This window comes from Staurois parvus, unplaced genomic scaffold (assembly GCF_062004578.1).
Source record: "Staurois parvus isolate SC_StPar_1 unplaced genomic scaffold, SC_StPar_1.0 ptg000213l, whole genome shotgun sequence".
Taxonomy (NCBI): Eukaryota; Metazoa; Chordata; class Amphibia; order Anura; family Ranidae; genus Staurois; species Staurois parvus.
The window spans coordinates 736,465-880,643 of NW_028318009.1; the positions used below are offsets into that span (position 1 = coordinate 736,465).

A 144,179-nucleotide genomic window follows, 5' to 3' on the forward strand; every position below is an offset into this window, starting at 1 on the left:
CAGTACTCGGGTCGTCTGTTCGAACCAAACCACGGCACCACCTGCCTGTAATTTGCATGTTCTCCCTGTGCCTGCATGGGTTTCCTCTGGGTACTCCAGTTTCCTCCCACACTCCAAAGACATGCTGGTAGGTTGGCTCCTGTCTAAATTGGCCCTAGTATGTGTATGTATGAATGTGAGTTAGGAACCTTAGACTGTACTCCCCTTGAGGGTTAGGGACCTTAGATCGTACGCCCCTTGAGGGTTAGGGACCTTAGATTGTACGCTCCTTGAGGGTTAGGGACCTTAGATTGTACGCCCCTTGAGGGTTAGGGACCTTAGACTGTACGCCCCTTGAGGGTTAGGGACCTTAGATTGTACGCCCCTTGAGGGTTAGGGTCTGATGTGAATGTACAATATATATGTAAGGCGCTGCCTAAATTCATGGCGCTATATAACTACCTGTAATAAATAAATACATTTTATATACCGGTGTGTGTATATATATATATACATGTGTATTACATACAGTATTTGCTACGGCACACATACTCAATAAAGAATGGGCCCATGTGCTCACCAAAGCACGCAGTACATATAATCCAAAAAATAAGGCAGTGCTAAAGGGTCATGAAAGGTGAACACAGAGCGATGAAGTTTTATTTTGACATCTCAAAGACGCGCAAGTTTGTGCCTCATCGAAACATCAAAATATAACATCACCATTGTTCATCTTTCAAGCCCCATAAGTGCTGCTTTATCTTTGGGATTTTATGTGCTGCATGCTTTGGTGAGCACCTGGGCCCATTCTCTATTGGGTAAGTGTGCCGAAACAAATGCTATTATATATATAAAACATGCACTTTAACTGCTGATACTGTCTAGCCTCTAAAATATATATATATATAAATATGTATAGCATTAAGCAAGCTCTGACCCTTGTATGACTTATCAGTATATATTTATATGTATGTATATATAGATATGTATAACAGAGCAGAGAGACGATATAAAAAGTACAGAGCAATTTGGATCTAAAAGGTTTTAGATGTCACTGGTGTTACTTGAGTAGCCAGAGATGAGGTTGTTATGGTGAGTACAAAGCTAAAATCAGGTTGGTTAGGTAAGTAAAAAGTGGAGATAAGGTAAGTAAAAAAAACAAAAATATAAAACTTTTCCCTTTCACAAATAAATAACAATAAAATAAAAATAGAAATACAACCAACATAAAAAAAAAAAACAAAAAACATAAAAATTGTCCAAAATATCAAAATATCCAAAATTCAAAAATAGTCCCCACAGGTGTAAATAATGATTTTTCTTTCTTCTTTCATCAGGATTTGCGGGTATTGAGAAGGAGTTTTTTGATGAGAGTACACCTCAAAAAGAAAAAACTTGACATAGTGTCATACCTTTTAAATAATACAACACACGTGCCACTCACTGTGCAGCATGCAAAAATCTTTATATATGTGTATACTCTATAGAGGAGTATCTATACACATGCAAATATTCTATAGTGAATATAGATATAAGTGAAACACACTCACAAAAAATAGTGTCATAAACACAATGTGTAAAAGCAACTCCAACTTATCACTGCAAGTGTGTATCTCCACACCCTGATACACACTTGCAGTGATAATATTTTTGAATTTTGGATATTTTGATATTTTGGACAATTTTTATGTTTTTTATGTTTTTTGTTTTTTTTTTATGTTGGTTGTATTTCTATTTTTATTTTATTGTTATTTATTTGTGAAAGGGAAAAGTTTTATATTTTTGTTTAATTAGCCTTCAAGGGTGGAGGTGGATAACTTTTCTGGGGTATTATAGGGTGATTTGTTGCTGTGTATAAATATAAAGGTAAGTAAAAAGCAGAGATGAAGTTGGTAAGAGAAGTACAAAGCAGAGATGAGGTTGGTAAGGGAAGTATAAAGCAGAGATGAGGTTCGTAAGGTAAGTACAAAGCAGAGATGAGGTTGGTAAGGGAAGTATAAAGCAGAGATGAGGTTGGTAAGGGAAGTATAAAGCAGAGATGAGGTTCGTAAGGTAAGTATAAAGCAGAGATGAGGTTGGTAAGGGAAGTACAAAGCAGAGATGAAGTTGGTAAGGGAAGTATAAAGCAGAGATGAGGTTGGTAAGGGAAGTATAAAGCAGAGATGAGGTTGGTAAGGGAAGTATAAAGCAGAGATGAGGTTCCTAAGGTAAGTACAAAGCAGAGATGAGGTTCGTAAGAGAAGTACAAAGCAGAGATGAGGTTCCTAAGGTAAGTACAAAGCAGAGATGAGGTTCGTAAGGTAAGTACAAAGCGGCGATAAGGTTGGTAAAGTTAGTACAAAGCAGAGATGAGGTTGGTAAGGCAAGTACAAAGTGGAGATGAGGTTGGTAAGGTAAGTACAAAGCGGTGATGAGGTTGGTAAGGCTAGTACAAAGCGGAGATGAGGTTGGTAAGGTAAGTACAAAGCAGAGATGAGGTTTGTAAGGTTAGTACAAAGCGGAGATGAGGTTGGTAAGGTAAGTACAAAGCAGAGATGAGGTTTGTAAGGTTAGCACAAAGCGGAGATGAGGTTGGTAAGGTTAGTACAAAGCGGAGATGAGGTTGGTAAGGGAAGTACAAAGCGGAGATAAGGTTGGTAAGGTTAGTACAAAGCGGAGATGAGGTTGGTAAAGGAAGTACAAAGCGGACATGAGGTTGGTAAGGTTAGTACAAAGCGGAGATGAGGTTGGTAAGGGAAGTACAAAGCGGAGATAAGGTTGGTAAGGTTAGTACAAAGCGGAGATGAGGTTGGTAAGGTTAGTACAAAGCGGAGATAAGGTTGGTAAGGTTAGTACAAAGCGGAGATAAGGTTGGTAAGGTTAGTACAAAGCGGAGATGAGGTTGGTAAGGTTAGTACAAAGCGGAGATGAGGTTGGTAAGGTTAGTACAAAGCGGAGACGAGGTTGTAAGGTAAGTACGAGAGGAGATGAGGTTGGTAAGGGAAGTACAAAGCGGAGATGAGGTTTGTATGGGAAGCACAAATTGGAGGTCTTACCTGCACAGGCCAGGCACAGGAGGCTGATCCACAATACACGAGGAGTCATGGTTGCAGAGTGAGTGTGTCCCTGGGCTCTCCTCCGAATATAAACTCTCAGATCCTCCCACACAGTGTGACTCATGGACGGTGCTCCTCCCCATCTTCTCATCACACAGGTAGTGCTCTCAGCATGTTGATTTTGGATGGCTATCTGAGATGATATTATGATTTAGAAAAAACAAAACCCCACTGTGAAGTGTTTGTAGCAAGTCCAAGATTCCCTTTATTCAAGAAGAGGGGAACGTCAGGGGGAAATCCCCATTATTTTCACTGATGGTGAATATTCCCCAAAAAGAGGGGAACGTCAGGGGAAATCCCCATTATTTTCACTGATGGTGAATATTCCCCAAAAGAGGGGAACGTCAGGGGGAAATCCCCATTATTTTCACTGATGGTGAATATTACCCAACAAGAGGGGAAAGTCGGGGTGAAATCCCCATTATTTTCACTGATGGTGAATATTAGACAACAAGAGGGGAAGTCGGGGGGGAAATCCCCATTATTATCACTGATGGTGAATATTAGACAACAAGAGGGGAAAGTCGGGGGGAAATCCCCATTATTTTCACTGATGGTGAATATTACCCAACAAGAGGGGAAAGTCGGGGGGGAAATCCCCATTATTTTCACTGATGGTGAATATTACCCAACAAGGTTATGCAGAATTCTGCAATCCCAGACCACAAACGGCGACATGACCCAGCAAATCCCTATTCCTGACACAGGACAGGTTCATAGGAAATGTAGAACGGGGTTTCTCCATATTTTCACTTTTTTATTATGTAGACGTTCCAAAATTCCATGGAATCGCTGACAAGTGTGGAGCTCTCCAGGCCGATACTGGCAGAGGGAGGAGGTCACTTCTCAACACATTTCCCAGACATACAGGACGTTTCCAAAAACTGTCAATATCCTTACTCTCCAAGAAAGAATCCGTACACATCCACTACCTAATGGCCCTGTAATCTATTTTTCATGTATTATTGTTATTTTATTATTATTATACAGGATTTATATAGCACCAACAGTTTGCTCAGCGCTTTACAATATAATGGGAGACAATACAGCAGCAATACAAGAGGGTTAGGAGGGCCATTTAGTCATTTCTTAGTGTGTTTTTCTGCCTCATGTAATGTCTTTCGTGAGCTCCCCTCCTTTCTCCCCCTCCCTTCTGTTTGTTTGCAGTGCATGTTCATTGTAGCTATGTACACTGCGCTATGCACACTACAAATCCCATAGTGGGGATGGGACTTTATGGAGGAAGATTTCCCTTCCCCCGCTCTCCCCTATGTGTCTTTTTTTTCTTCAATAAAGCTCTGGGAGTGTAAACTCTTTCCCCACCTTATCCTTCCTCACCACCCCCCCCCCCCCCATCATACCTGAGGCTTTTTGAAGTGTACTTTTTATTGTGGTGCCATGCAGGGCGGGGGGCCAGCTCAGGCATTGCACGGCTGGCATTGCACCACTAGGTATTTTGTTGCTACCTTTGGAGCCACACAAGTCCTCATTCACATGGGGTGTATGCAACTGTGCCCCATGTGAGGGCCATGAATACCTGAACAGGTGTTCCATGCATCCCCATGCAGGCAGTCCCATTCATGTCAATTGGGACGCAGCGTCTGCACAGACACAGCCGCTGCTCCCAATGTGACATCCATGCGGGTGCATGGCCCTGAACCATGGAGAACGAATGTAGCCTACTACAGCGATTTCCAGCTTCCACAGGTATGGCACATACAAACTTACACTGGTTCAAGCAACATAGCGCATTGGGCAGCACAATGGCTAAATGGTTAGCACTTCCGCCTGGCAGTACTATAGTCATTGGTTCAAATCCCAACCACGACACCACCTTCCTGGAGTTTGCATGTTCTCCCTGTGCCTGCATGGGTTTCCTCCAGTTTCCTCCCACACTCCAAAGACATGCTGGTAGATGAATTGGATCCTGTCTAAATTGTCCCTAGTATGTGTATGTATGAATGTGAGTTAGGGACCTTAGATTGTACACCCCTTGAGGGTTAGGGACCTTAGATTGTATGCCCCTTGAGGGTTAGGGACCTTAGATTGTACACTCCTTGAGGGTTAGGGACCTTAGATTGTACGCCCCTTGAGGGTTAGGGACCTTAGATTGTACGCCCCTTGAGGGTTAGGGACCTTAGATTGTACGCCCCTTGAGGGTTAGGGACCTTAGATTGTACGCCCCCTGAGGGTTAAGGACCTTAGATTGTACGCCCCTTGAGGGTTAGGGACCTTAGATTGTACGCCCCTTGAGGGTTAGGGACCTTAGATTGTACGCCCCCTGAGGGTTAAGGACCTTAGATTGTACGCCCCCTGAGGGTTAAGGACCTTAGATTGTACGCCCCTTGAGGGTTAGGGACCTTAGATTGTACGCCCCTTGAGGGTTAGGGACTGATGTGAATGTACAAAATATATGCAAAGCGCTGCATACATTGATGGTGCTATAGAAGTACCTGAAATAAATAAATAAATACCTAGGCTTCAACTGTAATGACTGGTCTGCTTCAGATTGTATGTGATTGTTGTTGCCGTGAACATTTTTGTATTATATTCTTTGTATTATCACAAAGCCAAAATGATGGACGTCAGAGTCCGAGAGTTGTAACTGCTGCAATGTATAGTATAGGCTGGGCAAACATACATTATTATTATTATTATTATACAGTATTTATAAAGCGCCAATGGTTCGCTCAGCGCTGTATATTACAAAGGGGGACAGAACATGTGACAGAACAATAACAATACAATGCAAACCATGAGGGGATTGAGGGCCCTGCTCTTTCGAGCTTACAATAGGCCTTGTACACACGGTGAGAATATCGGACGAATGTTCGTTCGTTTTTTGGAGGGGGAGTTTTCATGATAGTCTCCTATCGAAAGTGAAGAGGTTACTAAAGTTACGTAAATTCTTGTACTACAGAATAAAAACTCGAAAGGGGTGTAATGTATTGTATTGTATTTTCAGACAAAAAATGTACCGAATAAACAAGAATCGTGTGATTTGGTATTGTACGAGAAAAATGTTTGTGTTTGTCCCTTTGCATAATTTCGGATGAAAGCTGCGTACTAACAATCAGATTATGGTATGATCGATTCAAAAGGGGGATTTTTCATACGATTTTCTGATCGTGTGTACTAGGCTTAAGGCAAGCCAGCAATCAGCACTGTCCTAACATTGTATTCAGCTTTGTAGACCACACCCCGTCAGGGGCGGACTGACCATTTGGAAACTCGGGCTGTTTGAAAATTTTTCTAACAGAAACAAAGAAACTTTTTTTTTCAAGTTTTTTGCACTTTTTTGTTTATAGCGCAAAAAGTAAAGTGCCCAGCGGCGATTAAATCCCACCAAAAGAAAGCTCTATTTGTGAGAAAAAAAGATAAAAATTTCATATGGGTACAATCTTGCATGACCGCGCAATTGTCATTCAAAGTGCGACAGCGCTGAAAGCTGAAAATTGGCCTGGTAAAGAAGGGGATATAAGTGCCCGGTAGGCAAGTGGTTAAAGAACTCTGATCCAAACAAAAGATTCCTCTGTAGGTTCTAAGGAGAGAGCAGTATACAGCCACCAATTAAATATAACAAAAGGCTGACTGTTGCATGAGCCCTGAGCCCTGCATTGGCAACTATGACATGGTGAGAAGGCAAGACCACACCGCTCATAAGCCGTGGCTGTGCTAGCAGCTTTTCATCAGCCCCTACTTCTGGGTTCACTAAATAGAAGACCGCAGTCCAGACCAAGTGACATTCCTTTCCAGGAATCGCCCCCAGCTCCAACCCTCTGTCTCTGATATTCAGAAGCAAGAGACCAGAGAGAACACCCAGCTGCTATGTAAGGGAGACTGTGATGTAGGAGGAGAGGGCTTTGACTGCAAGGGGAAATTGAGGACAATGAAGGGGGGGACTGAGGACAGTGATGGGGGAGGGAACTGCGATCTGGTCTAGCACAAACATGAGATTCAGAACACTACTAGAAGAATATTTTACCAACTGGACCTCCCTGAATTTTATTTCAAGACGCCTGCCCTACATTATTCTTACAGGAAGGTTTTTTCTGCAGTTACATTGGTGGTTATGTGGCCAGTGCAGATATGTGACCAGTGCAGAAGGTCCTCTTTGAGGGCTCATTCAGTTGAGCTGTGTTGATCCACACAAGGGCACAAAGAAAACAATTGCTATCTATGTGCCCGGTTCACACCACGACTTTCCAGGCAGCAGACGGCCAGCATGTTATTCTTTTTTGCTTTGCTGAACAAAAAGCCCATTTACAGAGATCAATAACCCAACCTGAATTTTTAACACACAATGGGTTTAGAGCAAGATCCCTTCTGATTGAAAATTCAGTCAAGGCAGTCCAATAAGAGAACAAGCCTCTAATTCAAAAAAAAAAAAAAAAAATTAAAGTTTATGTCCAGATTTACCCCTAAACCTCCCTCTAAAGCAGTGATCTCCAAACTGCGGCCCTTTGCTTGCTTTTATCTGACCCTTGGAGCACTACTTTATTCACTGACAGCAACAAAGGGGCACAATTCCTCCCAATGACACAAACAATGGGGCCCATTAACACCAGTGATGGGCCACGATTCCTCCCAATGACACAAACAATGGGGCCCAATAACACCAGTGACAGGGCACAGTTCTTCCAAGTGATAGGGCACAGGGGCGGACTGACCATTTGGAAACTCGGGCACTGCCCGGGGTCAGTAGGGGGCCCCATGAGATGCCCCTGGTACCTTTTTCATAGGCTTTTTTGAGTTTGGGCAAGGATACAGGGGCCCCATGATCCCCTATTGCCCGGGGGCCCCATGAGTTGTCAGTCCGCCCCTGCAACCTGGGTAATCCTATTCTATTCAGCCAGCATTGTCTGTTGTGTACAGGTGAGGTCTGCGGAATTGACTTCATTATAGTATCCCGCTTGATGTTGATGAAATGTATGGAGAGCACTCAGAGACCTGGAGCTGGCACAAAATAAACAGAGAAACAGGTTTGTAACAGGAGGATGGGAAATGTCTTCACCAGTAAGCCCGGGTCATCATGACTACTCATTAACGTACCTGGAAGGTCAATTATCCCGCGTGATCACTTCCAGGAACAATGGTTCTCATTCAGAAAAGCTGCCCATACATGAATTGAAATTCGGCCACTTCAGCAGGGACAGGCTGAATTTCGATTCATGTATGGGCAGGGTGGTTCAACAAAAGCCTGTCTCATGATCAACTTCTGTACAACCAGCCTGTCGCGTTTCCAGCATTCAATCACCAAAGGTGCTGATCAGTATATTCTGATGGTGGGGAAGTCCCATCACTGTCAGAATACAATAATTCTTTGGGGAGGATTTCCCCATCCACGTGTGTGGATGGGGGAATCAAATAATTTTTTTGTTCAACCTGCAGATGAACAAAAAGAAAAAAAAAAAAAAGACTAATCTATTGGCTGCCTTAAGTCATCCATGGGATTGAAAGTTTGCCGGTTCAGCAGGATTTGGTCAAATTTTGATCCATCTATGGGCAGACTGGTTGTACTGAAGTTACCTTACTCAACCAGGGTTTCTTGAACAATGGTGAATTGATCTCCCACCTACGCTTGACCAAGATAGTAATTTTTCATTGACCATCACTGTAGGGGTTACAGCTACACGAACCACTAATCCACATCACGTGTGTGGATGGGGGAATCAAATCAGTTTTTTGTTCAACCCACTGGTTGAACAAAAAAAAAGACTAATCTGTTGGCCACCTTAAGCCATCCATGGAAGGATTGAAATTTTAAAATTATGCTGGTTCAGCAGGAATTGGTCAAATTTTCTATCCATCTATAGACAGGCTGGTTGTATTAAAGATGAGCTAACCTTACTCAGCCAGGATTCCTTGAACAATGGTGAATTTATCTACCATCTACACTTGACCACCAATGCACGGTGGGAATTTTCCATTGACCACCAATGTAGGGGTTACAGCTACACCACTACAGCCACTAATGTTAAGGGGAGACAACAATTTTCAATATCTGAGTTTATTATCTGTTAGGCTATGTTCACACTGGTGGTGGAGTTTACTGCCTCTCTGAAAAGTGGCCTGCAGAGGTAGTTGAGCAGAGGTTTGCAAGTCTTCAGGAGGCCAGGTGTTGTTGCCACAAGAACACCATTTTTTTTTCCAATCCCAGTGGGGATTTTACATTGCAGTACTGTGCCACAACCATGTACCAAACAGTTAGCACATGGCTTTGGCACTGTCCCATTGACTTCAATGGACGTGTCCGCCAAATGCGATATGCTAAAGCTAAGCATCGATAAATTAAAAAAAAAAATCCTCTTGCGCTGCCAAACCTAATATGATCACTTTTCAAGTCACGTGTGGAGTATATGCTGATCTGAAGATTTTTCTGCATTACAGATCTTGATTTTTACTACATTAATGGACATTTATTCACAGGCTGTCACTGGGTTGAGGGCTCAGCCGGGTGTTTATTATTCAACATTTTCTTTTTAGTTTGTGTGTTTTTATATATATATATTTATTATTATTTATGCCTTGATATATATTACTTAGATTATCTGTTTGCACATATGTTGAAGTTTCACTTATTGATTTTTTTTCATATTTTGTATTGCCTAGCAGGGCATCTAGTCTGTTTAGATATTTTTCACTCACTTGTGTTATTCTCTAGGTATGTACTTCTATCACCTTAGTTAGGGGCTCTGTTAGGCGTTTACTTTTTGCTTTATGGTTAGGTTTAGTGAGTAGCGCAGCACTATTTATTTAGTCATTTAAAGCTAAGCATCGTGGCTGTGAGAGAGAAACCTGAGCAGCTGCCATGTAAATTTGAAGGCAATCTGTCAGGACGTGGCTTATCGACCATCTATTTTTATTGCTCCAGCATGAATGAGGCCTTAATATTATTTATTTTTAAGATAATTTTGCCCTATACAGAAGGTGGGTGTTAAAAGAAAAAATTGATGTGCCCTGTGTAATACTTTATGCCACTTTCTAAACTCTTTTATATTTATTTATATATTTCAGGTACTTGTATAGCTCCATCAATTTATGCAGCGCTTTACACATATATTGTACATTCACATCAGTCCCTAACCCTATAGATAAATCTTTTCTGTACTGGGAGCTTATTATTATTATTCAGGATTTATATAGCGCCAACAGTTTGCTCAGCGCTTTACAATATAAAGCTATAGACGTAATCCATTTTTCATAGGGGTTCCCTGAGAGCTATTTCAAGGGTTCCATTGTGATAAAAACGTTGAGAAAGGCCGTGTACTATTTCTTGAACTTGGTCCATGTAACTGGAGGCCCTACGGCCTTTGTGTCTTTCTTCATCCGTTCAGACATCTGGGAGGCTTGCACGAGTCCCTGGTATTCTACCAGAATGGATGGTATGTTGATGGTTTGTATTAGTGCCAGTGTGCTCCAGAGACCATACAACATTAAAGGGAATATTTTCTTTTAAATTATTTTTTTTACATAATTACTGGTAATGTAATTTGTGCAATGTGAGTTAGTCTGTGTTTATGGTCGTTCTGACCTCGGCACCCATGACCTTCCTGTCCAAATGCACTCTAGGGATGGCTGGATGTCATTTCTGAGGGTCTCTTTCCTAATGGTGACAATGGTAAACCATGGCTATGTAATATGTAGTAGTAGCCCACATGGAAGAAAAATATATTTTAAATATACTTTAAAAATATTCTTCCCAAATATATCGAGAATTTGTTGAAATACTACAATTTTGTCCATATTCAATATATTATTATATATACTGTTTGTCTAAATGCATTTGTTATATGTTACAAAATATCTGAGAAATATTTTTTTTAAATATATTCTTCAGATTTTTTTAACATATAATAAAGTCATTTTAACCACTTGAGCCCCAGAGGATTTACCCCCCTTAATGACCAGGCCTTTTTTTTGCTGTTTGGCGCTGCACTAATTCAAATGATAATTGCACGGTCATGCAATGCTGTACCCAAACGAAATTTACGTCCTTTTTTTCACACAAATAGAGCTTTCTTTTGGTGGTATTTTATCACCTGTGCGCTTTTTATTTTTAAACACAAAAACCACGAAACTTTTGAAAAAAAACAATATTTTCTACTTTCAGCTATAAAAAATATATCGTAAACTCAAAGTTAGTCATAAATTTAAGCCAAAATGTATTCTGCTCCATGTTTTTGGTAAAAAAAATCCCCTGCATTAGCGGGCAAACTGGCGCTATCTAGGAGGGGCGCTAACACTATCGGAAGTCACCAGTGACACTAATACAGTGATCAGTAAAAATCTGTTCACTGTAATCAATGACACTGGTGACAGGGCAGTGAAGGGGTTAACTGGGGGGGGGGGAGGGGGCGATCAAGGGGTTAAATGGGATTTCTGGTGCACTAGCAGGCAAACTGGCGCTATCTGGGTGGGGTGCTAACACTATCGGAAGTCGCCAGTGACACTGATACAGTGATCAGTAAAAATCTGTTCACTGATCAATGACACTGGTGACAGGGCAGTGAAGGGGTCAACTCGGGGGGGGGGGGCGATCAAGGGGTTAGACGGGATTATTGGTGTATTAGCGGGCAATCTGGCGCTATCTGGGAGGGGCGCTAACACTATCGGAAGTCGCCAGTGACACTGTTACAGTGATCAGTAAAAAGGACAGGATAGGACAGGGACCGATCATGTGATTTCAGCCAGAAATCACTGGCTGAAATCTAATGATTGATCCCTCCTGGATCGAATCGTATCACCCGCAGGTCGGCGGGAGCGCGCGCGCGCGCCCCCTACCCGCGAATGTGTCGGGAGCGCGGAGCACGTTTTAAAATGTGCTTTTGCGCTCCACTGCCGCCCTGCACGCGTATATACACAGTGGCAGGGCGGCAAGCGGTTAACATATATTTTTACATATATTTGTAAATGTATTCCAAAAATGTAGGTGAAATGTATTTTTAAAGACATACAGTATATTTGAAAATTTATTTTTAAAAATACTTTTCATATATTTTGTAATGTATAAAAAAACGCATTTCAACATACAGTATATATATATACATATATATATTGAATACAGCCAAAATTGTTGTATTCCAACTATATGTCAATATATTTGGGAAGAATATTTTTAAAATATATTTAAATTATATTTTTCTTCCATGTGGGAGTAGTCACATTCAACTGAACTTCTGTAATGCTGAAGGCATTTCATAGCTTCTCCAAGCCACACTTTCAGTTCTAATGAGTGTCAGGAATATACTCCAACATTTTCTGTCCACACAAGTAGCACTGACCTCTTGATCCATTGGCCATGGTGCTCGGCTTAGGCTGATCATGGAGAGAAGGGTCTGCCAGGTCTTTTGGCTAGGTGGACCAGAGAATGCCTTAAGCTGGCCATAGACCGTTTTGCATCTTGGCCGGTTGGCCGATATTCGAACCACGTACGGGCAGGCTGAATGTACTCAAGTTGATTGATCGATCAACTTGGGTACAACCAGTCTGTCAGATTTTACATGCGATTATTGCTAGCAGCAATTACTATGTTCTCCGGGCAGGGACGGCTTCTTCTGCCCGCCCCACCGGAAGAACACAATGGCTCCAGTGGTTGCAGGAAAGAAAATCACACAGTCTATGGGCAGCTATAGCCTCCACAGGGGTGTCAGGTAAGGGTCCTACTTCTTAGGGTGCACTTTTTTTGGTCATCAGTGGTGTTTAGTTTCTCACACAAAGGGAAGGCACATGTTATTGTCAAAAAACGGGAGGTGTGAACCAACCTGTTCTAGTTCTGTAGTCCCACCCTTGGTGCTAGGAAGGCTTCATAAGTGTTCATTCTTCCATTTCCATGGTTGGAGGTGTGAACTGTTGTCAAAATGCCAGGATAGAGATGTTGATGTGTCATTATATGAGGAAGACCAATGGTGTTAAAGGCTTCAGCCCTTTTTAATAATGGTTGCTCCAGTTTGACGTAGATGGACTCTTTCATGCCTCTTTATGTATTTTCATACCAGTTGTCCTCTGTCTAATGTGCACCTCGTTGTCCTCAAAAGAATGTTCCTTCTACTTACAGTATTATTAACCTCTCAGTGGTTTCTTTAGTTTAACAAATTCAGCACAATAAAATAAACTTTCGATGTTGCTGACTCCTCCTCTCTCTGAGCTGTTTCTCTAAACTTCTCGTCTTCACAGGAAAAAGATGGCAGGGCTTTCTTTTCAGCGGGAACGCAGGGAGCGCAGTTCCGGCACCTCCAGCACTGAATGTATAATGGCAAGGGGTGCCGGGGGGTCTATTGATACTGGCTGCTGAGGGATCAATTGTTGCTGGAGGGGATCTATATTTGCATTGGGATCTATTGTTGCTGGGGGGTCTGTTGCCGCTGGTTGGGGGACTATTGTTGCTAGGGGATCTTATGTTTGATGGGGGTCATTTGTTGCTGGGAGAGATCTACTGTTGAGGGATGGATTTATTGATGCGCTCTGCTGGGAGATCTGTTGTTGCTGCCGGGAGTTGTTGATGGGGTGGATCTATTAATCTCTTAGTTTGTAAGCTCCAAGGATCAGGCCCTCCAAACCCTCTTGTATTGAATTGTATTGTTGCTGTATTGTCTCCCGTTAGATTGTAAAGCGCTGAGCAAACTGTTGGCGCTATATAAATCCTGTATTATAATATTATTTACGCTGGGGAGATCTATTGTTGCTGGGGGTCGCTTGATGTTGGCTGCAGGGAATCTATTTCACTGCTTTCTTGTTATCATTATCTAATTCCATACAAATTACTCGGCACTATTAAATTATACTTGATTATGTATTCTCTAAAAGGGTCAGTACAGGGAGGTGAGCAAGGGGCGAAACCAAGGAACAGTACTTGAAGCTGGGCAGGGGGGGGGGGACAAGGGTGACAATCTGACAGAGCTTGAGCGATTCTGCAAAGAAGAATGGGCAGAAATGTCCCTCTGTAGATGTGCAAAGCCGGGAGAGACATCCCCAAAAAGACTTGCAGCTGGAATTGCAGCCAAAGGGGGTCCTACAAAGTATTGACTCCGGGGGGGCCGGATACAAATGCTGCCACACTTCTCACAGATTTATTTTTAAATTTTGAAAAACCATTTCTCATTTTCCTTCCACTTCACAATTATGTGCCACTTTGTGTTGGTCCATCACATCCAATCCCAATAAAATACATTTACATTTCTGGTTGTAACATGACATAATGTGGAATATTTCAAGGGGTATGAATACTTTTTCAAGGTGCTGTATATGTAAATTGCTGCGTAAATTGACGGCGCTCCGTAAGTACCTGTAATACATTTTTTATGAATGGTATACCTGTACTTCAATACAACGCAGTTTTGGGTCAGTTTTAGTAGTTACGTTGGTGTTTTAGTGTGTGTTTGTGGCTATACAGTGATACTTCAATGTAGTTGGGATGTGGTGGGGTACAGCCTTCTACCATCTTTTTTTTTTTTCTTTGTTATTTTTTTTTTGTTATTTTTATTTCTCTGGGGCTTTTATGCTGAAATTCCTTTGTATGACTTAATCTGGCCACCTGCCAGGGCAACTCTTTCATGGAAAGAGCTGAGTCTCTAAGTGGATGTGGCTGCATAGTCCAGCAGGGAAAGGGCTCACCACATATCTTCTGACAAGTAATGAACCAGTGGGTGCGGTTCAAATGTGGGTGAAATCATGGAAAGAAAATTAGTTTTTGGTACAGAATTATATATATATATATATATAGTATTTTATTTAAATCATGATAAAAATGAAAAAAAAAAAAGTAAACCCCCCCCCCCCCCAACAACACAAAAATAAAATCATACCTAAATCATATTTAACCGCTTCCCTACCGCCATACATATATGGTATTGGGTGGTTATACTGGGATTGTGGTTGAACCTACAACCATGACCCTGGTATCATTTGTTACTGCTGCTGATTCTCTTTCACATAAAAGTAATCCAAGCGGCTAAGTAGACGCTGGATTACTTTTACAAATGGCAGAAAGGGTCCCACCCTCCTCTCACTGCCGCTACTGGGCTCTCCCTGGCGATTGGGGAGCCCGGTAAGGATGCGACCGGCAGCATCCGGCTCCGGGCACACAGTGGGAGGAGTTTATGTTGTTCCTTCCACCGTGAGATGACAGAAACCTTGAGCGACAACAATGTAGTCACTTTTGGTTTTGGTTCTTTGTTCACAGGCTGGTTACCAGCCAGTGAGGCAGCTGATCAGACTGATCTGTGTCTGATCGGGAGCATTGGAGGCCAAAGGAGTGATCTGGCATCTAATAGATCCCAGATCTCTCCATAAAGAGTACCTGTCACTGCCTATTGCTGTCACAAGGGATGTCTACACTCCTTGTGACAGTAATAAAAGTGATCAAAAGAAAAAAATAAAGAAATAATGTAAAAAATATATCATTTAAAAAAAAAACGTTGCTGTCACATTATTTGACTACTTTTATAGGCTCATTTGGCTACCTGGGTGCTAGATATACCTATAACAGTTGCCTTGCAGCCCCTATTGGGCTTAATGTGGCAGCTCTGAGAGTTCTCACTGCGACTCCTCTCTCGTTATTTTGCTGTGCGCTGTTTGTGCTATGCTCTGTTGTACTTCATTGTCTGTAACCTGTCACCTACTCCGCCTTTTGAGATGCTCTTCACATTGGTTGCGTTCATCGCATATATTCATGTCCATGACTGTCTGAAGTGTTACCTTTGTTATGTGGTAGTGCATATTGCGTACTTCAGACCACAGTTAATTGCACTGTGATTTTTGTACCCCCTTTTGCACGATTTCATGTGTACTTTTTCATGTGTTCATTTATTCTGTATAAATAAAGATTTTTAAAAAAATGCCGCCGCCTTTCTGTGCTTGCGCGCAAAGGCATGCATTGGTCCTGCACGCATATGTAAATGGGTATCGCACCACACGTGAGGTATTGGTGCAAATGTCGGAGTGACCGCAATAATCCTAACACCAGACCTCCTGTGTAACTCTCCTCTGATAACCTGTAAAGGATTTTAAAGTGTTGTCTATGGATAATTTAAACTACAGTAGTTTGTCGCCATTCCCCAGGAGTGCGCAATTTTAAAGCGTGACATGTTTGGTATCTATTTACTCAATGTAATGTCATCTTTTAAAATTTAACCAAAAAATTGGTATTATACTGGTATTGTGTTTGAAGAATTTTAGGGAACACAAAGTGCATTTTTTTTTTTTTTTTGAAAATTGCATTTGAGAAAGCAACTACTGTGTGACATAAATTGCAGCACCCATCATTTCATTGTCTAGGGCCTTTGCTTAAAAAACATATATAATGTTTGGGGGTTCTAAGTCATTTTCTAGCAAAAAAAGAAATGTATTTATTTATTATCTTTTATTGAATTTTATTTTGATACAAAAATCACTATTATACAATTTATCAAAACATCTTTATCCCACAAAATATCTTTAACCCTCCTATCCTCCTTCCCCACCCACCCATTGGTTACCCCGCCCACCTCATTTTACTATTCTTATCTTAACCTATCTATTACTCCCAGACACATCCCTATATTTCCTTCTCCCATTACAACTTTCCATTTTATTCTCTAACTCTGTAACTGGGATGCCCATTATTTCACGATATTTTCCAGATGTGTTAAACACATACCAGCTATTCCATTCTTCTCTAGGTTTTCCCATTCTAACTTCATCATTGTGGTACAACTCTTCCATCTTATATATACATTCAATCCTCCTTATCAAATCTCTCACTGTTGGGGGGGGTCCCTTAACTGCCAAAATGTAGGAATAAGCCCTTTTGCAGCACTAATAGAATGGAATAATAGGCTATTTTTGTATTTTTTTTACTGGTTCATCTGTCTTGTAAAATAGGGAAATCCACAGATCTTTAAAAAAAAAAGAAAAAAAAAAAAAGATGATTTTTACATGTAGGAGAGAGACGTCAGAATTGGCTCAGCAGGCAAATGTCATGCTAGGTTCACACCTACAGTGGGGATCGAAAGTTTGGGCACCCCAGCTAAAAATTTGTATTAATGTGCATAAAGAAGCCAAGGAAAGATGGAAAAATCTCCAAAAGGCATCAAATTACAGATTAGACATTCTTATAATATGTCAACAAAAGTTAGATTTTATTTCCATCATTTACACTTTCAAAATAACAGAAAACAAAAAAATGGCGTCTGCAAAAGTTTGGGCACCCTGCAGAGTTAATATCTTGTACTGCCCCCTTTGGCAAGTATCACAGCTTGTAAACGCTTTTTGTAGTCAGCCAAGAGTCTTTCAATTCTTGTTTGAGGTATCTTTGCCCATTCTTCCTTACAAAAGTCTTCCAGTTCTTTGAGATTTCTGGGCTGTCTGTCACGCACTGCTCTTTTAAGGTCTATCCATAGATTTTCAATTATGTTGAGGTCAGGAGATTGTGAAGACCATGGCAAAACCTTCAGTTTACGCCGCTTGATGTAATCCCCCATGGATTTTGAGGTGTATTTAGGATCATTATCCATTTGTAGAAGCCATCCTCTCCTTAACTTCAGCTTTTTCACAGATGGCATCAAGTTACCATCCAAAATTTGCTGAAATTTTATTGAATCCATTTTTCCTTCTACTCGTGAGATGTTCCCTGTGCCACTGGCTGCAACACAACCCCAAAGCATGATTGATCCAACCCCATGCTTACAGTTGGACAGAGGTTCTTTTCATTAAATTCTGTGCCCCTTCTTCTCCAAACGTACCTTTGCTCATTCTGGCCAAAAAGTTCAATTTTAACCTCATCGGTCCACAGAACTTGTTTCCAAAATGCATCAGGCTTGTCTATATGTTCATTTGCAAAGTTCAAACGATGATTTTTGTGGTGAGGACGTAGAAGAGGTTTTCTTCTGATGACTCTTCCATGAAGACCATATTTGTACAAGTATCTCTTTATAGTGGAATAGTGTACCACAACTCCAGTGTCTGCCAGATCTTTCTGGAGGAATCGTGCAGTCAAACGTGGGTTTTGAATTGTTTTTCTCACAATCCTGCGAGCTGTTCTGTCTGATATTTTTCTTGGTCTTCCAGATCTTGCGTTAACTTCCACTGTTCCTGATGACTGCCATTTCTTAATTACATTCCGAACAGAGGATATTGACATCTGAAAACGCTTTGCTATCTTCTTATAGCCTTCTCCAGCTTTGTGAGCGTCAACTATTTTCAGTTTCAGTTTTCTAGACAACTGCTTAGAAGAACCCATGGTGCTGATTGTTGGGGCAAGGTCAGATGAGTCTGGGCATTTAAAACCTTTGAGATTGACATCACCTGGTCTTCCCAGACGATGATTGAGAACAATCCATGACACTGGCAGGTCTCAGCTTTGCAAAGGGGGCAGTGCATGCTATAAATTCTGCAGGGTGCCCAAACTTTTGCAGACGCCATTTTTTTGTTTTCTGTTATTTTGAAAGTGTAAATGATGGAAATAAAATCTAACTTTTGTTGACATATTATAAGAATGTCTAATCTGTAATTTTATGCCTTTTGGAGATTTTTCCATCTTTCCTTGGCTTCTTTATGCACATTAATACAAATTTTTAGCTGGGGTGCCCAAACTTTCGATCCCCACTGTATGCCTTTGCTGTGGCTCTGGTTGCATGGGGGGGGTGGGCTGCTGTACCTGTGGGAAATACGGGAAGAGTCCCTGCACCTTTATAAAACCGCAGCAGCAGGGAAATCACACAGTGGCCTAAGTGTTCAGATGTGTGGGGGTGTCATTAAAAAATGTCATTGGACACTGATCAATAGGACTTTGCTTTGTGAAGAATAGCTGCAGAAGATGGATATTTGTAGTTCAGTGTCCAGACTTATGTAGATAGCCAAGTCATGTAATGTTGCGGTATGATTGTGTGGGGAACCCTTCCGTGGTCTTGAATGACAGATATATTTTTTTTTTCGTTCAGTGGTGGTGGGTGTTAAAGTGTTCTGATTTTTGTAATAAACATATGTTTTTTTTTTAGTTCAGGATTGCAGTCTACTCTTATTTTTTTCAGTCTTTATTAAGAATTTTACAAGCCTGATGCTGATGATCAGAGTAATAAAAACTATATTTCGCTATAGAAACAAGATCAAAGAAAAAATATCATGCATGAGCATGCTCTAGAGCAGGGGGTCTACAAATTTTCTAAACAAAAGGCCAGTTTACTGTTCCTTCAGTCTTTAGGGAGGCCAGACTATGGCCATCGGGAATAGAAAATGTCCCCGCATCAGTTGGAGTACACAATACCCCATCGTTGGTGTCATTCCCCATTATTGGTAGGTGGTGCCCCAACATTGGTGTCATTGGAAGGAATTGTGCTCCAACATTGGTGTCATTGGGAGGAACTGTGCCCTATCCCTGGTGTCACTGGAAAGAACTGTGCCTCGTCACTGGTGTTATTGGGCCTCATTGTTTGTGTCATTGGGAGGAATTGTGCCCCAACATTGGTGTCATTGGGAGGCATTGTGCCCTATCACTGGAAAGAACTGTGCCCCGCCACTGGTGTTATTGGGCCCCATTGTTTGTGTCATTGGGAGGAATTGTGCCCCATCACTGGTGTTATTGGGCCCCATTGTTTGTGTCATTGGGAGGAATTGGGCCCCATCACTGGTGTTATTGGGCCCCATTGTTTGTGTCATTGGGAGGAATTATGCCCCAACATTGGTGTCATTGGGAGGAATTGTGCCCTATCACTGGAAAGAACTGTGCCCCGCCACTGGTGTTATTGGGCCCCATTGTTTGTGTCATTGGGAGGAATCGTGGCCCATCACTGGTGTTATTGGGCCCCATTGTGTGTCAGTGGGAGGAATTATGCCACAACATTGGTGTCATTGTGTCCTATCAGGGGCAGACTGACAACTCATGGGGTCCCTGTGTCCTTGCCCAAACTCAAAAAAGCCTATGAAAAAGGTACCAGGGGCATCTCATGGGGCCCCCTACTGACCCCGGGCAGTGCCCGAGTTTCCAAATGGTCAGTCCGCCCCTGTGCCCTATCACTTGGAAGAACTGTGCCCTGTCACTGGTGTTATTGGGCCCCATTGTTTGTGTCATTGGGAGGAATCGTGGCCCATCACTGGTGTTAATGGGCCCCATTGTTTGTGTCATTGGGAGGAATTGTGCCCCTTTGTTGCTGTCAGTGAATAAAGTAGTGCTCCAAGGGTCAGATAAAAGCAAGCAAAGGGCCGCAGTTTGGAGATCACTGCTTTAGAGGGAGGTTTAGGGGTAAATCTGGACATAAACTTTAATTTTTTTTTTTTTTTTTTTTAATTAGAGGCTTGTTCTCTTATTGGACTGCCTTGACTGAATTTTCAATCAGAAGGGATCTTGCTCTAAACCCATTGTGTGTTAAAAATTCAGGTTGGGTTATTGATCTCTGTAAATGGGCTTTTTGTTCAGCAAAGCAAAAAAGAATAACATGCTGGCCGTCTGCTGCCTGGAAAGTCGTGGTGTGAACCGGGCACATAGATAGCAATTGTTTTCTTTGTGCCCTTGTGTGGATCAACACAGCTCAACTGAATGAGCCCTCAAAGAGGACCTTCTGCACTGGTCACATATCTGCACTGGCCACATAACCACCAATGTAACTGCAGAAAAAACCTTCCTGTAAGAATAATGTAGGGCAGGCGTCTTGAAATAAAATTCAGGGAGGTCCAGTTGGTAAAATATTCTTCTAGTAGTGTTCTGAATCTCATGTTTGTGCTAGACCAGATCGCAGTCCCCCCCCCCATCACTGTCCTCAGTCCCCCCCTTCATTGTCCTCAATTTCCCCTTGCAGTCAAAGCCCTCTCCTCCTACATCACAGTCTCCCTTACATAGCAGCTGGGTGTTCTCTCTGGTCTCTTGCTTCTGAATATCAGAGACAGAGGGTTGGAGCTGGGGGCGATTCCTGGAAAGGAATGTCACTTGGTCTGGACTGCGGTCTTCTATTTAGTGAACCCAGAAGTAGGGGCTGATGAAAAGCTGCTAGCACAGCCACGGCTTATGAGCGGTGTGGTCTTGCCTTCTCACCCATGTCATAGTTGCCAATGCAGGGCTCAGGGCTCATGCAACAGTCAGCCTTTTGTTATATTTAATTGGTGGCTGTATACTGCTCTCTCCTTAGAACCTACAGAGGAATCTTTTGTTTGGATCAGAGTTCTTTAACCACTTGCCTACCGGGCACTTATATCCCCTTCTTTACCAGGCCAATTTTCAGCTTTCAGCGCTGTCGCACTTTGAATGACAATTGCGCGGTCATGCAAGATTGTACCCATATGAAATTTTTATCTTTTTTTTCTCACAAATAGAGCTTTCTTTTGGTGGGATTTAATCGCCGCTGGGCACTTTACTTTTTGCGCTATAAACAAAAAAGTGCAAAAAACTTGAAAAAAAAAGTTTCTTTGTTTCTGTTAGAAAAATTTTCAAACAGGTAATTTTTCTCCGTCACTGATGGGCGTTGATGAGGCAGCACTAATGGGCCCTTATAGGCGGCACTAATGAAATGGCACGGATAGGCGGCACTGATAGACAGCACTCACTGGCACAACCACTGGGCACTGACGGGCAGCACTGATGGGTATATGTGGGTGGGCACATGTAGGTGGCACTTCTGAGCACAGGTGTGTGGCATTGGTGGGTGCACTGCTGGGCACAGATCATCAGTGCCCTGATGATCGGTGGCGGCTCTCGGCAGTACTTTCCTCATGCTCTGACAGCATGAGTAAAGTGCACCTGAAAACCGGCAATTGCATTTCCCGGTAATCAGCGTGTCATTGGACAAGGCTGATCACATGGTAAAAGGCTGCTGCGATTGGCCTTTTACCACATCACGTGATCAGCTGTGTCCGTAGGAACCAGTGATCATGGAGATCGCTGGGCGCGTGCAGGAGAGCGCGTTCTGGGAGGATGTCATATGACGCCCTCCCAGAACTGTCCGGCCGCAGTGTAGCCGTCATTCGGATATCTGCGGTCGGCAAGTGGTTAATAAGATTCCCAATGAAATGTCTGATGAACTCGAGATGTAGTGAGGCACACAAACCTTCCAAATGTAAATGTTCATTATGAAAAAATGCAGTTGTATAACCTAAGGAAGGATTGTTTATAATCTGCTCACCTGATCTGCTGAGTTACTAAAGGCTCAGTGTGCATATTTTTGTCATTAAGCCCTGGTTCACACTGATGTGGTGCGGAATTTGCAGCGTTTTCAGAATGGTAGCCCGTTCATGCGAACGGCTGCGGAGGTGTATGCTAAGTTAACAACAACCCAAAATTGGTCCGCAAAACGTGGTGCGATGTGCCGAATCGGAACGCATGGGTGTGAATACCCATGTAATTCGATTCTGGTGCGGACCCAAAAAAAAAAGGGTCCTGCACGTTTTTGGTGCGGGTGCAGTGCGATTAGAGCCATACATAATGTATGGCTCCAATCACACCGCACACAATTCACACAGGAATGCGGTGCGGTTATTCCACACCGCATCTATGTGAACCCAGGCTCAATGCTAAAGCTGGCTGTAGACTTTTCGAATTTCAGCTGGTTTGGCAGGAATCGGCTGAGATTCGAACCAGGTAGGGGCAGGCTGAATGTAGCCAAGTTGATCGATCAGCCTGCCAGATATTCGCTGACAATCACAGTATTCTCCCTGCAAAGACAGCTTCCCCTGCCAGGAGAACACAATGGCTCTGCGGGAGAGATTCCCCTGTCAGCACTGGGCACATTTCTTTCCTGCAACTAGACAGCCTATAGCCAGCCTTAGTTCACCTTTAGAACATGTTCCATCTGTATATGGGGTGTAATGTGCAATACATACAGCAAAATAACATGGTATGCATTAGAAAGTCCAAATGATTAAAAAGAAATAAAAGTTCCAATGTGTGTGGTTGAAGTGTAGAAATGAATGTGTCACCCCGTCCTCTTGAAATCCCGGGACCATTGTGGGTGTTTACAAAGTGCTTTTTCACTTCCAACATGTGAGCGCATTTACTGGATTTTAATAAACTAGTCAGATGGTTTCCTCCTATGTATGTCTTCCTACCTTGTTTATTATATATATAGGAATGACATCATTGGAAAAATGTGAGATATGCTGGAGGTGAATGGAAAAGGAGATTCCATATTAACCGTTTTCCAACTGTCCTATATCAGAACTACTGCTACAGGGGGATCAGGGCAATCTGTAGTATATTGTGTGTAATATATATATAGAAACGCATGTGGTTCATTCTGGGACTGGTCAGTGAAAACACCACTTTACACATCAAAAGAACTCTTTTCTATGTTAATTTTTAGCAAGATCACCTTGGTATTTGGGGAGTATCCCTTATTATCTAATTAGACATTCCAAAAGGGTACATTGTATATGTGAGGACCATACCAGAAATATTTGTTGATGGTAATTAGACTCAAGGGGGTATTATATGGTGAAAGGATGACTTGATTACCTGGTAAACACTATAGTGACCTCAATTGTTAGTAAGGACAAGAAGTCTTTTCATGTAAGATCAAAAGTGTTTTATCAGCCAAATCAGAAACCATCCAGTAAACTGTATTTCAAGGGAAGTTATTTTGGCTGGGAGAGAAGCTTCTTTCCGTCATTAATATGAAAGCACAGGTTATAGAGGAGCTTTTCTTCCCGTCATTAATAGGGGAGCAGGGGTACAGAGGAGCTTTTCTTCCCCCCATTAATAGGGGAGCAGGGGTACAGAGGAGCTTTTCTTCCCCCCATTAATAGGGGAGCAGGGGTACAGAGGAGCTTTTCTTCCCCCCATTAATAGGGGAGCACGGGTATAGATCTTAACTCACATTATTGCATGCATGGAAGCTACCTAGCTCCATATTATAGATCAGACATATGCTGGACGGTGTAGGATCTTCATGCTTGATATGAAGTAAATTAAGTGTCATAAATTGCTATATATATGTGATTTTGCATTTCTGGGCAGGCGCCGCCATTGGCGACTACAGATGTCAATCATCGCGTCCTGGCCAGAGATTCTCCACCAGCACCCGGCGATCGCCGACAGGGGAGAGACCTGTGTGTAAACAATACAGGTCTCCTTTCTCTGCACGAGAGAAATATACACAGCAGCATGTCTCCCTAGTATAAATAGACAGCACATGATGTTAAACAGCACACAGTTAACCCTTTGCTTGCCCCAGATGGTAACCCCTTCCTGCCCAGTGCCATTAGTACAGTGTCAGTGCTTTTTATTAGCACTGATCACTGTATTGGTGTCACTGGGGATGTCCGTGGCAGTTATTATACAGGACTTCTATAGCGCCAACGGTTTGCTCAGCGCTTTACATTATAGTGGGAGACAATACAGTAACAATACAAGAGGGATTTGAGGGCCCTGCTCCTTGGAGCTTACAATCTAGGAGGGCAGGGTGAATGGTACAGTAAGTAGTCACTGTGGGGGATGGAGTGGTTGGAAGAGTAGAGGATTCCAGAATTAGCAGAGCGCGGGATAGGCTTCCCGGAAGAGAAAGGTTTTCAGTGATCGCCGAAAGGCAAGTAGAGTAGGTGATAATCTGATAGATTGGGGTAGGGAGATCCAGAGGATGGGTGACGCCCTGGCGAAGTCCTGGAGACTAGCATGGGAGGAGGAGATGAGGGAGCTAGAGAGTAGGAGGTCTTGCAAGGAGCGGAGAGTACGGTTTGGGTGATATTTAGAGATAAGATTGGTGATGTAAGTTGGGGCAGTGTTGTGGATGGCTTTATATGTCATTGTCAGAGTTTTGAATTTTATCCCTTGGGCAACTGGGAGCCAGTGGAGGGATTGGCAGAGAGGGGTGGCGGATACGGAGGGGATAGTAAGGTGGATGGGTCTGGCAGCAGCATTCATGATGGACTGGAGTGGGGATAGCCTGCGATGAGGTCGGCCAATGAGGATGGAGTTACAATAGTCAAGGCGTGATAACAAGGGAGTGAATAAGTTGCTTAGTGGTTTCCGGGGTTAGGAACGGTTAGTTAGTCAGTTCCCCCCCCAGGGTCAGACTACCTGGTGCAGTCCTGCTACAAGTCGCTGATCGTCACCATTACTAGTATACCGCCATTTGTAAACGCTATAACGTTCACGCAAACCAATTTACACGTAGTGGGGTTTTTTATTTTTTTAAGTTTTTATACTGGACATGTTTAATAGCAAAAAGTAAAAAAAAAATGTTTTTGTTGCGCTATAAACAAAAAAAAGACCAACAATTTTGAAAAAAATAAAATAAACACACAGGTGATCAAATACTACCGCAAGAAAGCTCTATTTGTGGGAAAAAAGGACAATGACAATTGTGTGGTCATGCAACGCTCACCCAAATTAAATTTAAGTAACGCAGCATCATATATCGCAAAAAATGGCCTGGTCAGGAAAGGGGGTAAATATTCCAGAGGGCAAGTGGTTAAGGTATGGAAAAACAATTGAACGGTATCCAGATCTTTTTCATGCCTTTTTGACTCTCTTCATTACCAGAGTCTATTTGATCTGGTAGGCATCCATTGCTTCTTTTGGTGGTGCTGCCCTTTGATTTCAAAAGGACGGAGTGACACATATTCATCTTTATGTTTCAACCACACACATTGGAACTTTTATTTCTTTTTTTTAAATCATTTGGACTTTCATACACGTCTTTATCTGCATACCATTTTATTTTGATGTGCATTGTATATTCCTTAGGTGTGTTTAGCACAGTCATTTATCTATAATTATTTGTACACAGTTCTCCTAATTGTTTTGCCAGCTGCTTTTGTTTTTCTTGGTTTTTAGCTGTGTGATTTCTATTGGTAGTACATAATGTCATGTGTAATATGTTCCACCTTCCCATGACAGCATGCAGCTTCCCCCTGCAGATGCTGGCACATTTAAAATCAGTGCAGCTCTGTGGGAGATCTATGAATGAATAAACTACAAGTCCCCTCTAGCACTGCAGAAGATGGGCTGTAGCTCAATGGACTATCAGTGCACTTGGGAATCAATTCAGTCTTACTTCCTCAGCTGGAGGAAATGTGTGCAGGCTCCTGTAGGGGGGAAAAAAAAGTAATCAATACAATTTTTTTTTTTTTTGCAAAATGTTCTTAAAAAAAGGTGAACTTCCCCTTTAAGTATAAGGATGCCATTAAAGGGCAACTAATTGTTTTGGGTCAGTTTTTTTTTCCTCCAGGTTTTTGCTAATGTTTTAGTGCGTAGTGTAGATGTGGGGGAAGTAATGTCACCCACCAGCTCCTTTTATCACTCAATGCCTTCTCTGGTGAAATTTCTATATAGGACTTCCTAGTTCTGGCCATGGCAACTTTTTCATGGGAACAGCAGAGACTGAGTGGGTGCAGCAGGAAAAGAGCTCGCCATATAAGTTCTGACAAGTAATGAACTAGTGGGGGATTTTGTAAAACTGGAGCACTCAGAATTTGGTGCAGCTGTACATGGCAGCCAATCAGCATCTAAGGTCAGTTTGTTCAATTAAGCTTTGACAATAAAACCTGGAAGCTGATTGGTTTCTCTGCAGAGCTGCACCAGATTTTGCACTCTCTGGTTTTAGTAAATAACCCCCACTGTGTGGTGTTTAATTTTGGATGAAATCGTAGGAAAAAAAAAAAATACAGAACATAATTTTTATTTATCGATGATATAAAAATATAAAAAAAAAAAAACACAACAACCAAAAAGCAGACCTTAAGGCTCAATCTGTTTATCATAGTATTTACAGCAATAGATACATCAGCATACTGGCATCAGATGTACAGTAAATATATAAATTTCTAATGGAGTGACACCACCTACGCTGGATGGGGTGCACTGACACCACCGGTTTCAATCTCTGACCACTGGAAGAGGAGGGGTGGTGCATTAACCACCAGGCTGAGATGTCTGTGCTGTCAGTGGCAGTTTAAGTGTAACATCTCCATGCTTTGTTGTCTGTTCATACCAGAGGGCCTGAGTGTTTTGGAACTGTAGAATGTTTGGATCAAAAGAATTTATAGGAATCTGGAGAATCTGCATCTCTGTAAACAGTAAATGTTAGAAAATCTCTTCTGCATTCCTGACCCGTGAGTCGCACAGCTCTGATAATCTGGAGACCAGTTCTGGTAGGCTGCGCTCCCCATGCTGCGTACTGTCTCTGGTCCGTACATTGACTGTGCTGTTCTGTTTCTCTCTCTCACCGACCACTGAGAAGTAGAAGAGGAAATCTGGGGTTAGCCAATACATACAGGGATTTATTTTAAGTGTCTCCACAGGCAAATGACTTAAAGCATAACTCCATGAACATTTTTTCTTTCATGTCGGAATTGCATCAATTAGAAAAGTAATTCCTGCACTACTTTTGTTGATTTGGGGTGTGACTTGCATAGACATCTGTGCATGAAGTCACATTGGATCCGACTTTGAAACCGTGCAACTCTACTTGAAGTTGCACAGTTTCAAAAAGTCGGCTCCAGTGTGAGCCAGGGCTTAGTCTTTGTGACCATAGTCAGCAAGGAATTGGGAGGAAATCCAAACATTCAATAGTGGTCGCCCCAACATGGGGTGAGAGACATTTGTTCCCACTGGATGATTTACTGAGACAGCAATTCCCCTTACTTTGTAGAGGTTTCCTGTGGCTTCTCCAGTATAGGAAGTGAAGGGAAATATTTCCAGCAGGACAGGGATAGCAAAAAAAAAGAGAAAGTAGAATTTGAAACCATCTTCTTACTCAATCAAAATAAATAAAAATAATAAAAAAAGCTTGCCTCCATGTCACTTGCTGGTGTCCTACAGCTAGTGGGCGATTCAGCCCCATCTGAAGATACTCAGACCGGATATCATAATAGATCTTGCCAAACGACACCTGCAAACTTCTTGTGAGAATGAGATTCTGAGGTCTCAAATGAAGCTGCTGATCTCTCAGAATTGCCCAACATAATACGAGGAGCAATATTTGTTCCCAATGGGCTGGAGGCTAATAACCCCCGCCTCACACTGCTATAGGGGGGAATATTTGCCACAGCTCAGCTGCTTTTGCAACATCTTTGCATGGCCCTTTGCCTTGATCTATACATTATGGTAGATTTGTTCTGTAACCATGGTGATATGAAAATAAATACAACGTACCAAGAATGAAATTGTACTGAGCCAGCTGAGCCTTGCGGATTTTCTTGCTGAAAGTGGTGCCTTGGTCCGTATCCACATCCACCATGAAGCCACGCTCATGAATGACCTGTTGTACCTGGTCACATGATAATGGAAAGGTGAAAAACAGCTTACAGTGCAGGATAACAAGATATATCCAGAAATAAAGTCCATAACAGCAATACAAAAACATAAGATGATATTTAATCATACATAGAAGATATAAAAAATGACTAAGGAATGAGATAAATAAAATGAAGATCTCAGATTAAATAACTATAATAATAATAAATGTAATCATTATTTAAAATAGTCGAATCATAGAAAAGTAAAACTGGAAAGGATAAAAAGATTTGATAAAAAATGTGATGACGCGTTAGGGAGAAGCCCAGCTGCTGTCGTCACACCACACAGGCCGCGAGGAATTTACTATTGCTTGTAGCCAGATGTGAGTGCATTTGTATTACCTATACCACATTCCTTGAATAATAAAAAATACTGCACTATCAAAGATACTTTTTCTAGCTCGTTATTCAACGAGCCCCTAAGGTGGACTCCTGTGATACACCCCAGTATTGGTCTCTAACATCGGACGTGATGCCCCTGGAACCTGTCAGTGAGGTCTGCTGAGCACCTGACTTGCTGACATGTGCCAGATGATTCGTGATACCCCCATCCGTATCCAGATGACCATGACGGGATTTATATTGCGCTTCTGGTTAGTGCAATATTATACAAAAGCTTCCCATCACCGAGTCACGGATTTCACTTATATTTATTTATCATCTTTTGCATTTGGACTAGATTGTGTCATACATGGATCACTGAAAGTCACTTTATTCATTCACTTTGTTTATGTTCACTATACCAATACGTCATAATTAGACAATACCACTATATTGTATCACTTATAGTGCTCCTTAGCGCCTACTCTTATATGTTTTTTCATTTTAAATAAATATGTAATGCAGAAATGCAGTGCTGAGAACAAACATTAACCACATGCCGCCCAGCCACTGTATAAATACGGCGGCACGGCTGGGCAAAAGCACAGTTTAAAACGTGCGTTTTGTAAACAGGTAGGGGGCACGCGCGAGGCGCGCCACCGCACTACCTGTCCCGCGGATGTCAGTCGCCGGGTCACAGCCGGTCGTTACCGGCTATGTCCTGGCGATTGGTGGCAATCGCTGACAGAGAGCAGAGCTGCAGTAGCTGTGCTTTCTGTCAGTTCCCTGACAGCTCCAGGACAGGGTGATCGGGACAGAAGAGTTTCTCTCTCCGGATCAGCAGTGTTCCCTGCAGTACACCCCCCCCCCCCCGCCCCCTAGTAAAAACACTCCCCTCACACAGTTAACCCTTTCCCTGAAAAATAACCTTAACCCCTTCCTCCCCAGTGCCATTAGTACAGTGTTTTTTTTTTTTGCACTAATCACTGTATTGGTGTCACTGGGGATGTCAGTGACCCCAAGTCAGTACCCCCCAATGTCAGAATGTCCACCGCAGTCCCGCCATAAGTCGCTGATCGCCGCCATTATTAGTATAAAAAAACCCTAAAAATCCCAGTATCTTTCCCGCCATTTGTAAACACTATAACTTTCATGTAAACCAATTAATTTACACGTATTGGGTTTTTTTTTTTTGTAGCAAAGACGTGGCAGAAATTTATGACTAAATTTGATTTTTAAATTTTTGTTTGCTGGACATGTTTTACAGCAAAAAGTCCAAAATATTGTTTTTTTTCCTCAAAATTGTCAGCCTTTTTTTTTTATAGCACAAAAAATAAAAAACCGCACAGGCAAAAAAATACCACCGAAAGAAAGCTCAATTTGTGGGGAAAAAAAAAAAGGATGTAAATTTCATTTATGTACCATATTGCATGACTGCGCAATTGTCTTCTAAACTAGCGCAGCGCTGTATAGCAAAAAAATGTCATAAATTGCAGTATTTATACCATAGTTTGTAGACGCTATAACTTCCACACAAAGCAATCAATATACACTTATTGGGATTTTTTTTTTACCAAAAACATGGAGCAGAATACATTTTGGCCTAAATTTATAACCAACTTTGAGGTTACTATATATTTTTTATAGCTAAAAGTAAAAAATATAGTTTTTCTTCAAAATTTTTGGCCTTTTTTTGTTTATAGCGTGAAAAATAAAAAGTGTACAGGTGATCAAATACCACCGAAAGAAAGCTCTATTTGTGTGAAAAAAAGGACGTAAATTTTCGTTTGGGTGCAGCATTGCATGACCGCGCAATTATCAGTTGAATTAGTGCAGCGCCGAGTAGCAAAAAGAGGCCTGGTCATTAAGGGGTAAATCCTCAGGAGGGCAAGTGGTTAAAAGGGTCTGAGGTTTCACCTTAATGCTAGCGGCTTGTTACCTAGCGCTCGTGTTTTTATCCTTTTATCACAGTGGCTAAATAGTTCACACTTCCGCCTGGCAGTACTCGGGTCGTTGGTTCGAATCCCAACCACAACACCACCTGCCTGGAGTTTGCATGTTCTCCCTGTGCCTGCGTGTGTTTCCTCAGGGTAGTCCGGTTTCCCCCCACTCTCCAAAGACATGCTGGTAGGTTAATTGGCTCCTGTCTAAATTAGTATGTGTATGAATGTGAGTTAGGGACCTTAGATTGTACACCCCTTGAGGGTTAGGGACTGATGTGAATGTACACTATATACAGTCAGGTCCATAAATATTGGGACATGGACACAATTCTAACATTTTTGGCTCTATACACCACCACAATGGATTTGAAATGAAACTAACAAGATGTCCTTTAACTGCACACTGTCAGCTTTAATTTGAGGGTATTTACATCCAAATCAGGTGAACGGTGTAGGAATTACAACAGTTTGCATATGTGCCTCCCATTTGTTAAGGGACCAAAAGTAATGGGACAATTGGCTTCTCAGCTGTTCCATGGCCAGGTGTGTGTTATTCCCTCATTATCCCAATTACAATGAGCAGATAAAAGTTCCAGAGTTCATTTCAAGTGTACTATTTGCATTTGGAATCTGTTGCCGTCAACTCTCAAGATGAGATCCAAAGAGCTGTCACTACCAGTGAAGCAAGCCATCATTAGGCTGAAAAAACAAAACAAACCCATCAGAGAGATAGCAAAAACATTAGGCGTGGCCAAAACAACTGTTTGGAACATTCTTAAAAAGAAGGAATGCACCGGTGAGCTCAGCAACACCAAAAGACCCGGAAGACCACGGAAAACAACTGTGGTGGATGACCGAAGAATTCTTTCCCTGGTGAAGAAAACACCCTTCACAACAGTTGGCCAGATCAAGAACACTCTCCAGGAGGTAGGTGTACGTGTGTCAAAGTCAACAATCAAGAGAAGACTTCACCAGAGTGAATACAGAGGGTTCACCACAAGATGTAAACCATTGGTGAGCCTCAAAAACAGGAAGGCCAGATTAGAGTTTGCCAAACGACATCTAAAAAAGCCTTCACAGTTCTGGAACAACATCCTATGGACAGATGAGACCGAGATCAACTTGTACCAGAGTGATGGGAAGAGAAGAGTATGGAGAAGGAAAGGAACTGCTCATGATCCTAAGCATACCACCTCATCAGTGAAGCATGGGGGTGGTAGTGTCATGGCGTGGGCATGTATGGCTGCCAATGGAACTGGTTCTCTTGTATTTATTGATGATGTGACTGCTGACAAAAGCAGCTGGATGAATTCTGAAGTGTTTCGGGAATATTATCTGCTCATATTCAGCCAAATGCTTCACAACTCATTGGACGCTTCACAGTGCAGATGGACAATGACCCAAAGCAGACTGCAAAAGCAACCAAAGAGTTTTTTAAGGGAAAGAAGTGGAATGTTCTGCAATGGCCAAGTCAATCACCTGACCTGAATCCGATTGAGCATGCATTTCACTTGCTGAAGACAAAACTGAAGGGAAAATGCCCCAAGAACAAGCAGGAACTGAAGACAGTTGCAGTAGAGGCCTGGGAGAGCATCACCAGGGATGAAACCCAGCGTCTGGTGATGTCTATGTGTTCCACACTTCAGGCTGTAATTGACTGCAAAGGATTTGCAACCAAGTATTAAAAAGTGAAAGTTTGATTTATGATTATTATTCTGTCCCATTACTTTTGGTCCCTTAACAAGTGGGAGGCACATATGCAAACTGTTGTAATTCCTACAACGTTCACCTGATTTGGATGTAAATACCCTCAAATTAAAGCTGACAGCCTGCAGTTAAAGCACATCTTGTTTGTTTCATTTCAAATCCATTGTGGTGGTGTATAGAGCCAAAAATGTTAGAATTGTGTCCATGTCCCAATACTTATGGACCTGACTGTATGTAAAGTAACGGCGCTATATAAATAAATGCAAGGTGTGTGGAGGGTTCAGAGGAGCTCAGTGCCCCCTGATTTTAGGGTTGGGCCTTCTGGCCAAGACCAGGGCAATTTGAGTTACCAGCTCGCAAGGCCTAGCCAGTCTGCACAACACTGGCACTTTTTTTTTTTTTTTTTTAATCCAGAAGCCAGTTGTTTCAGTTCCTGAGCTTAGTACTAGGTGGTTGCAATCACAGATAGCCGGCAGACACAGCCTGAGCCTAAACCCCCCACTGGGACTCAAAGGAACTGCTGATGATCCCCAGTGCAGTTAGGCCGACTATATATCGGCACAGTGTCACCTGCATCCGCAAAGTGTCCCCGAAAAGGCTGTGCGGATACTTGGCTCCAGGGCAGAGGGAGTTCATTTGTCATTTCTGCACATGAAGGAAATGTTTAGGTAGAAGGGGGAGTTTTCGGATATCTATCAGCACAGGGTGCCTTGACTTGTGATTGCTGAGCTGAGAACATGCAAAATACGCCACTGATAGTAAATGAATAGAAAGCCTAGTAAGCCCTTGTCCTATGTTTGAATTTGTATTCCCAAAGTCCATCCAAAACAAAGTCGTGTTAATACGGCCTGTTAGGAAGATTTCACCTCTTATCTGTTGCTGGGAAAGAAAGATGGCAATAAAACCCTGACAGAGGTTCTAACCCTCCCCATTATACTGAAGTGTTTTGTTGCAGTCTGTGTTCTAATTCTTCATCACCTGCGATCTCATGGAGGCACAGAGCGCAAATTCTATCTTTTCCCCACTTTGTCCAAAACATCAAACAATGGCTAGAATTGAGCTTTTATGAGAGCAGCAATGAATAGAGAAAACAGTACAATATTACCTCCTTGGCATAATCCTCAGTACTGGCTCCTGTAGGTATCACCATGACCTGGAATGGTGACAACCATAACGGCCTACAAAAGATAGAGTGCAGAATTATCGGATGAGAATTGTCCATGGTTAGAGGTTTGCACATATCATACCGATCAGCACGTCATTGTCCATTCACACTTCTTACAGCTTGGATACGGACAGTCCATACAGAGCTGAAGTGTCTGCAGGAATCTGACATTGTGCTCATGATCCACTCATTGCAGATGCAATGCTTTGCAGGCTTCAGGGAAAAAAAAAATAAAAAAAAAATGCTCTTAAAGCGGAGTTCCACTCACTCTAAAAAAATAAAGGTCAGCAGCTACAAAATCGGTAGCTGCTGCCTTTTAAAAAAAAAAACCAGCCACTTACCTGTCCCGTGAGCCTGTGGGGTGTCCCCCGCAGCCCATTTCAACAGCGGTCTGGTGTTCCAGGCGCCGGCATCTTCAGTGTGGGCACCCGGCTGTGACAGTTTGCGGCTCGACAGCCGGGTGCCCACTGCACATGTGCGAGAAGCGCTGCACTTCTTGAATGGCCCCGTAGTCTTCTGGGACCTGTCACATATCACAGAAGACTACAGCCACTTACCTGTCCCTCGGTCCAGCGGTGTCCTCACCACTGCTGGCATCTTCAGCGTAGGCACCCGGCTGTGACAGCTTGCGGCTTTACAGCCGGGTGTCCACTGTGCATCTGCGAGAAGCACTGCGCTTTGTGAATGGCCCTGGAAGTCTTCTGGGAGGACAACGTCCCCTTCCAAGTGCCTAGGCGATCGCAGTGGAAGTGGGTACCTGTCAATTTCAGGTACTCGCTCCCCAAAGGTGCCAATCCTCAATGGGGAGCAGGGGAACCAGTCTTTAAAACGGAACTTCCCCTTTTGGGTGGAACTCCACTTTAACTGCAAAAATATGTGCATTTTGTACTTTTTTCCTTAAAGGTGAACTTATCCTTAAAGTGATATTAAAGCTCCATTTTTTAATATTTTAAAACAAACCTGTTATACTTGCCTGCTGTGTGGTTTTGTACAGAGCAGCCCCAATCTTACTCATTTCAGGTCCCCCACTGACACTCCTGGCTCCTCCCCCTTGACCAGTGTCCTCAATAACAAGCTACTTGCTATAGGGACACTGGTTCTTGATCACTATTGAGTCCTGCTCTATGCATTCATGAGGCGAAGCTCGACCCCACCCCTGTTCTCTCCTTACAGAGCAGAAGAAGCCAATGGCTCCTACAGCTGTGTCTCCACCAATGAGAAGAAAGATTCGGGACAAGCGAGGCTCCCATGCACATTGCTGGCTCAAGAGGGGGCTCCGGTAAGTACTAGGGGGGACTGTGGGGGGGAACAGCACACAGGTTTTTTTTTACCTTCATCCATTGAATGCATGAAAAGGTAAGAACCTTCAGCCTTTAGAACCACGTTAATCCGACCTCACAGCTTTGCCAGGCAGAAGACGCTACTAATTCATATTTACGCTTTGTGTCGCATGGTAGCACGGGCTAATAATCCACTAATGTGATTTTTTTTATGATTCCAGGCACGACATGTGATCCAGGCACTAATCAAACGGAAACAGGAAAGTGTGGCCTTGCTGTACAATGCACATGGTTGGAGTGCTGGCCTTTACTCTACATTGGGCTGTACAATGTGACCAAGAGGTACATGAATCACAACGTTGTCTGAACAGAGTGAACAATCCTTTATTAGGTAACACATCTCACTTGTGTGCTTTAACTTTAGTCATTTGCTAATGGTTGCAGTTTTCTACAGTTTCTGCACACACAGTGTATGACCGGCAGCAGCTCTCACTCTGAAACGTGTACAAACCAAATAGCCAGTGCTGTCACATGTTACTGCTCATCTGATTGGTTACATGCAAACAGAGCCTCTGATCAATCCTCGAAGCCAAGGGGTTGATTTACTAGAACTGGAGAGTGCAGAATCTGGTACAGCTGTGCATGGCAGCCAATCAGCTTAGTTCTCTCTGCAGGGCTGCACCAGATTTTGCACTCTCCAGTTTTAGTAACCCCAATGTGTGCCAATGGTTGGCATGTTTGTGGCTATAACCGTATACAAGCCAGGCCGGTTTGTGCACACACTGTTGCTGTGTCCAGAGGCACCATATAACCACCACTGAATGCAGCAAACAGCAGCCCTGGTCACCCTTGTGTGCACACATCAGAAACTCCGTGCATCGTTTTCATGGATTCAGCTGGGTATGTCCACCACCACAGACATGGGTTTGATGTGGGATCAGATAAGGTGCGCAGCACCTTCATTATGATCTCTCTGCTCCAGTAACCTTCCATGTCTGTCATGTGGAGCTCATTGTGAAGGATGCAGCTCACAGACAAAAGATTAGGATTATCTGCTGCCAGTGACATATTTCGACGGCGTGCAAAACAGCTATCAGTGGCTGCCCAGCTAGTGGAAATGACTCATTTATCAGCCGACGTACACATGTAATTCTCTTACCACTTCCCGGCGTAGTTCTCTGCCAGAATAGCCAACATCCTCTCCACAGAGCCAAGTATAGCACGATGGATCATGACTGGTCTCTCTGCTGTACCATCCTCTTTACTGTACCAGGAAACAGAAGGGGCCCAGCTTAGTAACACGCTCATTTCACAACAACGGTTACCCGACAGTCAAAATACAAACCCTTCCAGTGAAAGGCATACGTTTCCATCACACATTCTGTGGAGTTGTGCAATCATGTCTCATGTGAACCACAATTAGGCCCCTTGTACACAAGTGTCATCATTTACTTGTGATGCCCGAGTGCAAGAGGCCAAAAACTGTGTAAAGACCTGAGTAATGTGGAGTATAGGCGAGTAAAGGTGGAAGCGTAGACTAGTAAAATTCCTCTTGTAAAGGAATATGGAACGGCCATTTTATATATCAAACATTTAATTTTGATGAAGTGGATGTATTGAATGTATATTCTGTTATTAGATGTCTTATTGTACAACAGCCGTATTTCTTGTGTTAGAATGCCATCTACACCCCGAGCTGGGAAGATTGCCATCCAAAGGAGCTATGGGAATTAACATGGTGGTGTGAATGTCCGTTTACATTTCAATAAACTCCACCAGAAACCAGAATGAAACTTCAAAAGCAGTCAGATAGCTAGGCTCCCACCCATCCTATCATAGATTTCCAAGACAGTTAGAGCATTACTTTGAATCCAACACTATGTAATGTTCTGCTCTCCCTGCATGAAGATCTGAATACCTGCTTGTATAATAAACACATCGACTTTTCAATCTGGCTTCAGCAGTCAAAACGTTACTGATATCCATGAATTTTAGGTTTCCCACTCACTCTTCATTGCCAGTATTGTGGCCCCTTGCACACTTCATTGCCAGTATTGTGGCCCCTTGCACACTTCATTGCCAGTATTGTGGCCCCTTGCACACAGCGTCACACGTTTCTGAGTAAACAGCAGGAAATTATGATATCTGTATGCAAGAAGCCTAAACGAGTGAATTTTTGCAAATATTTTATTTTTATTTTACAGTTTATACTCCATGTGGTATTGCTGATCGTTACTCAGCTGTGTACAATGTCCCATAGAAAACAATGCATTTCATTTCAGATCAGTAAAAAAAAAACACAGCATTTTTCAACATGCTTAAGTATACACAAACCTTAACCCCAGGTTCACACCTAATCGTTTTCTGCAGCATTTTGCAGAAACGCACTACAGTCCATTTAACATGATTTCCTGTGGGACACGTTCACATCTCTGCCTTTTCACCTGCTGCGGTTTTTGGAAAGGGTCAGGGACTTTTTTTGGTTCTATAGACTTCAATGGAAACACTGCAGAAAATCATGTATTGTGTTTTTGATGCATTTTAAACCTGCCTAGCAACAAGAAAAATTAAAAAATGCATCAAAAACCTGGCAAAAACAGCTCAGACACAAACCGCATAGGTGTGTACCTAGCCTGACGGTTATTAACACATAGAAACAATGTTATTATCTGTTTATGTATTTAAAATTGCATAAGTTGAAGTGAAAAATGCATTAAAAAAAATAAATAGGGGTACAAAACACCTTTAAGTTATGTCCTTCAATGTGCTTTGGAAAGTCCCACTTCTATAAACAAATCCAAATGGGTGCATCAAGCAAACACAAAAAGTCAAGGCTCGTGGTCATTTGGATAAATCCTATTCTTCATTTAGTTTCAGTCTAATCCCTGGCCCATGTGACTGAACCAATCCGAAAGGTTATTGTGTAATTTATCTTCACCATCTATACAGTGATAACACAATACACAGATCTTTACAAAGTACACAGATCCATTCTATGCATCGGCCCCTGCACCCTTGGTCTGCTCACAGCCTCATGTCCTTAGTTTGCATTGGATATCTCCGGATGGAGAGCGGCAATGCAAGTTTGCTTAATCACCAAGCCAGTGTACCTTTTTTCCCCTCTTAGATCTGTAATTGGAAAACTACAAATCCCATCTGTCAATGTGGCATGGGGACACAGATCTAAATGGAGAACAAGTGTGGTGACATCACTTAGGCAGGCCATAGACGAGTCGAAAACCGAACGTTATGTCAATCGAAAAATGAGAATGGCGCATACGACTGTGCCATGATTTGTTTCGTTTTCTGAAAAAAATCCAGCATGTTCGATCAGACACTTTTGATTGCACACTAATGATGAAAAAAAACAACGCAGAATTTTTGTTCCATTTTCGACTCATCTATGGCCTGCTTTAACAGTTTTCCCTGCTGCCCTATAGCAGATATACTACTACAGGGTAGCAGGGGTGCGCAAATTCATGATATATATGTGATTTCGCAGTTCCGGATAGAGTTTGTGCGCAAGCCGCGGCCGTTAATCACACGGTCCCGGCCAGTGATTACCGTGCATCTCCCATGGGGAGGACTGATTTGTTTACTAACAGTTCTCCTCCCTGTCAGCTCGGGCACGCTGCTCTGGATGGCTGTGCACAGTACAGCCATTCAGAGCAGTGTGATTACAGTGAAGCACACAGACACCACCACCTAGTAAAACACTCCCAGCACACAGTTAACCCTTTGATCGCCCCCTCATGTTAACCCCTTCCTGCCCAGTGCCATTAGTATAGTGTCAGTGCTTTTGTTTAGCACTGATCACTGCATTGGTGTCACTGGAAAAGTCAGTGACACCAAGTCAATTCCCCCCAGTGTCAGAATGTCCACTGCAGTCCTGCTATAAGTTGCAGATCACCGCCAGTACTAGTAGAAGGGAAAAAAATTCCAGTATCTATACTACCACTGCAGACAATATAAAACTTTCACGTAAACCAATTTACCCTTATTGGGATTTCAGCAAAGACATGTCGCAGAATACATTTTGGCCCAAATTTATGATGAAATTTGATTTTTTAATTTTTTACTGGACATGTTTAATAGCAAAAAGTCAAAAATATTGTTTTTCTCTCAAAATTGTCTATTTTTTGTGCTATAAAGAAAAAAGACAAAACGCAGAGGCAATCAAATGCCACCGGAAGAAAGCTATTTGTGGGGGGGGAAAAAAGGACGTAAAATTTAATTTGGGTGCAGCGTTGCATGACCGCGCAATTGTCAGTTAAAGTAATGCAGAACCGTAACGCAAAAAAATGGCCTGGTCAGGAAGGGGGATAAATCCTCAGGAGGGTGTGGGGTTAAGCCCATTGTTTACCTCTTTCAGCTCAATAACGAAAGATATATAAACATTAATAGATGTACTTTTCAGTTATCAATTTTTGACAAAAGCTGGCATATGCCTTTATGATATTGTGTAAATTCTATCAGACAGGAAATGTACATTATGGGAGAAGATTTACTAAAACTGGGGCCCAAAGACTCCGGAGCGGCTGTGCATCGTAACGTCAGCTTGTTCAATTACGGTTTGACAAAGAAAACGTGGAAGTGGATTGGCTGCCATGTACAGCAGCACCACATTCTATGTGCACCTGTTTTAGTAAATCTCCCCCGTGTTATTCTTCTGTCATACATTGTTCTATTTTAAACTGTAACTTGATCAGTACTGAAGTTTGTTTTTACTTCTTCAGATTTTCCCAATTTGCCTGATGCCGCACAGATGAAGGTGATCTATGGGTGTGTATATTACATGAATATCAGATCATAGATCGGGATGCTACAAGATTGCCTTATCAATACTGACAGCTTCGTAGTAATAATGCCATCTTGTGCTGAACAACCGATTGGGAATGATGGTTGTACTATATTGGACCAGGCTGGGTGCTGAAGACACACTGACCACCATATAGAATAATTCAACATCATGCCTTCTAGCTTTACTGCTTTGTTGTAAATAGGAGAGACCTGAAGACCCAGGACTAGTGGGTGAAGCAGAATACCACTGCAATGACATTTTTATATTCAATAAAAAGGAACCCATAAGCATTAAAATAGAGAGGACCTATTTTTGCAGGAGCATTCTTCAGGAACAGTCATCCTTCAACTACTTCATGTCAAAAAAGCACATCAGTTGTTCTGACAACACGGTTTACAGAAGGTGTCCTATGAGAATTGTCAATGGTAAGTCAATCAGAACAAAGCAAAACGCTGCTCCATTCAACCTTACTTACCCTCTCTTCCCATCTTCCCCTTTGCATATAGACAGCGAACAGGAACCTTTGCCAAAGCTGGAATCGGCACCCCCCCTGCACAGGTCACAGAGCGCACACCCGGCAGCCTAGCGATCGCTACATCGCCCGGACAGCAGATCACATTACCCAGGAGAGCCGGGGTGTCATTCATATCGCTGGATCGCGTTGAGGCTCAAGTATTGAGGGGGCTGGGCATATTGCTGCACACAGGTTGTTTTACCTTCATGCATAGAATTTATGAAGGTGAAAAACCTTCAGCCTTTACAACCACTTTTTCACATTTAAGTTAAAAAATGATAAATGCACATATTTTTGTAGGTAAAAAAAAAAAGTGCATTTATTATCTTTTAAAAACAGGAACCTGCAAAGTATTGCACCTGCGTGCAATGTCAGGCTCCTGCACACACTACCTAGAGCTCTGTTGCCTATACCTCTGTACTGGCTTTCAGTTACAGAGCTGTAAGCAGTGTAAATGAACTATGATCGTGCTAATCAGCGAGCTTGCAGGTCATTTAAAGCAGAGTTCCACCTGAAAAAAAAAATAAAAGTCAGCAGCTACAAAAACTGTAGCTGCTGACCTTTAAAATACAGCCACTTACCTGTCTCTCGGTCCAGCGGTGTCCTCACCACGGCTAGTTTCACCAGCCATATTCTCTCCCTGGTGCCGGCATCTTCAGTGTGGGCACCCGGCTGTGACAGCTTGCGGCTTCACAGCCGGTGTCCGCTGCGCTTTGTGAATGGCCCCAGAGTCTTCTAGGAGGACAACTTCCGCTTCCGATCGCCTAGGCGATCGCAGCGGAAGTGGAAACCTGTCAAATTTGGGTACCCGCTCCCCAAAGGTATCAATCCTTAATAGGGAGCAGAGGACAAAGGCTTAAAACAGGACTTGGCTTTTGGGTGGAGCTCCACTTTAACCCCTTACCCTCTTGAGGATTTACCCCTCCTTGACCAGGCCATTTTTTGCAGTACGGCTCTGCGTTATTTTAACTGACAATTGTGCAGTCATGCAACACTGCACCCAGATGCAATTTACGTCTTTTTTACCCCACAAATTCAGCTTTCTTTCGGTGATATTTGCTCGCCTGTGCATTTTTTATTTTTTGCAAAAAAAAAAGACCGACAATTTTGAGAAAAACAATATTTTGGACTTTTTGCTATTAAACATGTCCAGTAAAAAAATTTAAAAATCTAATTTTGTCATATATTTAGGCCAAAATGTATTCTGCTCCATGTCTCTGCTAAAAAAAAAAATCCTAATACATGTAAATTAATTGGTTTATGTGAAAGTTATAGCGTTTACAAATGACAGTATATATACTGGGATTTTCTAGTAATGGAGGCAATCAGCGACTTTTAGCGGGAATGCGGTAAGCATTCTGACACTGGGGGGGGAGGGAACTAACGGTGTCACTGTCATCCCCAGTGACACCAATACAGTGATCAGTGCTAAAAAACAGCACTGACACTATACTAATGGCACTGGAAAGGAAAGGGTTAATGTGAAGGGCGATCAAAGGGTTAACTGTGTGCAGGGAGTGTTTTACTAGGAGGCGGGGCTGCTTCACTTGAAGCACACCGATTGGGATGGCTGTGCTGTGCACTGCCATCCCCAAGCAGTATGCCCAAGCTGACAGGGAAGAACACGGTTTGTAAACAAAACAGTCTTCCTCCCAATCAGTGATTGGCAGTAATCACCGGGCGCCGGCGGGTAATCACCAGCCGGGACCCAGTGATTGACATCTGCCAGGAAATCAAACATTTTGCGTTGTTCACCAGAACTTTTCTTTAAAAAAAAAACTAAAGATATTTTGAACCTCTCACCACCATCCAAAGACTGGCAGGGAAGATTACCAGAATATTCATGAAGCTCTGTTACTATATAAAATGGTTTAGAGGAACATTAAAAAAAAAGTGAAATACATACATGAATTAGACTTCATACGTGTCCACACTGCAGCCTATAAGGATTTCATCACATATGGCAAGTATCAATAAAGTAGTAATTAACCTGTGTAGTGCAGATTTCATCTTTCTATGCCAATCTGTGGGAAGAGCCTCGGGCACTTGGCATCAGTTGCGGCAACAGAAACTTAATAGTTTTCTCACGGCAAAACAAAAGCATGTCATTTCCTGTTAGCTTGACACAAATTTCAGTAATTTGCTAGACAGAGATCGTACCTTGTGTATGTGAGGTTGAAGCGGACGGGGAGCTGGAAGTCAAGTTGAATGGTGGCGCACTGATGGTAGCGGCCCATGGCATCCTGAATCTGGATGTCAATCTGCCGGAGGAAAACAAAACTAGTTATATAATCTGGACATTTTGGATGGTATAAAAAGATCAGAGCGCTTGTGGCAAATGTCCAGAATAAAAAACAGTCATGTTCATAACTTTGGATGGTGTAAGACCTGTTGGCAGTTGGCAACAATGAACATATTGAGCAACATAACCTCAGAGCTGTCATGGTGTCAAATGTAGAACCAATCCTAGCTTTAAACAAATGATCAGGTTGTGCTACCATCTAGTATATCCTCATCATGCATTCACAAATTCATTTTCTGATGAAACAACTTCCCACCATCACCATCAGGAGTCTAGCAATCTAGGACCATACACAGTCCTCACACATCATTACCTCTGTACTGGTGCACCCCACACCCGGTCTAGGCAAGCTACTCATCTGTAATTTGCATTGCTTTGTCGTGTTGTAGCAATGGACAGATGACAAAGGAGTCTGTGGCTACTGAAGGCAGCTGAAGGATTTGCCCTCAAGTCCAGATTTCCATGTTAACCATTTTTTGCACTTCCCATCTTCCTCTCCTCATGACAATGGTCACATGACAGAGTAAATCTCCCCAGCAGGAACCCAGACAGCAACACAAAAAAATAAAAAAGTTAAAGGGGTTCTAACCCTCCTCTATGATTTCCAAATCCTGAAAAAAAGTTTGACTACAGATAGGTTTTAGTAATCAAGCGCTGTGCCTACCTATGCAATCACATTGTTTGTCAGACAATTTAGGGAACTCTTTAAAGTACATGTATTTTCCCTCCTAACCTATAGCTACTGCCTCAGTTTATAAAATATAATAATAGAAGCATCTTTCCTCCTCTCCCTCACTATCAACACCTAGTATGCTGGTGTGAAACCAAATTATAGGCAAAAGTTGTGGCCAAAAAACAAAATCTCAGTTTGTTCCACATGTTCTACTCTTGCAGATGGAAGTATCCTCCAGCCACGTGTCATCCTACAACTACAATAAAAGGTATGAACCCGTATCACAGGTGACCATCAGTGATGAGCTCAGGCGGGTTTGGACAAGAGGAAACAGATACAAAACCTCCTGCGCTCAGAGACCCAGATCAGAAATCAGCGGATGAAACAATATATGTTCATCCAATAGTCGATCAAAGGTTGTGCAGCTTTAACACAAGGCAGGGGAAACCCAATAAAAACTGTAACGAGAAACAAAAAGAGCACCAACCTTGCGCATTACCTTAGCAAGCAAAGAGTTAATTTATTGAATTGAGATGTATACTCATAAAAGCAGCAATAAATAAGGCATAAAATCCAACATCAACACATTGGAATAGGAGACCCGTGCAGATCCCATCGAGAGGGGAGACTTTCAGCATGACCTGACGCGTTTCGAAGGAAGATCCCTTCTTCCTTAGCTCTGAGGAAGAAAGAATCTCCCTTCGAAACACCTCAGCTTCACCCTGAGAGTCTCCCCGCTATTGGGATCCGCACGGGTCTCCTATTCCAATGTGTTGATGTTTGGTTTGGACAAGACTCCAAACTCGCCTGAGTTATCCTGTCGGGAAGCTGTAATCGTGGGGATAATCCATACATAAAACCAAGCTAGAGGCTAAATCATTTTGAAAGAGGGCCCCCTAGGATGGATTACCTGTAGACCCCCCTAATATAAAAGTCACAATATAGTGTGGGCAAATCAACAGAGGGATAAATAAAAATCCTAAGTGCCCCGTAGCACCAACTATATGGGGAGTTAGGGTGTAGTTGGTACTATGGGACACATGGGAGTTTAATATAGTCCACCATAGAGGGAACTCTTTCAAAATGATTTAACCTGTTCCTTGGTCACATGTATGGATTATCCCCATTAGCAGGTTGTCATCTATCATACCCTGACTTTTTTTCTTTTCTCTTTCTAGAGGTTTGCTTACCACATTGCATGACTGTTGGGTCCTGTGGAGGATTGGGGGTCTCTGGTCCATCCATCCAGGTGGCCTGTTGTCTTACATCTCCTCATATAGGTCTGTGAATGTTGCTTACAGCCTACTACTATATTAAATGTGTATTATTTTGATAGGCATTGTATATCTTTTTAGTGTTTGTTGGAAACCAGTTCATGTCTGTTTTTAGACAGTTATATACATATAAACCATCTTCCTGAAGAAGCAAGCTCTGTCCTTCGAAATGTGTTGTAGAAATCAAGATGTCCTAAGTGAAGCCTCCTATTTTGCAGTTAGAATATAGAATTATCTACTATGAAGGGATAATGTAACCCATTGTGTAACGGTTCATACATGGATTTTAAATTGTAGTTTTTATTATATGTGTAATCTAGTCCCTTTTCAGGGATGTTTTATTGAATGATGTAATAAAATGTGATTGTCTTTACATAGTGATCCTTTTTGGCGTGGTCCTGTTAAAAGTCATATTTAGTGGGTTTTTTTTCTTCTTTGTGCCGCAGTGTGGATCCTCCTCTCAGTTTGAATATAAAGACAGCTTTCAGACTAATACTTTTTAAAATAAAATACTCTAGAGGTTTTGTCAAACGATACTTCAGATTTGAGATCTATGGCCCTTTCTATACACCATCCTGTTGAAGAAAAATTCTCACCTTTGGACCATAAAATGCTCCATCTCCTGGATTCAGCTCCCAAGGAAGACCAAAACTGTTTAGACTTCTCTCCAGCTCCTAAAATGAGTCAGTGCTTTAAATTAGTGCAAAAGTAGTTACAATTCATGAGGAAATCAGAAGCTGCTCTTATTATACATCATAGCAAAACAAAAGGTTTTCTGGTTTTGCAAAAAATTGGGAGATTGGTTTGATCCCTTGAGTTTCATTGCTAACCGTGCTTCCTTTGGGAAATTTCTCCACACGTCCCTGAAAATATCACATTGCTTAGTTATTTCCACCCCCAGTTATTAATTTTAAATATAGGATATATATAGTGCCAACAGTTTGCGCAGCACTTTACAATGTGGTTGCAGGGGTCGTAAGACTAGAAAGTGTAAGTAAAGCTGGTCATATACAAATCTTTTTTTTTCTTAAAAGAAAAAAAAAAAAAGAAACAAACAATAAAATAAACACCAACATATTCCATCATCCACACCAAGCAAGGTAGATAGAAGAATCCTCCCAGCTAGGACATTGCATTCTGACAGCTGAAGTCTCCGCAGTCAGAATACACCATCAGTGGCTGACCTAACAATCGATCTCTGTAGAACAGGCACAGCAACACATCGAAATTTGATCTATGGCCAGCTTTAAAGCGGTTCTTCACTATAAAAAAAAAAAAAAAAAAAAAAAAAACACACACAAGAAACAAACAAAAAACCCCCCCAAAAAACAAGTCAGCAGCTACTGGCTTAGAAGGGCACTTACCTGCCCAGTAATCCAGCACTGTCCTCACCAGAACTGGTTCATCTCCAGTCTTCGTGTTCCTGGTGCCAGCATATTTAGTGTGGGAAGCAGACTGTTCACAGCCAGCTTAAAGCGCATGTACAAAAGTCTCCGCAGTCTTCTGTGACCTGCGATGTGTTGGCTGAATTTCCGCTTGTATCGCCTAGATACCCACTCCCCCGATTACCTCTCTCCCTCCCCCCCCCCCAAAAAAAAAAAAAAAAAAAAAAGATTTTCCAAATGTGGTAGAGGAGGGGTTGAAGGACTTGAAGCAGAATTTCCCTTAATAAGTGAAGTTCCGCTTAAATACAATTTCAAAATGTAAGATCCCCAGGTTCGATCTCAGTGTGCCAAACAATGGAGGGCAAAGTATCATATTCCTACATGGCTTGACACACAGATCAACCGAGATGCTTCAAATAGTTTTCAGCTTGAATTTATGATAGAGGGGGTGCCTCGGGATCAAGTCATTTTCAGTAGACAGAATACCTGTCAAATGTAGTGAATATAGTCAATAGAACGGAAGATTTACCTTTTCAGCCTTCTGCCAGACCTCCAGTTCCCCCATGTACTGCTCAGGACGTGTAGAGAGGAACAGTTTAAATGTAAACCCAAACACTGTGTACACTGCACGAAGGAAGTCCAGACAGCCATTAATTTCAGCTTCCAGCTGCAAAATTGATGGGAAAACATTTAATACAGTCTGTAGCCCCAAAAAAAAATAAAAATAAAAATAAATGGTTTCAAACCCTCAAAAGGGTCAAAAATCAAATTTAGGAATGTGCCTTTTCAATGCACCCAAATAAAATATATAGGCAAACAGCGCTCCAATTTTGAATTCATCCGTAGCTAATTTTGTTCAGTTGTGTTTAATTTGATTAGTTATTTGTTAATGCACTTCCCTAAAGTGGTGGTGGTGAGGGTTGAAACAAAATTAGCATGTAGGGACCAGCTGAGATTCGAACAATGTATGGGCAGGCTGAATGTACCAAAGCTGATCGATCGATCAACTTGGGTACAACCAGCCTGTCCGATTTTACATGCAATTCTTGCTAGCGGCTACCATACACAATGGCTCCACGGGAGGCATTCCCCAATTAACACTGACTGTGCTGATGGGCTAATCAAGCGACTTTCTTTCCTGCAACCCATGATTGCAGGAAAGAAAATTCCTCCATCAATGGCCAGCCAAAACAATGGTTGTCACATCCAAGTTACGCTTACTTGATCCATGGAGCAAAATATGTGGGCGTCATCTTGCTGGAAGCGACGGACACGGGTGAGTCCTGACAGCACCCCTGAGAGTTCATTCCTGTGCAGCACCCCAAAATCAGCCAACCTTAGTGGAAGTTCTCTCCATGAACGGGGCCTGTGATCAAACATCAAGCTGGAAAGTAACAGAAAGCAAAGGATCAATTAAATGTTCCTGCAAAGTAGAACGGAAAAGTTACTAAACATAAAATATAAGAGGATTAAAATATATTAACATTCATTGTTCCATATGAAAAACAGGCTTAGGGGATTTAAAGAGTTAAAGAAAAGATGATGAATAAAAGTAACATTTTGAAACAAGTTTTATTTTCTAAAAAAAGAAATAGGATTTCAGTAAATAGGGTAAAAGTCTTTTTTTGTGGAGTCCACTGAAGCACACAGGCAGTCTATGAGGTTATATTGCTGCCTACAGGAGTATTGAACACTGGCAAAAAAATAAAAAATAACTACCAGCATGTCTCAGTATTGTAGCAAAGGGTATGGGTTGGGTGGAATCTCCGGAATAGACCAAAGAAAAAAAACAAACAAAAAAACAAATCACTCATTAGTACACCCCCTACACAAAACACTAAACTGTTAATAAAATTTTGAGAATCCTTACCATTTATAAGAAAATAATTTTCATGACCTAATCTTTGTAATTAAAAAGATAAAAGCATCTGCTTTGCCAAGGAGGAGGTGTAACAGCCAGGATTACATCATATCCTCTCCTCTCTCTCTGCAGTAAAAGGAAACTTCAGTTCCCATCAACCACAGGGAATTGTAGTGAATGTAGGTGGGTACACTGTTGAATGCATCTGAGAGTCTTAATCTGTCCTCCACTGCAAGTGGGGCTGAATTACATCTCCCCTTCCTGCAAAAAGAACTACAGAAGTGATGTGCCAAGACCAGTGGCTGGGGGATTAGGAGGAATAGCAGTCACCAATCTTACAACCAGGAAACCAAAGAGTATCAACAGTCTGATTTGATAATGAACAGGCTATTTCAGGGCAACTACTGAGTGCACCAGAAGATGGATGACCCATTCAGTGAAGGTAGGAAAAATCGGCAACACGGACATGTAAAGAAGTTTTTGCCCGGAATTCTGCTTTAACTCCAAAAAAAAGAATTTTACAATGAATGCCAAAAAAAAAAAAAAAAAAAAAAAAAAGATTTTTTTTTTTTATTCGTGCCCACTAATGGACAAGTCTAACCATTGGGACATCCAAAAGCAGTCCAACTGAGGGGTGGGCAACGTAACAAACCAACAAGCCTATGAAAACAAAAATGAAACCTCCACCTGGTAGAACTTAAGAGAACATGTGAACAGCAGACCAGATGGCAGCATTGCAAATCTGGGAAGGAAGTGCTTGCTGCCAAAAATCCCTCATAAGAGGAAACAGTGGAACCGGATGTTCCAGGTCCATCCAGGATAACAAAAAAGGAATCAGCTGACTGTTCACACCACATACAGACGATGTAAGGAAATGTCTTTTGGGTGAACCAGAGGAACAGTGAATCAATGTCCTAGTTGAGGTGAAAGGCAAAGACTACCTTAGGGCTCCTTCACACGGGTGGCAAAAACAGACAGCTGAGCCTAACAATACTGTGTGAAAGGACTGTACATATATGCCACAGCCAGGATGCTTTGCTGTATTTTTAACTCGGGTTGCGAAATTTGACAGGCAGGCCTCACCTGTCAAACTCCCCAATTGAATTCAATCTCATGAGTTCTCAGATGAGTGCCATCTGATTCATTCAATGAGCAAGTGATCAAACACAGCAGTGGTTCGATCTCCTGAGGAAATCTGATAAGTCAGACGTGGTTTGACAAAGTCACGGCCAGCAATGGGTAAAGGGTAGGACATGCCAGCTAGAACAGAGCTCTAGAAAGGACTTCCAGCCACTTTTGGTCCTCAAAGACAGGCACGTCCTCTACTGGAATATTAGGTGCCGTGGCAGGACACTGCTGGAGCCACACTTCTGCACAGCATCCAAACCAATACTGGGTCAAGGTTTACGACACTTTACACTTGACAGAGTACGTGCTTATTAGGATGGAAAGATGGAAAAGTCCATGAAAATGAAAAGACTTTGCACGCTTGGGAGTTTTAACCCAAGCCTGGAAGCAGCACTGGTTGAAGTAACAGGCTCATTATTCATATTATTTTTCAAGCACTGAGCACTTTTTTAATTAGTATTAGAGCGCAGTAATTATTGAATTAATTGAGGCTCATTCCCCCGTTTCAGAATGATGCACTGCATCAATAAGTGCTCGTTCACACATGAGGTTGGGAGGCACTAAAGCCTCATGGATAAGACACACTTTTACTGCCCCCTAATCGCTACCCCCTTAACTGCAGAAGCAGTGGCTGTACACACGCAGAAACTATATCACCTGTCACTTTTGGCGGGTGAACTTAACCCATTCAAGTGAACGGGGCCACTCTGCAAGCACCCTGAAACTGTGTGCAATGCATGTGGTTGTGGCATGCCAAATGCCACGATCAAGGCATTAAAGCAAGCAGTGAGGAGGCAATATAATGCCTCCTCATTGCTTGTCGAGTGCTCTCTAAAGAGCTATCCAAATATGGATCGATCTTCAAAAAAAGAACCGCTAGTGTGAACGAGCCCTTAGAGCTAGTACGGTCTCCTTTAATTTTGGCGTTATAGCAGAACAGATGGCTTAGAAGCCATTGAGGTCACAGGCAAATTGATAACAGAATCTGCTGAAGAGGGTGCAGGAGCTTGCTTGTTGCCTGTGTGGTTAACAAATAACTGGGTTGACAATAACTGTGGTCAGCAAATAACTGGGTGACCCAAGCCATACCATTTTCCACAACCACAGCAAAAATCGCTGAAACTCACAAAAGACCCAGCCAAGAGGACCTCAAGGATGGTAAATACTACAGGAGCTGAGGGCAACATGAGCCAAGGCTGCAGACATTGGGATTGTCAGACATGCTTGTCAGACAATGGCATCAGGTGAGGGTTGGTTGGCCAGCAGTTACCAAAACGGCAGTAGGCAGGCAGAAGGAACATATTGAAGATTAAAGTTTCACCTACAAGCAGGAGCAGAAGCAGAGAGATGCTTCCTCAACACTCTATATCAAGAAAGGGTGCGGAATGTTCACATAGGACACTGCCCAGTGGATTAATGGCACCCAGCATCCTATGTAAACAAGGTAGCTTCTAAGACTTTGCCGAAACTGCCTACTCACTTCAGTTTTCAGAGACACAGCAAGTACTGAAGCAATGCCAGCCAGCAGAGCTAAAGAAAGACATTCATGCTCATAGGACACTAGCATAAAACGGAGGCATGCTGGTAGGAGGAGTCATCTTGGGCTGACCTACAGTTTGCTTGACAGCATCCAATCCTCCCACAGGCAACAGCACAATTCAAAAAGGTTAAAGAGAACCTTCAGCTTACCCCCCCCCCCCGATTGTTTTTCTATGCCCCGCTATACCTGAGGTGTTGTGAGCACACTCACCCAGCCACCGGATCCAGCATTGTCCCGCTGACATCTTTTGGTCAACAGAAACTGCTGGGCCCTGCACCGCCATATTGCTTGTGACATCAAGATGCCTGCTGGCCCTTCTGGGTTCAGCCGGCAGAGCCCCACAATGACATGCTGCTAGGCCCACCCCCTTCCAACATAATGAATGACTAAAGGCCTCCTGGGATATGTGACATACATATCCCAGAAGGCCCAGCTAGCACTGTGCACATCATTTGTCTAAGGCCAGGGGTCTCCAAACTATGGCCCTCAAGCTGTTGAAGTACTACAAGTCCCATCATGCCTCTGGCAGTTTTGCTTGTGGCTGGCAGTCTTGCAAGGCCTCATGGGACTTGCAGTTCCTCAACACCTGGAGGGCCATAGTTTGGAGACCCCTGGTCTATGCATATGACTTGCACTGGGGAGCAGGGTTGCACCGTTTGCAGGGAGGGGGGGGAGTTACAATTATTACAAAAACAAAAAAAACAAAACTCCTGTATTTGAGTAGAGAAGGGAAGGAGGAGTGAAGGTGATAAAAGGGATTAAAGGGTTAAGATTTGCTTTAATGACTTCCTGCATCCCTTAAATGGATGAAAAAGAAAAAAGTTATGAGTCAAGTGCTTCCATAATGGGTAGCTGCCTGGCGATCACATCACCTGTTCAGATCACAATTTTATTACATCCACTAACAGGCAGGCAGGCAGGCACAGAGTTAACAGGGATTCTCTCTCCCACCCCCCCCCCCCAGGATGTCTCCATCCAAGGTTATAATCAGAGACAGAGCGCGTAAAGCAAAATATCCTCTGCTGACACTCTTTTTACAGCCAATTCAGTGTTCTGGATAATCGTTGCCAGAGTAAAAAAATATATGAAAAGCATAAGCATCAATGAACCACATTGCCAGCATATTGCCTTTTTATTAATGGTTTCCGACTTCGAAAGCTGGTTGAATGTTTACTATAAATGTATGTATGCGGTTCAAGTCAAACTGGGACTTTGAAACTTGTTCTTTTGAGTTTTTTTTTTTTTTTCCAGGAGTGGAAAGTGCATTTATTTTTCAACATACTCCCCTGCTATATTTATACACTTATCCCAGCATTTAACGAATGCCTGGAAAGCTCCAGCATAGAAAGATTTGTCAGTATGCCTGAACCATCCTAGGACAGCCAGCTTCACATCACTATCAGTGCTGAAATGCTGACCACAGAAAGATTCTTCTCTTGTGCAATTTCATGACAGGTTAGAAGTCGATTATCCAGGATCATGCGTTCCACACGCTGAATGTTCACAGGAATGACTGCTGTGGTCTGGGGACCATCACGATAGTCACTGACGGACGTACGGCCATCTTTGAAACTTTAACAACTTACAAATGTGTTACTGCGGCTGAGTGTCTCATCGCCATACTGTGCTTGAAGTCTGCTGTAGGATTTACACCTTCGCTCACAAGAAAATTCATCACCACATGCTGTTCATGCGCGCACTAACACGGTCATCTGCCACTTTGATTAAACGGTCTCCGGATTGGCCTGCGACATGTGCGCAGCCTATCAATAATAGGACACGCTTGCCATTTACTACTGGCTGTAGTACCGTATCGCTAGCATCCCTTTTCATGCCTGGAAAACTAAAAGTCCTGGTTTGACTTTAATGACCCTTGTATTTTAGAAAAGGTAAAAAAAAATATATTGGAAAAAAAACAAACAAAAAAAAAAATACATTTGTAAAAGTATAATTGACCTCGAACCATAACGGCATCCCTTGTATTTTTTTTTTTTTTTAAGTAAATTAGTACTAGACTAAAATGTGTTTTCAGAAAGTACCAATAATTAATTTTAAAGCTATATTCTGTGTTTCAGAAAAGAAAAAAATGTATTGTAGCCAGTACTTTCTGTATATCTGGGTGATGAACTGATACAGTAACAGCATGACACACTGCGCAACAGCTACACAACAACAAACAGTCGCTGAATCATCAGAGCCCACAACTTCTCTCTGGATATGGACTCCATGAAGTCAGCAGGTTTCATATATTGACTCACCAGTGACCAGGGCAGTTCATTGGCTTCAGGGAGAAAGTCTCATCTTCAATGGCGAAAGAAAACATATTCTCTCCATAGTGCTCCCAGTGTCCAGACTGCTGCCATAGCTTATTATTGTACATGTTTGGGGTAATGACCTCTGTGAACCCCCGCTTTCTGTACTCGTTCTGCATGGGACAAAAAGAAAAAAAAAAAGTTAGCTCAAAAGGATCACTTGATACACAGCTAAAGGAGATCTGTTAGAAAATCATAAGATCATGTCATGAGGAAAATCATAAGATCATGTCATGAGGGTAATAAAGTTTAATGTAAGGGTGCGTACATCTCATTGATGGGGAGGATTGATGCATCTATTTGGGTTTGATGGTCAGCCGGGTGGTTGTTGTTTTGAATTGATCTATTTTTCACTTCACCTGTGATTTATTTTATTTCTGGTTATTTTTATTTGGTATTGTATACCAGCTGATCTGATTAGCACTTATTCATATTTTCACTGATTTCTACTCACTGATGCACTGGATGTTTTGTTTATATATTGGTATGCTTTACACACTGTTGTAGATGTAATTTAGCACTAGGGGTTTTTGGTTACTTTATTTTATTTGATCACATATTCTTTTTTGGGGTTTGTTCACCCTCCCATTTTTTCTGTAAAGGTGAACAAACCCTTTAAATTACCAATGCGCTTCAAAGACGTCTTTACTGCCCTAATTCCACAAATACATTCAGAGCAGCAGGAAAATGACAGCTGAACAGTAAAAGGCAACCAATTGCTGGCTACAAGGCAACATTGATAAATATAACATGTCTAGACCTGTAGCCAATAAAATGTCTCAATTTGTTTTCTTTACTCCACTTCACCTGAAGCACAAACACTGAAAGTCAATAATGGTGACACAGATCTGCTTTCAGGCACGCTCAGTCATGAAGAGCTCAGTCGTAGGTTAGACTTGTGGCCAATCTTCAAAGGAAATCTATAGGCATGAGTCACACAAATATAACTACATGTCGGCAGATTCTCCCTGAATTCCGCAAACTAGAAACTATTAAACTACAGAACTCCAAATCATTCCCTAATCAACAAGTCATAATTAATCAGCGGCTGGGAAATTGCTGTTTAATACTGAACCACACCCCACGCAACCATCACTACTAATGGCCTAGGAGAGGAAGGTGGATGACACCATGGAATAATCCTCTCAGTCACATAGTCTGAACACAAAGGTAGGTGTCAGTGGTTGTAGAAGAAATAGAAAGCCATTCTCAGAAGATGGCTGTGTTTTATTATTCTGCCCAGAGAGGGATTTTACTGATCAGTGTCTTACAAACACATGCACAGCTCTCCTTACCCGTCAGTCACTGACCATCATTTTCTGCTAGCAAGATTACGATTTGACTGAAGTTTTACTTTTAGATTTCCCAGTCCTATTCCTGCCAGATCTTGGCCCTGAACTACCAAAATGTAGAAGCAATAAATACAGCACCTCATATAAACCACGTGAAGGTCACTAACGCCCTTTCTGATCCTGCGACAGTGGAAACTGAATTCTAACAGCCTGAATTCTACCAGAAGCTGAAAGTGACACGATGCCGCTTTCTTTAAAGCCACTTAAAGAAGTATGGGGTTAATTTTTTTCCCATTATACTTACCTAGGTGCTTCATCTGTCCCCCGTTGGCTCTAAGGGTGAGAACTCAGCGATCGCATGACCACTGAGTTCTCCTCTTCGCTCTGTGCCAGTCAACGCTGTCTGCTCAGCCCCCCCCCAGCACTCACTGGAGTGCTGGGCTGTGGAGGGAGTGGGAGCGGCTGGCTCGGGATCTCAGCGTTTCGCTGTGCCAGATTCTGGGGTGAATCCCTAGATACAAAGAAGAACAAACAGAGGGCGCACCGGCCTAGTGCATTATCGTAAAAAATTGATCGAAAGGATAAAAAGTAAGTATCGTACTCACAATAGGCAAACAGGTCAAAAGGCACATCATACTAAACAGCAGAGTCCAGTCCACATAGCATGTAAGTCCAAAAAATGGAACCCTGGACTTCTACAGGCTAATGTGTTACGAGGTCTCAAACAGGCGTTAGCCTGTTAGCCTATTGTGAGCATACTACTTACTTTTTATCCTTCCAATACATTTTTTACGATCATGCACTAGGCCGGTGCACCGTTTGTTTTTTTTGGTATCCAGTGCCATTGGACTACCCCGGTCCGTTGAGGGAAGCAAGGAGTGCCTTTTCCAGGATATCTGTGATGTTACCATAACCCTAGCCGAGTCCATCCCGAAGCGCAGGAGTACAGAGTTTGTTGTGTTTTTGTTCTGGGGTGAATCCCGACTGAAGACGGCATCTTTCCCCAGTATGGACCGGCTGAGTGACGCCAGCTGTCAGTTGAAACCGGGTCACAGGAGTGCAGAACGAACTGAACGCCTGATCCACGTGAGAAGCAGAGCTTTGGCTATACTTCTCCTTTAACGTTAATATACTGCTTTTTTAAAAGACAGAAGAAATAAAAGCATTCAGAAACATAATCCAGGGAATAACTAAGCTCCCTGTGGCAGAAAACCACCACAGGAAACCATCTGGAGTGGCGTGCACCACATTAACTAATCAGATCAACCATATTAGGTCCATCTGAGCCAGTTTCTATTCCAGTGTGAATTAAACAGGCGTGGGTTCTGTGATGTATGAACAGAGATTGCACACATTTTCATTAGAGAAAACCCGTCTGGTTTGGCCTGGTGTATAGAATGTGAGCTGTCATCAAACAGCTCACATTTCTCTCTACCCATATGAGCAGAGCCCTCTATCTCCCTCCCACACTCAGCTGAGCAGGAAGACAGGGATAGATAAAGGAATCTTGAGCTTGCAACTCCAGCTGTACTGTTGTGTCTATGGAGATGGATGGTATAGGACAGGGAGCAGATCCGTCCTAATCATTAAAGGGTGTATGTGCCCTTTTGTTAAAGGATAACTTCACCTTTAGTAATATGTGACACGTTATATGCATATTTAGGGTCTAACATGTTACTACAGAGCACCTCCCCCCGTGACAGCAGGCAGGGAGCCTTTTCCCGGGACATGCTGTTACAATTTAAAAACAATGTGGCTGTGCAAGGCTCTAACAGCTGCATCATTCAATCACAGCAATCTGAACAAATGAACTGCAAGTCTCATCAGAGCTGCATCAATCACAGCAATCTGAGCAAATGAACTATAAGTCTCATCTGCCACCACGGTAGACAGCTTGTAGTGCTCAATGAACTGCAAGAGTGCCGATGATCGATCTCGTAGTTCATGAATTCTTCCGGTCTTCAGTAACTGTCTGCTCCTACCAGAGGTACAGGCACGCAGCTGTACTGAGAGTCTGCAGGAGCCTGACATTGCACCTTCGATCAGCATGCTCTGCAGGCTCCTGGGGAAAAAAATGCATGTTTTTACCTGCAAAAACGTGTGCATTCATTTTTTTTCTTTAAGTGGTGAACTTATCCTTTAATTAGGGGCAGCATCTGCCCATTTTCTAAGCATCATGTTTGCACTACGCATTAACTTCCCTCAATGTATTTATATATCTTCATGACAGCCATATTTGGCTAAGCTTTGAAGACAGCATGATATAAATGACTGCTTTTATTACTTCTAACAATTTAAAAGTGAAAACTACCAATGCTGGATTTGTCTGCATCAATTGTGGGTATAGTGTTCTGAAAATGTTTTTTTTTTTCTTTTTAATCCATTTTTGTTATTTGGTTGAACGCTAAGCCTGGGTTCACACCGATGCTGTGTCGTAAACGCTGTGAATCCTGTGCATTTCCTGCACCGCATTGCAATCACATCACGTTCATGTGATTTGGTGCACGTGGCAAAATTGATAAAATGAATGACAACCCAAAACAGCTCGCAAAACGCGATATGATTGCCAGAAATCACATTGCATGGGTGAGAACAACCATGCGATGTGATTCAGGTGCGGATTTAAAGGGTCCTGCACCTTTTTGGTGCGGATGCAACTTGAGCCATACAAAGCGCATGGCTCAAGTTGCACCGCACAGACATTTGAATGCAATTCGCACAGGAATGCGGCGCAATTCCTGTGCGAATTACAGGCGGTGTCCCACACCGCATAGTGTGAACCCGGGCTAAAGACATGTCTTTTTGGATCAGGTACCTGCTAACATTTAGCTGTAACTGCTGACTATCTCTGTCTCACCTGATCCTCTGACACAGCAGAACTACTACACTGATACTATGAAATCCACTACCCAAAAACAATTTGGTGTGCTCTTCTAGCATTAGCAGAGAAAAGGGAAATACCTTTATGAAGTCTATCAGGACGTTGTAGATGTGTGCTCCTCTTGGTAGAAAGAAGCAGCTTCCTGGACTGAATTCATGGAAGAAGAACAAATTCTGATCCTGGGAAAGAGAAAGGGATCTTATAGTGACATGGCACCCAAGATGGAAAGAAATATTCAGTACTGCTTCCATGTTACAGGGAATCTATACTGCAGCTTAAGTGAGTTCATGTTTTCATAGTTTCCTTTCTGGGGTAATTATTCACTTGACCGGTCACACATCCACACTAAGGAACAGATTCTATTTTTGTGGCCATACATCAATGTTCGGTTTCATCAGCAGGTGACTGAAAGGGGCCTAAGTGTGCCAACTGATGCCAGCAGGTTGGATTCCATTCTGGTCAGCAGGGGATCAGCTCACAGATCCCCCTGCTGATTGGAGCAGAGCGGGCATATGACATCTGAGTCCATTCAGTTTCTTCAGAAACGGAGACTGAGAGAGCCTGCTCTGCTCTATGGGTGGCCTAGAGTAAAACGGACTCCACTGTTTGTTTACACCTGACTACCCTCTGATCCGATCTGCCTAAACAGAACAGGACAGATCAACTTCCATTTTTTTTTCCCCCCAGACTGGACCTGGAGGTAAGAGGGTGTAAAACAGACAAGTCCATTTATACCCATCTGTTTATAGGCAGGGGCGTCCCTAGGGTTGGTGTCACCCGGTACGTTAACACTTGGTGTCACCCCTCCGACGATCCCCGCAGGATGGATCGGATCTGCGGATTGAGCATAATGGATCAGGGTCCGATCCATTATGCTCCCCAGTCTGCAGATCCGATCCATCCTGCGGGGATCGTCGGCTTGCAACCTATACGGGGTTAACTGATCTTTCAACACCGGTCCGGCCTGCACACGCTCGAGAAGTGATGTCAGATGGAGGAGGTTCCTGCTATCGCGGCCGCATTTCCTGGTTACAGACAAGTCCAGGATCTTGCACAGCCTTACCTAGATCAGTTAACCCCGTATAGGTTGCAAGCCGATGATCCCCACAAGACGGATCGGATCTGTGGATTGGGAAGCATAATGGATCGGACTCCAATCCATTATGCTCAATCCACAGATCCGATTTATATTGCAGGGATAGTAGGTTTGCTTTAAAACTTTCCTTTTTGTGGAGCTCGTAGAGAGGGTCCGGTGTCACCCCGTGCGATAGGTATCACCCGGTGTGGCGTGCACCCCCCCCACACAGGGACGCCACTGTCTATAGGGATGAATGAACCTTCTAATCAGAACCACCTAAAAAACCGACAGGCAGAACTGTCAAAGGGGCCTTTAGCTGGTCATACATTAAACAGTTTTCTTGTTAAATTTTCTTTACATTTACCTTCAATTACGTAGTGCGCAATGGCCTGCCTGATTGCACACAAATTAAAAGTGTTCAGGTTTGACCTCATATTATATGGTTTTGGTACACCTAAAGGAAAATTTTAAAAGATAATTGTACAACGTATGGCCAGCTAATGTCCTGGTCAAAGTTGAGAGCTGGATCATACTTTAATCTCGAGGCTGTACTATATGGCAGCACAGTGGCTAAATGGTTAGCACTTCCGCCTGGCAGCACTAGGGTCGCTGGTTCAAATCCCAACCACGGCACCACCTGCCTGGAGTTTGCATGTTCTCCCTGTACCTGCGTGGGTTTCCTCTGGGTACTCCGGTTTCCTCACGATACTCCAAAGACATGCTGGTAGGTGAATTGGCTCCTGTCTAAATTGTCCCTAGTATGTGTATGTATGAATGTGAGTTAGGGACCTTAGATTGTACACCCCTTGAGTGTTAGGGACCTTAGATTGTACACCCCTTGAGGGTTAGGGACCTTAGATTGTACACCCCTTGAGGGTTAGGGACCTTAGATTGTACGCCCCTTGAGGGTTAGGGACTGATGTGAATGTACAATATATATATGTAAAGCGCTGCGTAAATTGATGGCGATATACAAGTACCTGAAATAAATAAACATGGCAGAGGACAGGCAGATTCGGGACTACAAGAACAAGGTTTCTTTTGGAGGTTTCTACTTATCAGCATTTCAAGTTATAAATGATAACTATAATTTTAGTAAAGTTGGCCTTTAATTATTCCCCCCACCACCCTGATTGCAGCCCTCCTGGTAAAATACTTGTCATCTTCCCCATTCCGGTGATTTTCACTGTGCAGCCTGGTCTGTGACACACAGTCTGAAGTACAAATAACCACCTTGCCAGGTACTCTTCCTGCTGCGCACACATGCCAAGGCCCATATTCATTCATACTGAAAGGCTGGAGGCAGCAATAAATAGGGCTTGTCCAAAGAGCAAAATGGGGCCATTGCATGTGCACACGATACATTTTCATTGCATTTGGCTAGCCAGGTATGCACAGTCGTTACTGTGGGAATGGGGGTGTAAATATTTGAAAAGGTTGGCTGAACTCGGATGTTGATTAACAGCTTACCCTCCAGAGGATTTACACCCCTTCCTGACCAGGCCATCTTTTGCGATACGGCGCTCCGTTATTTTAACTGACAACTACACGGTCATGCACCGCTGCACCCAAATGAAATTTATGTCCTGTTTTTCCCACAAAATGGTATTTGATCGCCTCTGCGGTTTTTATTTTTTGCGCTATAAACAAAAAAAGACCGACAATTTTGAAAAAAAAAATAAAAATATGATATTTTTGACTTTTTGCTATAAGACATATCCAGGGGAAAAAAAAAAAAAAAATCTAATATCTTGTCATAAATTCAGGCCAAAATGTATTCTGCAACATGTCTTTGCTAAAAGAAAAAAAAAATTAAAAAAATCCCAATACATGTAAATTAATTGTTTTACGTGAAAGTTATAGCATCTACAAATGGCGGTATATATACTGGAATTTTTATTTTTATATACTAGTAATGGCGGTGGTCAGCAGCTTATAGTGGGACTGCAGCGGGCATTCTGACAGTGGGGGGACGGTCACTGACACGAATACAGTGATTAGTGCTAATAAAAAGCACTGACACTGTACTAATGGCACTGGGCAGGAAGGGGTTAACATCTGGGGTGATCAAAGGGTTAACTGTGTGCTGTTTTACTATGTCAGAACCAGCATGCTGCTTTGTATTGCTCTGCGTAGCAGAGCAATACAAAGCAGCATGCTTGCAGTGGAGAGATGTTTACATACTAACCTCTCCTGTCAGTGTTGCTCGGTGATCGCTGGGTGCTGACAGGGAATCTCAGGCCTGGACCCGGTGATTGACAACTGTAGCCGCCAATGGCGGTGTGCGTGCCCCCTACCCGGAAATGCAAAATCACGTATATATGCATTTTGCGCATGCCTGCTGTCCTGTAGCAGTGCTTCTGCTATAGGGCGGTAGGGAAGCGGTTAATTCATGGTACAGTTGTCCCTCTAACAGCAAGTTTATGGTTCCACACAATTGACTTGTTTTACCCTTCCTATCTTGCGATGGTCACGCCTGGCTGCCTCTTCTTGCAGTCTCTCCCACTCCTTCATCTGTTTACCGTCAGGGAAGGAGATCCCATACACTCTCTGTAATACATCCTGTGTGGGGTCCGCTCTCCAGAAGGCTGACGAGTTCTGAAATGAAACAAGAAGATACAATATTAAAACAGAACAGATACCAAAAAAGTCAAACAAATTACAAAATGCTTTCAGGATGTAACACTAACAATTGAGTACTGCTTGGACTTTGAAGAAGGGAACATTCCCCGAAAGCTTGTCCTCAAAATTGTATTTTAGTGCAAATAAAAAAAGTATCACGGACAGTACTCAATTGTTTCTGTCGCAAATGCACTAATACGGCTACAATCACCTCAAGCAGGATGTAACACTAAAACCATAACTGATAAGGATGAGTCAATTGTACAATACAGTGTAGAATCACTATCAGTTGTATCAGATCCACGCATGCTGTATATCTCAGAGCAGAGAGATCGCTTTTGGTGATGATAGTTTAGGTTCAGTTCCCAGTAAGCCAAGTACAATGCAAGGGTTAAGCTGCTTGGGCTTCAGTTAGGAGTTAAAGTCACGGGTTAGAGTTAGGAATTAACACATTTGATGCCTTAAACTTAACATAGGGTTCATGTAAGGAGTAATTCTAGAGATTTTAGAGAGTGAGGGGTGGTGTTAAAATATTAGGAAAAGTATGGAGTATTTCCAGGGAGCATGTTTGGTGTGATTTTTTAAGCATTAATCTTAACCGATTCCGGACCGCCCTATAACAGAAATACTGCTACAGGGCGGCACGGTGCGCAAAATCATGTATAAATACGTGAATTTGCATTTCAGGTATCCGCATCCATGGGTGTCAATCACCGGGTCCAGGCTGGTAATTACTTGCCGGCACCAGGTGATTACCGAGGATCTCTGATGGGGAGAACTGTTTTGTTTACTAACAGTTCTCCCTGTCAGCTCGGGCACACTACTCTGGATGGCTGTGCACACTGACACCGCCCCCTAGTAAAACACTCCCTGCACACAGGTTAACCCTTTGATCGCCCCAGATGTTAACCCCTTCCTGCCCAGTGCCATTAGTACAGTGTCAGTGCTTTTTTTTTTTTTTCCTTTTAGCATTGATCACTGTATTAGGGTCGCTGATCGCTGCCGCTACTAGCAAAAAAATAAATAAATAAATATCCCAGTATATATACACCGCCATTTGTAAATGCTGTAACTTTCATATAAACCAATTAACTTACACGTATTGGGATTTTTTTCTTTTAGCAAAGACATGTCGCAGAATACATTCTGGCCTAAATTTATGATGAAATTAGATTTTTTACATTTTTTTGTACTGGACACGTTTAATAGCAAAATGTCAAAAAACGTTTTTTTCACAAAATTGTTGTTCTTTTTTTTTTTTGTTAATAGAGCAAAAAATTCAAAAACACACAGGCTATCAAATACCACCGAAAGAAAGCTCAATTCATGGGAAAGAAATGGACGTAAACTTCATTTTGGTGCAGCATTGCATAACCGCACAGTTGTCTGTTAAATTATTGCAGTGCTGCAATGCAAACAATGGCCTGGTCAGGAAGGCGGGCAAATCCTCAGGAGGGCGAGGGGTTAAAGTGGAAGTAAACCACCAGGGAAAATAGATCAACTTTTGGTCCCCCAGGAATGTTTTTTGCCTTCATTTACAAGTACGCGCAGCATATTTGCACGTTTCAACATAATTACCCAACATAGCAATCCCTTCCAGCTCTTCCGTCTTGACCAGTCTTAGTTATCTTGACTGGGCAGTCTCAGAACTCCCATGCATGCGTATGGGGAGATACTTTCTCCCAGAACAGAATAGTAATGAAGCAATATGTGGAGCTGTGTGTGCAATGTTCAGTGTGCTGTAAACACGCTAACAGGCAGGGAGAAGCCTTTATGTCAGACATGCTTTCCCTTGTCTCTTTAATTTCCTTTCCTTTTTATCTTAGATTTCACTGGCTCCCATCTTCACTTGCACACATTCCCCCCTCCGGTGCTGTGCTTACATTTTTTACTGGTGGGGCAGTCTGACGTCACGTGGCGACGGCGGCCCCGCTGTTTGGTGTTTCTCACTGCCTAGCAACACACGCAGCATACGTAGCGCACTCCGAATACCGGCTGACCCCCCCCCATTGCCTAGCAACGGCAACCCTGGGTCCCGCCGACCTGGATTCTCGATGTGCCCAATCAACACTTTAGACAGAGGCAATGGCAGATTGTCCCGGTTCCCCCCTTTTAAATACAACACATTACATGTGCCTTTTTGATCAGTCTAAATGCTAGCATTATTTTAATATATTTTGGTGGGAGTATGGTGTCATTTGACGCCAGAGGATGGGGGTGTCACTGTTTTCCTCATGTTTTGATTGGTGGTAAATGTATTTATTTCAGGTACTTATATAGCGCCGTCAATTTACGCAGCCCTTTACATATATATTGTACATTCACATCAGTCCCTAACCCTCAAGGGGCGAACAATCTAAGGGCACTAACTCACATTCATACATACACATATTAGGGCCAATTTAGACAGGAGCCAATTAACCTACCAGCATGTCTTGAGTGTGCGAGGAAACTGGAGTACCCGGAGGAAACCCACGCAGGCACAGGGAGAACATGCAAACTGCCTTCCACCCCCAAGAATTTCAGAGCAAATCTAAGGACCTACACCCTACTAATCAGGGGTGAGTAAAGTGCATGCGTGCTGTGCGAATGTTAATGCTACTGATAGACTGCATCATAAATGTCATTTTTATTTTGCCCATAGTGTATGGCCAGCATTCGGGTTTTGGTGATGGTAGCATAAAAGCAGAGCAAACTCCAGAATACTTACTTCTCTTCAATGTTCCAACATCCCTTGCTGGCATATTTTACTTGGCTTCTTCTGGGTGCCGGGCTGTGGTTGTCCTCATTGACCAGCACAGGTTGACATCACTCCTGCACATGTGCAGGAGCACAGTCGCCAGACACACGGGGGCTGTTCCAGAATCTAGATTGAACTGCACCTGCGCAGCTCAGTGTACATTCCACAAACAAGTAAGCATGCAGGTCTCGGTAATTGCAGAAGAGACATTGCATGTCTTTTCTGCAATCTCTCGCAGTTTTTAAAAACAGGATTTTAGTTCCACTTTAAGTGTCGGGGATCAGGGACCTTTGGGAAATCAGCCCTTAAACCCCTTCCCACTGCTGCCTCCCAGGACTTTAAGCAGATCTAAATGACAGGAGGTGAAGGCGGGCATTCTGATTATGTGACGACTGTGATTGACAGTCACACGTTCGGAACTTGCGATTGGGAGCTTTCAGGTACCCATTCGTTACTGTTCTGGGAGCAGGAGGGCTCTCAGCACAGTCAAGTGTTTACTGAAGGCTGCATATATGCAACGTTAAAGCCCGCACGCCAAGAGACTGCATATATGCACCCGGTCAGCAAGACGTGGTTAAGGCCATGCACCACGATTTAACAAAATTGGGTTCCTAGTGCTTAAGACCAATGTGCATCTATAGCTATACCTGTTGGGATACAACATATATAAAAACAATTGTTTCAATTCAGCACCATGAGTACACTCTGAATAACTGAACATGAACGGTTTTACATATCTAAGGAACAATCTTGTATTCTTACTGACAGGTCCACTTCACAGAGCTACACACTGCCAACTTATGTATTAGAACTAACAAAGGCTTGGCATGCAGAAGGTGTTGAAGATGGCTGAAGACATTGAGTCATGTGCCAAGTACTTGTTCTGGAGACAGTAGAGCTGGGACCGTACACCTGTCCATCAACTTATGTACAAGTCTGGCAAAAGCTGCTTCCATCACATAATTCTCACACAGGTGTATCACATTGTGATCAAACCCCTCCAATCAAATAACTGCTTGACTCACCTTGGTGACTTTAATTGCTTTAATTTGCCCGGTGTGCCCGACATGAGGACCCTGGCAGAGGTCAACTAGATTTCCACACCTGTACAGACAGAGGACATTCTAGTGACTCAGATGTGCTGATGTCCTTTAACAATGCATGTAAACCCAAGAAGAAGAATGTAATATATTACTCATCCACACCTACAGTACATATTAGTCATCCTAAGACAGGAAGAGTGCTGATGGAAAAATCATCAGGGAAAAAAAAACCTGCAGCAACCACATCAATGGATAGAAAGCTGCTAAATAATTAGAGATCATTTAGATGAGCATACATAATTTCCAAACTTTAAACACAGGATCTTGCTAGCAGAGGATCTTCTCCTCCCTGCTGGCTGTCACAATTTAAAAAAAAAAAAAAAAAATTAAAAAAACGCTCCGCCTGCCCGGCCACATCATTCATTCACAATATTCTGTAAATGGGAAAACTACAAGGCTGTCGGCTTGTAGTTCTCAATGAACTACCACAGCGCTCCATAGTGCCGTGGTAGTTCATTAACCTCTTGCCGACCGCGCATAGCCGAATGACGGCTTCACCGCGGCCGGCCAGTTCTGGGTGGACGTCATATGACGTCCTCCCAGAACGCGCTCTCCTGCGCGCCCCCAGGGGGCGCGCACCTGGCGATCTCCGTGATCGCTGTGTCCTACGGACACAGCTGATCACGTGATGTGGTAAAAGGCCAATCACAGCGGCCTTTAACCACCTGATCAGCGGTGTCCAATGACACGCTGATCAGAGGGAAATGCAAGTGCCGGTTCTCGGCTGCACTTTCCTCACACTGTCAGATCGTGAGGAAAGTACTGCCGAGAACCGGCAGTTGTCAGAGCGGGGATCGGCACCGATCATCAGGGCACTGATGATCAGTGCCCTGATGATCGGTGCCCAGCAGTGCCACCCGCAAGTTCCGCCCAGCAGTGCGCCCACTAGCTCCGCCCACCCGTGCACCCACCTGTGCCCAGCAGTGCACCCACCTGTGCCACTCTGCAGTGCCACATACCTGTGCCCAGCAGTGCCACCCACCTGTGCCCACCAGTGCCACCCACCTGTGCTCACCCACCAGTGCTGCCAGTCAGTGCCACCAGTCACTGCCCAGGGGTTGTGCCAGTCAGTGCCGCCAGTCAGTGCCCAGCAGTGATGTCTATCAGTACCCATCATCAGTGTCACCTATCAGTGCCGCCTATCAGTGCTGCATATTAGTGCCGCCTATCCGTGACACCTCATTAGTGCTGTATCAGTGCCGCCTATCCGTGACACCTCATTAGTACTGCCTATCAGTGCCCTTTAGTGCTGCCTATCAGTGCCCATCAGTGCCCATCAGTGCTGCCTCATCAACGCACATCAGTGAAGGAGAAAAAATGCCTGTTTGAAAAATTTTATAATAGAAACAAAGAAACTTTTTTTTTTTTTCAAATTTTATGCACTTTTTTATTTATAGCGCAAAAAGTAAAGCGCCCAGCGGGGAGTAAATACCACCAAAAGAAAGCTCTATTTGTGAGGAAAAAATGATCAAAATTTCATATGGGTACAATGTTGCATGACCGCGCAATTGTCAATCAAAGTGCGGCAGCGCTGAAAGCTGAAAATTGGCCTGGTAAGGAAGGGGGTATAAGTGCCCGGTAGGCAAGTGGTTAAGCATCCTTCAGTAAGTATCTGCTTGCCCGTACGGGATGTACAAGCAAGCAGATACAGCGACAGGTCAGAGGGAGACCTGTATGGCACCAGTGATCTATTGATCACTGGATGTAATGCTTTACAGGCTCCAGAAACAAAAATGATAAATGCCCATGTTTTTACCTGCAAAAAAATGTTCATTTATTATTTTTTGTTAAAAGGTGATCCTTTAACACTATGGGGTTGATTTACTAAAGGAAAACAGTTTGTGCACTGCGAGTGCAGTTGCTCTAGATCTAAGGGCAACATGCAAGGAAAATAAAGAAACCGCATTCTTGCTTGCACATGATTGGATAATAGAAATCAGTAGAGCTTCCCCTCAGATCTAGCGCTTACAGTGCGCAGACTATTTGCCTTTAGTAAATCATCTCCCATGCAGACAATTTTTAATTTGTAATCAAATAATTAGGTAGTTTTTTGCAAACATTTAGTTTCTTAGGCTGGCCATACATTATACAATTATCTGGTGATATTTGGTTTAGATTTACAAAAAAACCATATAATAGAAGGACAAACCTAAACAACACTTTCAGTTGTATCCAATTAGGCAGGCCCTTGCACTACACAGTTGAAGGTAAATCTAAAGGAAATTGGGCAGAAAATTGGAAGATAATTGTATAATATATGTATAATATATGGCCAACCTAAGGCTGCCATGTAGCACAATGATTTTTATGTACTAGCCACACACGGAGCTAAAATTGGCAACCCCCCTAACCCTTTTGCTGCCAGAGCCATTTTTGCGGTTTTATTTTTTGTTTACATGTTCAAATTTACCGGTACCCCCCCAAATAAAATTTTTTATATATATATATATATATATATATATATATATATATATATATATATATATATATATATATATATATATATATATATATATATATATATACACATACATACATACACATACATATATATACATATATACATATACACATATATACATATACACATATACATATATATACACATACATACACACACACACACACATACATACATACATACATATACACACACTTAAAGGAACCATTTTTAATCAGAGTACAGCATCAAGTCAATGAAACTCCTGGGATATTGATCAGGTCAGTTAAGTAGCAGAAGGGGTTATTGATTAGCTTCAGCTGCTTTGGTGTTCATGAAATTAACAACAGGAATGGATTTACAGGTGGAGGCCAATTACATTTTTTTCCCTACTCATCTTTTCAGTTTTTCACTAGTTTTGCATTTGGCTAGGGTCAGTGTCACTACTGGTAGCATGAGGCAATACCTGGACACTACAGAGGTTACAGGCAGTCCAACTCCTCCAGGATGGCACATCAATACATGCCATTGCCAGAAGGTTTGCTGTGTCTCCCAGCACAGTCTCAAGAGCATGGAGGAGATTCCAGGAGACAGGCAGTTACTCTAGAACTGGACAGGGTCGTAGAACCCATCAGCAGTACCGGTATCTGCTCCTTTGTGCAAGGAGGAACAGGATGAGCACTGCCAGAGCTCTACAAAATGATCTCCAGCAGGCCACTGGTGTGAATGTCTGACCAATCAGAAACAGACTTCATGAGGGTGGCCTGAGAGCCCAACGTCCTCTAGTGGGCCCTGTGCTCACTGCCCGGCACCATAGAGCTCGACTGGCATTTGCCATTGAACTCCAGAATTGGCAGGTCCACCACTGGCACCCTGTGCTTTTCACAGATGAGAGCAGGTTCACCCTGAGCACATGTGACAGACGTGAAAGGGTCTGGAGAAGCCATGCAGAACATTCTGCTGCCTGTAACATCGTTCAGCATGACCGTTTTGTGGTGGGTCAGTGATGGTCTGGGGAGGCATATCCATGGAGGGACACCTAGACCTCTACAGGCTAGACAATGGCACCCTGACTGCCATTGGGCATCAGGATGAAATCCTTGGACCCATTGTCAGACGCTGCGCTGGTGCAGTGGGTCCTGGGTTCCCCCTGGTGCACGACAATGCCCAGCCTCATGTGGCGAGAGAATGCAGGCAGTTCCTGGAGGATGAAGGGATTGATTCCATTGAATGGTCCCCACGCTTGCCAGACCTAAATCCGATACAAAAAACCTTTGGGATATCATGTTTCATTACATCCGACGCCACTAGGTTGCACCTCAGACTGTCCAAGAGCTCAGTGATGCCCTGGTCCACATCTGGGAGGAAATCCCCCAGGACACCATCCATCGTCTCATTCGGAGCATTCCCCGACGGTGTCAGGCATGCATACAAGCACATAGGGGCCATACAAACTACCATTTTGAGTTTATGCAATGAAATTTCAGCAAAATGGACTAGCCTGCTGCATCATTTTTTCACTTTGATTTTCAGGGTCCGGTTTATATCAGTATACGTAGCTATCCAGCATGATAGTTTTCCCCATTGAGATCTGATGTGTTTTCAAAGCGTTCCTTTAGTTATTTTGAGCAGCGTATACGTGTGTATGTACATATATTTCTTTTTTTCTGAAAGCAGACACCCTACACAATCATAGTGGTTCTAGCATATTGAGGTCCAGCGACTCTTGCGCCCAGGGAAGGTGAAATACTTTGTCTGCATGCTCGTCAATCCAAAATTTGACATCACCAGCTGTGTGAACCGAAGCATTATTGTCTTGGTAAATGGCGCTGCCTTCAGGAAACAATGTCTGCACCATGGGGTGCACATGGTCGGCCAAACTTTGTACATAGTCACTGGCAGTGACTACCTTTCAAGGTGATGATGGGGCCTGCAGAATATCAAGATATGGCTGCGCAAACCATGATTATGACGCCACCATGCTTTACCGTTGGCACAAAACAGTCCTGGTGGTAAGCTTGGGATGGTGTTGGCCACACGTAAACACGTCCGGTGGTTGGGAACAGAGTGAAGCTCGATTCATCGGACCGCATTACAGTCTTCCACTGATCGATAGTCCACAATTTATGGGTGTTGCACCATTCTACTCTCTTCTGAGCATTAATATTGGTCACAAATGGTTTGGCAATTGCAGCTCGTCTGTGAAAGTTTTACAGAAGGAGTTCCCTTCGCATAGTTTTTGTGGACACGGGCTTTGGAAGACTGAGATTGAGCTCTGCAGTCACTTTGGCAGAAGTAGTTTTCTTATTGTGGGTCACAATCCTGCACAATGTTCTTTTGTCTCTTTCGGTCAGTTGACCATGTCGATCGCGCTTATGCTGATCACACTACGTTTTCCCAGAAACTGTAAGTGCCATTATAACCTTCGATACTGACCTCACGATACGGCAAATGAATTGGCAACTTCAGTCACAGAGGCACCAGCTAAGTAGACATCACAATTTGCCCTCTTTGAAGCTCAGTAAGCTCCGATATGACTTTGCATTACTAGCAGCGCAAACGGCGAATGGCGAAAGTGAGGCTTCTCACTTGTCAACTAGGTGTCTCATCACACAGTGGAAGCAAAAGAATGTTACATCACGTCCACTTTCAGTGCGAAACATGTCACTTTCACACCTGCGAATCATGCAGGGTTTCCATATTTTTGTCCAACCCCTGTATAGCTTCCTCAGGTGATGCCTTAAAAGTCCCTGAAGGTCATGAAGTTGGAGTTAGCTATGAATAATAGACCTAGAATTATTGCTCTCACTCTGGCATGCATGACGATATGCATCAACAATCTTTTTTTGGGTATTGGTTCCCCTGCATTTATGTTTGGATATGCATGAATGTATGTGGGGGCTCAAAAAGAATCTGAAGACCCCCTTTCCCTGTCCAAGACAAAAAGTTCCCTATGTGATGATTTTCTTTGGTGACAGGTCTTCTTTAATGAGACATCAAAAAGACCTCCGATGTCTCCCCTATCCTCGAATGATGCTGATGGAACGCAGGTTGCCAGGGTGTTACTGACAGACGGCTTGTCAGATATGAATACAATCCTGGCAGCTGGAAAGGTTTAACAATAAAAATGGATGTTAAATGCATGCCAATTTACCTGTATACACTTGTAGTTGCTTCCACTTTGTCTTCAATAATCTGTACTTTAAACTTGTTGTACTGCAGAAGAGAAAGGAGAAGCCCCATGACTCTGAGTGCAAACAATACAAATGCTTCAATTTCCACTTCCCCAAAGAGTTGAGCCCCACATCCACCAATCAACAATCCAATGAAACCTTAGCAGCTGTTTTGACTTGTTGAATGGTGGCGACAGGTTTATCCAACAAAAAGAGAACCTGTCTCTGATATGAAGCTGGATGCAGCACATGAAGATCAAGGATGTGGGTGTAGTCGCCAAAAAAGCTGGTGGGTGACTCAATTTAATTTGCAGTTGGCACTAAGGTGCAAACTGTTGGTGAACTGACACTTTAACCAATGCACCAAACCTTATATGTCCAGCTACACTATATTGCCAAAAGTATTGGGCCGCCTGCCTTTACATGAACTTTAACGGCATCCCAGTCTTAGTCCGTAGGGTACAATATTGAGTTGGCCCCGCCCTTTGCAGCTATAACAGCTTCAACTCCGAGAAGGCCGTCCACAAGGTTTAGGAGGGTGTCTATGGGAAGGTTGGACCATTCTTCCAGAAGCACATTTGTCAGGTCAGGCACTGATGTCGGGGGAGGAGGCCTGGCTCACAGTCTCCGCTCTATTCCATCCCAAAGGTGGTCTATGGGGTTGAGGTCAGGACTCTGTGCAGGCCAGTCAAGTTCCTCCACCCCAAACTCGCTCACTCACTCCATAAGGTTTAGGAGGGTATCTATGGGAAGGTTAGACCATTCTTCCAGAAGCACATTTGTGAGGTCAGGCACTGATGTCGGACGAGAAGGCTGGTTCACAGTCTTCGCTCTAATTCATCCAGTTGAAGTCAGGAATCTGTGCAGGCCAGTCAGGTTCCACCACCCCATACTAGCTCATCCATATCTGTCTTTATGGACCTTGCTTTGTGCACTGGTGCGCAGTCATGTTGGAACAGGAAGGGGCCATCCCCAAACTCTTCCCACAAAGTTGGGTGCATGAAATTGTCCAAAACGTCTTGGTATGCTGACGCCTTAAGATTTCCCTTCACTGGAACTAGGGGGCCAAGCCCAACCTCTGAAAAACAACTGTACACCATAATTTAGACTTGGCACAATGCAGTCAGGCAAGTACCGTCCTCCTGGCAACCGCCAAACCCAGACACGTTATCGGATTGCCAGACAGAGAAGTGTGATTGGTCACTCCAGAGAACACATCTCCACTGCTCTAGAGTCCAGTGGCGGCATGCTTTACACCACGGCATCCAACACTTTGCATTGCACTTGGTGATGTAAGGCTTGGATGTAGCTGCTCGGCTATGGAAACCCATTCCAAGAAGCTCTCTGCGCACTGTTGTTGTGCTAATCTGAAGTCCACATGAAGTTTGGTGGTCTTTAGCTATTAACTCTGTAGACAGTTGGTGACTTCTGCGCACTTCAGCATGACCTCACCAGGTCTGTTATTTTACGTGGCCTACCACTTGGTGGCTGAGTTGCGGTTGTTCGCAGTCTCTTCCTCTTTGTTATAATCCCACTAACAGTTGACCGTGGAATATTTAGCAGTAGCAGCATTTAGGGGGTGTCCCAATTCTTTTGGCAATATAGTGTATGTTTTGAGGAGTATACTTGACATCTTCTTGCATACATATGCACAAATATAAGTTTTATAAATTCAAAAGCAGCCTGACTAAGACATTCTTGCAGTTATTTTTGCAAATAAGGGTTGTGGTTTACAGTTAAAAGATAAAACATATCAGTGGAAGTAGATAAAATATGGCCTGATCCTGTTGCTCAGAAATGTATCATGCTAACACAGCAATTCTGATGACCCTGAAGGCAGCCCAGCACATGTAAACACCAAGCTGGATATGCGTAGTAGTCATGAAGTCTGCAGCACGGGTCCTTCTTAACAATTTCTTACCTTAAATAATTCTAGTAAGTCTTCCCGTGTCACTTCCACCCGCTGGAAGGGAAGTTTTTGTTTAATGATCTCTTTGCAGATGGCTTCCAGACCAGGAAGGTCAGTGCCCTGTACATTACTAGATGTGAGAAACAAACAGATTGTTATTGGATACAAAACTAACTGATGTTCTAGGGTGAATACTGTAGCAATTACGCATTAAATTTCTTCTCCCCACTCTATAGGAACACTTGTATATAAAGATACCAAATTAAAGCAGTATTAAACCCAAAAGCAAACATTTAACCACTTGCCGTCCGCCTGCTGTTTATAAACGGCAGGGCGGTGGCAGTGCAGGGGCAGGTTGCCGTTCATAAAACGGCACCCGCCTTTTCTAGCTGTGCGCGCTCCCTGGGAGTGCGCAGCACCGCGATCCGGTGCCCGCTGTGTCCTCCGGACACAGCGAAACACCGATCGTCGGACAGGACCTCTGTACGAGGTCCCAATCAGTGATCACATGCAAAGTAGTAAGCAAGATGTCACTTGTGACATCATTGCTTACTACAAGTGAAATCTGTGAATGATCACAGAGGTCACATGGTACAAGGCTATTCACAACAGCCTTGTACCATGTGACAAGCTGTGACCAATCATAGCTCACTCAGTACTTCTCAATGACTGCAAATATTATATATTTGCAAAATTTTATTAAAAAAAACACTTTTTTTCAAAATTTTTTGACATTTCCATTTACATAGCAAAAAAAATAAAAATCCCAGCGGAGAATAAATACCACCAAAATAAAGCTTTATCTGTCTCAAAAAAAATGGTAACAAATTCATATGGGTACAGTGTTGCATGACCACGCAATTGTCATTCAAAGTGTGATAGCGCTGAAAGCTGAAAATTGCCCTGGACAGGAAGGGGGTGAAAGTGTCCGGACAGGAAGTGGTTAATATACTGCAGCTGACCAATTCTTAGATGTGATGGCTGCATTAGTTTTCTTTAGACTCTTTCTGTTTTCACCTGGTGATCTGGCCAGTAAGTATATTTTTCAACAGAACAAGCTGTCCTGCAGATAAGAGTGTTGAGACAAACCATTTAACAATGATAAGGGTGCTTACAATGATCAGCATTTATGTTAACCGTTTTTTTTTCCCTTTTGGGATAAACATTTATCTGTAACTGTTTATAAAGTGTTAGCTGGAGTTTAGCTTCAGTTTGCTTGTGTATCTAAATCTGCTAGTGCATCCAACACTCCTCTCCCCCAGATTAAGAATGCTGCTGTCCACCCTCCAGGAATCAGATGTCCACACTGCACAATATGCAGCTGACCCATCTGAGATCAATTTTGACCTGCTTTCTATGGTTAAAAGAGAACTCCATCTCCGCCTAACAGAGGTCACTAGTTTGGATCTCATTAAAAATAAGCAGATGTTTTTCGAGCAGGGAGATCGTAATGGGAGGTTCTTGGCGATGCTGGCCCAACACGACCAGCCTCTCACAATCTCCGAGGAACAAACCCCTCACTCAGGGGAGTCAGTCTCCTTACCGGACATTTTGGAAGATTTCAGTCAATTTTATAGCACACTACATGCTTCCTCACTACTTTACTGGACCAGCTAGCGCTTGGGTGTCTGTCAGATGCAGAGCGGGAGGCCTTGGTACTCCCCATCATCCCTGAAGAGGTTGCTGTTGCTATCCAATCCTTCCCTACAGGGAAGACCCCGGGTCCGGACAACCTCCCCATTGACTTTTATAAGGCCCATAGTGACCTCCTTGCTCCACTCCTGGCCTCACTACTCACAATGTTTATCCTCAGGTACATTACCCCACTCTATGAGTCATGCCCATGTAGTGCTAATTTATAAACCGCCTAAAGACTCAACCTCCTGTGCCTCCTATAGGCCTATTGTGCGCCTCCCTACGGACTTTAAAAACTTAACAAAATCACTTGTCTTACGGTTACAACTAATGCCGCCTACCATTATTGAGTCAGACCAGACAGGATTTACTGTATGTCCCACAGAACTACAGATATAAATTACGCAGATTATACACGAACATCCAGACTTCACACTCCAACATGGGTTCCGGAGTAGTGGCCTCATTAGATATTGAAAAGGCCTTCGACACGATACATATCGCCAACTCTATGGGAGGTGCTTTGCCGGAAGGGTTTTCCCTTGGTATTCATTGCATGGTTGAAGGTACTGTACAACAGTCCAACAGCTGCAGTACGCTTAAGTGGTTGCTTATTGGCCTCTTTTTCCCTGTCCAGAGACACTCAACAGGGCTGCCCTCTCTCTCTCCAGCACTTTTTGCCATAGTTATAGAACCCATAGTGTAGGCTCTCAGCACCTTCCCGAATATTAAGGGCTTACTTGGCTGGCTGGAGGAGAGGATGGCCCTGTACATGGATGACCTCCTGCTGTTATTGAATGATGCTGGTCCGTCACTGAGAGGTGCCCCGCCAGGTCCTTATCTCCTTCTCTCCCATCACCGACCTCAGGGTCAACTGGGCTAAGTCTCTACTGTTCCCTATTGACCCTCAGGCCCAGACTATGGCTTCTCCAGATACTCAACTACAGTGGGTAGAGACCTTCAAATATCTTGAGGTTGCCATTTCCCATCAGACTTTATCCCCCTAAATTTAGCCCCAGTTTTACAAGATCTCAAACTGAAGCTATGGGAGTCCCTACTTTTGCCCCTTCTTGGATGCATTAATTAATTAAAATCCTCCCCAAATTCACCTACTTATTTTGACACACTCCCCACACACCCAAGTCCTTCTGCACTCACCTTAATCAACTTTTCTCCTCCTTTCTCTGGGGTCCACATACTCCCAGATATAAACGGTCTACCCCCATGTACCCCACTGCTCAGGGTGACCTGGCTTTCCTGGATTGCAGCAAATATTTTCTAGTCACTGCTGCCTGGAGGTTGAACCCTAACCTAAATAGTCTTGGAGGGCAGGCCTAGCATGTGAACACTATCCGAAATTAGCAGCATCATCGAACGCCCCACTAAGGCTCAACCCTTCATTGCCCCATTTTTATATGCTGCCTAAGCCCCATTAATGGACCAAATACAACATTAAAATAATATTACAAATGGTCAACAGCCACACATGGTCTTCCCTGTCCTTGCTCTCTTCTACTGTATATTTTTCTTTACTGTTAGGATAACAGACATTCATAAAGATTTCAGTTCTTATCAATGTGCTTCATATACTTCCTGTTATAGATCAGCATTTCTGTAAAAAAAATATGTAAACAATGCAGTATATTAATTGTTCCATTTCCTGTTTCATCTGCTGACTGTATATCTGTGATAAATATAGAATTACAAAGAGAAAAAAAAAAAAAAAAGCCGCAGCCAGCACTGCATACTTCTCACACATTTCCAGGTCCATGTCGTCTTAGGGGGCACGACCTTGGAAACACGTTAGCCTTATAGACCTGGACTGGCATGTCTCTTCTAATCCAACTATCGGAGTTCAGAACTGGTTAACTACTTTACACCTTTAGGAACGTTTTTATACAATCTTACTATAATGATTACTTACTTCATAAGGACAAAGCGTATTTCCGATCTTCTTCTCATGGACATAAGTGATTCTCCTGTCTGTGAGATGAGCTGCCTATCCCTTGAAGGGCCTGGACTCTTCATGGTGGTCTACTAAGGTCACAACTGAGTCAGCACTAGAAGGATCGATATTCAGCTGGTCCAAATTTCAATCAGTGCATTGCCAGGCTGGTTGTACTAAAGTCGATCTCTCAACTACCTTCAGTACAACCAGCCTGTCATTTTTTTTTTTTGTCCATTCACTTTTGGTGGCTATAACCACCAGCAGTGATCACTGTATTCTTCCAGCAGGAAAGGCTCCTCACCAGCACAGTACAGTAGCACTGCAGGAGGGATTACCCATCAACGCTGACTGTGTTGATGGAGGAATTCAGCAACACTCTTTCCTTCCACCCACGGTAGAAGAAAAGAAAGTTGCATATCTATGGCCTTCCTTACTGAGTCTCACTCACAAACCTCTCCAATTTACGTATCTGACTTGGACTTCATTTAGGTATCCTGCAATTCCCTGTATAGCAACATTCAGACTGGGAAAGGGAAGGGCACTACTAGGACCGAATCAGGTGTGCTGCAATCAAAATTGCTGATAAAGAACACGGTGACAGGACAAAGGAGCCAGTGAGCAGAGAGATGAGCCAATCAGTATTCTGCTCTTCCTTCACTATCCAACCACAGGATGGGAAGACAAGTGACCTAGCTGTACTGCTTAACTGCAGCAGAGAAAAGTCAGGTCACTAAGCTGGGGGGGAGAATCCCAGGACTGAGTAAAGTTTGTCTTTTTGGCATTTAATATAGATCCCACGTCTGTATTTTCAAATATGTTGTTGCAAATAAACGATCCTTTCCATTTTTATCCACTTCAATACCAGACACTTTCACCCCCCTTCCTGCCCAGGCAATTTTCAGCTTTCAGTACTGTCACACTTTTAATGGCAATTGTACGGTCATGCAACACTGCACCCATATGAATTTTTTAGCATTTTTTTTGAGACAGATAAAGCTTTATTTTGGTGGTATTTATTCACCACTGGGATTTTTCTTTTTTTGCTATGTAAATGAAATATCCAAAAATTTTGAAAAAAAGTGTTTTTCTTATAAAATTTTGCAAATAAATATTTCATCATAAATCTTGGCCAAAATGTATTCCGCTATCTTTTTAGTTAAAAAAAAAAAAAAAAAATAACCCAAATTAGTTTATAACCAAAAATGTTCACACAAATAGACCTTTCTTATGGTAGTATTTAATCACCATTGGGTTTTTTTATTTTTTGCTAAATAAGCAAAAAAAGACCACTTTTTTTATTCATTTTGGTTATAACATTTTGCAAATAAATAATCTTTCTGCATACATTTAGGCCAAAATGTATTCTACCACATTTCTTTGATGAAATAACCCAAATCAGTGTTTACTATTCAGTCTGTAGGAAAGTCCACAAACTATGATATATATCTGAAAAGCAATCAATTCTCATGTACTGATGGCCTCATTTCTTAAGGCCTGAAAATGTCAGGACAGTACAAATACCCCCCAAATAACCCATTTTTGGAAACTAGACAGTCAAAAGGTATTTAGTAAGAGGCATGGCGAGTTTCTTGGAGTTGTAAGTTATCACAAGTTTTTTTTGCCAATTAAGACATTTTTTAAAAAATAGTTTTTTTCTCACTTTTTTTTTTAAAAGTTTTTTTTTTTTTTTTTACATACAGTCACCAGTGCAGTACAGTACAGCATAATAACTGGTGTGTGGGGGGTGATCAGGGACACTCTCTGGTGACCGTATGTAAAACAAAACAAAAAAAACCCAAAATGTTATATTTTTTCTTTATTAGTTTCTCTTTTTTTAAGATTTTATTTTGCATACAGTGACAAGAGCAACACAGTATTACCATAGTAACAATGTACTGGGGAAGGGAAGTGATCAGGATTTTTATTTTTTTATACACACACTATGGCCACTTAAAAGATTGAAAATAATTGTTATAGACAATTTTTTTTCTGAATGAAATTGATTCAGTGTGTACTATTGGGATTGTCCACAGCTACTCACATGGTACAGATGGGCTGTGATTGCACCCTGCCTGTACCATGTGATCACTGTGATCAATCACAGATCAACACAATGGATGGACGGTGGACATATCTGGTGACAGATCGCAGCACAGTGCGGCCCGTGGGGCATGAGCAAGGCGTGTTCTGGGAAGGAGGTCATATGATGTCCAGCCAAAACAGGAGAGCTCTCGCCCAGCCATCATTTTATTATAGGTCAGGCAGAAAGCAGTCAAACTATGGAGTTTTGGTACAAATTGACCAAAACCAGGGGCGGACTGACCATTTGGAGCCCAGGGTCAGTAGGGGGCCCATGAGATGCCCCTGGTACCTTTTTCATAGGCTTTTTTGAGTTTGGGCAAGGACACAGGGGCCCCATGATCCCGTATTGCCCGGGGGCCCCATGAGTTGTCAGTCCGCCCCTGAGCAAAACTACAAAACACTCCGGCAGCAAAGCTGGTTGAACAATTAACACGCATGATACTGTATATACAGGAATTGTGAACACACCAGACACAGATGGTTTTTACCTGCTGGACAGGTGGATGTCGTAGAAAAAGCCATTTTCTGTGCTGGGCCCATGACACAAGAGGCCTCCGTAGAACTGCTCCAGAGCTGCCCCGAGGACATGGGCACTGGAATGCCAAAATATCTACAATAAAAGAGAAAGTTGGAATGACTCTTACTTATTCACAGGTTACCAAGTTTGGCTGCTAACATTTAAAGAGAAAACTATGAAGGTTTTAGTATGTGTGTATTACAAAATACACTCACTGGCCATCGTATTATGTACACCTGTACAATCGCTTGGTAACACAAATTGCTAATCAGCCAATCACATGGCAGCAACTCAATGCATTTAGGCATCTAGATGTGGTGAAGACGATTTGCTGAAGTTTAAACCGAATAGGGATTTAAGTGACGTTGACCATGGCATGGTTGTCCGTATCAGACAGGCTGGTCTGAGTATTTCAAAAACTGCTGATCTATTGGGATTTTCATGCACAATCATCTCTTGGATTTACGGAGAATGGTCAGAAAAAGAGAAAATATCGAGTGAGCAGCAGTTGTGTGGATGAAAATGTCTTGTTGGTTTTAGAGGTCAGAGGAGAATGTGCAGACTGTTTCAAGATTATAGAAAGACAAGGTAACGCAAATAACCACTCGTTGCAAACAAGGTATGCAGAATATGATTCTCTGAACGCACAACACATCGAACCTTGAAGAAGATGGGCTACAGCAGCAGCAGACCACATCCTATGTCACTCCTGTCAGCTAAGAATAGGAAACGGAGGCTACAATTTGCACAGGCTCACCAAAAATTGGACAATAGGAGATTGGAAAAACGTTGCTTGGTCTGATGAGTCTCGATTTCTCTAGAGATGGTTGAGCGTGAAAATCCCAGTAGATCAGCAGTTTTTGAAATACTCAGACCAGCCAGTCTGGCACCAACAACCAAGGCACATTCAAAATCACCTAAATCCCCTTTCTTCCCCATTCTGATGCTCAGTTGAAACGTCAGCAAGTCGTCTTCACCACATCTAGATGCCTAAATGCATTGAGTTGCTGCCAAGTGATTGGCTGATTAGCAAGTGTGTGCGTGTGTATTTACACACATACACACACATATACATACACACACAACAAAGGATTCTAAGAGCACAAAGGACTTTTTATAAAGTATAGCAGACACTGCCTGCTTTCAGACTCGCTCACATTAACACGCATGAAGGGAGAGAAGAGGAAGAAATCGCAACACAAACTCGTTCTCTTGTATGTGTAAATGTAATCAGGAATTATTAAGGGGTTCCCCGGTGTATTAAGGAACCCAATACTAAGACACCGATTATCTGACCAATGAACTTACATCCTGCCCTTCGCGAGAATCGAACATGAGGAACTCAACATCCGAGTCTGCTTCCAGGGGTCTGCTCAGATCATAAAGCGATCCATTCACTCGGGCCCCTAAGATATTATGTATTGAGCTTGGCCTGAGAAAAGAACAGATGGATCATTTAAAATTTCAATTTGCAGCACAATTGGACTAAAGTAAGAAGCTGAAATTTCCATTTTAATCATATTTGTGCAAAAAAGTATCATCGCCCCGTTATTCAGGTTTACTTACTTTGAATATGTCTCTTCAGTTTAAGAGTTGGGGTTAGAGGATGCCTGAAGTCTGACAGCCGGTATTTTGTGACTGACTGACATTATTGCGGAATCCCAGCTTCCTAGTTTGCATAACAGCATCCGACAACAGAGCTCCTGGTTGGTTTGCTTTATTCGTCAAAACTACAGTGCTCTTTTTTTCTGCAGACTCAGAAGTTGCAAGACTTTAGATGAGATCAGTTGCTAACCAGGCAGCAACTCAGACTTTAGATCCCTTTTACCCCATGAACCAAGCAGAAGAGCCATGCAAAGTTAAAAAAAAACAAAAAAAACCTAAAAATTACTTTACTGACTTAACTTTAGTAATTTTACCAATTTTAAATTTAAGACTTGAATATTCAGAAAAAAAGCGTTTTTTTTTTTTTTTAAGAAGGGAGATTCACCTAGTCTGTACAGCCACGTCATAGGGAGTTGTTCTCCAGGAGTGCCCGCTCACCACAGTCCCATCCAGTATGGAGATCCGGATTGGACGAGTCTCCTTCTCCACCTTTTCTGCCAGTCTGGCTTCATGTCTTTCTCTCAGTTTTTCGAAGCATTGCAGCCGCTCACTGATAAACTCAGGCAGAGATTTATTCTTTGCAAAACACAAATTAGGATGCCAATTAACAAACAAGCAATTCCTCTCATGCACTTATTCCATTTTTCCAAGCACCACTAAATAGCAGATCATGGTCTAGACCGTGTGACGGTTCTATCTGGACCACCAGTGAACCCGCCCCCCCACACAGGTTCCCCCAGCCTCCTCTACACTGAACTGATTGGCTGTTAGGACAGCCAGCATCCTAACCACCAATGTCAACAAATGCTTCCCCATGCCTACAGCATCACAAGGGGACGGAAGTGGAACTCCACACAGTCCTGCAGCCTGCTCTGCCTCCATGTTCGGTTCGGGGACACCTGACGGTACGGGGGCCACCCGACGGTATGGAAGGCACTCTGACAGGGGGCACCCAAAGGTACAGGGGGCACCTGCCAGTATGGAGGCCAGTCTTCCGACATGGACAGCCAACAATACAGGGAGCACCCGACGGTACAGGGGGGAGAGGGGCGGCCACGCCGACGGACACCCGACGGTACGGGAGGGGGGCGCCACTCCGACAGGGACAACCGACGGTATGGGGGGGGGGGGAAGCCACTCCTACAGGGACACCCAGCGATACGGGGGGGCACTCCGACAGCGACACCCGGCAAACGGGGGGGGGGGGTTGGGGGAGGTGCACTCCAACAGGGACACCCGACGGGGTACGGGGGGCCACTCCGACAGGGACACCCGACAGGGTACGGGGGGCCACTCCGACAGGGACACCCGACGGGGTACGGGGGGCCACTCCGACAGGGACACCCGACGGGGTACGGGGGGCCACTCGACGGGGTACGGGGGGGCCACTCCGACAAGGACACCCGACGGGGTACGGGGGGGCCACTCCGACAAGGACACCCGACGGGGTACGGGGGGGCCACTCCGACAAGGACACCCGACGGGGTACGGGGGGGCCACTCCGACAAGGACACCCGACGGGGTACGGGGGGGGCCACTCCGACAGGGACACCAGACGGGGTACGGGGGGGCCACTCCGACAGGGACACCCGACGGTACAGGGGGCCACTCCGACGGGCACACCCTACAGTACAGGAAGCACACCTGTGATCAGGACATAGGTTATTTGCAAGGTGCTGGGTACATCGGTCATCTGCAGCATTACTAGGAAAAGATCACCCGGAATTCCCATGGCAGCTTTGAAGTCCTATCTTCTTGCTCTACTTAATTCTATATACAAGGCCAGAGAGGCTGCCCATCACATTTAATGGCTAAAGGAGAGTCAAAAGAATTGGAAGGAGCAAGCTACAACATGAATAGGAAGCAACACACTGAGCATGACAGATATAGCTGGTTTGCTTAGCTGAGCAATTCATTTTTAGGGCTACCAGAAAGCGGACATCCTGATCCAGTTGCAAACCATTACCCACAAGAAGGCTACGTGGGAGGTTATCAAGGATCCATTCTAGTCTCCATAGTGATATTTCAGACACACTGTAATGTACAAGCATAGAGCTGGGGCTAGTCTAAAAAAAAAATTTAAAATGATTTTTAGAAAACTAGTTTAGTGTGGCTAATTCTTTATTATTTTTCCGCATGGGTATTAATTGATTAATGAAGCCACACTGCACGCATTTAATGCAACAACCTACCTGCACATATGCATGCTCGTTATCAGCAGAACTGTGCTTTCGCCTCCCATTGTATTCCACAGAAGACCCATCCTTGGAACACTAGAGGTTAACAGAAGAAAGAATTGAGACTGAGATAAGAGAACAGTATAAAGAATGCTCATTTTCCAAACTCGATTACAAAACTAAATTTACTGAATGATTAAATCGACCACAAAGTGATATTTTTGAAATTATACGAAGTCACCCATTGGCGCGTTCAAGCGTGACTGTAGCCTTAAAAAAAAACAAAAAAAAAAAAAAACCTTTAGGCTCCATGTACACTGCAGCTGATAAACTCACGTTTAGGAGCTTTTCTGTGTTTTTTTTCAACAGCCCCTGAACTCTCCCTAATGTTTTCCTATGTGTCCATGTACACATCATCGTTTACAGACAGTTGAGTTTACAGTGGGTTTTTTTTAATGCACCAAACTTGCGTTCAGGAGATTTTATCAGGGTTTCAAACGCCAAATGCTTGTAAACGCGGCTAACCGCATTTATAAGCGTTTGGAATTTTTTTTTTTTAACTGTTCCATTCCCAGATGCTGTCCAGAGCCTTTTTTCCATCATGAAAAAATGCATGCAAAGCTTTTTCCCAGTACTCAAAATGGATCTAACACACCTTTCAGGTTTCGCATGCAAGAAAATATGTTAGACATTGCTGCAATAATTTCTGCACAGAAATGAGCCGGAACACATCCAAACACCACAAAAAAAAAAAAAAACTAATCTCAACAAATACTGCTCTCTCTGCTTCTGCTCTCTCTCTCAAAATGTCTGAAATATTATTATTATACAGTATTTATAAAGCGCCAATAGTTCGCTCAGCGCTGTACATTACAAAGGGGGACAGAACATGTGACAGAACAATACCAATACAATGCAAAACATGAGGGGATTGAGGGCCCTGCTCTTTGGAGCTTACAATCTAGGAGATAGTTAATTTTTAACTTTTTCAGTGCATTCTAGGCATTTTGGAAGGTCTCCTGAGGTTATCTTTAAAAAACGCTTCTAAAACGCAAACGCTCATAAACGCGGTATGCAAACGTGGCTAAACAGATGGTTTTTAACCTACGTTTTCCAGCAGTCAGTTTCCATCAATCAGAAGTGTCCCATGTACATGGAGTCTTAGGAGTCTATTAAACATTTGTTGGATGAATGATCACACATTTGTGCAGGCTGGATGAATTTTCCCCATATTTTCCCTATTAGATTTCCTATAATCTTCAGCCCCATCTAGTGGGCAAAATACAGTATAGTGTTCTGAAATAACTCATTGAGCAAAAGTACAATATTTCTGGACACTAGATGGAGCGGACGATCATAGGAATTGCTCTTACAGGAATAAGGGGGAAATCTGTCAGGTCTACACCAATGTTTGAGACATTTGTTCAGTTAATATTATTAATAGACCCCTTTGTGTTTTTTCTGTAATGCTGATAGTGCAAACACAAGTTTTTTGAATGTCTAATCCACACTGAGCAAGACATAAGACAGCCACATACCCTGACATGTGCTCTCACGAGCAGCGTGTACAAACCAAGTAATCCATGAAAGGTAAGGCTCCAGGATTAGAACAATTCAAGTGTGCTGATGTTGATTATTACATATTGGTCCACTGTTCCAGTACACCTCTAAAAAGGAAACATTTGGGCTACACAAAAAAAAAACAAAAAAAAAAAAAAAACACCTACATACTCACCTCCATGCTGCAGCATCATTCTGATGCTGCGGCTGCCCCCTTCCGACAGAACTGAGCAATCACATGACTACAGATCACTCAGTTCTCAGAGCGGAGAGAAGCTGTCAATCAGGACTCTGGGTGGATCCCGACAATAAGCTCAGGATCCTTCCAGGGCCTGGAGCGGTTCTGACATCATCTGATAGCCCACAATTAGCTGACTCTTGGTCACAGGAGAATAGAAGTGCACGTCTGTGACCCACAACAAAAGTATGATCAAAAAAAGCTAAGTTCATACTCCTTTTTTAAAACTGATCTATGTCTACAGTAAAAAGAAAATGAAAGCACAAAGCTCCCTCTAAATAGGAGAGTAGGAGCAAGTCAAAGCTATAGTCCTGAAGAACTACAGGTAGCAGCGGCCAGTGAGAGGAACCACAATGCCCATCAGAGAATCAGGTGCCTGACACACCCAGAAGTGTTGGATACCGGTGGTACTCATAGCAGTTTATGAGGGCAAAGCAGCCGAGTTGTGGACGGCTTTGTAGGTTAAGATTTTGAATTGTATTTGTTGGGTGACTGGTAGGCAGCGGATGGATTGGCATAGAGGGTGGTGGGCACCTAGTGGTTGCCCAGCAGTGGCATTCACGATTGACTAAAGAGGGGATAGCCTGTTGAGGTCAGCCAATAAGAAGAGGTTGCAGTAGTCAATTGAGCGATAACAAGGGAGAGAATTAGTAGCTTGGTGGTGTCACTGGGTAAGAAGGGACGAATTCTGAAAATGTTGTGGAGGTGAATGCAGCAAGATTTTGACAGTGATTGGATGTCAGGCCAAAAGGATGAAGTTAAACTCCTCCTGCTTAAAGTAGGGCTGGAGGCAAAACATTTTTCCCCCCATTATGCATAAAGTAAAGGAGGAATATAACCGGCAGGTTTATTTTTTTTTTTTTTGCATCTGTCGCATTGGAGAGATTTTCCTTCACTTCCTGTCCCAGATCCAAAAACAGGAGGTGAGAGGAAATCGGTCCAAAGTGGGGGAATCCCTGGTTGTCACCAGAACTAGTGTTTCCACTGGAAGATTCCCTCTCCTATTCTGGTGGCAAGTCAAAATTCACTTTCTATGATAATGGTAAACAGGACAAATAGAGAGGGTGAATCTCCCTAACGGGGACACAGAGCAATAAAAACCTGACAGAGGTTCTAATGCATCTCTACTATCTAGAACTAAAGAAAAAGTTTTGCCTTTAATTATACTTTAATTCAGGTTATACTGTAAATTCAGTAATAAATATCAAACTAGTGAAAATAAATGTAGTATATCATGTGACGCTGGCCAATTGCTAGGTGCTCAATATTAAACATCCTTAAAGTGTTACCAAACCCAGGACGCTGCATTCACTATATCCGCTCTCCCCCGAAACCCCGCATTCACTATATCCGCTCTCCCCCGAAACCCCGCATTCACTATATCCGCTCTCCCCCGAAACCCTGCATTCACTATATCCGCTCTCCCCCGGACCCCGCATTCACTATATACCCGGTCTCCCCCCGGACCCCGCATTCACTATATCCGCTCTCCCCCCGGACCCCGCATTCACTATATCCGCTCTCCCCCCGGACCCCGCATTCACTATATCCGCTCTCCCCCCGGACCCTGCATTCACTATATCCGCTCTCCCCCGGACCCCGCATTCACTATATCCGCTCTCCCCCGGACCCCGCATTCACTATATCCGCTCTCCCCCGGACCCCGCATTCACTATATCCGCTCTCCCCCGGACCCCGCATTCACTATATCCGCTCTCCCCCGGACCCCGCATTCACTATATCCGCTCTCCCCCGGACCCCGCATTCACTATATCCGCTCTCCCCCGGACCCTGCATTCACTATATCCGGTCTCCCCCGGACCCTGCATGCACTATATCCGGTCTCCCCCGGACCCTGCATGCACTCTATCCGGTCTCCCCCGGACCCTGCATTCACTCTATCCGCTCTCCCCGAACCCCGCAATCACTATATCTGGTCTTCCACAGTACACAGAAAATGGAAATACAATTATTTTAGTAAATATAAACTGTTAAATACATTTTCTCATCAGCAGTACATAGCAGGCTTGTGACTTCTATCTGTGCTAAGAAGAGCACTGGTTAAAGCTTGTAGGGGGAGTGTTCATTGTGCTCCAGGAGGATGCAGAACCCCTGACCTCTATCTGGACAGTGCTGATTGGCCCTGTGCTGATCATATGCACTCTCCCAAGAAAAAAAAAATCAAAAAACCCCCTATCAATACACACCAAACTGAGCATGTGCAGAGCGTCTCCACACAACATGTCCTATCAGGAGATAAGAGGGGAACAATGGAAGAAGGGGAGGATCAGAGAAGTCAAGATCAAACATTCTTTTTACACAATGCAGAGGATTAACCCCTTAGGTTCAACAGTGAGTATAACAAGCATTCTTTACTGCATCTACAGACTGATTGTACTGTTGTGGGTTTAGTAACACTTTAAATAAAAATTCTCATGTAATACAAAACAAAAAAAGGTAAAATTGTTTTTTATGGTCCTTATTCCCACATTCTGCACCAGTGAAGAAAAAAAAAAAAAGTCAATACACAATTTTTGGTTCTGCCTTGAGCCTAGGTTCACACTACGGCAGGCCATGCAGACCACGTTTGCTCAGGCACGGCAGCCCGTTCATTTGAATGTGTGCCTACGTTTCCCGCAGGGAGAGGCACTTGCACTAAACATGAGGCCGCAAGAAAACCGCATAGTCTTTTCGACTCTGTGGTTTCCGCACCCGCAAATGAGCTGTGAGGCGCATTCAGAATGAATGGCAGCCCTACGCTTCTCATAAGAGCAACGCAATTTGGCTGCGGGTGGTTGTGGAAACTGGTATGATTCCTGCACCTGCAGCCAGCCCACGGGCAAGAGTGAACCTATCCTAAACGCCGGTTCACACCATAAACTGCACAAACACTGCATTCCTGTGCGATTCACATGCGATCCGGATGAAGTACGATTTCAGCCCATTCATTTGAAAAGGGCTGAACTTGTGCTGGGCCACACCAAAAGCAGAGCATGAACTAATTTAACCACCTCCCGTCCGGTCACTGTATATAAACGGCCGGACGGTGGCAGTGCAGGTTCGGGTGGCTGTTTATAATATATATATACACATATATATATACACACACACACACACACAAAAATCTCCCCCACCCCCCAAAAAAATGTTGAGGCACCCCCACATAGACGCATGTACAAGCGTAAATGCATGCGTTGGGGGTGTCTACGTGTGAAAACCTTGATTGCGATACACGTTGCATATCGTCACGCACGCTGGAGAGAGCGATATTTCTAGCACGAGACCTCCTCTGTAACACTATACCGATGACATGTAGGGGATTATGAAGTGTCACCTATAGAAAATACAGGGTACTGAGGTTTGTCGCCATTTCACGGGCACACAGTTAACGTTTTACATGTTGGGTATCTATTTACTCGGTGCAACCTCGCCTTTTAAACTTCACCAAAAATCTGCGTAATTTATGACATTTGTTTGTCCTAAAATTCACTTTAGCGTGTTTTTTACTGAAAGTTTGTGTTTTAGACCTTTGCGGTAATTTCATGCGACATAAAAAATTGGAACTACTACTATTTTATTCTCTAGATCCAATAGAGTCTAGTGTGTCTGCTTCCTGAAAATATAGACCGTTTGGAGGTTTTGTGTAATTTTTTTTAAACGTGTGCATAAAAACCCACATCTCTGGCAGCGGAAGGGTTAAGACCAAGAAAGCACAGCTGGCGTGAACAGAAATGCAGAAAGTGTATGAATATTATCAGTCCCAGGCACAGCAGGTCACTGTCCCTGGAGAGCAGGGACTCCTGATGTGTGATGGGAACACAGAGGTCACTGCATGCAGAGTCCTGGCAGAGGAGCTCATTGACAGATCAGGAGAAGCACAGCACTGACCCTACAGCAGGCAGCCAGGAAAGCCTTGTGTGTGATGGCAGAGCTCCTCTTCACCAGCCACAGCAGCTTCATAATCCTCAGCAGTCAGCGTGCTCATCACATCCACACACAGCAGCCATGACACTCAGGACACGCCTCCTGCTGGCCTCCAAGTCATGTGACTGCTGAATCATGTGACTGCTGCGCACGATGTCAGCTCAACACGCCTGGGATGGTATGCAGCCGACAGCTATTACCATCATTCTGGAGCAATGCTGACACCTAGTGGCTATTCAGGTGAACTGCAGAACACAGGAAATACCATCTCCTGCATGACTCCTCTTCAGTACACCCCAGCAGGTCATTGCAGCACAGCGGTCTTGGCTGCAAATGCAGTGACATAGGTGAAAGGCTAGTCTTTTAACCACTTCCCCTCCAGAAGATTTCCCCCCCTTCCTGACCAGGCCATTTTTTGCGATACGGTACTGCGTTACTTTGACAATTGCGCGATCCTGCAGCGCTGCACCCAAATTAAATGTATGTCCTTCCCCTCACCCCCCCAAATGGTGCTTTCTTTTGGTGGTATTTGATCTCCTCTGTGGTTTTTATTTTTTGCGCAATAAAAAAAACAAAAAAAAAAAACACAATTTTGAGAAAATAAAACATTTTTGACTGTTTGCTATGAAACATGTCTAGTAAAAAAACAAAAAAAAAACAAAAATCAAAATTTCTTAATAAATTTATGCCAAAATGCTAAAAAAAAAATCCCAATACGTGTAAATTAATTGGTTTACGTTAAAGTTATAGTGTTTACAAATGGCGGTGTGTATATATATATACTGTATATATACATATATACAGTCATGGCCGAAATTGTTGGCACCCTTGATATTTCTCCAGGAAATCATGTATTTCTCACGAAACGTATTGCATTAACACATGTTTTGCTATACACATGTTTATTCCCTTTGTGTGTATTGGGACAAAACAAAAAAAGGGAGGAAAGAAAGCAAATTCGACATAATGTCACACAAACCTCCAAAAATGGGCTGGACAAAAGTATTGGCACCCTTTCACAACTGCGGATAAATAAGAATGTTACAAGCATGTGATGCTCCTGTAAACTCACCTGGGGCAAGTAACAGGTGTGGGCAATATAGAAATCACACCTGAAAGCAGATAAAAAGGAGAGACGTTCACTTAACCTTTGCATTGTGTGTCTGTCTGTGCCACACTAAGCATGGACAACAGAAAGAGGAGACGAGAACTGTCTGAGGACCTGAGAACCAAAATTGTGGCAAAATATCAACAATCTCAAGGTTACAAGTCCATCTCCAGAGAACTAGATTTGCCTTTGTCCACAGTGCGCAACATTATCAAGAAGTTTGCAACCCATGGCACTGTAGCTAATCTCCCTGGTCGTGGACGGATGAGGAAAATTGATGAAAGATTGCAACGCAGAATAGTCCGGATGGTGGATAAGCAGCCCCAAACATGTTCCAAAGACATTCAAGCTGTCCTGCAGGCTCAGGGAGCATCAGTGTCAGCGCGAACTATCCGTCGACATTTAAATGAAATGAAACGCTATGGCAGGAGACCCAGGAGGACCCCACTGCTGACACAGAGACATAAAAAAGCAAGACTACAGTTTGCCAAAATGTACTTGAGTAAGCCAAAAGCCTTCTGGGAAAACGTCTTGTGGACAGATGAGACCAAGATAGAGCTTTTCGGTAAAGCACATCATTCTACTGTTTACCGAAAACGGAATGAGGCCTACAAAGAACAAAACACAGTACCTACGGTAAAATATGGTGGAGGTTCAATGATGTTTTGGGGTTGTTTTGCTGCCTCTGGCACTGGGTGCCTTGACTGTGTGCAAGGCATCATGAAATCTGAGGATTACCAAAGGATTTTGGGTCGCACTGTAGGGCCCAGTGTCAGAAAGCTGGGTTTGCGTCCAAGATCCTGGGTCTTCCAGCAGGACAATGACCCCAAACATACGTCAAAAAGCACTCAGAAATGGATGGCAAAGAAGCGCTGGAGAGTTCTGAAGTGGCCAGCAATGAGCCCAGATCTAAATCCCATTGAACACCTGTGGAGAGATCTTAAAATTGCTGTTGGGAAAAGGTGTCCTTCCAATAAGAGAGACCTGGAGCTGTTTGCAAAGGAAGAGTGGTCCAAAATTCCGGGTGAGAGGTGTCAGAAGCTTATTGATGGTTATAGGAAGCGACTGATTTCAGTTATGTTTTCCAAAGGGTGTGCAACCAAATATTAAGTTAAGGGTGCCAATACTTTTGTCCAGCCCATTTTTGGGGTTTTGTGTGACATTATGTCATATTTGCTTTTCTGCCTCTGTTTTATATTTGTTCCAATACATACAAAGGGAATAAACATGTGTATAGCAAAACATGTGTTAATGCAATACCTTTTTTGTGTGAAATACTTGATTTTCAGGAAAAATATCAAGGGTGCCAACAATTTCGGCCATGACTGTATATACATATATATATATACATATATACATATATATATATACATATATATACATATATATATACATATATATACACACACACACATACATACATATCCATGTATATTTTTTTTTTACTAGTAATGATGGTGATCAGCGACTTATAGCGGGACTGTGGCGGGCATTCTGACACTGGGGGGGAACTAACTGCCACTGAGATCCCCAGTGACACCAATAAAGTGATCAGTGCTAATAAAAAGCACTAGCACTGTACTAATGGCACTGGGCAGAAAGGGGTTAACATCTGGGGTGATCAAAGGGTTAACTGTGTGTGGGTTTTACATGTGCTTCGTCTGTGTTTCACTGTAAGCACATTGCTTTGTATTGGTCTGCTATGCAGAGCCATACAAAGCAGTGTGCAGGAGCTGACAGGGGAGAGAACCGTATTGTTTACATACAAGTCTCTCCCGTCAGTGATACATGGCGATTGCCGGGATCTGGGGATCGACAGCTGACAGCACATGCGCACCCCTACCTGGAGATGCAAAGTCACGTGTATATATATATATCAGTATTTCTGCTATAGGGCAGCAGGAAACTGGGTAAAGAATAACAAATGCACATTTTCTTGCATGAAAAAGTAAAAAAGCAAAGCATTGCATGCACGATCAGTGGTGGGTGGATGGAATGGCAAGCTACTGCAGACTATTCCTCCAGGTCTCAGACTGTACTACAGTGCAGACTTTCATATAGGGCGACTCCACACTGGAGTGGTCAGCTGATTTACCTGTACATTCCTGACTGTGCTAGGGGGCAGTGTGGTGCGTGACTCAGCGCATCACATGCCCCCCCCCCTTTCTTTTGCATTTGACAAACTTTATTTGAAGTGTACAACACATGCACTTCATTCATGGCGCTGTATGGCAGCATGATGTGCTGCTCTGCTGTACAGCGTCATGCGATTCTGTACAGAGCACCTGCAGTAAAATTGAACATGCCTGCATTCTATAACAGCATGCTACAGCACGGCTACAGGCTGCGTTGCAGTGTAAACGGTTCTGTTTTCTGTGTGTCCTTGTGGTCACAGACATTTTACAATGCAGTAAAACATCTGTCACCACACAAATGTGAGATACAGCCCCTTGAGCAGTGGTCTCCAAAATTGCGGCCCGGATGTGGCCCTTTGCTTGCCTTTATCTGGCCCTTGGAGCACTATTCCACCAATGATGGGGCACCATGCCTCCTACTGACACCATCATTGGGACACTATACATCTCATTGATATCAACAATGGGATATTATTCATCCCCTTAAAACCAATGATGGGGCACCTTCTTCCACTGGCCACAATCTGGCCCTCCTAAAGCCTGCAGGTCAGTAAACTGGCTCCTTGCCTGGAGAGTTTGGAGACCCCTGCCCTAGAGAGTTGGAGGAAGTGTCAGTGGACTACAGGTGCTGTGATCACCACACTCGGGCTCCATTGGAGAACTACAAGTCCGTCCATCTGCTGCAGTGGTAGACAGGACTTGTGGCTCATTCATTCACTGATCTCTGTGAATGATTAATGCGGCTGTGCGGGCGAAACCCCGGACAGCCATGCAAATTTCAAAAGGGACTTCTGCTGTGGAGGTTAAAGGCGAAGTCCCGCCAAAGCTCTTTTGGCTGTACTTCTCCTATGGATCACAGCACTGCAGTTCGTTCTGCACTCCTGACTTGTTTTCAGCCAACAGTGGGCTGAATCCCATTGTCAGCTGTCACAGAGCCAGTCAAGGCTCTAGAAAGATCCTAACCATATGGGATCTGCCTAGGAGCCTGCACCGGCACCTGGCTTAGCCCCTCGGCGATTCATCGAGAGCCTGAGCCTGCCCCTACCACCCCCTCCACAGCCCAGCGCTCCAGTGAGCGCTGGAGGAGCAGAGCAGAGAGCCAAAGACTGACAGTTCGGCTCTCTGCTCTGAGCAGAGGGGGAGAACTGAACGATCGTGGTCTTTGATTGCTCAGTTCTCTGAACAGATGATGCTGCATCCACCTAGGGAAGCATAAAGTTTTTTTTTTTTTTTTAAACCCCATACTTCTCATTTAGGAACCCCCACAGAGGATAAAGGTGGTTTGAGGGCAAGGGGGTCCTGTTTGTACCATGTTACTCTCGAAGGCCTTGTTCACATGGGGAACGTGCATCAGTGTGAGAACCGTGTTTACCCACACAGGGATGCCCAGGTGTTCTGTGCATCCTCATGTGGGTAGTCCTATTCAAGTCAATTGGGACATTGCATTTGTGTAGGTGCATGGTACCAAATGCACCCTGACGCACAGCTGTCACACAGGGCATGGATACATACACCCGGTGTGAACAAGGCCTAAATATGGATGTAACTTGGTGTAAAAGGAGGAGTTAGCCTTTAACGTGCATGGATATAGTAAAGGATAAGTTCACCTTTTGACCAAAAATAATGAATGCACTTTTTTTTTTTTGCAGGTCGCTGGTGCCATGCAGATCTGTCAGTATATCTGCTTGCCCATATGAGATGTATGTGCCTTGGTAGTTCATTGAGAATGACAAGCCAACAGCTGCTAAGGCTGCCGGGACTTGTAGTTCATTCACAGAACACTGAATACATGACACAGCCGTGTGGGCAGAGCCCCGCATGCCCACGTGGTTTTTAAAAAGCATTGGGAACATGTTACATGGGTGGAACATGCAAGATGTTCCCAAAGGTGAACTTATCCGTAAGGAAGGAATGAAATCCCCATCAGGTTATTTTTAGCTGTCTGACAGGTTGGGTATATTTCCCTTCGATTCCCATCTTGGGAAATGCAAAAGGAATCCAGAGGAAATCTTTCCTCAAAGTCAGCAGAATTCTTATCTTAGTTATCACCAGAACCAGAGGTCTCCCCAGTGAAAGATGTACTTTGATTTCTTGCTCTCAAGACACGGTTATGACACTGGATTGCTGTCCCAGGAACAGTGGTCATCAGGACCAGAAACCCTGAAACCTGTTGGGGGGGGGGGGTATTTGAGAACTGTAGCTGAAAACCACTGCAGGCCTGGTTGCACTCAGAGTGGGGGCCCATTCACACCATGTCCATTGATCAGCATAGATCTACACAGACCCACATGTACCACAACCCAAACATATACACCAGGTATATGTACAACCAACACACACAGCAGCCATACAGTATATACACATGCTGCCACCCCCAACCAGATTTATTGACTTCCTTTGCCAGGAGCAATGACTCCTGACTCTAGTAGGCATCATCACATCAATAATATGGTGTTTGAGAACTGCTATACCCTACAGAAGCTATGCACAGTGGGCCTGCTTCTTGGATGGATAAACAATGTGGACTTTTGGGGAGCAAGTCCTGGCTCTCTCTGAACTCAGCCTCGTATGACAGAGTTTAGATCACAAGTCACACGACAGAACTTAGTCCAACAGTTGGGCCCAGCTTCCTTAAGTGCGCAATGGTTGTCCATCTGAGAAGCATAATTGCCATGGAAAGCATTGTAATAATAATAATAATAATAAAAAAATGTTTACCTACCATAAAATCCATTTCCTAGAGTTCATTAGGTGACACAGGATTCAGAGCCAGTTGGGTTATACTGCCGCCTACAGGATGATTCAAACACTGGCAAACTGGGAAAACAGTGACCCCATCCGACTCACAGCATGCTTCAGTTTGTAGAAAAGCAGTACTAACCATAGATAACACAAAGAACAAGATAGGGGCAGTGCAAAACTACTGCACAGAGCAGGTAAGTATGACGTGTTTGTTATTTTATTAAAAAAAAACAAACATAAAAAAGCTTTAGTATCACTTTAAGGACAGACAAAAAGGCAGCAGCAAAAGATGCAAGAGGGTTTAAGACCACTTTCCACCATCGGGCACATTCCTACCAGAAGGAATCCTTTCAAGTTACCCACATAACCACACACCCAGGACCAGCGACCGATTCAGTCAGTCCAGCGTGGTCTCCAACACATACAAGATACACAATATTGCCAAAAGTATTGATTGGCCTGCCTTTACACACACATGATCTTTAATGGCATCCTAGTCTTAGTCTGTAGGGTTCAATATTGAGTTGGTCCACCCTTTGCAGCTATAACAGCTTCAACTCTTCTGGGAAGGCCGTCCATAAGGTTTAGGAGGGTGTCTATGGGAAGGTTTGACCATTCTTCCAGAAGCACATTTGTGAGGTCAGGCACTGATGTTGGATGAGAAGGCCTAGCTCACAGTCTTCGCTCTAATTCATCCTAAAGGTGTTCCATCCAGTTGAAGTCAGGAATCTGTGCAGGCCAGTCAGGTTCCACCACCCCATACTAGCTCATCCATGTCTATCTTTATGGACCTTGCTTTGTGCACTGGTGCGCAGTCATGTTGGAACAGGAAGGTGCCATCCCCAAACTCTTCCCACAAAGTTGGGAGCATGAACTTGTCCAAAATGTCTTCGTATGTCGACGCCTAAAGAATTACCTTCACTTGAACCAAGGGGCCAAGCCCAATCTCTGAAAATCAACCCCGCACCATAATCCCCCTCCACCAAATCTTACACTTGTGACAATGCAGTCAGGCAAATACTGTTAACCGACAAACCCAGACACGTCATCAGATTAACAGACAGAGAAGCGTGATTGGTCACTTCAGAGAACACGTCTCCACTGCTTTGGAGTCCAGTGGTGGCGTGCTTTACACCACTGCATCTGATGCTTTGCATAGCACTTAGTGATGTAAGGCTTGGATGCAGCTGCTCGGCCATGGAAACCCATTCCATAAAGCTTGCTACACACTGCTGCTAATCTGAAGGCCACATGAAGTCTGGGAGGTCTATAGCGATTGACTCTGCAGACAACTGGCGACTTCTGCCCACTGTGCGCTTCAGCACGCGCTGACCATGCTCTCTGTCATTTTACGTGGCCTACTGTTTCATGGCTCAGTTTCTGCTGTTCCCAGTTGCATCCACTTTGTTACAATACCCCCATCAGTTGACCGTGGAATATTTCATAGCAACCAAATTTCACAGATGGACTTATTGCACAGGTGGCAACCTATCACGGTACCACGCTTGAATTCATTGAGCCCCCGAGAGTGTCAAATTCTTTCACAAATGTTTGTAGAAGCAGTCTGCATGCCTAGGTGCTTGATTTTATACACCTGTGGCCATGGAGGCGATTGGAACACCTGAATCCAATGATTTGGAGGGCTGGCCCATTACTTTTGGCAATATAGTGTACCTAAAATTCAAGAAGACACTTATAGATCTAGTTAAGTGAGTTTTAACAGGAAAGGATGAAACTCTTAGTACTTCAAGGATCATTAGCTTGTGTTCAAGATCTGTCTGACCTACTGAGAAAATAGTGGAATGGGAAGCTGGTTGTCACATACCTGATAGAAGTCTGAATTGACGAGGTCAGCCTCTTCAGTATCTCCAACCCAGGCCCCACTGAAGGTGAAACAGATGGTGCCGAGGGACAGGAGGAACACGAGTGCCTGTGGATATTGATTGTGGAACTTGCAGCTGGTGATGTAACCTCGGTAAATCAGATAGGGCATCCAGTCAGGAACAGAGGAGATGCTGGAACGGCAAGCTGAAGTTAAGGAAGCACTCCACTGGAACTGCAAGATCTGGGTACGTGGTTTGCTGGAATTTCTGATAAGCGTGAGGCCGGTGCACACCGTGACAACCGGAGCTGATGTAATGACAGCCAGGGCAGACACTCGGCAGGACTGTAGAGCCAAAACTGGAACCAGAAGCGTAGTCAGAGTAATAGCCAGGGTCAGCAACGAGCAGGCAATGAGGTACCGGAACATCAGAAAGGGACGTGGTCAGGAGGAAGCCAGGATCAGAAACCGATGAGCAGAAGCATAAACAGGATCCAAGAGCAGGTCAATGGCAAGCCGGGTCAGTAACTGATACACACAGGATACAGCAGGAAACAGGAAATTAGCTGAAGACCAGTCAGCACTGACCGAGTAAGAGCTAGCTTCCTTTAAATTGTCTGGCGCCAGAAACAGTGGGCACGCTCCCGCGTGTGTGCACCTGTGTGCGCGCATGTGCGAGCCTATGCTCATTTCTATTAGCCAGTTGCCGTACAGGAATTCCCTTACATTGCGCCCCCCCTTAGGGGCAGCCTCCAGATGCCAACCATAGTCCATTTTTTAGGATGAAGACGGAGGTAAGTCTGCAGCAACCGTGGAGCATGAACATTAGGGGAAGGTTCCTAAGAATTATTTTCTGGGCCGTAGCCTTTCCATTTAATGAGGAACGGAGTCTGACCCCCCTTTTCCTGCAACCTAGGATGGCTTCAACCTCATATTCTTAATTTCCTTCAACAAGCAGCGGAGCTGGAGCCTCTAGTTCCCGATCAGGAAATGAGTTTGAAATAGTCCGTTTTAATAACGAAACATGAAACACAGGGTGAATTCTTAAGCTCTTAGGCAGCGTTAACTCAAAAGCTACAGCATTAATCCTCCTCTTTACAGAAAAAGGCCCGATATATCTTGGTCCCAATTTCTTTGAGGGACAGGCCAATTTTAAGTTAGCAGTTGATAGCCATACCTTATCTCCAGGTTCTAGATCCAGATTACCCCTCTTCTTCTTATCAAAAAACCTTTTGTTTGCTTGAGATTTAGCAATGGCTTCTTGTAGGAACTGGTTATTGTACCTCCAAAATTCCAGATGATCCTGCACAGCTGGTACTGAAGATTCTTGAGGCAAATCTGGCAGAAAGGAAGGATGAAATCCATAATTTGCAAAGAATGGTGTTTGTTTTGTGGCGGAATGCACTGAGTTATTATAAGCAAATTCAGCCAAAGAAAGAAGAGACGCCCAATCATCTTGTGCAAAGGAAGAAAAACAACGCAAGTACTGTTCTAGGGTCTGGTTTGTCCTCTCCGTCTGACCATTAGTTTGTGGATGGTATGCCAAAGACAGAATGTTTAATGCCGAACACTTCACATAAGGATCTCCAGAACCTGGAAGTGAACTGTACTCCACGGTCAGAGGTGATGTTACTGGGGACACCATATAGGCTCACTATCTCCCTGATGAAGGCAGATGCAGTCTCTGCAGCAGCAGGAGTTCCTTTTAAGTGCACAAAGTGGGCCATCTTGGACAAACTATCCACCACCACAAAAATGGTGGTACATCCTTCTGATGGAGATAACTCCACAATAAAGTCCATGGAAATCATGCTCCATAATTTGTTAGGTACAGGAAGCGGCTCTAACAGACCCCAATTCTTAGTTCTCTCAGTCTTATTTTGTAAGCATACTGTGCATGATTTAACACAGTACCTGCAATCTTGCATCAGGTCTGGCCACCAAAATGAGCGAAGAATTAGATGTGAAGTCTTATGAACTCCAAAATAACCTGCCAAAGGATGATCATGACACATATAAAGATCTGCTGTTCGAAATTGTTCTGGAACAAAGATCTGCTCACCGCGGAAGTAGAGGCCCTCCTTGAGTTGGAGACAAAGTTCCTGAGGTGGGGGATGATCCAGGACTGCTATCTTTATCTGTGATACGAGATCAGCTTGTAATAACAAGAAGTTCTGAGCAGGTAGAGTTGTGTCATGTTCAGGAGGCACCCCAGTATCTTGAAAAATACAAGAAAGGGCATCAGGCTTTCCATTCTTTAACCCAGGCCGATATGTAATATAGAAATTAAACCTAGAGAAGAAAAGTGCCCATCTGGCTTGGCGGGGTCTTAGCAGTTTAGCTACCCTGAAGTATTCAAGGTTCTTATGATCTGTGAACAGGATGTGCTGCTCCTTCCAGCAAGTAACGCCATTCCTCCAAAGCTGATTTAATGTCAAGTAGCTCCTGATCGCCTACATCATAGTTCCTCTCCGGCGGCCTTAACTTCCTTGAGAAAGGCGACAGAATGGAGTAAGGACTTAGTTCCCTGTCATTGTGACAGTATGGCCCCCACGGCATTCTCAGAAGCGTCCACATCCAGGACATATGGCAACGCAGGCTCTGGATGTTTAAGGATGGGTGCAGATGTAAAGAGATCCTTCAGTCTTAAAAAAGCAGCTGGAGCCTCTAAATTCCAGTAAAATACTGTCCATTTTGTCAGCTGCGTAATCAGGGTAATGATACCGGAAAAATCTTTAATGAACTTTCTGTAAAAATTGGCAAACCCGACAAACCGCTGCACGGCTTTCTTATCAGTGGGGGCCAGCCAACCGAGTATTGCGGACACCTTCTGAGGATCCATGGCAATTCCATCTGCAGAGATAAATCCCATGAACTGAATGGACAGTCTAACGAATTCACATTTTTCAGGTTTTGCATAAAGGTGGTGTTCTCTTAACTTGCTTAACACTCTTTTTACATGGACCCGATGGATCTCTAGTGAAGCAGAAAAAATGGGAATGTCATCTAAGTAGACAATAGTGAATAAGTCCAGGAAGTCCCGAAAGATGTCATTCACCAAGTGCTGAAAAGTAGCTGGTGCGTTACAGAGACCAAAGGATATCACAAGGTATTCAAAGTGCCCAAAGCAGGTCCGGAAGGCTGTTTTCCACTCGTCACCTTCCCTGATTTTAGTTAAGTTGTAGGCTCCCCTCAGGTCCAGCTTGGAGAATACTCCTGCATCTCGCAGTCTTTGGAATTGTTCTGGAATGAGTGGCAAGGGGTATCGGTTTTTAATGGTTATTTTATTAGGATCTCTGTAGTCCACACATGATCGAAGTGTCTTGTTCTTTTTTTCCACTAAGAAAATACCAGCCCCAGCTGGTGAGGTAGAGGGCCTGATAAATCCCTTGCCAAGATTTTCATCAATGTATTTACGCAGCTCCTCCAATTCTAGTTCAGAAAGCGGATATATTCGTCCAAAAGGGAATTTCAGCTCCTGGTAACAGCTCGTATGGTCTATGAGGAGGAAGAGAGTCAGCGTTCTTTTTATTAAAGGCATCAAGGTACTCATGGAAAACTGCGGGTAGCAGTTTAGCGGTTTCAGAGTCTATATTGACATTGAGGAGTGGTCCTCCTGGTTTAGGTGCTGTGCGGAGACAGAACTTCTTGCAGTAACTAGATTGGAAAGTCACTTCCCCAGTGGACCAGTGGATGCAGGGATTATGAGCCTTCAACCATGGCTGACCAAATATGATAGGAAACAAAGGAGAAGTGATAACATCCAGCTGTAAGAACTCACAGTGCCCTGAGGTTGTAGAACATAGGATAGGTAGTTTCTAGAGTGACAGGCCCAGATTTAATGTTGGAGCCATCTGCCAGATGGATTGAGAAACTACTCTTCTTGGCGCAGAGAGGTAGCTCATGCTGGGCAGCAAACGAGGAGTCCATAAAACGGCTACAGGCCCCAGAATCCACAATAGCAGAAACAGAAAGTCTTTTCTGGTAGCTGAAGGGAAACTGGCACAATAGTATTAGCTTGATTAGAGGCTAAAAACGGCCACCGTGCAGGTTGGAGGAGAAGATCTCCTAATGTGTCTTCTGGGGAAAGTTCGCAAAGAGTGCCCTGTATCCCCACAGTAGAGACAGAGGTTACAACGGCAGCACCGTAATCGTTCTTATTCAGAGAGGGGAGGCCTCGGAGAATTGGGGCGAGGAGATTTATTGCTGCCTGCAGTGTCCCTTGACATGGTCGAAATAGAGGCAGCGGGTGGACCCCAGAAATTAGCTGGGGCATGGCAGAGGTTCTTCCTTCTTTCAGACTGTCTTTCACGTAGATGACGATCGATCTGGATGCTGAGATAAATCAGATCATCTAAAGAGGTAGGTGTTCCCACCCTGGCAAGTTCATCTTTAATAGGTTCAGACAGACCATGATGAAATTGGAAGTGCAAGGCTGAGTTATTCCACTGAGTATCTGCACTCCATTGACGAAAGTCCAAAAACATAGTCCTCCACAGGTCTTTGGCCTTGTTGCAAGTTGCTCAGCATGGTCTCAGCAGTTTGGTGACGGAAAGGATCAGCGTATAGCTGGGACATGGCCAGAAAAAAGGAGCTAACGGAAGTCAAGGCAGGGTCATGTTGTTCTTTAAGATGATGTGCCCAGGCCTGAGGCTCCTGCAGGAGCAGGGAGATGAGGAATCCCACCTTCACCTTTTCAGATGAGAAAGTTCAAGGCAGAAGAGAGAAGTACAACTCGGAGTTCTGAAAAGTCCTTAATTTCTTACGATCCCCAGAAAAACGTTCAGGTAGGGGGACCCTGGGCTCAGGAGGAGGAGGCAGTTCATTGAAGGTACAGAGCATAGTCTGTGTAGATGAATCTTTGACCCTCTGAGAATCGGAGACAGAAGAAGTGCTTGACACGAACTGCAGCTGGCCATATAATTGCAAAGTCCTTATATAGCCCCTGCACAGCATGGGATAGTGCAGCGATTGTCTGGCAGAGTGTAGTGAGCAGAGAGGCCTCCCTTTCAGACTCCATCACTGGCTGACTGGTACTGTCACATACCTGATAGAAGTCTGAATTGACGAGGTCAGCCTCTCTTATATCTCCAACCCAGGCCCCACTGAAAGTGAAACAGATGGTGCCGAGGGACAGGAGGAACACGAGTGCTTGTGGATATTGATTGTGGAACTTGCAGCTGGTGATGTAACCTCGGAAAATCAGATAGGGCATCCAGTCAGGAACAGAGGAGATGCTGGAACGGCAAGGTGAAGTTAAGGAAGCACTCCACTGGAACTGCAAGATCTGGGTACGTGGTTTGCTGGAACGTCTGATAAGCGTGAGGCCGGAGCACACCGTGACTACCGGAGCTGATGTAATGACAGCCAGGACAGGCACTCGGCAGGACTGTAGAGCCAAAACTGGAACCAGAAGCGTAGTCAGAGTAATAGCCAGGGTCAGCAAGGAGCAGGCAATGAGGTACCGGAACATCAGACAGGGACGTGGTCAGGAGGAAGCCAGGATCAGAAACCGATGAGCAGAAGCATAAACAGGATCCAAGAGCAGGTCAATGGCAAGCCGGGTCATTAACTGATACACACAGGATACAGCAGGAAACAGGAAATTAGGTGAAGACCAGTCAGCACTGACAGAGAGTAAGCTTCCCTTAAATGGTCTGTCTCGCGCCAGAAACAGTGGGCACGCTGCCACGTGTGTACCCGTGTGTGTGCATTTCTGCGCGCATGCGCGAGCCCACGCTCATTTCTATTCCAGTTGCCGTACAGGAATTCCCTTACACTGGTTCCCCTTTATGAAAAAAACCCTAAAAACTTTCCGATGTACTGAAGTTGGATAGAGAGATGAAAAACAAACAAACAATGTCCTGGCTGAAGTGAAAGGCCAAAACCACTTTAGGAAAGATGGATGGCGACTCTAGGCCTCACCTCCACCCTACACTTGTGTAAGATCAAAGAAGGTTCTTTACAGGACAAAGTTGCTAGCTCAAAACACATCACAGAGGTGATGGCAACAAGGAAGGTAACCTTGTGATTAAGGGAGGAGAAAAAAAAAAAAGAATAAACTTGATAGTTTCCAAGGGCACTTTTGAAAGTGCCAACAGAACCACCTTTGATAGCATTCGGGGTAAATGTGGATCCAGGCCTGGTTGCAAAAGGATCTGGAATTTTCCCACTGAGTATTTCCTGAGATTCCTCACACCACGCAAAATATGTCTCCCTTGCATGATGGTAGACCTTACGAGAGGTAGATTTCCTAGATTTTAACAGTGTTGGAATTACCAATTCAGAATAGACCTTTTTGCTCAAGACCTGAAGTTCAACAGTCATGCCATTAAAGCCAGCTACTGTGAAGCAGGACTGAAAAAACCCATGCTTGGGTTAGACGATGCAGTGGATCGAAAAAGCGTCTATGAGGTGTCTGCCAGGAGTTTGATCTGGGTGGAGTACTACATTGGTTTGAACTATTTTGGAGCTGTATGTATTACCAAAATGCCCTCCCATCTCAATCCCGCAGAGCAGACAAGTCACCAGAGCTTCCATTATTTCTGCTAGAGGATTCCTGTACATGGGGACAAACCGGACCAAAATATTGTCGAACCTCGAGGACATGAGATCCACATCTGGGGTCCCCCACTTGTGATACAGGTCCTGATAAACTACAGCGTGTTAAATAAATTCTCCCAGATCCAGGCCCTGACAACTAGGGTAGTCTGCCTGCCAGTTGTCCTGGAATGTGAACGGCAGAAAAGCCTGGAACATGAAGTTCTGCCCACCACAAGATAATTTGTACTCTTCTTTTGAGGCAAGTGGCATTGTCCAACTGAATCTATATCATATGACCCTACAGTCTGGTGGTCCAACACTTTTAGGGACAAACAAATCGCTCAAAACTTCAGAATGCGGAAATGGAAAGGGGATTATTCGGACATCCAGGTCCCCTGCAGCAAAAACGTTGTTTAGTACTCCTCCCCAGGCTCTCAGGCTGGAATCCATTGGAGGATATTCTGAGACATCCAGAGAAAGCATTTTCCTGGATCCAGAGTTGAACTGCCAATCCACCAGGCCAAGGATTGCCTGGTTTTCAGTGTCAGGTGGATTGAATGTTGAGTTGTAGGAGTCTGGACTGGAACTGAGCAAATGGAGGCTACCATCCAGCTTAAATCTCATACAGACAGTCAGATGGTTCCTGGCCTGTAGTCACTAGCTGGATGCATTCATGATGCAGCACGTAATTTCTCATTTGTCTTAACCCCTTCTGTGGAGATCAACAGAAACAAGGGGATAACAAAACTGCTGAATGGTTCTAATATAGTAGTTTCCATTACTAATCATAGATGGATCTTTAGAGACTGGGTCACACCAGAAGCTGTGCCATGGCTCTAGACCTGGAAAGTGTTCTGTGGCTAATCTAATACAGAAGGTCTTGAAAAAGGCATAGCATCTGCTGGCCACATTCTAAGCAGACCCGCTATCTTTCAGTCCATTACGATCCAGGGAAGGCTTCCAAAGCTATTGTGGGGGATATGGCAATTCAGACCGCTGCATAAAAAGACCGGCTCAAGCAGCATGTAGATGAACTCTTGAATGAAGAAAATATAATCTTGAAATAGATAAAAATGGCTATTAAAACAAATTAAACATTTCTCAGTGGAGTAAAGTCATCCATCCTTATAGGACACTAGCAAAAAACTGAGGCATGCTTGGAGTGGGAGGGGTTATACCATGCTGGTTGCTTTTGTTTTTGCCAAATCTGATTTGTCAAAATCCTTTTATAGGCAGCAGTATTTCTAATGGTCCTAATTCTGCATAGCGTAATGAACAAGAAAGAAATAATCACTATAGTTAACCATTATAAATAGGCATCATGGCCATCATTCAACACTAACACAAACAGCAGTGTTGCTGGCTTTGAAGATGGGTACCCAGGCCTAGCAACCACAATACTAACTAGCAGAATTTCTCTACCCACAGAAAGCTGTTTTTTTTCCAGTCCTGGGTTAAGCCTTAGGCTTCATGTACACGAGCCTACTCTGACCGTCAGCTGCTGGGAAATGAAAATCGCAGGCTAAAAACGTGGACCCGTGGTTTTATCATGTTTTGTATTTTCCGGCAATCAAAACGTTCATATCCTGAACGCGATTCTTTCGTGTTCAGGAGAGGGAGGTTTAACCTCACCTAAACGTGGCAGCTCTTAAACTCTGCTAAAAGCCTACATGTACATGGACACAGGCTTTTATGGAGTTGAGTTTAGGAGCTTTGGCAAAAAAATGCCAAAAGTTCCTAAACTCGAGCTTAGCAGCTGCTCCTGTACAGGAAGCCTAACCGTCAAATCTCACAGTGAAATTCAGTCACATTGAGGTCTTACTTTAGCAGTTGTCAGTCAGGGTAGCAAACAGTGTTGCAAAATAAAGAAGAGGAAATCTACAAATATGAACATTATGGAAATATAGTACAGCAAGCATTTAGACGTTTCTTATAATCAAAAATGACTTTCAGGCAAACATAACGACTGTACTTATGAAAAAACATAATATTGACCAAGTACAGAGGGGCAAAAAAGTATTTAGTCAGCCACCAATTGTGCAAGTTCTCCCACTTAAAAAGATGAGAGGCCTGTAATTGGCATCATAGGTAGACCTCATCTAGGAGAGACAAAATGAGAAAACAAATCCAGACAATCACATTGGCTGATTTGAAATAATTTATTTGCAAATTATGGTGGAAAATAAGTATTTGGTCAATATCAAAAATTCATCACAATACTTTGTTATATATCCTTTGTTGGCAATGACAGAGGTCAAACGTTTCCTGTAAGTCTTCACAAGGTTGGCACACACTGTTGCTGGTATGTTGGCCCATTCCTCCATGCAGATCTCCTCTAGAGCAGTGATGTTTTGGGGCTGTCGCTGGGCAACACGGACTTTCAACTCCCTCCAAAGGTTTTCTATGGGGTTGAGATCTGGAGACTGGCTAGGCCACTCCAGGACCTTGAAATGCTTCTTACGAAGCCACTCCTTCATTGCCCGGGCGGTATGTTTGGGATCATTGTCATGTTGGAAGACCCAGACACATTTCATCTTCAATGCCCTTGCTGATGGAAGGAGGTTTGCACTCAAAATCTCACGATACATGGCCCCATTCAATCTGTCCTGTGCATGGATCAGTCGTCCTGGTCCCTTTGCGGAGAAACAGCCCCAAAGCATGATGTTGCCACCCCCATGCTTCACAGTAGGTATGGTGTTCTTTGGATGCAACTCAGCATTCTCTCTCCTCCAAACACAACGAGTTGTGTTTCTACCAAACAGTTCTATTTTGGTTTCATCTGACCATATGACATTCTCCCAGTCCTCTTCTGGATCATCCAAATGCTCTCTAGCAAACTTCAGATGGGTCCGGACATGTACTGGCTTAAGCAGGGGGGCACATCTGGCACTGCAGGATCTGAGTCCCTGGCGGCGTAGTGTGTTACTGATGGTAGCCTTTGTTACATTGGTCCCAGCTCTCTGCAGGTTATTCACTAGGTCCCCCCGTGTGGTCCTGGGATTTTTGCTCACCGTTCTTGTGATCATTTTTACCCCACGGGGTGAGATCTTGCGTGGAGCCCCAGATCGAGGGAAATTATCAGTGGTCTTGTATGTCTTCGATTTTCTAATTATTGCTCCCACAGTTGATTTGTTCACACCAAGCTGCTTGCCTATTGCAGATTCAGTCTTCCCAGCCTGGTGCAGGTCTACAATTTTGTTTCTGGTGTCCTTCGACAGCTCTTTAGTCTTCACCATAGTGGAGTTTGGAGTGTGACTGTTTGAGGTTGTGGACAGGTGTCTTTTATACGGATAACAAGTTCAAACAGGTGCCATTGATACAGGTAATGAGTGCAGGACAGAGGAGCCTCTTAAAGAAGAAGGTACAGGTCTGAGAACCAGAAATCTTGCTTGTTTGTAGGTGACCAAATACTTATTTTCCACCATAATTTGCAAATAAATTCTTTCCAAATCAGCCAATGTGATTGTCTGGATTTTTTTTCTCATTTTGTCTCTCATAGTTGAGGTTGACCTATGATGCCAATTACAGGCCTCTCTGATCTTTTTAAGTGGGAGAACTTGCACAATTGGTGGTGACTAAATACTTTTTTGCCCCGCTGTATGTGCTGAGTGAAAAGACACTATAGCATCCTTTAAGTTTTGCTTCCTTTTAAAAATCCAACAGATAGATTTTTAGACATACGAAAATTGTATTTCATGTATGCTACTGGAATCTTTACTAGAACCATAGAAAAAAAAATATATAAAAAAATATTTTAATATCCACAATATTGCATCTTGATCTCTTTTCTGTGTACTCTTGCTTGGAAAAAAAAAAATCAGTAATGATTGATTCCCAAGATACGCAATATTACACAAAAAACTGTTAAAATGTGTGAGAAGCAATGCTTTTGTTTTTACAAGAGAATGAGCAAATGTGCAGTGACTGTATAACACTAAATTAAAGCATTGCACTAATACTTGTCCACAAGCACATATTTACGATTAAGAATTTCCAATAAAGCTTGCACAACAGAAATCTGATTCATCCATCAGAGTGGATAATGTAAGCAGATAAATGGGTAAATGCTATTAAAAGATATAAAACATTAATCACACACTTAAAACCCACAGAAGGTAAAATACAACTGGAAAAATAAATATTGGTATACCTTTAAATCTGATATCAATTATATATATTTCACTACGCTATAAAAATGTTTAACACATGTTTACAGTGGTGCATAAATGTTGACCTGTAGCAAAGTCTGTAAAGGTTGCCTGGCAGAATACAGGCAATGCCACTAGAGGAAGCCATCACACCAAAAAAACGAAAAAACAAAACAAAAAAAAAAAAAACACACGCTATATTTATTAGGACAGCCCATATATAAAAAGTTGAACTCCTTTCACAAAAACTCATTTAAATAAATCCACTTTTGTGAGCACCAATTGCCTTTGCAAGCCCATATATTACCTTGTAAAAGTAGCAGTGACATCATCACTGTTGCACAAAGCCTGCAGAGACAGAAAAGATATGGGAAGGAGCCAGCAAACCCACCCGATACAAGCTGCCTGCAGAAAACTAAAGGGATCAGGGCGCCTACAAGACCAATCACACTGCACAATAAGAGGGAGAAGCAGCACCTGGTCTTGATGATGGAATGCTTCTGCTAAGGCAAAGTATTCATGCTGGACTACTGCACAGATCTAGAAGACCTACACAAAGCACACCAAGTTTCAAGTAAGAATAGACACATTTTCAGTATTTAGGCAATACTTGCTTATCCCAGAGTTCAACTCTGTAAACACTGCATCCAAAAATGGAAATGGATAGAGAAAACAATATATTCCAGGCCTTCTCTAGGTTACGAGTGCACTGCTTAGGTTATAGTAATACCCACAAACAGGGTTGTGGATAAGGGGGTACCAGGCCAGCAGGGTCGGTCAGGCAGCTGGGTGAATCAGATATGGGCGTAGGAAGGGTGATCAACATGATGGGGTGCAATTACTGGCACCAAACTCCTGTATGGCTTTCTCTGCAGCAGTTGAAAGCTGGCTACTTCTCTTCCTCCCGCTGGCTTTCAGCTGCTGCAGAGAGGGCCATACAGGGGGATCAGTTAAAGTAATTGCCCCCCCTCCACTCCCGCTGCACCCACCCTTTCCTGTGCACCATACATTTCCCCCTGTTGCCCAGGACCCTCTATGTGCCCCCACCCCCCGTAGCGCTGTTTCCCTCCCCTCCTTCCCACCAGCAGCTGCACACAATAGGATCCTTCAGGATGGGGAGAAGGGTCCAGTACTGTAAGTATGTCACATTTACCAGCCCCTTTCTTTCCGGAATGAACACAATGAGTAACTGGTACTGATAACACCCTGTGTTCATTCATACCTGAAGCACAGTAGACTTTTTTTTTGGGGGGGGGGGGGGGAGGCCTACCAGGTTGGCTGTATGGGGATCTGTGGTTTCTAACAGAAGTCCTGCCCACAAACAGAATCCCTAAGTGCACACGTAGTAATGCACAAATACTACATTTGTGTCCCATGTCTCAGTGTGTGAATTAAAGAAGACCATTTAGTAATAGTGAAACTGTAGCTTGATTTTTTTATTTTGTGATCATAAATTCAAACTTCCAGTGTGTTAGATAACACCCCAGTGAAGTGGAGTCCAGCACAGGCAGGAAAAGTAAATGAGTGTCATGTTTCACATGACTGTCATATGCCTTTAAGTGTTTTCTATATTTTGTCTCTGCTCCTCCCTTTTCTTTGGTTTAGTTAATGCTGTATAGATAGCCCACCCCTTTCCCAGTAATGTATTTCAGCAAGCCTCATGTCTCATGAAGCAGAGCACATTATGATCTTTTGACCTATCAGATGTTCATTGTTGTAAGATTCTCTGAGTTTATGGAATAAACTTCACAAGATCTACAAGATATCATCTCGATTGAGTCACTGACTGTGGTATCCAAATGAGATTGGAGTGATCGCTATCTCATCCCAACTGTAAGTTACAGAGATCACACTTTCAATGCTTAAATTGGAGAGACAGAACAAGGAGATTAAAGCGTTAACTTTCACCTTGGGGCATACGGACAGATACAGCAAGATTGGGGACTGTAGGCCAGATTAGGATAACTCCTACAACCTCTATGCCTCAGTTTTGTAGAGACCGACGTCCCTCAATGGACCCCAAGGAAAGGATTTTATAGGGAGTAAGTACAAAAACTCCTAGTTTTGTTCTCATATTTAGCAACAGAGGAAGTCTTTCCCCTTCAGGAAGTCCAAAAGGAGTCCTATTGAAGAGTGGGCAACACATCAAATTGACAACCCCCCCCCCCCCAAAAAAAAAACAAAAAAAAAACAAAACACAACAACACCACAAAGAAAAGGAGGAGGACTGCCTCCAACTCAAACAGCCACCTCAACAACATTACCCACGCAGTTTGCATCAGAGGAGGCTGCAACTTCCACCAATTAAAAGGTAGAGAAATGTGTGAACAGAAGACCAGTTGGCAGCCTTGCAATTCTGGGAAACTGTTCTTGATGCCGAAAAGCCCAAAAAGCACTCACAGATCTTGTAGAATGTGACAGGAAAGGGTGGAACCTGAACCTTGAGACTATCAAAACTTTGAGGATGGTCTGCGTGAGCCACCTACAGCTGGTGGAGCACAAAGCTAGAACACCCTTTCCTCATCCACACCCTTGTGGATGACAGTAGAGAAAGGAATGTCTCTAATGGGTTCAAATTGGTACGGAGAACCAGATTCAAATCGCACCGAATCACAAGAGAACAAAACATGGGAAATACCCTGTACACTGTATTAACCAAGGATTGAGGCCAACAGCTTCCAAAGCATAAAAGAAAGATTAGAAACTTGTGAAGAGAGGCACATGCTGGTCTAGACCCAGCTGCAGGAAGGAGAAGCTTTAAACATGGCGAAACTCCTGATGTGGAAGCTCCAAGACTCCCACCAAGTGAAGTCTGTCTTCCAATTCCAATGATGGGCTTTGTGAGGAGTAGTCTACCTTTTTTTTTTAACCATAGGGACCACAGACTCAAATGCCCCAGTCCTTCAGAACCTTGGCTTCAACAGCCACGCCATTAAAGATAGCGACCATGAAATGGTTGGGCCAAACCAGAGCAATTACAAAAAAACCAAACGAAAAAAAAAAACTAGAATTCCCTCCATCTACATCCTGTGAAGATGGTAAGAACCTGGGAGCTAGGAGGTCTAAATCAGGTGACCCACACCTGCGACAGAGGTCCTAGAACACCTCGGGGTGTAGGGACCACTTCCTTGGTCCTGGCACTGACAGCTGAGGAAGTCTGCCTGCCAATTGCCTGGGATAGACACGGAGGATGGGGCAGAAACATGAAGTTCTGTCTAGGACAGGATGCAATCTACCTCTTGCTGCATTGAGAATTCTTGTTCCTTTGATGGTTGATGTACGCCATTACTGTGGCTTCATCCAACTGAATCCAGATCAGATAACCAACGTTCTGCCTGAAGTCCCAGGTCCCATGGAAGAAACACTCTGGCATGAGCTGTGATAAAGGACTAGACCAAAATACGCCAAACGATGAGTCAGTTCCAGCGCCAATTTTTGAAAATTTAGGATCCATTTGAGCCCCTAACTTCTGAACATCCAAATCCATATTGTCCAACAGACTGTGCCAACTGTTCCCCCAACAGATCATCATCAAAGTATTCCACAACGGAGATATCATGAGAGCACAGCAGGGTCAATGCTGGTGCCAGCACTGTGGTGAATACCCAAGGTGCAGATAAGAAGCTAAAAAGAGCAAGGCCAAGAACTGGTAGTGAAACTGCTCCAAAGCATAGAAAAAAATTCTGATGCCCTAGAAAAATGACGACATGTAGGTATGCATCCTTGATGCACCAAACCAAACCAAAAAGGCTTCCTGGTGAATGGAGGTGATGACATACCAGATGGATTCCATGCAGATTTTTTGAGCTTGGATTGAAACATTCAGATTTTTAAGATCCAAGATTGGGTGGATGCCCTTGCCAAGGTTGGCGTAAAATCCTTGAAACAGTTCTAATCACAGGGCCTGGGGCAAATGACACCTTGGTCCAGAAGACGCACAAGGGATTGATGGAGATCTGGTTATCTATACGGTGACACAGGTGGATGATGTGAAAACCAAGTAGGGGGCAGCCAGTGAAACTCCAGTTTGTAGCAAGCTGTCCAAGTGTCTGCAAAGGTTAAACATTTCTCACTCTGGAAAGTGGGGGCACACCTTGATGCCAAAGGCGGCTTGTCTGAGAATATGACAGACTTTAAGCCCCAGATCTTGCGGGTGGACTGGGAGTCAAGCTTGGGGCAGGTTTCGCCATAAAGGGCGCAGAAGTGGCAAAATGAAAGGGACATTTTGTAACAAATAAAGAGAGAAGACTTAAAAGGCGGTTCCCTAGGCTTTGTTAGCTGAGGAAGATGGGTGCTCTTGTCATCAACAATGTCCTTGATTATGGCATCAAGAGTAGATCTCAAGAGACATCCCCCCTCAAAGCCCACATACATCAGACACTCGATCTTGATCATGGGTTCCATAGTCTGACAGACATGTGGAAGAGATAAGCCAGGAGAACTTCAGCAGACCATTACAACTGAAGTATAAAACTACAGCCATTTAATTCATGTGTTCTATAGTCAAGAGATTAACTGCAGCAATGTAAGATCTCCTAAGAGATTTTGACCAGTCAGCCATGGTTTGGCACAGCCAAAATGAGGTACCAAATATAGTCTGCCAGCAAGAACAGAGTTCCAACTGAAAGTCCTTAAAGACAGGCGTATCCTCCACTGGTATGGGTAGTCGCACTATTAAGATGGAACACCTCTCAATCAACAGTAGCAGTAGACCGTTCTTGTATGAATCTTCCCCAAATAGGTACGAGGCTAATGAGTTCTTTGGGAAAGGAACCCGTTTGTCAGGGTAGAGAAAGAAATGGAACAGTGGGTGCGAGGGCTGCCAAGAAAATCATAGCTTCAGATCTGCATACTTATTTTAGGTAAGTGCCTCAAATACTGAAACAAGAGGTCTGTATAACAGCCAAGCAACTAATATTTGTAGATGTCAGAATTAGCAGCTCCACGTTTTTCTCTTGAGAGGTTTTCTTTAAGTTACCTATTAGTTCTAGGGCCTATGCACATTTTTTTGTTTGTCTCAGAATTTTCTCCCCATGCATATCAATGAAAATGCATAATGAGCTTTAAGCAGCTTAGAAGATCAAAAAGAGGCCAGGCATACCTATGAAAAAGCTCTGTATTATCTAAAATGTGTTTCAAATGCAAACGGACACCTGGAAGTAGGCCTTTGGGTCCATTTATATCTATTCAGTCCATTGCGGCACATTACTACACTCAAGATAGCCAAATCACATGCACTAAAAACAGACAGATTAATAGACATGCTGAATTTATATCAACAAACCACATGGTACATGTATTGTGAATCAGCACTACTTTGCTGTATGTTAGGGTGTCACTGTCAATATGGCACCACAATGTAGATAGAAGTGTGCATTGACATATTGCAGTTTCAGCATGCAGATTCAGACTACTGTATTGCATTTAGGCAACCCATTAATTTTCAATGAGCGGTCAACACTTCAGAAAGCAGGTTTTAATTGACAGCAACCATTTTTGATGCGCACTGCACTGTGCAAAATGGTTCACATTATTTCAAAATGGTGTGCGTGAGTACTGGTGCCCTGGACACGTGTCATTTAAAATAAATGGCACCACACTTCATTTTATATGATATGATAATGCAAAGTAAAACACATTACAACAGGCAGACATGAATAGAGCCGACGACTTCAGTCCTGTCTTGCTTTGACTGCGGATAGAAATGTAGAAAGGATGCCCTAAAAGAGACATAGCTAAGAACAAGGGTAATAACCGAATGAAAACATTTTAAAAAGTAGTCATTTTGTTAAATATATATCACAAAAATGTCATTACTTGCATTAAACTGTCAGATGAATTTAGATACATTAAAAGGGGAAAGGTTTTATTTCCAGTCAGGCCTTCCATGTCCAGAATGGAGTGAAAGCAGTCCACATAGTTCTTAAACTGAGCAATGTTCCACTGTACAAGCAATAGCATGGAGTCTGGTTTTATCCAAGACTTGGGTGTGCAACGTGTTGTATGTGGCTTTCAGTTTACAAGAAACCCTTCAGTTTTATTAAAAGTCAACTTACAAGATGTCCTGTATTATAGCAATCATGTATTCTTAATTTAATGAATAAATCCTTTGCCATTTTAAATAGCAGTCACCAAATGTGTTGGTCTTGTAGGCATGACAATTGTACTTCGATCGTAGCCGGAATTTCTGAGAATCCAAATGCTCTGAAACTAGTAAGCTTTATTCAGAAACATTAAAATCTAGGATTGAAAACTCTGTATTTTGGATGGGTGGCGATGAATGTAAACAAAAACATTCAGCTATTTAACTTGTCATTTATCACAGTTCCATAGGTTACACAAAAATATTGATTAAAGCTGAACTCCAGGGAAATCACTAAATACATAGATGAAAATACACACATGGGGGCTGTTAACCTGCAAAATTAATTCAATTTCAGCCTATTCAATCCTAACCCTCGCCCATCCTCTGAAACCTCTATCTCCTACTCCTTGAAAACATATCTCTTGAGGGAAGCCTATGCTGTCTCTATCCAGCAACTGAACTTTTTGTTCTTTGTCAACTCATACTGCTTCCCTTTATGTGCTGCGCAAAACCGGTTGACACTATACAAGTCCTGTATAAGAAAAATAATTTGCAGAGCTCTGCGGCACTGCACTGCCCTATCTGGCTGATTTTTCTCTGCTGCAGTATATTAACAAGTACAGGTCTCCTTCCCTCCAACACCCTGTGACTGGACAGTGAATGGAGAAGCAGCAAATGGATGAGCTTATCTTTCTGCTCTCTGCTACGATCAGCTTGCTTCTTGCACTGCAGCACAGCTTCTGCTGCTTCTCCTTGAACTATGTTGTATAGTGACTGCAAGGCTGAAACCAAGTTAAATTTAGGTACTTGCACAGCTGTTTAAAAAACAAAACAAAAACATTTAAACCGCTCCGTCTGCCCTATAGCAGAAGTACTGCTACAGAGCAGCACAGGTGCACAAAATCACAGCCATTTGCGGCTGTCAATCACCAGGTCCCGGCCGGTGATTGCTCGCTGGCACCTGGTGATTGCCGAGCATCTTCAATGGGGGGGGGGGGGGGAAGAACTTGGTAAATAAAATAGTTCTCTCCACAGTCAGCTCCTGCACAGGGCTTTAACAGCACAGTTAACCCTTTAATCGCCCCACATGTTAACCCCTTCCTGCTCAGTGCCATTAGTAGTGTCAGTGCTTTTTATTAGCACTGATCACTGTATTGGTGTCACTGGGGATGTCAGGGGCACCAAGTAAGTTCCCCCCCCAGTGTCAGAATGGCCGCCACAGTCCCGCTATAAGTCACTGATCACCATCACTAGAATAAAAAAAATATCCCAGTATATATACCGCCATTTGTAAACGCTATAACCTCAAGTAAACCAATAAATTCAGACGTCTTGGGATTTTTTTTTAAGCAAAGATGTAGCAGAATACATTTTGGCCTAAATTTGATTTGTTAAGGTTTTTTTTACTGGACATGTTTAATAGCAAAAGTCAAAAACACTTTTTTTTTCCCCTCAAACTTGTCGGCCTTTTGTTTTTTTTAATAGCATAAAAAATAAAAACACGCACGTGATCATATACCAGTGAAAGAAAGCTCTATTCGTGGGGGGGGGGGGGAAAGGATGTAAATTTAATTTGGGTGCAGCGTTGCATGACCGTGCAATTGTCAAAGTAATGCAGCGCCATAATGCAAAAAATGGCCTGGTCAGGAAGGGGGGGGGGGGGGGGAATACTCAGGAGGGCAAGTGGATAAGGATGTATTCATGAATATATAAAGGCACATTCATTTATCCTTTGTATATTCCTGGAGTTTAGCTTTAGGCCCCTTTCACATGGGGTGGATTCAGTTATAAGCAGCAAAGGATCTGTCCAATGATCTCCTGTGGAGCAGAGCAGGGCAGGCGGATGACAGGTCTGTGTCTGCTCAGTTATGCAGAGTGGACAGACATGGCTTGCTCTGCTCTATGGAATGGCGGGTGTAAAGAGACAGGCTGTTTACACTCAACTGCCCTCTGGTCCGCCTAGACAGAGAGGGATGGCTCCCACGGTTTGTTTGTTTTTTTTTTTTTTTAAACTGACTGGAACAGATTGGGAGGTAGGCAGGTCTAAGACACAAGTCCTATTACACCCGCCTGTCCATAGGGATACATAGACCATCCGATCAGGTCTGCCTGAAAAACTGAAGAGACAGACCTGATTGGATAGCCTGTGTGAGAGGGGCCTTACTCTCAATTTTTATGTATGGTTATTTTGATGATGATTTTCTAAATTGAAAGCCTAAGGCCCAGTACATATGAGATCTTTTAGCCAACCCTAGTTGGCGGAGCATTACATTCAGTAAGAATTTACACATCATGCAAAAGCTAGCTTGAAGGCCTTTAAAGGAAAGCAGTAGTGTGAAAATATGGAGGCTGCCTAAGTCAGTCAATGACCCCCGAAAATTCTGGATTCCTGCCTGCCATGTTGTTCCAATGGTTTGAGTTAGCGGTGCACCGAAATGAAAATTCTGGTGCCGAAACGGATACTGAAAATTCAGAATGCATATGGCCAAAAACCAAACCATTTGCATACGTGGGGGTGGGGAGGGTCCAATTTTTTATATTTTTTCTACTTTCATGTATATTTTTACTTATTCATTTTTTTTAGCATGATTTTATTGCTATCACATAGGGGACCAATAGTCCCCTATATGACAGCATATGAGTGACAGGCCATATTTGTAAGGGGGAGGAGGTGGAGGGAAGTATGTGCAAGGAGGGGGCACGAGAGGAGCAGTGTATACAGAGAGGCTCCCCCACTGGCTGTCACTATGTTAGTGCCGGTTTTTAAATGCAATTGCCGGCTTTTTTTTCCCTTCACTATAGCTCAGAGAATGAGCTGTCACTTTCCCAGGAGCTAAAGGAAACTTTGTTTCCTTTAGCCCTGGAAAGTGACAGCTCATTCTCTGAGCTATAGTGAAAGAAAAAAAAAAAAAGCCTGCAATTGCATTTAGAAACAATGCCATTTTTTAAATGTAATTACCGACTTTTTTTTTTCTTCACTATAGCTCACAAGAAACAAAGGGGTGGGGTCACCCAATGACATTACCCAGTGACCCTGCCCCTTATTTTCCTTTAGCTCCAGGGAAAGTGACAGCTCATTCTCTGAGCTATAGTGAAGGAAAAAAGTCGGTAATTACATTTAAAAACTGGCACTGACATATAAGGGTTTATTTACTAAAGCTGGAGAGAGCAAAATCAGGCTCACTTCTGCATGGAAACTAATCAGCTTCTAAACTCAGCTTGTTCAATTAAGCATTGACAATACAACATGGAAGTCGATTGGTTTCTATGTAGCATTAAGCCTGATTTTGCACTCTCCAACTTTAGTAAATAAACCCCATAGTGACAGCCAGTCACTGTATACACTGCCACCCCCCCCCCCCCTCACATCTGCAATACACAGTCCCCTGTATCGGCTAAATTTTTCCAATTGGCAAAATGCCGATAGGGCTATTTTCAGCCGATATGTTTAGGTGGCCCTAGTTTCAGTACTTTCTTAGTCACTGACCTAGAATTAGTATGCATATTAAACATTCTAACTTTAATTCTAATTTTGTAATCTGCAAGCTTGTTTTGAGTTCGTAACTCAGAAAGCAATAAACCAAAGAGCAAATCAGGCAACAATTGTTCTTCTGAGTTTGTAAGGGTTAGCAGCTCGAATTCTCTCAGTTCTTTAAGAACCATTTAATTCCATTATGGGAAGGCATTTTAAGTACAGATCCGAATAGCTACTAGTAGTTACAGTTCGACAAACTGAACTTGTTATGCTAATGCTAAAGATGTTTCTCTACTGCTACAAGTAGGTTCTTCAATTCTGTCACTGTCAGGAACGTACCCCAACAATTATAGCCAAAACAGGTAACTCGTGGGATGTGTCAAAGCAGATGCCGATTGTCCAAAAAAGACAGGTGTAAAAGTTTGTGAAACTTCTAGTTACACAACTCAATCACCATAATTCGGGGATGAGTGTGAAGTGTTTAAACCACATGGGTGAAGATGTGAATTGCTGTCAAATTATGGAGATAGAGAAGTTTAACCACTTGCGCTTCAGAAGATTTTACCACCTTCACGACCAGGCTATTTTTTGCTATTCGGCACTGCGTTACTTTAACTGGCAATTGCGTGGTCATGCAACACTGTGCCCAGATGAAATTTTTATCTTTTTTTTCACACAAATAGAGCTTTCGTTTTGGCCAAAATGTATTTTTTATTAAAAAAATCCCAAATAAGTGAATTTTAATTGGCTTGCATGAAAGTTATAGCAGCTACAAACATTTTTTTTTTACATTATACTTCTAATGGCGGTGATCAGTGACTTATAACAGAAATGCGATACTGCGGCAGGCAGACACTGACATCACCAGTGACACTTATACAGTGATACTATACACAGTCACTGTACTAATGACATTGGCTGGGAAGGGGTTCACATCTAGGGCAATCAAGGGGTTAAATGTGCCTGTGTGCGGCTTTTACTAGCTGATCTCAGTTTCTCATGCCGGTTTTGCAGACACAAGAAACTTACAGATCGCTCCCTTAGTTCAGAGCTGTGTTTATCAACACAGAGCTCTGGGCTGTGATTGCACACAGCCAGTCAGCAGGTCCTGAGTGAATCAATGACCGGGGCTTGCTGTGCGCAATCACAGCAGGTACTGGGCAGTGGGTGCACCCCCTAAAACCGGAAGTAGGCAGCGACGTACCAGTATGTCCATTTTGCCTACAGGCACTGAAAATCCGCAGTACAGGGCGGGAAGTGGTTAACCAACATTATATAAAAAGGTAGAACTGAAAAAGGTATTTGGAGAAGTAGTGAAATGTCTTATAACGTTACAGAACTAGTCCAGCTGAAGGTTCATAAGGAATTTGGTTTTTCTTCAATCACAGATGGATGGTATGGTCGAAGCACATTTATTTCTGCAAAACCATCCCTGGTTACTGTTAGTCCAGTCGTATATAGCACAACTTTCAATGGCAAATAAAAACATGAATTCTTGTGTTTTGTAGGACTAAACAAGTGCTTGAAAACTAAAAAAAAATTGCACGTTTCAGAGATTTTGTGGATTTTCCAAATTATTTCAAAATCTTATTTGATCAATTATAGCAGGACATTTACATTATGAGAGAAGCAACTGGTTTCTGGTTGAAGTAACTCAAAAAAACACATGCTAGTTTTAGGGCAGAAACTTATTTGCTTTGTGTTTTTGAACCTGAGCATTTTTTGTGCAGTGCTCAAATACACCAAGGTGAACCAAAAAAGTGCTTGTGAACACACACAAATTAGGGTGCGTCATGGTCCCCTTTCTGGCCTTCAAGCGTGCAAAGCTGCTGACGGGACAAAGGTAAACGCAGGGCCACCTAGCCAAAAGGCCCGGACGATTCCCATCTCCTAATCAGCCAAGGCTAACCAATGGGTACTGGGTGTGGGGCCCTCCTTAACAGAGACCCCCCCCCCGCAAGGAAGGAAACTGATGGTCACACATCCTGTCCCTAGACTTCAGGGTAGGCATGAAGACCCACACCCTACCATCCTGTGAGTGAAAGGAAAAACCCCACATATAAAAGTGCAGTGCGACACATGAAGAGTGTACACATAAAAAATATAAAAATGCTAATGACCTAGCCCATAAGGTGATATGCATTAAAAAAGAAAAAACAGGAGGTGATGTGGCCAACTGCACATATTCACTGTGGGGTTCCAAACCCTTAGTGATACTAATAGCAGCCCCAGGGGGCACTCTGCCTCCCTGAGAAGACAATACACCATTGATCAAAACAGGAGGAACTGGGCCCCTTGGAATCCCCCACAGTAGGGAAGTACTACTGACCCCCACCTTACATGGTGGGTGCTTGATTCAGATTCCTTCCCATGAGAAAGACCCTTCAGGACCCCAATCATACCCGTAGGGATACTACACAGCCAGCCCAGTCCGAAGAGAACGACGGCAGAGCAACCCTACTGGACACTGATATGAATAGATACAGATCCTACATTTGATCCTAGTCAAGTCAGAGAAGAGACTTATTTGCAGATTCATAAGCCAAATCAATAGACTGGGTGAATGGCTGCAGACCATCACGGTCTTCCCACACATTTGTCTACTTTAATGGCAGATTCCCTATAAAATTGATCTACTTCTTTGCATTACAAATAGAAGGCTTGCCTTAAGTGCTAGTTTACACAAGCATTCATTTCCAAACACCAGCCTGAGGAGTGTAACATTCCACAAGCTTTCCAAAAGTGGTAAAGAGCCCCTATTACACATTTCAACTCCAGTTTGGGAGTGTTAGATGCAGATCCTAAAGAACTATTTTGGGTAACAAGCGAAAGCTCAGTAAGTTACTAATACTATCCAGCAAATGCTGCAATAGTGCTGAAGTCGAATGATGGAGGAGATCAGCTCTCCTTTTTATGCAGTTTGAAGATTTAACTTTTTTTTCTCTTTTTACCAAAGTGCTTTAGTGCCTTATTTAAAGTGATTTTTAAGGCTCAATTTTTATTTTTTTTTTAAAAGCTAAATTACATTCCATACTTTCCTGCTGTGTACAGTAGTTTTGCACAAAGCAGCCCTGATCCTCCACTTTTTGGGATCCCCCGCTGGCACTCATGGCTCCTCCCCCCTGCTGAGTGCATGCTTGCTCCTGAGCCAGTTTTATTTGTCCATATGATACATACAGTATGGCTCGGCCCCCCTGCTCCCTCCTCACTGGCTGTGACTGATCGCAGCAGGAGTGTGAGCCACTGAGGGTAGAGAGTCGACAGAGAACTCTGCTCTCATGCACATCGCTGGATCAACATCAGGTAAGTATAAGGAGAGGCTGGGGTTTGCAGGGGAGGGCTGGGTGAGAGGGCGCTTCTTGCAGGTTTTTTACCTTAATGCTTACAGTGAAGGAAATAAATATTTGATCCCCTGCTGATTTTGAATGTTTGCTCACTCACAAAGAAATGATTGGTCTAAAAAGCAAATGGTAGCTGTATTGTAACAGAATAGCAACAAAAAATTAAAGAGAAATGCATGTCTAACAAATTATGCACCGATTTGTATGTTCATGAGGGAAATAAGTATTTGATCCCCTATCATTCAGCAGGATTTCTGGCTACCAGGTGTCTTTCACACAGGTAGCAAGCTGAGATTAGAAGCAGTCTCTTAAAGGGAGTGCTGCTAATCTCATTTTGTTACCTGTGTAAAAGACACCTGTCCACAGGAGCAATCAGATTCCAAACTCTCCACCATGGCAAAGACTAAAGAGCTGTCCAAGGATGTCAGGGACTAGATTGTAGACCTACACAAGGCTGGACTGGGCTACCAAACTATCACCAAGCAGCTTGGTGAGAAGTTGACAACAGTTGGTGCAATCATTCGCAAATGGAAGAAACACAAAACTACTGAGTCTCCCTAGGTCTGGTGCAGCATAGAATATGTCACCTGGTGGAGTGTCAATGATCATGAAAACAGTGAGGAATCATCCCAGAACTACACGTGAGGATCTTGTCAATGATCTCCAGGCAGCTGGGACCACAGTCACCAAGAAAACAATTGGTAACACACTACGCAGACAAGGACTGAAATCCTGCAGTGCCCGCAACGTCCCTCTGCTCAAGAAAGCACATGTCCAGGCCTGTCTGAAGTTTACCACTGAACATCTGAATGGTGCAAAGGAGGACTGGTTGAAAGTGTTGTGGTCAGATGAGACCAAAATCGAGCTCTTTGGCATCAACTCAACTCGCCGTGTTTGGAGGAGGAGGAATGCTGCTTATGACCCCAAGAACACCATCCCAACTATCAAACATGGTGGTGGAAACATTCTGCTTTGGGGGTGTTTTTCTTCTAAGGGGACAGGACAACTGCACCACATCAAAGGGACGATGGACGGGGCAATGTACCATCAAATCTTGGGTGAGAACCTTCTTCTCTCAGCCAGGGCATTGAAAATGGGTCGATTGAAAATCTGTGGAGGGAGCTGAAAGTTCGAGTTGCCAAAATGTCAGCCACCAAACCTTAATGACTTGGAGAGGATCTGCGAAGAGGAGTGGGCCAAAATCCCTCGAGATGTGTGTAAATCTGGTGGCCATCTACAGGAAATGTCTGACCTCTGAGGGATTTGCTACCAAGTACTAAGTCATGTTTTGTGAAGGGGATCAAATACTTTTTCCCCTCATGAACATGCAAATCAGTGCATAATTTGTTAGACATGCATTTCTTTTGATTTTTTTGTTAATATTCTGTCTGTGTTACAATACACCTACCATTCAACTTTTAGACTGATCATTTCTTTGTGATTGGGCAAACATTCAAAATCAGCAGGGATCAAATACTTATTTCCTTCACTGTACATAGATTAGGATTCAATTTTTAAAACTATATACAACTGTGAAAGTTTCTAGATTTTTGCATGAATGGCTCCCAAAATGTCTGTTCTTCATTGAAGAGATCTGAAGACAGTTTACTTAAACACAACCACAACATTTTACATTGCCATATCTTTATTGAACAAGTGAATCCAAATCATTAATGAAAACATAAAACAACCTAGGATGATTAAGATATGAGCTGCCCTACAAATAGAAAAACAAAAATACTACTCAATAATGAAGTCTTGACTTGCAATGTGGTCAAACAAAAATGATTTAAGAGGCCCCTTGTAAAATATTCATTATAACGCATGAGAATAAGGGTTATAAAAGGCTTCCAAGCGGTGCTCATGAAAGATTACCACAAATGAACATAATTGCCAAGTTAAAACTTGTTAGTTCATGTAGACTGTGTTCTATTTTAGAAGCCACAAAACACTGAACATCTAAATCAAAAGGTCAGTGGTTGAACTTGAACTTTATTTGACTCAACTATACTATCCCAGCTGTGAAGCATTGTGAAGGTTGTAGGGGCTGCCATAGGGCCTGACACCCAATCAATAAAGGAGTTGCAAATTTAGGGCTGTATCATGAAATTTTACAGCACAATGCCAAGGTGTCCCTTTAAAGCGTAGAAGGAAAAAAAAAAAAAAAAAAAAAAAAAAAAAAAGGAACAATAAAGTTGGAATGTACACCAAAAAAAATTGTATTTGATTAAAAACTATCAGTCTTGATGCCTATTCTACTCAAATGCTCTAGCACAGGGGTGGGCAACTGTGGCCCTCCAGCTGTTGTAGAACTACAAGTCCCATGAGGCATTGCAAAACTGAGTTACAAGCATGACTCCCAAAGGCATGATGGGACTTGTAGTTCACCAACAGCTGGAGGGCCACAGTTGCCCACCCCTGCTCTAGCATGATCTGAAGGCATTTCAGTCACAGGTTTGGATACAGGAATAGGACAAAACACTTCCCATATACCACTGACAAGGTGCTGCAAAATTTTAAGGTTTTATTGAATTTTCCACTAATCACATTGTTTTTTAAAAAGCTTTTGAACTTATAAAATATAGCAGTGTTAACATTGAGTTTATTGATTTAACTTCTAGGAGCCATGCATGCAGAAATTGCCCAGCAGTTAGATAAAAAAAAAATAATAAAAAAATAAATAGTTGTATCTGCACCTTTATCGCAGTTGCTAGAATGCTGGGCAGTCCAGAGTGTTCAGCTAGAAATCATCTTTAACAGATTTGGAAAAGATGGCTATTAGGAATGATGATTTCAAGTAACCAATGCTAACCTACCTCATTCTATTGTATGGTTTATACCAATCTCTCACAAAGCAAAAATACCCTTGTAAGTAGGGTCAAATATTCTATAATGATTTCAAAACACAGTAAAAGCTTAAGCTATTTGACTTTACAGTTATACCTTGTGGAGTTAAAACAGCAGCTTTTATCAGATTATATAGGAATGCCATCGCCTAGAAGAATCAAGTAGCAGATTCTTGATAGAAATGTTATTGTTGCAAAATCCAGCAAGTGATCCACATGCAAGGCTGGCCTTAGACTGAGCAAATTTCTTCCCTGCAACCATGGGTTGCAGGAAAGAAATTCTAATTTCCCCCCTCAGACTGTTGACAGGCGATTCTCTCCCGCAGAGCTATTGTGTTCTCTTGCTGGGGAAGCCATTCCCACCATCAGAACACAGTGATTATTGCCTGTGGCTATAATAGCCGCTAGCAATAATCGCATATACAGTCCGACGGGCTGGTTGTACCCAGGTTGATCAATCGATCAACTTGGGTACATTGAGCCTGCCCATACATGGTTTGAATCTCAGCCGGTACCTGCTCAACAGTCTGTAGCCAGTTCATCTATGGCTGGCTTAAGCACAGCAGACATCCCAGCTCACCATACTCAGGGAACTATCGATTTGTCCATTTGTATATGAATAAGTGGCTAAATGATTGTAAATCAGCTTGCCATTCTACAACTCCAAAAAAGTTGGGATGCTGTGTAAAATCTACATGAAAACAGAATGCAATGATCTGGAAATCTCCGTAACCCAGATTTTATTCACAATAGAAAACTGATCAAAAAAAAGTTTAAACTGAGACACTGTACCATTTTAATAAAAAAAAAAAAAGAACAAAGCAAAAAGGTCATTTTGAAATTGGTGGCAGCAACACTTCTCAAAAAAGTTTGGACAGGACAAGAAAAAGCTGGCAGAGTAAGTGGTGCCATCATGGATTTGCTGGAGGAACATTTTGCAACTAGTTAGGTTAATTGGCAACAGGTCAGTAACATGATTAGATCTAAAAAAAGGGCATCTTAGAGTCACAGTGTCTCAGAGGTTCCCCAATCTGAAAAGCTGCATCAAAAAATTGAATGTTAGAATAACGTTCCTCAATGTAAAACTGAAAAGCCTTAAATCTACAGTACATAATGTCATCAAATCTGAACGCAAGGGACAAGGAAGAAATGCAATATTGGATGCCCGTGATCTTTTTGGCCCCCAGTTGGCACTGCATTAAAAACAGGCATAATTCTGTGATGGATATCACTGCATGTGCTCAAGAATACCTAAAAAAAAAAAAAAAAAAAATAATATCACTGTCTGAACACAGTTCGTAGTGCCATCCAAAAATGCAAGTTAAAGCTTTATCATGCAGAACAAGTCATATCTAAACATGATCCAAAAATGTAGCCATCTTCTCTGGGCCAAAGCTCATTTAAAATGGTCTGTTGCAAAGTGGATACCGTATTTTTCGCCGTATAAGACGCACTTTTTCTTCCCCAAAACTGGGGGGGAAATGTCAGTGCGTCTTATGGGGCGAATATGGAGCAGCCGGTCCGGTATTTCCACTACGGCCATGTCAGAATACCGGGCCTGCAGCGGGACCTTACCTGTTCCTCTATCCAGCGGCGTGCTGTCTTCCGGCTTCTGTAGTGTGGGCACTGGGCATGACAGCCGGGTGCCCAGTGCGCATGCGCAAGAAGCGGTGCTTTTTGTGAATGGTAAGGCGGTACATGGGACACATAACAGATCCCAGAAGCCGCCGGACCAATCACAAAGCGCAAGTGCTTCTCGCTCATGCGCACTGGGCACCCGGCTGTCATGCCGAGCGCCATTACAGAAGCCGGGAAGACAGCGCGCGGCTGGATCGAGAAACAGGTAAGATCAAACAAAAACTCTGCGGAAGTAAGAGAGGGTACCTGTCAAATTCAGGTACCCGCTCCCCACCTCCCCAAAGGTCAGCAGTCATCTGTACTGTCCGCAGTCTCTGGTCATCCCTGTGCTGTCCGCAGTCTCTGGTCATCCCTGTGCTGTCCGCAGTCTCTGGTCATCTCCTGTACTGTGTCTGCAGTCCATTAGTTCCGAATTTTTTTTTCCGGTTTTCTGCCTCTAAAACCTAGGTGCGTCTTATGGTCAGGTGCATCTTATACGGCGAAAAATACGGTAACTATTCTGTGGTCAGGCGAATCAAAAATTGACACTTTTTGTCAATCATGGGCACCCTGTTCTCTAGACTAAAGAGAAGGGCCTTCCGGCTTATCAGTGCCGCGTTCAAAAGACTGCTTCTCTGATAGTATGAGGGGGCATTAGTGTGTATGAAATGGGCAGCTTGCACATCTGGAAAAGCACTAATCAATACGGAAAGATATATCCAGGTTTTAGAGAAGCATATGCTCCCATTCAGATGACTTTTTCAGGGAAGGCCTTGCATATTTCAGTAGGGCAAAGCTAAACTGCATCTCAGACAACAGCATGGCTTCGTAGTAGAAGAGTCTGGGTGATTTACTGGCCTGCCTGCAGTCCAGACCTTTCACCAACTGAAAATATTTGGCTCATCTTGAAATGAAATATATGACAGACTACCCATGACTGTTGAGCAGTTAGAATACTATATCAGGTAAGAATGGGAGAACGTTCCTTCCCCAAAACGCCAGCAACTGGTCTCCTCAATTCCCAGACATTTAGAGGGCTGTTAAAAGACAAGCGGATGCTACACCGTGGTAAATCACGCCCCTGTCCAAACTTGGAAGACATGTTGCTGTCAATTTCAAAATTCCTTTTTTTTTTTTTTTTTTTATTAAAAGGGTACATTTTCTCCGTTTCAAAATTTGATGTTTTCTCTTTTGTATTGGGAAGCTGCAAATCATTGAATTCGGTTATATAGATTTTACACAGCGCTCTAAATTTTTTGGAATTGTATAAACTACAGCTACCATTATATTTAGAAGTATACTCATATGGTCAATTCTGAGATCAATTAAAACATTTAAAGGATAAGTTGACCATTTAAGAAAAAAATATAAATGCTCATATTTGTCCAAGAAACAATGTGCATTATTTTTTCCTGTACGAGTCTAGAAAGCATTGCACCTATGATCAGCGGATCAGGGGTGCAATCTCAGGCTTCTGCACACAAGCCCTGATGCTGTCTGCCCCCACCTTCATATGGGATGTCTGTTAAAAACTGCAGGGCTTGTCAATGTACTACTACGAGAGCACTCATCAGTGCCTTTGCATTTCATTCAGAACTACAAGCCATTAGACATGGTGGATGGCAGTAGTTGTAGTTCATTCATTCACAGGGAACTGGATTCATAACATGGCTGTGTTAGGTGAGCCCCAAAATGGCCAGGCTGTTTTTAAATTGTGACAGCGGGTGCGGGGAAAAAGCTTCCCCGCCCACTAGCACACCAGGGATCGGGGGGGTGGCCTGAGCTGGTGGCAGGAGCTGAACATGTTACATATTCTAAAGGTGAACTTAGCCCTTAAATTGGGATGATAAAACAAGCAGCAATTGAATCCACCAGTCTTTCATCCCTGCCATCAATCAGGTAAGATATTGGTCAGCAAATGCCAAAGTTGACAAGAGAGGGGGGGTTAAAGGGCTCCATAGGCACTAAAAGACCGTTGCCCAATTTTAAAGATACCTACAGAGTGCAGCAGGCACCATCATCCAACATGCTTGGATGGAGGGAGTTATTTGCCATATAGTGCCTTGAAAAAGTATTCACGCCCCTTGCAATTTTCCACATTTTGTCATGTTACAACCAAAAATGGAAATGTATTTTATTGGAATTGTATGCGATAGACCAACACAAAGTGGCACAATAAGTGGAAGGAAAATGAGAAAATGGTTTTCCAAATAAATATCTGAAAAGTGTGGCATGCATTTGTATTCAGCCCTCTTTAAACAGAGTCCACCTGTGTGTAATCTAATCTCATAAATACAGCTGTTCTGTGAAGCCCTCAGGTTTGTTAGAGAACATTGGTGAACAAACAGCATCATGAAGGCCAAGGAACACATCAGGCAGGTCAGGGATAAAGTTGTGGATTAGTTTAAAGCAGGGTTAGGATATATATATATATATATATATATAGATATATATAGATATATATATATGAACATCTCGTGGAGCATTGTTCAATCCACAGTTTGAAAATGGAAAGTATGGCAAAACTGCAAACCTACCAAGACATAGCCGTCTACCTAAACTGACAGGCTGGGCAAGGAAAGCATTAATCAGAGAAGCAGCCAAGAGGACCATGGTAACTCTGGAGGAGCTGCAGAGATCCACAGCTCAGGTGGGAGAATCTGTCCACAGGACAACTATTAGTTGCACTCCACATATCTGGCCTTTATGGAAGAGCGACTAGAAGAAAGCCATTGTTCACGAAAAAGCCATAAGAAGTTCCACTTGCAGTTTGCAAGAAGCCATGTGCAGGACACAAACGTAGACGGTGCTCTGGTCATATGAGACCAAATTTAAACTTTTTGGCCTAAAAGCAAAACATTATGTGGGATGGAAAACTAACACTGCCCATTACCCTGAACACACTATCCCCACCGTGAAACATGGTGGTGGTAGCATCATGTTGTGGGGATGCTTTTCTTCAGCAGGGACAGGGAAGCTGGTCAGTTGATGGGAAGATGGATGAATATAAGGCAAACTTAGATGAAAACCTGTTAGGAGTCTGCAAAAGTCTTGAGACTGGGGCGGAGTTTCCCCTTGCAGCAAGACTACGACCCTGAACATACAGCCAGAGCTACAATGGAATGGTTTAGATCAAAGCATATTCATGTTGGAATGGCCCAGTCACCAGTCCAGACCTAAATCCAATTGAAAAGCTGTGGCAAGACTTGAAAATTGCTGTTCACAGACGCTCTCCACCCAATCTGACAGCTTGCGCAATTTTGCAAAGAATGGGCACAAATGTCCCTCTCTAGCTGTGCAAAGCTGGTAGAGACATCCCCAAAAAGACTTGCAGCTGTAATTGCAGCAAAAGGGGGGTTGTACAAAGTATTGACTCCGGGGGGCTGAATACAAATGCATGCCACACTTCAGAGATTTGTAAAAAATTTTGAAACCCATTTATCATTTTCCTTCCACTTCACAATTATGTGCCACTTTGTGTTGGTCAATCACATCAAATCTCAATTTGGAACATGACAAAATGTAGAAAATTTCAGGGGGTATGAATACTTTTTTTTTTTTTATAAAGCACTGTATACCAAGATAGGCCTAGTAAACCAAGGAACCTGGAATGCTGGAATGTAAAGCAGGATATGGGCATAAACATTTGGAATCTTAAAGAGTTAAAATTTGTTTTTCTGAAGTTGCTGGTTAAAGCTGGCCATAGACTGTGCAATTTTCTTTCCTGCAACACAGTGTTGATGGGTGAATCCCTCCTACTGAGCCACTGTGTTCTTCCAGTGGGGTGGGGGGACAGTGATTACTGCTTGCTGCTAAAATAGCTACTAGCAATAATTGTATGTAAAAGCTGACAGACTGGTTGAACCCAAGTTGATCAATCAACTTGGGTACGCTGAGCTTGTCCATATATGGTTCGAATCTTGGCCAGTCGCTGCTGAACCGGCCAAGATTCAAACGGTCTATGGATGGCTTTAGCAGCTAAAACAAGAGCCAAAACAGATCTTGTCTGCATTTCAGATTCTAAATGTTCAAAAATATTTCCCTTATTTGACGAGATCTTCCTTCCCAGTCCAGCATTGTTGAGCCCTGAGGAGAAGCGGACCCTTGGAACCCTTAAAACAAATTAGCGGTTTATACATAGTGAATGTTATGAATAATCCTCTTCTGGACTGTCACCCATTTTTGGAGCCGTTTTCTACAATCATGAAGGTGTTATCCAGCGGGCTGTATCAAGGTCCATTGTGCACTTGGGAGTTGCCTCAAACGAGCTGTTGCAGCAGACTGGAATACTCCAATAGGGCCCAGTACTTAACATTTATGAGCTGCCCAAATTGGACATAATCCTGAATGCATCCATCTTGGGTCCAGAAGGCCCGTGGACATAAAAAGTCTGATGAACAAGTATCACCAAACTGACTTTAGCATTGGCGGTCGGCCAGGTTTTTCATAAACATGCACATTTCTAAGGAAGCAAGTCCATGCTGTGGAGGAGGGAATGCCAGTCACTGTAAGTACTAGTGTACCAATGGGGAAACAATAATTCGAGAGATAGTGGCTATTTAACCCAAGGGTCAGGCAGTTAGACATGTTTCATACTGCCCAAAAACATGAGTCAGTCTCTCAATTGGACCAAAAAAGACCAGATGATGAGAATATGGTCTTCTATATGAATACCCTTAGGCCACAAAGTCAGCACACCTCATCTGTGAGCACAGAGGCACTTAGATGAAATTTACCACAGTATTTTAGCTGTCCATAGCACATTTTTAAATATTTTTTGCCAGATATATCTTATTATGGGAAATTGTTTCATATCAAAGGTTTTCTGAGGAACTGGCCACAAATTTGCCCACTACGGGCTTATGGAGCCTGGCCTGGAGTTCGATATCACAAAGATAGGGATGGCACATCAGTATTGGTTTATCTTCCTAACGATGCAAGCACTTTCTTCGTTGAGGGTTTATGCGCTGTGCTGATCCACAATGCTGTGCTTATGACAAGGCAAAATGAAGAATCAATAGGTTCTAAGACCTACTTGACTTTTTGCTAATGAAAGTACTCAAATGACAGGAGGTAATCCAGACAACCCCTCCCTCCCCACTCTCACTGGGCCTTACAAAAATGTCAGGTATCTGATAAGTTGTTTAGTGTACATGTGAAAAAATTCCAAGGCTGTGGGAAAATACTGATAGATTACAAAATAGGTAGGGCAGAAGAAAAAAAAAAAAAAAAGGGCGGAATGAGAGCCATATATTTTAATGCAAAACTAAATTTTAAAGTACCAATTTTGCCTTTACTTAGGCATAAACTACCACAATACATTAAGGACCTGTTCACACCATGGTGCAGAGATATCAGGTTTTTCTGCACACGTTCTGAAAGGGCACAATGAAATCAGTTCTCTATGGGCCCTGTTCACACCACAACACTGGTATAATGTGCAGATTTTTCCTGCACAGGAATCTGCAACACATATAAACCTCATAGAGGAGCACATGAAAACTGATGTCTCTGCAAGTGAAAGCTGTGTGTCAGTTTCCATCAGTTTTTCCGTATGTATGGTGTGAACGAGGCCTTAACCGTACTCATGTTAAAACTAATTGCTGTGTTTCCTTACTTTGCATATCAATGTTATTTACGCACTTCCTAAAAAGGGAAACTCCCATTGCAGATACCAAAAGAATTCCATGCAGCAGTATAATGTTGCATTAGAAACATGAAATAAATGATCATGTGGGCCAGGATGACTTTGTACCATCAACTACCACACTCTTAGATTCAGGAGACAAGGATTTGTCTCCTGGCCAATGTGTACATCTGTACCTCAATAGGAAGATCACAAACCTCTGGACTCCTCTACATGTGCCTCCCACCAAGATCTGAAAATTCTGCATGTGGTACTATTGTCACTACTCTAGGCTTAAAATACTCAAGATGCCAGCAGTGTTTTTTGCAAAGCAGAAAGGGGGGGGGGGGTGAATGCCAAATGCTCACTTTCTCTAAATGTGCACACAGGCATGACATTCGGTGAAATTCTAACCAATCTGCAAATGTTTTACCAGAAAATAGTGAAAACGAATTACCAACATCCTCTAGTTCCATCTATTTCAGTTGAGCTATTGTGTTTCTATGAAGGTTCATTTTATATATTTTTTTTTTTTTTTTTTAAAGAAGGATTTCAGATGTTACTGTAACCAAAATACAGTGAAGGAAAGAAGTATTTGATCCCTTGCTAATTTTGAATGTTTGCCCACTCACAAAGAAATGATCGGTCTAAAAATCAAATGGTAGGTGTATTGTAACAGAGACAAGACTAGCAAAAAAAATTCACAAGAAATTAATGTCTAACAAATGACGCACGGATTTGCATGTTCATGAGGGAAATAAGTATTTGAACCCCTATCATTCAGCAGGATTTCTGGCTACCAGGTGTCTTTCATACAGGTAACAAGCTGAGATTAGAAGCAGTCTCGTAAAAGGGAGTGCTGCTAATCTCATTTTGTTACCTGTATAAAAGACACCTGTCCACAGGAGCAATCAAACTATCAGATTCCAAACTCTCCACCATGGCAAAGACTAAAGAGCTGTCCAGGGATGTCAGGGACAAGATTATAGACCTACACAAGGCTGGACTGGACTACCAAACTATCGCCAAGCAGATTGGTGAGAAGGTGACAATTGGTGCAATCATTCGCAAATGGAAGAAACACAAAACAACTGTCAGTCTCCCTAGGTCTGGTGCACCATGCAAGATCTCACCTCGTAGAGTGTCAATGATCATGAGAACAGTGAGGAATCATCCCAGAACTACACGTGAGGATCTTGTCAATGATCTCCAGTCAGCTTGGACCACAGTCACCAAGAAAACAATTGGTAACACACTACGCCAAGGATTGAAATCCTGCAGTGCCTGCAAAGTTCCTCTGCTCAAGAAAGCACATGTCTAGGCCCGTCTGAAGATTGCCACTGACCATCTGAATGATGTAGAGGACTGGTTGAAAGTGTTGTGGTCCAATGAGACCAAAAATCGAGCTCTTTGGCATCAACTCAACTCGCCGTGTTTGGAGGAGGAATGCTGCCTATGACCCCAAGAACGCCATCCCAACTGTCAAACATTGTGGTGGAAACATTCTGCTTTGGGGGTATTTTTCTGCTAAGGGGACAGGACAACTTCACCTCATCAAAGGGCCAATGTACCATCAAATATTGGGTGAGAACCTTCTGCCCTCAGCCAGGACACTGAAAATGGATCGTGGATGAGTGCTCCAGCATGACAATGACTCAAAAACACAAGGCCAAGGGAACAAAGGAGTGGCTCAAGAAGAAACACATTAAGGTCCTGGAGTGGCCTAGCCCATCTCCAGACCTTAATCCGATTGGCAATGCAAACTTTCAGCTCCCTCCCCAGATTTTCAACCAGCAGCCACCAAACCTTAATGACTCGGAGAGGATCTGCCAAGAGGAGTGTGCCAAAATCCCTCCTGAGATGTGTGCAAACCTTGTGGCCAACTACAGGAAACCTCTGATTGCCAACAAGGGATTTGCCAAGTAGTAAGTCATGTTTTGTGAAGGGGATCAAATACTCATTTCCCTCAGGAACATGCAAATCAGTGCATAATTTGTTAGACATGCATTTCTTTTGCATTGTTTGTTGCAATTCTGTCTCTGTGTTCCAATACACCTACCATTCGATTTTTAGACTGATAATTTCTTTGTGAGTGGGCAAACATTCAAAATCAGCAGGGGATCAAACACTTATTTCCTTCACTGTACACTCAATTACAATTTTTTTTTTTTATTTAAAAGGTGTTTAAATATCTTACAAATTTCTTTACATTTTTAAGTAAAAGCACCAGCCATGGAGCAGGACACGCTGAACTATTTCCTACAATGATTGGACAAGATATTTAGTTTTCATAGGTTAAAACGAAAAGTGCAGAGGAGATGGAAAATGTAGGCTCCTGTCTCCATCAAGAACCTGGGTTACAGACAGTCCCTGAGTTACAACCATCCTACTTACATATGACTCATACTTAAAGCGACATTCTGCTTTAAACAGATTGGTCCCTCGCTCCCCATTAAGGATTGACACCTTTTTGGGAGCAGGTACCCAAAATTGACAGGTACCCACTCCCACTATGATCGCCTAGGCAATCAGAAGTTGTCGTCCTACCCTCTTACTGCATGCTACTACCTACTGTCCAGTGAACCGATCAGCACTCCCACATTTAGCCCTTATCTGTGCTATCCAAAACTTTTTGGCTGTAGTTACACTTTGAAAAATGTACCTGTTGCACCTTGCATACAAATTCAACAGAACATATCTTGTTCATAACCCGGGTACTGCCTATATTTGCAAGAACTACAAGAATTATAAAGATAGTGTTGAGTTTAAACAATTTGCTAGGTAAATAGTGCTTAGACACCGAGGTATTCCTCTTAGAATATTACTTCAATTCTACCAATGTACACGTGTACTTATCCTAAATTTTCACAACCATTTTGTTTTTGCCCTTAGATTCCAGTCGCTACAAGTAAGTTTCTAAATGCTGTCTGTTTAGTGCAGTACAGACCAATCATTTGTAAAAAAAAAAAAAAAAAAAACTGGTTAAGGCACACAGGCATTTTGATCAGTAGATATTTGTAAAATATTTAGCATGTACACTGAAAAGTGTGGTGTGACCATCAGAGCTAGTTTATGACATTAACACACAGACAACCTACAGTTTTATTGGTTTTAGCTGTAAAGCAAAGATTTCTGATCACAGAAGACAAAAGCATATTAAGCATTTCGGTAACAAGCACAAGTGAGTAGAAAGCAATATTTACAGCATCTTAGATGGCTGAGGATGGACTGTCAAATTTCTGACCTTGAAATATTTAATTTTTTTTATTCTCTAAGTGAGAGCTTTACTTTAGGCTTTGGGTTTGTTACAAACCTATAGCTGACCTACCACCGCAAGAGACTTTTGTCCACCAAAACTTGATAATTAAAGGGGAGGGTCTTAACATTTTTTTTTTTTTTTAGGCTTCTGTGCCCCATTAGGGAGATTTACCCTTACTCCCACTCCCAAAGCCAAGTGTGTCCCTATTGGTAGCTTTCACCTCTTACTTTTCTAGGGACAACCCAAAATCCAGCATTTTCTTTTACTTTCGATGCTAATGGAAAACAGGACAAAGAGGGCAGATCTCCCTAATGAGGGCACAGACAGCAATAGAAAAAGGTGGGTGTTCTAATGTCTCCACTCAGCCTCTCCCCCCACCGCCAAAAAAAAAGGTTCCTCCTATAGATATGCTTTAAGGCTGGCTATATGTTAAGTGTTTTTTTTTTTTTCCTCAGTCAGAGGGTTGAAGAGAACAAAACTGATTTAACATGCCAATGCAAAGAGAAATAACTCATAGCAATCAAACTGACAAGTCTCACTGAAGTCTTATTGGCTGTGATCACAACTTGCACCTCACCAATGCATGCTTTTCCTACTCCTGAACAAATTTAAAAGAATTTCCTAGAATTTACATCATGGTTTACTAAAAGGGAGCCTTCATGAAGAAAGCCATACATTTTTCTAACCTACCAGTCATTTTAAAGTGAACGGAAAAAGAGCTAAAATCGGTTATGCTGAGTCCATATTCCTTCACTATTAAATGACATATGATCAAATGTTTCACAGAAATAATGAAAATTCAGTGGTTATATAAACAAGCACAATGCACCTCTGCTCTATTGTTTTTAAGAGATGAATTCAGCATGTATTGTATTTGATTGTAAAGAAAATGTATATAAAAACACAAAGTGCTACAGCAGTAATGCACCAACTGCTGAAAAAAAAAACATTTAAGGCTAGATTTACACTGTTTTGGTGCCTTAATGCCTGCATGTTAATATACATTTTTTTCCCAGGCATTAAATGTGTATTGCAATAAAGACAGACCATAAAACTGACTGGGCTACCTAACAAAGTGCACTCATTACTGAAAAGTGTCAACCCAGCCCAAGGTTGGCCCATACATATTATATTTTCTTTTCTCAGTTTGTATGTAAATCAGACAGGCCCTTGCCCTACATAGCTGAAGGTAAAGGCTGGTACACACTGCAGGGTTTTTTTGTTTTTTTTAATCAACCTGGTAGGCTGAATAAAAAAACACTGAGGAGCTTTGGAGGATGTAACTATACAATTTTAGTACAGCGATCTCCCTGTTGAGCCATTGTGTTGTGATAGGGGGATTGCCCACCCCCGCCAGAACGCACCAGTCAGTGCTCACAGCCATTGACCAAGAGCACTGAACGCATGCCGATTTGGTTGGTTTTCCAGCCAGCATGTTCAACAGAAGCCAGCCAAAAGATTAACTCCTGTCAAATAAGTCCCATACACAGACTAAATATGTTGGCCAATATCCACTATACCAGACGATTTCAGCCAATATTTGGCTTGTGGGTATTAAACCTAAAAAAGACACGGATTAAGAAAAATGTATGGACAGCTAAAAGCATTCCAGGAAGGCACTCAGACAAGGGTCCCTTAACCAAAAAAAATCAGCAGCAGGCTTAATACAAAAGAGACATACTATGACTCCTGTATTCAAGTATTCTTACATGCCTGTTTGCAATATCTGCTGCGCTGCACACAATTTGGGCATATGGGTGTCCGTTTATGAACCAGCGGTAATAGATCGCTGCTCAGTTCTTCGGCATTCTCGGAGAACACAGTTCTCCTGTGAATGCAGTTTATGAAGCAGTTCTCCGAACGAAGGGAGACCGATCTCCAAACGCTGGAGAACAGTCTACAAACTCTGGAAAACGGCTGATTTTACTATAATCTCGTGAGATTACAGTAAAAGATTAGTTTACTAAACAGAGCTAAATTATCTCTGCTTAGTTTTCGGTCCCTCCGATTCTCCAGCTCTGGGCTGGAGAATCTGGAGGGAGAACACAGATCTCCAGAGAAGGGCTGAACATATTCTCCTGGGTGTTATAAACTGTGAATGACCAGAGACTAGCGGTGATCCTCTGAATCTCAGCTATTCTGTGTGTCATAAACGGACACCATGGTGAGATAAATGAACTCCCATATATTACTTCTCTCGGCCTGACTAACCAACCTGGCCAAATATCAAAAACCAAAAAGACCAGCTGAAGAGAGAGCTCCTTGACAACATATCACTGGAATAGAGGCACATTAAAAGGGTCTATTCGCATTCACCCTTAGGATGCAACAAAAGTCTTGCATGAAAATGCATTTCAAACAGTGTTATTCTTATGTGGTTGGTTTACATTTGTGCTATAAAGGGCCCATTCACACCTACCCATTACAACAGGTGCTATACACACAAAGAACAATAGGAATCCAGCCAGAACATCAACAATCCATTCAAACAAGACATGAACAAATGTTGCAACATGATTCTATATGCATGACAATACATAACCTAACAGAGTACCTGAATATTGTTTGTTTTCTTTCCTATTAAGACTTCCTGCATATTAAAACCAGCAATCCATGGCTTATGTAATTTATTATGGCGGGAATTTAGTATTTTGGTCTACCAAGACATATCAAGCAGTGCTATAGAAATTACAAGCACATTCTTTTTGCTAGGCAAATACTAAAAGCAGATATTTCTGTCCTTTGTTCTGGATAGTTCACGTTTTTCTCTATACCTATTGTTAGGTACAGCTCAAAAAACGCTAAAATAAAGCTTGCCTTTACATCAGCACTTCCCAAGATTTTTGTTAGGTCAAGTGGTACTCGAACACTGTAAAAATGTATTGGTGGAACCTATTTAAATGAGAGCAGGTACCACATAAAAGTGAAAGTTTAGATTCAGAAGGTAAATAACCACTTATTCTCACTGGGTGGCTCTATACAATACCCTAACCTGTGTATAACACCACTATGCAAGACAAGAATACTCCCAGTGGGACACAGGATACCTAGGAAAAAAACACTACTGTAGGTGAAAAAGCCATTGATACCAGTCACAACTGTTGGTATAAAAATTCCCGAGCCATGATAAAGGTTTGGGACCCCAACAGGCTTCTGTTATTTGCAGATTATCTGTAAAATAGTCATGTTAGACCTTCTCTGAAAACCTGTGAAATGTATGGATCCCTACTAGTCATCCCTGCCCGATACTTATCCATTCAGATACTGCTGGAGCAGGATACAAAATGCTCACAGTCAAGGGCTATATGCGACTTTCACAACCATTCCTGAATGATATGGCCAGTTGGGAGCCACCTTGGTTACCAAAGCCAGAAGATCTGGCTTTCCCATGATTGCCAAAGTCTCACCCAATATGGCGTGTTCAGACCATATCTGCTCATGTATGGGCAGCTTTACTTCCATGTTGAAATCTGGATTTGGGTTCTACCTATAGTCTGCAAAATTGTAATAAACCATTAATTCTACGACGATAAAGTTGCCTACATAGCCATTCAGCATTCTTCTAACGCGTCCTTAGAGGCCTAAAAACACAGAGTGCTTCGTGTTACACACATCTATGGATTCCCAACATGCCAAAAACTGCACTGGGTAATAGAGATGTGCAGGAGTTGGTGAGGCCAGGCTTTTGACCTATAGAGCCCATCCTTAACTGCCCATTAGTGCACACTCAGGGGAATTTATCAAAACTGAAGCAGACAGAAACAGATTAGTTGCCATGTACAGAAGTGTTAGATTTTATCTACAGACTGTTCAAGTTAAACTTCGAAAATGAGAAGTGGATTGGTTGCCATGCACAACCATGTCAGATTCTGGCTGATTCAGTATGGACAAATTCCCCTTGTGTTCCAGGGTTCTGGTAAAGTAAATTAAGTAACCGGTATATTGTGGAAGTTGGAATTTGTCAACTCTATAAACAGCGCTTTTTTACAAGTTGTTCAGACTTAAAGACTGCAAGAAAAAAAAAAAAAAAAAAGTCATGTAGGTGTAGAACATCTATCTTCAATTCTGATAAACTTCAGAAACATGTAAATGTGTATTTGGAACTGTTAAAACGCAAACCCAAAAGACAAAAATGTATTATACTGCAGCTTTCCGGTTCTTATATGTGGTGGTTGCATTCGTTTTCATTTTCAGGTAAGTGCATTTTCTGCAAGTACAGAAATATATCTGATGAACCTGCCCTTGAGTTTCCTGTGCACAGAAGTGAAACCTCAATGATATCAGCTTTCCCTTCTTTAACCAAAGAACACCCTCTCTCTGTAATGGGGATGAGGAGGGGAGGGGCATTTGTAGCCCAATTCAGGATAGCAGCCTAGGGTGACAACACTTCTTCTCCAAAAGGTACAGTGATGTGAGCGGTGTCACCCCAGGCTAGATCGTGCATTACTGGAAGAATGAGCAGGTAAAAACAAAACCAGAAAACTAATGTCACCACAGCTTTGGTTTTTGGGTTTAAATACACTATAAAATCCCCTTTACACAAGTCAAGCTGTAATTTAGGCTTGTTGGTCCTTCAAAAGGGAATCCCAAAGGAATGCCAGAAAACCATGATCACAGTAGTGTGTAAATTAAATTTATCACTTCCTTTGCTCAAACTAGGACTTGCTGATTTAAGCAAATTCCAGATCATTTGGATCTGTACCTCAATTTATTGCATATGGTCTCCAACAGACAGAAGTTATTGGGGGAATACTCAACAACCAGTTGGAAAAGGTTTCCTGGACTGTGAAGCTCAAAGGTTTAAAGGAAAGAAACTGGGGCAATTTACAGACCACATTCACTACAAACTCATCTTGCAAGATGGATATTATCCATAGAAGCATGACAAGCATACATAATTAGTATGACACCAATGTCTGCGTTCTTTGGAACCTGCTAGATGACAAATGGCATGCTGGCTTTAAAGACAAAACGATATGCACAGACACTAGCTGATCCAGATATACGAATAAATGGGAAGACAACCATTAGATTTATGGGTACTTTCAAGAATGAGCAGGAACCCCTGGCAAGTTCTCAGGAGGAAAGTATTTGGAATTTCCAGACTGACATCAATTATTCTTGATTAAAAGTGGTTCTAAAGCCAAAACATTTTTACCTCAATGCTTTCTTGTCCTCCCCCTTCCCTGTGGAAAGGGGAAGAGAGAAGAGATCCGGCACTGTGCATGGCTGCATCTCTCCTTCCCTCTCTTCCCCTTCACACTGGAACTCTAGCAGCAGCAGGAGCCATTGGCTCCATAGAGACACACAGCTCGGGAGCTAGCATGTACTGTGTGCCCCCATAGCCAAGATAGTCTGCAGGGGACCCCAGAAGATGTGGTTTGGGGCCACTCTGTGCAATACCATTGCACACAGTAAGTGAATATATATTTTTTTTAACCTAAAATAAACATGTACCTTTAGTAACAATTTAAGATAACAGGGTGTGCCAACTCAGTACACATGTGTACATGCCTGAGAGACTCCTGCTTGTATGACTACACGTCTGGCACTAACAATGTAGTTACTCAGCTGTATTGTTCAAACACAGTCAGACTGTTTCTCATTATAACGGACTTAGAAAACCTTTTGTTCTGAGTGGAAATAGAAGCATATTATGCAGAAACTGAATGTTTATTGGTACACTTGAAATATTTGAAAACCTTCAGAACACTTGGTATATCTGTTTCACACTGTGAAAAGTTAAACTACAAGGCTAAAAGAGCAAGATGTGAAACTACCATAGCGATGTTAAATATTGCTATTTTATGCACCTCCGGATCTGTGGACTTAACATTACACACAAAATCTTGTAGGAAAGGATCATAAGACCGTTCTGCATGAACAGGTGAAAAACATTGGATACGTATTAAGCACAAAACAATGGGCATAAAATAAGCAGTTAGTATAAACTAACACTATGTAGTACTCTTGACTACCCTTGTTTGGAAAAAAAAAAGAAAAAAAAAATTTAAACAAAACCATGTACAACTTGGAGTATTGGTAAAGCCACCAAGTGTTCATACACTGCTTCTCATACTCCAAGGACTTCAGCTGCAATTTCCCAGAGCCGGATCACGTCCTGAAACGCGTCATGCTGGAATGTAGCTGAACTGCGTTTGTAGCTGCGTTTCTCTCGACTGTGGGTGTGAAGATAATAAGGAGGGAGTAGGCAGAGGAAGAAATGTTAACATGTTAAGAAGACAAAGATTCCACCATTTTGACTCAAAAACACTGATGTGTTTTTTTTTTTCTTTTATTAAACTTCCCCTTGTGACTCACCTATCTGGTATTTAGAGAGCAATAGGATGATCTAGATGGGCTTCGCTGCAGAGCAAAAAGCAGGACAGTTTTTGGCTCCTTTGGTTAAAGGTAGGGTTTACAAGATCTGAAGATTCTTTCAAGGAAACTGCTTCATCACCGAGGTTCCATCTAGGCTCTTAGGGACGTGGGCATCATGTGAAAAGTTAGGTCAAAAAATTGTCACCTAAGTTTTTCTACAACCATGTAACCTGGGATATTGGCAAACCATGGATTTTTTGATTAAAGATGCTTTACTTACAACCTCATTACATCCAAGCCAAAGCCAGGCAACACTTGAGACATGTATGAAAACCACTGCCACACCTTCAAAAGTGTCTTTAGTATCTTGGTGGGTAGTAAGGACGTTTTGGGGAAAAAAATTGTTGGCCCCTTCCAAAAGGTGGCCGTGGTCGTTTTAAGTTGTGGTAAGGTTCCCTAGGCCTGAAGTGAGGTCGCTGTGGCCTTGGACCACCGGTGTTCATGAAGTCTCTATGATGTGAGCCCATGTGAGGTTGTTGAGAACCAGGAAAACCTCCAAGATGGTCTCTAGGAAGATGGCCCATAGAGGTCATTGGTTCATTTACTCTACTAAGAGGCTGGCTGTGTTGGCTACTGTAGTCATGTGACATAGGTCCTTGATCTCTTCCCGAGCTTGAATGCATTGAGTAGGGTTCCTGCATCATTCCCTGGTGAACAGCACCATGGTCCTGTGAAAATGGATTACGCATATCTAAACGGGGAGGTGGAGAAAACGGGATGCTGCCATGGTCTGCTGTGTGATGAAGAGGGAAAGGATTGCCTGGGTGATCTGCAGGAGGAGGATGAGCAACATGAGGCAATGTTTTAGGCGGCTCCATAGGGGGCATTTGGGGTGCAACAGGCATGTCTCTACCAAAAAGACTTCCTGGGTCTGGAGGCAAAACAGGTGGAGGCCCAGGAGGTGGTCCAGTCTGATCAAGTTGGAATGGCCCACCTCGATCTAATGGAGGAGCCATGGGTGGAGGTGGTAACCGATGTTCAAAAGGTTGCATATTGTTTGCTCTGAAATCACTGACAGAGTCTGGAAAGCGTGTTAAGTGCTCATCATATTGAGTTTTAAAACCAACATTGCTACTGCCACTGACAGAAGGCTGTTCAGCATCTGGCGAGCCATCATCAAAAGTACTCTCAGTGTTACCCATGTCAAACCAATCACCTCTACCTCCATCCATTCCATGCCCCCTACCACCCTTCATTCCAACCCTCATAGACTCTACAGTTTTAATAGGCTCTCCTGACATTCTTATATTGCCCACATTGTGATATCCTAGTGTTTCAATGGGCGCTCCCTTTTCCTCATTGCTATCTGGCAAGTCTAGAGAAGAGGATGAAACTCTAGTTTCAATGCGATATTGTTCTTCAGATTGGACTTCAGAAGACCTTCCTGCATGACCAAGTCCAGAGATGCGAATATCTTCATCTAGGCTTGACTGTCCAAAGGGACTGTCCTCACAAGATCTGCGAGATGCATTCTTCAGCATATTTTTAAACTCCATTGTACTAGAAACTGCAACACTTGGGCCCGACTGTTCAGCAGATGTCATGGATGGTCTTACAGAAGGAAGATTATTCTTTGGGAGGAAGTCTGAATGTCTATTTTGAACAAGAGTAGAATCTGTATACTTATTTTGTGGCATACTCGGATGTAACAAAGGGATATTATGGTTAGTGTCAGATGGGTACAAGGAGTCTTCTTTGGGAGGGGAAGGTGACCTAGTAGATTCTAGATTATTTCCTCTTATATTATAGCCACCATATCTATCAGGAGGTGGCGACAACTTGCCACTGTTCTCACCTGACATAAAAGGAGACTGCACAGATGGGGGGAATGTTTGCATGCTATAGTCTGGGCCCTGACTGTAACCCTGTGTAACAGGTGAATATTCCATTGAGTTTATATGCATGTTTGACTGTAAAATAGATTTTGACTCAAGATTACCAATGGTTGATGGTGAAGGCCCAGTAAAATCAAACTCACGATAGTCTTCATCTTCATGAAATGATGCATCTGGATAAAACTTATCCAGGGGGGAATCCACCATTGAAGGTTTTTCCATTATATCAGATGACTGCCGGTAAGCATTTGGAGAACTTCCAAGACCAAAGGGTCTGTACGCTGGCATAGGCGGTAGCTTTTGATAGTCAGTGTCTTTGTTTAAAAGTGGGGACCTTGTACTACTGGGTGTAGATGAGCCTGAACTAATAATTTTTGATAAAAGGGAAACGCTATCAACATTACTTGAGGGTGGTTTGTCCATTATCTCATCCTGTGTGGGAGTACCACTCCTTTCATCACGTACCGGAGTTCCATCTATATTATCTAGAACGGGTCCACTGTGAAACTCAGATGATGTCTCAGGCACAGAATTGGAACCCAAGCCACTTAGAATGGGAATGTTCAGATCTAAACCACTAAATCCTGGATTACCTTTCAAGAAATTATGAATCTTCATTTCTAGACTTGATGATTCTGTCTCTTCGGGTTGTTTAGGTATCTCTGGCGGTTGGCTATTAGTCTTCTCTGCAGGTACAGGTGTTTGAGATGAAAATCCAATGGTACCGACTGCTTGTGTTACACTAGAACTTTGTGGGGCAGATGGTTTGCTGGCAGGTGTGAGGGAAGTATCTGGATTTAGGTCTGTTGGGGAGTAACCAAAGTTTTTAGACACAAAGGGAGGTGTTACAGAGGGAGTAACTCTGTCCTTTACAGCTTGTAAAGCAGTGTTCACTGTTGCAGTGGATGTAGTGAGTGTTGCGGATCCACTTGAGAGAGCAGTGCTTCCAGCAACACTTTGAATCAGAGATGATAAACCTGTAAAGAAATAATAAAAAAAAAAAAAAAAGAAAGATATAACATCCAATATTAGCAATGCTATTCTGAATTCAAATGTTGAAAAACTTGAAGTGCGACTATATTATACAAACTGAAAAAAATTTTAAAAAAGCAAAAAGAAGTCAAAATTAACACACCATTATGATTTTAACAAATGCAGACTTTCCATATTTACTTTGCGGCATTTATAATTAGAATTGGGAACCTGTGTTTGTATTTAAAGTATAACTAAAAAAGCAATTTTTTTTTTTAAGTTTTGGATAAAGAGTAGAGGGATCAGAATGCTCGTCAGTGTTTATTGCAGTTTGTGCCCCCGTTAGGGAGATTCATCCTCTCCATTTGTCCTGCATACCGTTATCAATGAAAAGTGCAAGTCGCCAGAAATGTAAGAGGTGAGAACTTTCAGTGGAGACACCAATTCTGGTGATGTGGGTGTCCCCATGGGATTCCCTTTAATTTTTAGGGGTTTCCTCTCACTTCCTGTTTGGCTATGGTACAGCAAGTGAAGGAAAACACATTGCAATGGGACACAGATGGTGGGGGACAAAAAAAAAAATTCTGACAGTGGTTATAACCCTCCCTTGCTCTATCCAAAAGGGGGGGGGGGGTGAAAGAAAAAAGGTTTTGTCTATAGTTCTATTTTAAAGGCGCTCTCCACCCAAATTGATATTTTAAACCTTTTTATTTATTTTGGTTAACTAAAGTACCCACTTTATATCTTCAGGCAAAACTCCCCAGATCATTTTTATACAAGATTCAAGCATCTTACTATTGGGAACCAAGCATTCTTTTCCTGTCAAAATTGTGCATGCCAAGTAATGTGTAAATGAGAACACTTATGTTCATTATGCTCATTGGACATGATGCTTTCCCTTCGGAAGGCCAGTGAAATCTTTGCTTAGATATTATTTTGTAAAATGTCCTGATCAAATAGATATTGAGCCTCAATCATAACAGGTGTATTCTCAAAGTCTAGGTAGCCACACAAGCTAATGAACTTTTCTTTTTAAACAATTTCATAAAGGAATGACAAGATGGGGTTTTTAGACTTTTTCCCCCTACAAGTCCATTTTAATCTCATTACCAACCACAGCAACAGGGCAACTATTTAGAAAACCACTTAAAACACAAAAAAAAAATAAAAAAAAAATAAAAAAATTTAGCGCAAACTATGATCCGAGTTGTAATTCAAAAGCTACTTGACAAACATAACCATGACCAGATTATGGTTTCCCAAAGTGTATTCAACTGTTTTAACTGCTTCCCGCCCACCATATAAGGAAATGACGGGCGCAAGGCGGTTCTCTCGTTCTGGGAGGACGTCATAACATCCTCCCACTCTAACCACGTGCGCCTCTGGGGGCGTGCAGTGGGGTGATGGGTGGTGTGCTGTGTCCCTGGGACACAGCGGATCACCAATCAACAGAAAGCCGAAGACGTCGGCTCTGCCATGTGATCAGCTGTGTCCAACCACAGCTGATCGCATGTAAATAAGAAAATGCCGGTTATCGGCATTTCTCTCCTTATGAACTGTCACGCTGACAATTTGTGAGGAGAGGAGAGCCGGTAATCGGCATTACTCAGAGGGGGACATGTACACTGATAATCACGGCACTGATGATCAGTGTGCCCTGATGATCAGTGTAGCCCCAACAGTGCCACCTGTTAGTGTCCATCAATGCCACCCATCACTGCCGCCTATCAGTGCCCATCACTGCAGCCTCATTAGCGCATATCAGTGAAGGAGAAAAATCACTTATTTACGAATTTTTATAACAGAAACTAAGAATTTTTTTCAAAATTTTCAGTTTTTAGTTTTCTTAAAAAATAAAAAACCCAGAGGTGATTAAATACCACCAAAAAAAAGCTCCGTCTCTAAATGATAAAAATTTCATATAAGTACAGTGTTGCATGACTGCGCTTTTGTCAAAGTTCGACAGCGCTGAAAGCTGAAAATTGGCCTGGGCAGGAAGGGGGTATAAGTGCCCTGTAGGCTAGTGGTTAAGGAAAACTGGTACCTAAAGAGGCATAACTGCTATTGCGGACCTTTCTTTCTGGAAATGACAATGGCTTGCCATACTCCTCTTCTGGCTTTCAATGCCTCAAAAAAACAAAACAAAACAAAAACAAAAAAAAAAAAACAAAAACAAAAAAACAGCAAACAACAATGTTCGACTTTCCCTATCTACATACCTGTTACAGGTCAGTGACTTCAATTACTGGAGTCAATGGGTCAGGAGAGCAGTCAAACAACCATTTCCGAGGGAGGGCTGGAGTAGTACACCCTCACATTTCTTTATGACCAGTTTACTTTAAAACCAGAAAGTCCACTTAATTTACTCGATACAAGTTTAAAGAATAAATTCACCTTTGACAAAAATAATAAATTCACATTTCAACACCACAAACACAGCAGCGCTTACGTTACCTTGCAAATTTGGTGCTGTAGGAATCTGTGTTTTAGACAAAACAGAAAGAATGCTTTCAGGAGTAATCTCGACTTTGGAGAGGATGTTTGCCAAAGGGTTTGGTGTCGTCTGAACTGAAGGCTTTATTCCTCCAGCCAAATTTGTATTAGGAGTTGTCGGAGTACCAGGAGAAGGCTTTGCTGCAGGACTGACTCCTACATAAATAAAAAAAAATTTTTTTATTTACTGTACATCATGCAACTGGTTAGTTTCCAATACAAAAGAAAAAAATACCATCAATAGATCAATTTAATTTTTCTGCACCAAATTAAGCCAGGCATAAGTGCAAGGAATTTGTCCATAGATTGTGATTTAGAAAACAGCCAAAATACTGACATCTCTAGCCTATGAA

General features: G+C 42.9%; 3 protein-coding genes across 6 annotated transcripts in view; all 3 read right to left on the reverse strand.

Moving 5' to 3' along the window:
- Positions 1-3,112, reverse strand: part of LOC149460987 (extracellular matrix protein 1-like) — an 8,596-nt gene extending 5,484 nt beyond the window's left edge. The window contains exon 1 of the mRNA XM_089678974.1: positions 3,015-3,112. Within this exon, the coding sequence (XP_089535100.1) occupies positions 3,015-3,063 (49 nt within the window). The 5' untranslated portion in view covers positions 3,064-3,112. The remainder of the gene's footprint in view (positions 1-3,014) is intronic.
- A 23,597-nt stretch (positions 3,113-26,709) lies between these two features.
- TARS2 (threonyl-tRNA synthetase 2, mitochondrial) lies at positions 26,710-87,520 on the reverse strand. The gene is made up of 19 exons (XM_089678949.1): positions 87,363-87,520; positions 81,692-81,772; positions 79,885-80,075; positions 79,203-79,326; positions 77,866-77,987; positions 71,725-71,842; positions 69,785-69,846; positions 64,113-64,191; positions 60,177-60,323; positions 56,728-56,826; positions 52,421-52,587; positions 46,855-47,017; positions 46,163-46,300; positions 44,845-44,922; positions 42,160-42,260; positions 35,844-35,948; positions 33,345-33,417; positions 28,126-28,240; positions 26,710-27,203 (listed from the first exon to the last, which is right to left on the reverse strand). The coding sequence occupies exons 1-19, from the start codon at positions 87,432-87,434 to the stop codon at positions 27,055-27,057; spliced, it is 2,184 nt and encodes a 727-aa protein (XP_089535075.1). The 5' UTR covers positions 87,435-87,520; the 3' UTR covers positions 26,710-27,054.
- Positions 87,521-122,463: 34,943 nt separating this feature from the next.
- The window catches only part of RPRD2 (regulation of nuclear pre-mRNA domain containing 2), a 107,752-nt gene continuing 86,036 nt past the window's right edge, over positions 122,464-144,179 (reverse strand). For 2 of the 4 annotated variants that reach the window (XM_089678948.1, XM_089678947.1), the window contains 2 exons: positions 143,788-143,982; positions 137,800-141,338 (listed from right to left, as the gene is read on the reverse strand). In XM_089678948.1, coding sequence (XP_089535074.1) covers positions 138,826-141,338; positions 143,788-143,982 — 2,708 coding nt within the window. In that variant the 3' untranslated portion in view covers positions 137,800-138,825. Of the gene's footprint in view, positions 122,895-137,799; positions 141,339-143,787; positions 143,983-144,179 lie in introns of those variants that run through there. The other 2 variants (XR_016312972.1, XR_016312971.1) reach the window with 2 other exon arrangements.

What these genes read in the sequence shown, in the direction of transcription:
- TARS2 (XM_089678949.1), bottom strand. Translation starts at nt 87,434, where the DNA reads ATGAAGCTGCTGTGGCTGGTGAAGAGGAGCTCTGCCATCACACACAAG. An exon ending in AAGCAATTAAAGTCACCAAG is followed by an intron (nt 60,324 to 64,112) that starts GTGAGTCAAGCA and finishes GTTTCATTTCAG; the next exon opens with AACTCGTCAGCCTTCTGGAG. An exon ending in GAGCATTTTATGGTCCAAAG is followed by an intron (nt 42,261 to 44,844) that starts GTGAGAATTTTT and finishes TTCCTCCGGCAG; the next exon opens with ATTGACATCCAGATTCAGGA.